The sequence below is a fragment of the Numenius arquata genome, chromosome 8, assembly GCF_964106895.1.
Source record: "Numenius arquata chromosome 8, bNumArq3.hap1.1, whole genome shotgun sequence".
Taxonomy (NCBI): domain Eukaryota; kingdom Metazoa; phylum Chordata; class Aves; order Charadriiformes; family Scolopacidae; genus Numenius; species Numenius arquata.
Window position 1 is genome coordinate 29,534,055 of NC_133583.1, and position 106,691 is coordinate 29,640,745.

At 41.4% G+C, this 106,691-nt stretch overlaps 2 protein-coding genes across 3 annotated transcripts; both read left to right on the plus strand.

The window, feature by feature from the left end:
- The first annotated feature begins 2,583 nt into the window (after positions 1-2,583).
- On the plus strand, positions 2,584-76,781 carry NIBAN1 (niban apoptosis regulator 1). Its single transcript, XM_074151304.1, has 14 exons — positions 2,584-2,708; positions 35,245-35,375; positions 36,807-36,938; positions 37,625-37,739; positions 39,237-39,404; positions 55,254-55,369; positions 62,128-62,232; positions 62,328-62,490; positions 63,475-63,662; positions 63,895-64,056; positions 68,180-68,290; positions 68,907-69,014; positions 71,336-71,447; positions 72,375-76,781. Exons 1-14 carry the CDS (start codon positions 2,654-2,656, stop codon positions 74,096-74,098), a joined length of 3,390 nt encoding a protein of 1,129 aa, XP_074007405.1. The 5' UTR covers positions 2,584-2,653; the 3' UTR covers positions 74,099-76,781.
- Positions 76,782-77,392: 611 nt separating this feature from the next.
- On the plus strand, positions 77,393-106,328 carry EDEM3 (ER degradation enhancing alpha-mannosidase like protein 3). 2 transcript variants are annotated; one of them, XM_074151779.1, is made up of 21 exons: positions 77,393-77,559; positions 79,780-79,825; positions 84,185-84,285; positions 86,992-87,031; positions 88,407-88,519; positions 89,217-89,370; positions 90,512-90,646; positions 91,776-91,881; positions 92,466-92,563; positions 93,449-93,574; positions 94,148-94,231; positions 95,761-95,844; positions 96,391-96,515; positions 97,004-97,169; positions 99,694-99,848; positions 100,624-100,777; positions 101,299-101,493; positions 102,283-102,448; positions 102,950-103,135; positions 104,006-104,053; positions 104,686-105,092. In XM_074151779.1, exons 1-21 carry the CDS (start codon positions 77,393-77,395, stop codon positions 105,090-105,092), a joined length of 2,856 nt encoding a protein of 951 aa, XP_074007880.1. The 2 variants fall into 2 exon arrangements, with proteins under 2 accessions (XP_074007880.1, XP_074007881.1); XM_074151780.1 differs by lacking the exon at positions 104,006-104,053 and having other exon boundaries at positions 77,480-77,559; positions 104,686-106,328.
- Positions 106,329-106,691: the final 363 nt, after the last annotated feature.

Below are 106,691 nucleotides of genomic sequence, written 5' to 3' on the forward strand. Positions count from 1 at the left end.
TAAATACTTAAAGGGAGGGTGTCAAGAAGATGAGAGGTGGTGGAGTCTTTGTCTCTGGAGACATTGAAAACCCACCTGGATGCCATCCTGTGCAACCTGCTCTGGGTGACCCTGCTTTGGGCAGGGGGGTTGGACTAGATGATCTCCAGAGGTCCCTTCCAATCCTATATCATTCTGTGATTCTGTAATCTGGTCTCCTCAGGGCAGGTAAACAATTGCTCTGTTACACTTGAGTGCAACCAGCATGTGCCCAGAGAGCGCGGATTGATATTGAAGTCTCCTTCTATCAGCTTTCTTGAAGGAAGAGGCTCTTTATTTAGCAGAATACTGAACTTGATGTTACATATAATTTTCAGCATTTCAAATATGATCAAGTTTAATGTCCGTTTAAAAAGTTTTAAGATTCAGCCCAAAACTTTTTAACCATTCCGTGATCAACCGAGTGGCAAAGTATTAAGCGTCCTTAATGCACAACCTGCGTGAGCAAAACTTAACTATGTTAAAGCAATTTCACAGCAAGTGACAGATGTGTACAAGCTGAATGGAAACGACTTAAGTCTAAAATGCGTAATTGCAGCTACTGTGAATCTCCAGCATGCCGGCACATTCCGTAGTCATTGCAACTCATCAACTCCATACTAAACATACAAGGCACAATAACCTATGGCATGCTGCCCATTCCCGGTCCACTGAATTAGCATTATAAAACCAGCAAACCAGAAGAAAATACCTTAGGAAATCACATAATGGTATAAAGCCTTGCTGGAATTATTACATGGACCTGTCGGAACAGGTCCAGCGGAGGGCCACAAAGATGATCAGAGGGATGGAGCACCTCCCCTATGAAGACAGGCTGAGGGAGCCGGGGTTGTTCAGCCTGGAGAAGAGAAGGCTCTGGGGAGACCTCATAGCAGCCTTCCAATATCTGAAGGGAGCCTACAGGAGAGCCGGAGAGGGACTCTTTGTCAGGAGATGTAGTGACAGGACAAGGGGTAATGGTTTTAAATTGGAAGAGGGGAGATTTAGATTAGATATTAGGAAGAAATTCTTTCCTGTGAGGGTGGTGAAGCACTGGAACAGGCTGACCAGGGAAGTCGTGGATGCCCCATCCCTGGAGGTGTTTAAGGCCAGGCTGGATGGGGCTTTGAGCAACCTGCTCTAGTGGAGGTGTCCCTGCCCATGGCAGGGGGGTTGGAACTCGATGATCTTTAAGGTCCCTTCCAACTCTAACCATTCTATGATTCTATTCAGAGGCAAGGAAATTTGGTTAGCCATTCCATGCTGTCTGACGCTGCTGTGCCAAGGATCTGCAAACTGCTGCTCTTGCATGTTTTAGGAAATTGGTTCTATCATCGGACATTATTTACCGAAGTGACATGCATTTTAGTGCCTGCTTGTGTAGGTTTATGGTTCATCCTGGAATCATGTATCAATAGCATCCTATCTAGGCCACCGGGATTTGCAGTAAAAGGCAGACTGGACAGGAAGATATGGCCCTGAAGGCTAAGCCATGTGAACCCCATGGTGTCTCAACATGCCTTGTAGAAGGCAGTGTCCTATTTGAAGGACTTTTCAGGTGGTTCTTCCTTCGTGAAAAATGTTGGAGACTATTTCTAATGGACTTCGATCCCATGATACCTACTACATGTACAATCAGTGGTCTTTAAAGTAGTCTCCATGGAAACTTCAAAGGCTCTAAGTGTCTCCAAGGGGAAGTGGATTTTGAGGTAGGGATTACAAGTGACACATAGGCAAGAGGAGATGGCAGTGCTGTGCATCTTGATGGGCCAAGGAAAATAGACAGGACATGCATGCCTACAGGCACACCCTGCATGCCTGCAGATGGATGTGAAAGCCACTGAGATTCTGGAGGGAGTCCAGAGAAGGGCAACGAAGCTGGTGAGGAGTCTAGAGAACAAGTCTTATGAGGAGAGGCTGAGGGAGCTGGGGTTGTTCAGCCTGGAGAAAAGGAGGCTGAGGGGAGACCTTCTCCCTCTCTCCAACTCCCTGAAAGGAAGTTTGTAGTGAGGTGGGTGTCAGTCTCTTCTCCCAACTAACAAGCAATAGGACAAGAGGAAATGGCCTCAAGTTGTGCCAGGGGAGGTTTAGATTGGATATTAGGAAAAATTTCTACATCAAAAGGGTTATCAAAGACTGGAACAGGTTGCCCAGGGAAGTGGTGGAATTGCCATCCCCGGAGGTATTTAAAAGACGGATATACGTGGTGTTTAGGGACATGGTTTAGTGATGGTTTTGTCAGTGTTAGGTTGATGATCGTACTCGATGATCTGAAAGGCCCCTTCCAACCTAGACAATTCTATGATTCCATCTCCTCCACAACTTCTGCTGGAGCCTCCTGCCACCTTCTGCTCCCAGATTTCTGAGACTGGCGAGGGGTAACCCCGGGGTTCCCTCCTGGGCAGGCCAGGAGGGCGGCTGGAGGGTGCCAGAGGGAGAGAGTAGGGGAGGAGCAGGGTCCGGAGGAACCCTCCCGTCGCCAGGGCCCGACCTCCTTTTTGGCGGCGGCGGCGGCGGCGGGCGAGAGGCGGCGCCTGCGGGAGGAAGCGGGGCCGGGCCGGGCCGGGCGGCGGCGGCGGCGGCGGCGACGCTCCCCGGCAGCGCTCCCCGTCAGCTGCCCCGCGCCGCCGGCAGCATGGGAGGCTCTTCCTCCAGCCTGCTGGACGAGAGCAAGTGCACCTACATCCGAGGTAGGGCTCGGCGTGGGGGGAGGCCAAGCGGCCGGCTGCCTCCCGAGACTTTTTCTGCGAGCACCGGGCGGGGAAGGGAGAAGCGCGTTTGCATCCAGCCGATGGGCTTTCTGGTGGGAAAGCTGGCAGAAAAAGCCCCCGAGGGGCGAGGGGAGGAAACGCTGAGCCGGGAACCCCGGGCACCGGGCAGGGCTCGGGGAGCCGGTGGGATCAGCGGGATTTGGGCGCGCAGCTGGGCTGGTTTGGAGGGGGACAGTGTCCGATGGGGTTTTGAGCAGACGGTTTTTTAAATGGCAATGCTTTAAAAGTTCCCGATGGGCGAGTTGAAACGCGCCTCGCGGTAGGCGGTAAAAACTTTAAAAAGTGTGGAGAGATGCGACCTGAAACTGTGTGACAGTAAGGTCTCAGTTCCCCCGCACCACCAGCTGAAAGTTTTAAAGCACTAGATTTCACCGAGGTAGGTTGGATCGAGACCATAAGACTTGACTTTTTTTGCAAAGCCCGTTGAAGTCTGTGGAAAAACTGCAGGTAAAGTATTCAAATTTGTGTAAGAACAATTTTTTATCCCTTTAAAATGTTAGGAGAGAGAAAACTGAAAAGAAAAAGAATAATTGCTTTAAGTTTATGCATATTACAGAATCACAGAATCTTACTATTAAACTACGAAGGAAGAGAGCGTAATTCTGTATTTTAGGAGGTATTTTTGTTATTTGAGTGTTAAAAGATGAAATACATCTTGCGCTTTCCTGTGTACCTGTGCTCCTTATGGGTAAGGTAGCAGGTAAAGTATTTACAAAGCAAATTTAAAGGGACGAGATTTACAAGTGAAATAAAAGTTTGCAGGTGAAAAGGAAGCCCTATTCCAGTATATTATGTATTATGCATCTGAAGCCTGCGAGAGTCCTTGCTGCTGTGGACTGGGAGATCAGACCCAAAGCTGATGATTCAGACCGTAGGGTGACTCCTGGGTGGTGCCCACAGCTGAGCTTGTCCTTTTATTCTGTTGCTTTAGGATTTTTTTGTGGTGTAGAGGGAGTGCAAATGTGAACTGCTCCTCTGTTAGGACTCTTTTGAAATCACAGTGAATCTTTCAAGAGATTGCCGTAGTGTGAAAGACGTCCAGATACTAAATGGCTTTCACCCAAAAAGCAGTCGGCAAAGCTGCAGACCTCACATGAGGAGATTTTTCTACAGTGTCCCCTCAGTGTTGTCATTTTCCTGCTGCCCTCTTGAGGGTGGTTTCAGGTCCCATTGGAGCCACGAGGGTGCAGCCCCCATGGATTTCTTTTTTTCTTTACGCTCATCCTGATGCTGTAGCTAAAATTGCACCTTCACAGTTCAGCATTTCAGTTTTCTGGTCCCTGACGTAGGGCAGCTGGGAGCATCTGAGAAGGCTGATGTCTAATTTCACTGAATTTTACTGAATTTTTTAGAGTTGGAAGGGACCATAAAGATCATCTAGTCCAACTCCCCTGCCGAAGCAGGATTTCCCAGAGCATGTCAGAGCATGTTACTCAGGACTGCATCCAGGCGGGTCTTGAAAATCTCCAGAGATGGGGACTCCACAACCTCCCTGGGCAGCCTGTTCCAGGGCTCTGTCACCCTCACTGTGAAGAAGTTTCTTCTCATATTTGAGTGGAACCTCCTATGTTCCAGCTTGTGCCTGTACTGCAAGGAAAAAAAAAAAGTAGGAGATTCAGAGAGTTTATTAGCTTCTTCACAGCTGTGCAAGAGGAAATCATGCGGGTCTTTGCCCTGGACATCATCTAGAATTAGAACAGGGAACTCATGCCAGAGGGTTGGGAAATCCATATCTGTTTGGGCACGTGTGAAACTGGACTGGATGTATGTATCTGAGACTTCCCTGTAGCTCAAAGGGTGGGTGCCTTTGCCTTGCTGAGAGCTGTGTGGCTCTTCTGACACATCTCTAGTTTGCCTACCACGTCTTTGCAGAGGCAAGTGATAATGCAAAATCATTGTGAAAAAAGGAATTAAACCATTGTGCCTATCCCCTGGGTCAAGTCTGCTGTTCTTGCTGTAAGGATGGATCCCCCATTCTAAAATCTTCCTTTGAAAAACAATGAGGCACTTTGTACAGAGGCTGCCTCAAAATTAGTACTTCCAAGAAGGAAAAGAAATTGGGAAGAGTATCTTAAGTCAAAATAGAGTGTGGTCCAGCCAGCCCGCTAAACCCATTGCTCCCGTTGAGGCTGGAGTCTGCAAGATTCAGACCTTGCTTATCTCTCTACATGTCTTGCTCTGATGTATGTCCAGAGCGAGTGCTGTAGTGAACTCTCCTCATTCGAAGAGGAAGTGGGCTGAATCACCGGTACTGTAGATTGAAAAAGCAGCACACTTTTTAGGTGGCTTTGCAAAAATTGGGTCAGTTTTACCAGGGGGGCTGGGAGTTTTGGGGTTTTTTTCCCACCAAAGATGATGCAGGGGGGTCTTTAGTAAAAAAGGAAGAGAGTTACCTGCTTTTTGTCAGTAGAACTCTCAATCCATAGTGCTTGAATGGCTCAGCTCTGGTGAGGGAGGTTGTGAGACAGGAGGCTCGAGGATGCTGCCTCGCACATCTTATTCAGACACTGCAGCCAGTGACATTCTCCAAACTTGGCACGTTTTGGGACGCTCACTCATATATCTGCAAGACAGAAAGACAAAAAATCCTGCATATGACTTCAAATGAATTTGGTCTAGATCATCTCTAGTGCTCACTCCCAGCCAGCATTTCGGTAAACAAATTTATACTTGCAATCTGTACATCCTTATTTTGGCACTAGATTTTTGCATCTCCTTTAGCATGGTTTGGCCATGACTCATGCCCCCCCCCTCCTTGTCTTCGCAGCAGAAGTTTGCTGTGATTAAACACTGGCATCCTTGGAGTTAGCTACTGCCACGCTAACCTCAACCTGCAGCAGAGAAAATTATTTGGATGAGATGTCAGCTCTGCGGGGGAGGAGGGGGTTAGGCAGAATTGCGTGGGACAGAGTTAAACATCACTGCTTGAATGCGTAGCAGGATGGCTGCATGGTTGTTGTCAGGATGGTGTAATTTAATTTCTTGTTGCCATAATGGTAATTTAATTTCTCTGAAGCCATGTCCCTGTGTTGTAAAGCCTTGTAGTTTATTTAGACAACACTTAAGCTAAAACGCAATATAACAAATGGAAATGAGGGACTGAGAACTAAAGGGGTGGATGCGTTTTTCAGCAATAAACTGGTAGGGTTTCTTCATCAACATACGTACAAATCTACAGGTTTTGAATTTCCAAAAGTCTGTTCGCTCACATTGTCTGAGGGATGAGAGGAGAACAAAACAAGGACAAAAATTATGTGACATGTAAAATTATGTAAAAAAAAAAAATAATGTAAAAACATACACGTAGGTGTTTGTATAAACCAACGAGAACATGGCCCTCGGCACAGGCACCCCCAGGTACAGCCTGAGAGACACTTCGCTCTGTGCCGTTCCCTGTGGATGAATAAGCACGAGCCTCGTCAGACCAGTTGGAGAAATGAATCCTAGAGACAATCATTAAGGCATCTTATGCAGAGTCTCGGTTACTCAATGCAAAGGCTGTGATTTCTCCCTAAACCTAATTCAACTTGTGTGCTCTTAAGGAAGAAGTGGTCGTATTGAACCAGCCAAACTGCAAACCGTTGAGAGTTGTGTATACTTTTACGTGGGGCAATATCTTGAGCCATACCTCAAAGATAATATAATTTTTGACATGGTAAAGTGTGTTGCCTGCAGCAAATAATGCCTAAGAAGAGAATAAATGATGCCAGTGAGTAATTTTCCAAATGGTCTTCGCTAGTGTGTTAGTGGTACATTACACATGAGGCTGTGTTTGCAATTGCAAGGGCAGAGATCATCCTTGTAAAGTTTGACTTAAGGACAGGTACTTCACAAGTTGCCTGAAGACTTATTCCGGGATGGCAGTATTTTGCAAAACAGTTTTTATACTCAGAAAACCTCTGCATGAAGAAACTATAGATATATATGTATATAGCATGAAGTTACATTTTGCAAGCCGTCACAAAATGTCTCTTTAAACTAGAAATTAATGAAAATTTGTCATTATTATGGGATGAAATTGTGAATAAAATGTCAGGACTCGATTTTCCTCGCTCCTACCTGAAGGAAATTAATATCATAGTAAAATAATGGAGAAATGAGAGTCATCAGAGACTCGTGTGAATGCTGGGGACAGCTTATGTCTGCTGGGAAAACAGTGGACCAATGGCGGAGGATATTTAGGGGAGAGTAGGAGGCCGTGTAGTGCCAGCGAGCAGGAGTGGGGCAGAAAGCCAGACCACATGCACTGCAGCATTACTAGTCTTGAAACCTTACAAGTTTCAAAGGTGTCTTCTGTTCTGTGTAGCACGAGCTTCTTTTTCTAACTGTACCTATGGAAAAATATTTTTTTCCGTTTATTTAAGATCCTTAAGATATTTTAAATGCGCACATGCTATATGCAGTAAAATTATTTAAAGCCTTCTGAAATTAAGAGAAATTTTTATAGTAATTCCTCTAGGTTTTGGACTGAGCCTTTAAAAAAGAAGGAAACACTTGTGGCGGAGATAATCCTTCTTTGTAGGATTTTTGTGGGGCTACATGGGAATTATTCAGGATGTGAGTGAAATAGATGGAGTCAAAAAATGGGAGTAATAATTAGGAGGCTGGAAGTTGGTCATGTGGAAAGACTTTATTAAAAAAATTCACACTTTCTGTTTGATGAGACATGGGCTAAACTTGTGATGGGAGGTATTCATTGAATTATTTGTCTGATGATATTTAACGAGTGTTAAACACAACAGGGAATGGTATAGGGCGATCATGGGGTGGTATGGACTCCGGGTGCAATCATGAAATTGAGAAAAATTATGAAAGTGCCTGTTAAAACAACTTAGCAGTATGCCCTGAGAGATTGTGCTGGAGGTTTCAAGATTGCTGATAGAAAGTTTTTGCCTTGGGTCTCTAATATTCGACAAGAAACGATTGAGGAAGCAGATCTCATAGCAGGGAGAAGGGAGAAATGGCCCTGAGAGTCTTTAGTGATTTCTCCATTTCTGCAATCTCAGCAGCAGCAGTAGAAGACCAAGCTCTGCTATGTCATATGTGGTCTGTTGGGATGACATTTTTTTAAATTTGGAGAGGTGGAGAGATTTCAAGTACCCAACGCCAGTAATTTCAACAAGTACATCTTCAAAAGAGTTTAGCATACAAAAGCCTAAACTTCTCTGAAGGCTATTTTTTTATTAAAGGTGCTCAGTGTGCTTCACCATATCCAGTTTACCCATTGCTATAAACATAAAGCTGTCCAGAGGATGAGGCTTCGTAGTCATTTGCTTTTGATTTGTTTGTTTAAATGCAGTTTTTCTCCCTCTCTCCCTCCCAACCATCTCATTGCTTGTCCAGGCAGATGGGACAGCCTGGCCAAGGGATGCAGCGATGGTGCTGTGACCCTGTGGCACCCAGGGATGCACCCTGCGGGTTTCCCCATTGTTCAGGACTTTCTTCCAAGCAGACCTTCCAGCCGTTCTTTTCATTCGACAGTGAAGGCTATTACTTAATGTCTGTAAGAAATTTCTTTCTAGTCATTTGTTTTGCCTATGAATTTCAGTATGGTACTAATTAAGATGAGGTTCTTTTGCACGAGGATAAAACACTTTAGATGTGTTCGTACAAGATGCAGCATACTTAAAGAAAGCAGATAGACTCCTCCCATTCTGTCGAGTTTTAGAGACTGAAGAGGAGCCTGGATACCCCTTAACTTAAAAGACAAGATAAGGAAATCAGTCACAAGCCTTACACGAAACGGTCTGAACAAATACTATCGGTTGTAGAGATAAGTCCCACTGACTTGGAGGGAGATAGCCCGAGTGCCTGATACAGCTCTGGAGTGAAATTCTTGCCAGCAGCCAGCCAGTGTGCACATAGCCATGAGCAGGGATGCTAGAGGATGGAAGAATAACTTGGAATTAATTGTGGAAAAATTGGCCTTCTTTGGATAGGCACTCAGACTGGATATTGGATTTTCTGCTTTAAACTGTTGCATAGTCCTTCTGGTTTTAATTTGGTGTACGACTGCAAGTATAACAGAGTTTTGTAAAAAACCTGGCTGCCTTTTCTTTCAGCCTGTTACAAACTATGTCTTGCTGTGTTTTGGAAATCCTCTGTCTTTCGTTTTCTGCAGGTGAGCATCGCTGTAGCACCATATAGAGCAGGAGTGTGGTGTCTCTCTGGACTTACCAGCATCTACTTTGTAGCTCTTAGAGAGTGCTTTTCATTTTCACATTCTGAGGTTTATGGTAAAAGCTGATATGATTTTTCTGTGATTCCCAAAATCTAAAGAAGAGGCAGAGTAATATTTTCTTTTACAAACACATATTGAATCCAGAATTCATGATTGCAGGTTAGCACTTAGCAAGTACTATCTAGTCCAATCCAAATAGGCATAAATACCCATGGAAAGAAAAACAGAAGTGAAATTGGTAGGAAATTAAAATTTCAATATGGATATGAGTTTCTAGTCTTCATTATGTTCATCTTGCTAAGTGTCCAAGTTCTTGAAGACCTAAAGAAATGATATTTTGAAGAAAAATCCTTTTGGCTTTACTTGCTTTCTGGGAAGTTTTAGACTTCAGATAGGTTGTTGCTGTTGGAGCCAGTGGCAGGCTTTCATCCCGTAGTCTTAATAAATAGTGCCTGTCTGTGTTGGAAAGGAGATGCAGCTTCTCTGTGGTTCTTGTATTCTTTGATTCGGGGGCTGGACACTTTATCTTAGCTTCAGACTAAATGCAAGCAAAAGGCATCCAGGGATGTGATTGATGGGAAAGGTATTTGCCACCCAACCTGAAGAGAATCTACTGTGCTTGGTAACTTCCAGATTTCAGCTTTGGGAGATTAAGGCAGGAGATACCTTCTTTATTCAGTTTCCAGTGCTCATATAGTCCCATTTATTAACTTCTTTCAAAAGTACCGTGAGCAATTTTGGAAGTTTACAGTTACAGTCATGTTTTCCTGCAACGGGCATGGTCAAGAATTTCCCTAATCAAAGTGGGAGGTTAGATTTTGTTCTTCGGTTTGTCAATAAAAGGATTGTTCGTGATTGCTTCCCATTACCTTCGGTAAATGGCTCGAGGTTGTCATAAACCCAGAAATCTCAGTTATCCGTTTTGTGGCACGCCTCCTTTTTCTGCCAAAGCGGCTGGGAGGCCAGGTTAGGCTCCATGCCCATTCAGCAGAATCATCTCGAGCTCTCTACACCAAAGCAAACTGTAGTGCTTGCACAAGAACTAACCTTAAAGATGAAGTGCCACATAACGCTTGCTACAGAGCCTGGGTTTGAAAACCGAAAGGTGGTTTCTTTCTGGGAAAGAAGGTCTTTTTCTGATAGTATGTGTAAAGGGAAACCAACCTCTGGGGTGGTGGGGGAAGGCATGTGGCATTTTTCATGCTTTTCTTCTGTCTGTGTAGAAGAAACTATGTACAACATTGAATTAAGCACAGGTATCAATGGAAAGAGCTTCTTCTCAATAGAAAAAGTGAGAAATATGCTCACATTTGCTCAAAAAACCTGTAAATGAGAGGCACACTGTAGGTGTGGAGTCTGATGCTTCTTGCACTTGATATTTTCCAAAACCGTGGAGATTGGAGGTTCTTTAATTAGGGCAGCTTGGCCACAAATTATAAGCCAGTCTTCGCATCTGATAGAAATTTTATTGATATTAAAGGGAGAAAAAGCAAGCTCTGAGATGCTTAGAGCAGCTTTGTTGTTGATGCCTTTGGGCAGTAGCAGCTGAAAAGCCAGTGTCTAGATCGGGAAGGATGATACTCATAAGAAATGTGGTCATGGCTGCTTTTAAAGTACAGCAGCATTTCTTTCTACAGCTTTTTCCTTTGCATATAATAAATGTTCTGTTCTCTTCACACTTAAAGAACAATTAAAAGTGGCTTCGAGTTTTTGAACATGCATGCAAGCATTTTAGTTGCTTTTGCAGTTAAAGGGCAGTGATGAAATGAGGCCAGCTCTTATGTAAAAGCAAGATCAAAGCTTGTGGAAATGGCTCAAACTTGTGTGAAGAAAGGGCTTGCCTGTTTGGGTTTTCTAAAAACTTTATCCTGTTTCTTTTTTTTTATTAGTCTTACTTATATTAAAAAAAAAAAAGAAGTTTGATGCTGATTCTGTACTAATGCTTAACTTGATAGGTATAACCTAAGATTTTGGTGAATTAGTTTCTCCGGGTATCTATTTATTTATCTTCCCAGGCGTGAGTCGTGATCTGTCCTTCAGAATAAATTCTGCTTTTGAGATTTATGCAAAGTGAGCACGTGAGCTGATCTTCAAGTTGTTCTTTCTCTATGTCATTGCTTAAAAAGTGAACATGATGCATCCTCCCCATGATGGTTTCTGGCCAGGTGGCATGCTGAGAAAAGCCACCCACATCAGTGCCTGGCCTGTGTTTGGACTCTCCACTGACACCACCAGCAGCAGTGATGCCTTTTCAAATGATGGTGGACTTGTAAGGAGATCATTGGTGCCAGCATAAGACCATCAGTTCATAGCTTCCCAAAAATGCGGCTCTTTTTTTCAGGTTCATTCCGTATTGTGTTTCTAAGGTCAATGCCTGTTTTGACCATGGCTCTCATGCATTGTGACAGACAACTTGCAGAACAGGTCATCTGTGCCTGAATTGGACATTCGTTGTGTGCGGGGTGTGTTGTTCCTCACAAAGAGCGTTCCTGGTACAAAAACGACCTAAGGCAATCCTTGTTGCTTGCTATTTGCTGTTTAAGCAGGCAAACACACAATCTTTGCTAAAGGTTCAGAGTAAGGAAGGTGTGGGACCAGGGAGTGCCAGGTCTAAGAGAAGCAGCCTGTGCCTATCCCCGGAGCAGGGTCAGGCCTCTGCAGCAGTTCCAGCTGCACCGTGCTGTTGTGTCCCGGCCAGGCAGAGTTAATGGCTATGAAACGTGCTAGGGACCAGCTGGACTTTTAAGCACTCGTGATCACTAAATTCTTTCACAGCAGCCTTAGGAAAAAAAAAAGTCTACAACTTCTTTACATTATAAAAATATCTGATATTTCCCACGAAGGTTTACGTTCCCCAGGTCAAGGTAGCTACAAGTTTTGCGGAGCTCAAAAGCCATCTCTGTCCATGCATACGGTTTCTAAAGCTGCCCTGCTCTCTGCCTGGGATGGTTCATTTGCTGGAGTAGTGCCTTCCTGGATTTACTGCTGGTTTTTAGTTCTGTGTGCTTGGGATCCCAGCTAAAAAACTGGCCTCGTGCTGTATCTAGAAACTTGCTGCCTGCCAAGGAGCCTTTCCTTACTTTTTTCAGAGATATATGGGCATCATTGCTTCAAATTTACAAAAGATGCCACCACCATCCTACCACTCGGCATCCAGCTCACCCATCCCTCTCTTTTTAGCTAGGACTCTTCCACAGCCCCTCTCATCTGTTACGTTAGAAAGGAATTTTTAAAGCTTTACGTGATATTTTCCTTCCTCTATGTGAAACCACAGTTGCTATTTTTGCTGCAGTTCTCTGCAGAGCTTTTTCACGATGTTGGTAACTGAAGACCCGATTCTTGAAGCAGCGTTCGGGACGTTAAATATCTTAGATGAACGTTGTCTAAAGACCAACCTTTTATTGAACATAATAGAGAGGATCCTTGCATATTTTCACTTGATATTCCACATATTGCAGTGGTCACACTGGAGAAAAGGCAAGCTTTCATAATCCCCATGCAAAGATTTAATGACAGGGTCTGCACAAAGGAAAAAAAAAAAGACTTTTTTGCTCTTAGGGGTATTCTGTAAAGTAATATCATTGTCTGTAATTTAGTCTGCCAGACACTTTCCACTGTTTTCAGTTGCAAATGGGGCTTTGCCAGCCTTCAGCTGTTCAGACTGAAGTTTCCATGCTGAGTGCCTCAAATTGCATTTTTGAGAAAACTGCAGCTAAAATGGATGAGGTGGGTGGGTTTTTTTGAGAATTAAGCTACAGAAATCGTGGTTTTCCTCCCTTTGGATGTTCTGTTGAGCAGCACAGGCAAATCCTGCAATAAGAGGGAAGGAGTTGGGAGCCGTAGAGCTGGAATAAGGGAAACCAGAGGTGAGTGGGAGGGGTTTCTAACCCCTGCCAGTGTTTACCTGCTGAAATAAACCCCATTGTTTCCACATTTGCCCTCTGTGCGGTCTGGCAAATAGCTGTGAAACCCACAGCTTTTCACCCCCCTAGACAAAGGTGATGCCACAAAGCAAGCACAACTTTCTGCCATATAAGCTTATGGTGTTAGCTGAAAAGGTCCACTGATCTGAAGCCTTGAACTCACTGCTGATGGTCAAGGGAGACCAGGATGCAAAAGCAGCTTCTAGGTATATTTTTTCTATTGGCTTCATTCAGTAGGAAGCCCCAGATTTGTTGTTTGGGTTTTTTTTTTTTTCCATTCTGAAATTTCCTGTAGACCTGCGAAGCTACAGAGTGCAGTGCAGACAATAGTCAGCTGATCTTCCCACTGAGATACTCTGATAGGTGGTGGTATTTAAGTCATATATGAGGAGTTATGGCTGTTAATTTGGGGCTTGACAGACCTAGTGCTTAATTTTTCAGGGAATTGGCCATTTTAATGCTCACCCAGATTTCCAGCTGGGTTCTTGCCGTGTTCAGTTGTGGCTGTGGGCACTAAGTACTTCTGCAAATCAGAAAAAGAAGGAGGCAGAAGCCACCTAGGAGCTTCGGCCATAAGTCCATTTTGTCCAGCTTTACATTTTGTACAGGCCACAGAGAAAGGATCTGATTCTTTGGGGTGGCCTTAAATATAAATTGAGTCCCTGCTATTTCCACTACAAACCACCATAAAGGGGGCAGGTACAATACTGGGTTGATTAGAAGACAGCATTTTTAGATGTGATTGTAAAGAAAAGTAACTTTAACCACTGCTGCACGTGCTCTGTTGGTGTTTACTTTCAGCCTGGGAAGCAGCAGTAAAACTACTGACTGGAAGAGTGTTTGAGGTTAGTCACGGTTTTTGAGTGTGGCTGGAGGGAGGTATCCAGATATCAGGGTTGCATTTCACGTCTCTGCAAGGAGCAGCCCCAAAATCATCCTGTTTGCCAGCTGATCTGAGTTGATGGTGGTTTTTAAGGTGCTTTTGGAGGAGAAAAGAGAGAAAAGGAGAAAAGACTCGTAGAATGGTTTGGGTTGGAAGGGACCTTAAAGATCATCTAGTTCCAACCCCCCTGCCTTGGGCAGGGACATAGACCAGGTTGCTCAAAGCCCCATCCAGCCCGGCCTTGAACACTTCCAGAGATGGGGCATCCACAGCTTCTCTGGGCAACCTGTTCCAGTGTCCCACCACCCTTTAAAAGTGTTAAATGCACACAGAGAAGGGGGCTGTCTGAATTAAGGACACAGAGGAGATGCAAGTACTTGATTTTCATGTGATTTAAAATGTAATCGTGGTGGTGTAGTTATTTGCCTTTTATTCTTACCAAGTTTGATAATTTACAGTGGGCTTTTCAGTTATGGCCGGGAAACAGGGAATCATCTGGAGTTTCCTTTACCCATCTTGTGGCCCACAGTGAAGACCCTTGTTTGCAGAAGGTAAAATGATCATGCCATGAAATTGCGCCAAGAGCAGTGGTCTGTAACGCTGCCATATTTTTAATGGAGAAGGGAGGGGTAAGACTGAGACTATGCTATTTCCTACAAAATGGTGTTGAAAACATTGCTCCAAAACTAAACATTACCCGAAAAGCAAAAGGAAAGTAGCAAATGTCAGCAAGCATGGTGGAGGCATGTCCACTGCCCATGAAGGCTGGAATTAGCAGATAGTTGTGTGTGGAGGAAGACATGACACACTGAAGCAAATCTTTGAAAAAACCAATATACAAAAGTAACACAGCTGCTGGATTGTTCATGGGGAGTTTTATACGCACCAAACCGGTCTGTGGCATTTCATAGATCAGACCTTTGACACGTTGCTCAGTGTTATAATGTACCAAAGTGAGTGATAGGTGGGTGCACGCCTCCTGGTGTAGCTTCGAATCCCTTGTATGGGAGGCTTGCTAGATGAGAGCCAAAGGTTGCTCTTGCCCCAGCATCTTTTGGTTTAAAAAAAGATAAACAGTCAGAAATCCTGTGAAGCAAACCTGTATGTGCTGCACAGGGGGATGCAATCCAGGGAAATCAACCCGATTAATCCAAGTGTGGACTCGGGGAAGGGGGATGTATATCCATTTGAATACGAAGCATAATAAATCATCTCTTTACCTCAAAAATCTGCAATTTTCTATCCAAAGCAGGTTGGCAAGCTATGTTAGCCTCCTTGTCTGTATATGCAGCTTGTGGTATAAATCAAACGTTACGATTTGGAGAGAGGTCTTGAGCAGGTTGGTGAAAGGCCACAGGACAGTGGCTGCCAGTTTCCGTGAGCCTTATCTAAGCCCGACTGATATGTGAAAGGTATTTGAAGCCCATGCCAAAGTCTTGATTAAGCCATCACAATGCATTTAATACAAGAAATTGATCTCTAGGAAGTTCAAAACCTTTTTGAACTATAGAAGCAAATCATACGCTAAGTAGAAAATGCTGTTAATAGCTGCTTCCATCAGCCTGTTGGTCAAAAACAGACTGAGGAAATGGGGAAGGATATCAGTGTCCATATGGACTGATGCAGAAATTGAGCATCTCTCTCTTTGGATATCAAAATCAAGGCGACTTGAATACTTGAATCCTAATTTAACCTTACTTCTAGATGCATGATGCTTCACCAGTTTGCTGCATTGGCCACACTGCATTTTTGGGCCAGTATTAGGGTTTGTCTTCCGTTTCTCTCATTCCTTTTGAGATAAGTATTTTAATTATGTGGTGGATGTTTTCCTTAGGGAATGACTGCAGCATGCTTGCTGTGTTTCATGGTACATAATTGCTGTGCCGTTGGAGGGACCGTGGGTATTTCATTAGCACAGCAGTTCCTTTGCCAGTTCAATTGTCCTCATTACGGGGCTTCCTCAGAAGCTACAAGAAGAAAGGCCTCCATGGCCTCCTTTGGTTCTCTACCAAAGCTTCAATCCCTTCCTCCTGCTTTTGGGTTTCAATGGCTTTTTAGCTGAGAGCAGGACAGCACAAGCTGCTTTCAAACAATGTTCCAACAAACCCAAGGGAAGCGGTGGGGAGGAAGAGTGCCCAGAACAAAATTCACAGAGTCACAGAATGATATGGGGTTGGAAGGGACCTCTGGAGATCATCTAGTCCAACCCCCCTGTCAAAGCAGGTCCACCCAGAGCAGGTCCCACAGGAACATGTCCAGGCGGGTTTTGAATGTCTCCAGAGACAGAGACTCCACCACCTCCCTGGGCAGCCTGTTCCAGTGCTCTGCCACCCTCAAAGTAAACAAGTTCCTCCTCATGTTTAGATAGAATTTCCTGTGTTCAAGTTTGTGCCCGTTACCTCTCGTCCTGTCACTGGGCACCAGTGAAAAAAGACTGTCCCCATCCTCTTGACACCCACCCTTTAAGTATTTATAGGCATTGATCAGATCCCCCCTCAGTCTTCTCTTCTCCAGACTAAAGAGACCCAAGTCCCTCAGCCTTTCCTCGTAAGAGAGATGTTCTAGTCCCCTCATCATCTTTGTAGCCCTCTGCTGTACCCTCTCCAGCAGTTGCCTGTCCTTCTTGAACTGGGGAGCCCAGAACTGGACAGAATTGAAGCAGTATATCCTGTGAAACGCACGAGGTCTGCAACAAAAGAAGCTTCTGTAGAAGACTTTGGAGATTGGGCATTTGGGGCTTGACGTGTTCCCTTGGGAGCTGTGGCCAAGTAGTGGTAAACTGAAGCAGCCCAGTGAGAAGCAGCACTGGGATTTGTTTGAGGAAGAACTTGGGTTCAAAGTGAATGAAGAAGGAAGGCCCTCATCTGAATTTATCACCAACTTCCCTTATGCGTGGAAAAACATGAAGCCGCTCAGCACATCTCGTACTAGAATGGGGATGTCCACACTGAGATACAAGGGAGTTACCAACATAAACAAACATACAAAACCAATGTGTCAAATACTACGTGGTAATTTTGAGCAAGAGCTTGTGGTTTGTTAGTTATTAATCTTGCTACGTGGTTTTTCCTTAGCGTGCCTTAAATATGTAGGCAGCAGGAAGCGTGGTCAACGGCAAAGTCGATGTGCTCTTTCTGTAACACTTGGCACTGGCAGGTGTTACTTTCGTGCATGTAAACTGCAATGAGACTTGCCTTGGAGGGTGTTCTGACAGCCAGGTCTCACAGGGTGCTGTGGCTGAACGGCGTAGGTGCACGCTGGCTGGGTTTTTATTGTTATTGTCTGCAAAAGAGCGATTTTTAAAATGAAATCCAGCCCCTCTGATAGCCGAGGTGTCTGGAGTTCTGCTGTTGGAAGGGAGACACGATTTTCTGAGAGACTGAACCAAAAATAAATTTAAAGCTGAATGCGAAGATGCTATACAAAACGTCAGGTTGAGTTTCTGTGATCATAACGTACAGTGGTGCAGGCTGAGCCGATGCTAGGGATATGAGTGTGCACCGCCTTGGGAGGATGTGAAAGACATATTTCAGATGGGGCCCATCTCTCTATTCATAGTTTTAACTTCTTTTGGATGATGGGAATGGAGACATCTGTAAAAAGTAATAAGTCCCCTTTCCTTCCAGAACAAGGCTATGAGTTTTCCAGCTGTTGGTTAAGACAGGTTTTCCTGTTGAAATAGCTTTTGTCTGATGTAAGTCTAAAACAATATGGTTATGGTAACTGAAAATATTTCTTTGTCAGTTCTGTCCCCTGTTAGTTTTAGTTGTAAATCCAAGTATTTCTATTCATTGTTGCTTCTCGTAGCAGCTGTTTGATTTTTTTAAGACCTTATGGAGTCTTCCAGTAAAGTGCATGCTGCTGATAAAATGCTGTATTGCTTATATTCTGCATTTTCTTTACCATATTGTGTGGCTTACTTGCTTTTATATTCGTAGTGGATTCTCATGATTACAGAACTTGCTCTTGCTTTCCTTCAGAAGTCCTGTCATCTTGAATAATGCAAAAACAAGCCCATAATATTGATTCATGTGGTTCTTGGTTGCAACCACAATAACATGGACTGTGCCATATATTTATCAGCTGACGCCATTCTATATTCATAAAACATGCCTTGGGATCTTTTTTTAGATCAGTAGAGTTTAAAGATTAGCTTATTAGGCATCTCTCTGATGTGTAATTATTCCGGACTGAATAATATGTTAACCAGAAGATATGCAATATATATACAGTAGACAAGCAAAGAAGACTATATGTATAAAAAATGAGTTTTCCAGAGCAACTTTGCAAAAAAGGTAGTTCTAATGCATTTTAAATCCTTTTATTTTTATTTAAAAAACTTAAAAAAAAAAGTTTGCTAGCTAGTGAAGCAGTTTTACTTTTGTATCTTATGTGTTTCTTTGCTATAATTCTGTTTTCTTTCAGTTTCAAGATAATGGTATTATAAAAACTAGAGGAACCCTATGAAATGAAGAGTTTAAAAAGCATGTTAGGGTGTCCGCTCAATCCTGAAGCCAGGGCTGCATTATGTCCTCCAACTTTCTTTGCATTGCTCTGTACTAGTTGTTCTTGAATGAGATAAGATCTCATGCTTCCATTTTTTTCTTGCAGAAAGTTCTACTGAAGCACACTAAGCAGATATTTTAATACATCCAAGCAAAAATTGTAATTTTTTAGAACTTCAGTTGGCATTTAGACTTTCAGCTTGGCTTCAGAGGTGCTGAGCACCCACCTGGTGCTGGTGGTTGGTATTCAGCAGTTCTGGAAACATGTGAAGTTGCACACTGGTGGCAGCAAAAGCCATTTCCCAAAAATGCTTTTGAACCTTCAACCATGTATACTATCCTCTTAGTGACAGAGGTACTTCTAAAAGTGAAATTATTACAATACAAGGACCTGACTTCGTTACTGATTCAAAAGAGGTTGTAAGAAGATGATCGTCTCCTGGACTGTAGTTTTTCGTGGCTGTTAGCTAAGGCACATGGTCTCAGACGGACATGCCGGCTCGCAAAATTGGAAACTGGTATGTTAAATCTGTGGCCTGTGTTTTGTTGTCCTGACCTCTGAATTTCTGAGACATGCCAAAAAAAAAAAAAAAAAAAAAAAAAAAAGTCATGACTCAATTTAAATCCAAAATTTGGAGCCAGAAGGTTCAACCTGACTGACTCATTTTCAAAGGCTTGGTGCATCTTTGCTAGTCAAGCTCAGTGTAAAGCGGAGACCGTAAGATGCACTTTTTCAATGTTGTTTCTGCTAGTGGCCGTGGGTTTTGCATTGGAAATCATAAAGAATCCGTGAATCATATTGGTGGTTATTGTGAATACAGTTTTCCAAAAATCCTGGCCTGTTCTTATTCTATCATCCTTTTCACGGATCTGTTTTTTAGTTAACCAACCGCCTGCTTGTTTGTACGAAGCTGCTGGTTTTATGCAAAACCTATGGTGAAACTGTTGGTGAAATAATTGCTCAGCAACGCTTGAGCGGGTAAACTGTAAAGAAATCATGTCCCAGAGTACAAAGAAGTTTTGCTACTGCATGAGTAACATGCAGCCTGAATAGCATCTCACTGTTCTGCCACTGTACAGCAGAAGGCTTTAGGAGTAATGGTAAGGGATAGAAAAGTCTCCAAAAGAGTGTTGTGGATTCAAGAGCCCTTGAGGATGTTTTGAAGCCACAATGGATGCTGTTAGGTGGGAAAATATTTCATAGAAATTCAGTGCTCATCTTGCACTTCATCAGGCTGGTGAATCCCATCAGCACAAATGAAGATAGAAAATGGATTTACGTGGCTTTCCCTGCGTTTGCTTCTCAGAAAGACACAGGCTGACTTAAAGCCACCATTGAAGAATGCAAACATGGCTTGAAATACAGTTGTAGTCAGTAAATGCAGACAGCCTTTGGAGGAATTCGGGTTTGGATGAGGTTCAAAACGAGTGTTACTCTGTTAGAGGCAGTTTGTGGATATTGGACTCGTGGCAGATTTTTGCAGAGCAGCTCTGCAGAGGCTGAATCAAAAACCAGCCCATCTCATAGGCTCTGCTTTATTTTCTGCAATCACTTAACTGAGGATTTTGGGGAAAGACACAAAGAAAAATACATTGTATAATTTTGAATTTCAAAGCAACACCACATAATCATAGTTGTTTATAATTAGAAAAAAATCTGTTTGGTCTTATGAAGACCTGCACTAACTTAAACATTTTGTGATTCCTTTTGCCACAGAGGGGTGCCTTTAGCATCCTTCTCCCTAGTTGTGAGTCTGTAAGTGAGACTGCTGCCTGGCTGCCTCTCTGGTGGAACGAACTGTGACAGTGTGCTTAAATTGCAGTTGAGTAGATAGGAGCTAAATATGTTTAAAGTAGCATTATTAATGATTACTTCTGCATTCAGAAAATTAAAGTGTAATCTGATATATGTAAATTTGCCAGATAAAACTCCTATCACACAAAAGCTATTTTCTTTTGTTCTTATCAACTTTTGCATGTTGCATTTTTACGGCTGTTTTTTTTTTCTTAGTCCCCTAAATAAAACATTTTACAAAACACAGAAAAATGAAGAATTTAAGTTTTGATATTGTCGTGGTTTGGGCACCCAAACAAAACAGAGGACCATATTCTTCTCCAAAAAGAGAGGAAGTATCAGCGTCCACGTTGATGAGAGCTCAGATTGGATTGATGGGGAAAACTTTATAGAGACCCATGATGGAAGAACTGAGACTTACAAACCTGAAGCTCTATAATTGATCATACAAAGGCAAGAGTAATGAAAGCAAACTGTTAACTGCACTAATTGAGGTATTGCTACCATAGATATAAAACCAGGCCTTGAACGTGTTCCCATTACATGTTGCCACAAGTTGTGGGGTACGGGCAAGTACTTTTCACGTGTCTGTGTGTGGAGGTCCTGCCCCTTGAAGGTTCCTGCAAACCGGCAGGAGAGCTCTCACCAAACCATTTCCAAATAAATTCTCGGGAATAAATTTCCTCTTCTTAATAATAACCTGCTGGGCTGTTTATCCAAGCCTAAAAGCTCATGTCGTCGTACTGTACAAACACAGTGCTGGAAGAAGGTGGTTTTGATTTGGTTTTTTCCTTTCAAGTTGTGTTGTGTTGTCACAAGCCCTCTGAACATGAAAGAGAAATGGAGAGGAAATGAGGCAACTTACTTTTTTTTTTTTTTCAAAAAGGAAAGAGCATTGAAACATTGAGACGGAAGAGCTGAGCAGCCGAGGAGACTCAAACACACATTTAGTGAGAGAGACAATAACTGACTGGCGCTTCTTCCCGGGAAGTCTTAGAAATGGAGAAAACAAACACCAGTGTTAACCCTATTGTCTTCTCAGTGATGTTTTCATGAGCACTTGAGGAACTGAAACTCATCCAGGCGGAAGAAGAATAATGTACAACACTTGGCAGACTGTCAAGTGGCTGGACTGTAACCCCTTGGAGCTTGCTTCCGTGGGGGATTTAGTGAAACCAGCTCCATGGAGGAAACAAGATGACTTTGAGGCTCCACCTGCAGAGCTGTGTGCCACCACCTTCCCACCACAGCAAGCGACACCGTAGCTGTGCCTGTCTGTGAGTCGCAGTCAAACACGCAGTGGGAGTCTGGCATTTCTCTAAATTACGACTGAAAACAGAAGTCTGAAAAAGAAAATAAATACTTTCCAACAGTTTGCTGGGACAGAGTAATTAAACCTTAAACCCCAGCATTTGCGCAGGAGTGACTATAAGATAAAGGTCTTGCTTCATATGTCTCCTATGTTATATTTCCGTCAAATAATATATATGAAATACTTTCTGAGCACAGTTCTTGTTTTTCCTTTTTTTCCTTAAATCCCCCTGACCTATGGCCTTGTGACCAGGGAGCATTTCTTCTGCCTCTGATGATCTGGACTGCTGGCACTGGCTGGCTGTACGAAGAGCAGACTTGGTGAACGTGAAGGCAGTCCTTCGTCTTTGATACTGCTGCAATTGCAGAAAGTCAGGGATTGTTTTGCTTTTACTTACCCTCTTTGCAGAATAAAATCTCCGGAATTAATTCTGAATTTACTAGCAGAAGGTATACTTTTATTAGTCAGGTCCCAACTTTAATTCAGAAGAATCAAAGGCGTAAACTCTGCCAAGTAAGGAATTAAGTTTAATGGCTCGTTTTAGCTTTGAAAAAAAAAAAAAAAAACCCACCCAAAAATGTTTGGATCACTTTGTTTCCTTCTTTTACAGTGCTTCAGAAATACTATGATCTTAATTAGGGGCTTGCCTAACTTTGGATGGGGAGAAAGAGGCCACTGGCAGGTCTCCCGTGTTGGGAAGCCCCAGGCAATCAGAGGGCTGTGTCCCATCTTCCATTTGCATGTTCCGCTCTATCTTATTTTCACGCCCTTTGCCTCATTTTCTCTACTTCTGCCCATGGATTGTCCCTAGACTAAATTTATATGGGGCTTTTGGAGCGGTCACATCGGTCTTGCGAGGGAAGGGCAAACCTCCTTTGCTCCATTGAAACCAATTCGGTTTCCTTTGCACCTGTTTCAGAGCTGGAATCACAGAATCACAGAATGATATGGGGTTGGAAGGGACCTCTGGAGATCATCTAGTCCAACCCCCCTGTCAAAGCAGGTCCACGTAGAGCAGGTTGCACTGGATGGCATCCAGGTGGGTTTTGAATGTCTCCAGAGACAGAGACTCCACCACCTCCCTGGGCAGCCTGTTCCAGTGCTCTGCCACCCTCAAAGTAAACAAGTTCCTCTTCATGGTTAGATGGAACTTCCTATGTTCAAGTTTGTGCCTGTTACCTCTTGTCCTATCACAGGGCACCGCTGAAAAAAACTGTCCCCATCCTCCTGACACCCACCCTTTAAGTATTTATAGGCATTGATCAGATCCCCCCTCAGTCTTCTCTTCTCCAGACTAAAAAGACCCAAGTCTCTCAGCCTTTCCTTGTAAGAGAGATGTTCTAGTCCCCTAAGAGAAGAGAGCAAAAGGCTGCATGCTAACCCAAACTGGGACTTTTGGGCAGTAGCAGTCGCTATAGTAGAGTCCGAGTAAAGCGTGAGTGAGAAAACCAGATGTACTCATTCAGACCAAGATTGTCGAGGTCTCCGTTTACAGCTGAGCATCAGGCCATCTTCCTCCCTTTGTGTCAAACCAGACATTTCCGTAGCTTTGAAGAACCCCAGATCCGGGTGTCTAATGCTCTGGTACCAGTTCTTGGTGTTTCTGAACTAATTTGAATTCTAAAGCTTACCTGCTGCATCACAGGGCTGTAGTTTCCCTTCCCCATCTGTAATACTCACGGAAAAATAGACAGGGTTCGGTGAACAGATTTGTGTAACAGTTATATGCTTTTTTTTTTCTATTTTTAACCTTCATTGATGCTTTTTTGCAGTCGTGTGAAGGAACCTCCTTCCCTACAGCATGAGTCGCCAATGCTTACTCCTGTCTCTTCTGCAGAATTAAAAATGCAGTGAACAGTGTGATTTTGCTGGCCTGTAGATATTCTCATCCATGGAGAAGTAGAGAAGGGTTTGTTTGTTAAAGGGGAGACTTTTAGTTGCGTGAATATACACCCTTGGAGGTATTTCTTGTGAAGTGCGAATGTGATGTTTTTTAAAGCCATTTATTTCTAAAGATTTAGCAGACTTGTTATTTTTCTGAATGTGAGAATGGAGTATCAGCAAGGAGAATTTGTCTAGTTTGGCTTAGCTAAGGTGTAGAAAGATTAACCATATATTCAGAAAAATCTTTTAGAAGTGACAGAACTAAGAAACAGTCATCTGCTGATTCATTTTCCTGGCTTAAAAAACCACTAGTCCACACCGGTTGCTGTTCTGTAGCTGCTGGGTGTACATATGGATGGATGATATGATGGAAATACTTTTTCAGTATGTGTAATACATGTGCAAAAAAGGTTACTCAAAGTCATAGTCAATAATTCTGGCTTTACCAAGGCAAGCATGCAGCCTGTCTGCTGGGATTGTGGCGTTGCACCCTATGGCGTAGCGCTGTGAAACAACATTTTTGTCTTGTAGGTTGTGTCAGCCCCGAACAATTCCTATTGCGGCATCTTTATGGCCAGCGCAGTCTGTGTGGCATCAGAAAGTGATCCCATTGTATCACCATGCTTTGTGACAACAAAATATACGATACATTAAAGAGATTTTGAAATGATGCTTCACTCAAACTTCTAGGTTTTATAAAGTGAGTCCTCCCATCCTCTCCCCAATAATGTTTTGCTGTGTCAACAAATTTTCTTGCATCCATCTTGCAGTATTATAGCATGCATAATAAGAACCTGAAGAAAATGACTAAAAATGCACTACAAATGAAATATTTTCCCATTTTTGTTGTCCTTAATATAAAAAAAGCTTAATATAAAGTAGACGTGCAGTAAAAAAATTCCTTGGGATGTGAACTGCTTTTTACATATTCCTCTTCCTCTAATATGAAGTTGTAGTAGCAGCTTGATTATATATTTATTTTGTAATTTGTTTGTCCTTTTTAAAAAAGGACAATAAAATTGATTCTTGATTTTCAAAGAGAGTTGTCTCCTTGTCTGTGTGAAGACCTGTGTTATTGGCTACATCTAATAGGGATAAATAATTCTGCCTCCTTTGCTGTGTGACACACACATCTTTTATTTCCCTCCCCTCTGTTTAATAAAGTTTGCAGCACAAGTGTCACTGTGGTTTTGACTTAAAAGAACTTCCAGGGATGCTGTAGCAGACATCCAATCTTAAAAATGCATGTTTACCAAGAAAGTAACGTATCAAAAGGCCCCAAGAGGAGATTGCCTGAGAGACTGCAACAGCAAAAGGCTTTTGCGAGCTCGTAAGCTGAAAATGGGAAGGAGACTGTCTCCATTACTGCTCTTCTCATGTAACGCATTCTGCACTTTTGAGGAGGGTGAGAGGAGTTAATTTGTCCCATCATTTCATTGTCTCTCTTGTGCCTTTTTGGGGGTTACCCATTCTAGGGGAGATCCCCTGAGCAGGTTGCACTACTTCTGCATCCTTTTGATTCAAGCTTGCCATTCGAATACAGGATCACAGAATGATAAACCATTGACTTTTCAGGTTTCCATCCTCTCAGGGCTTCAGAGGGTAAAAAGTTTTATTGGAGAGCTGTGGATCTCCCTGGTACAGGTGTGAGGAGATGAAATAGTGATCTGCCAAAAGGCAGGCACCTTCCCAGGGAGAAAGTGTGTGCATTCCTTGCAGTCCCCTTCCAAATGTGCTTCCATGGCTGCTGCCACTCAGGGGACCAAGGCAAGGCAGTGTTGGTACAAGCTAATTAAAATAGATGAAATTGGAAAATTATTGCAACTGGCATACCGGTGACATGCCTTGGGCTATAGATAAGTGCTTCAGAAGTCTGAGTGGTGCTAGTTGTTTGGGTTAAAATCTGTGTTGTTCTTTTGGGGTTCAAAATGGCAAGAAGGAGCTTTGAGGTGGAAGAATCTCTTGCAATAAAATTAAGAGATGTGCTGGTTTTGGAAAGCCATTGAAATAAATGCCCATTCTGTGAGGCCTCTGTTTAATTTATTTGAGAGATTAATCTTGTTATTAACATTTTTGCAAATGAGCTAGCTGTGCCGCCATACAACAAGACCTGAACAGGCTAGAAAGTTGGTTGGAGAGAAACCTGATGAAATTCAACAAGGGCAAGTGTAAGATACTGCACCTGGGGAGAAATAACCCCATGCACCGGTACAGGTTGGGGCTGACCTGCTGGAGAACAGTTCTGTGGAAAAAGACCTGGGAGTCCTGGTGGACAACAGGATGACCATGATCCAGCAATGTGCCCTTGTGGCCAAGAAGGCCAATGGCATCCTGGGGTGCATCAGGAAGAGTGTGACCAGCAGGTTGAGAGAGGTTATCCTCCCCCTCTACTCTGCCCTGGGGAGGCCCCATCTGGTGTACTGTGTCCAGTTCTGGGCTCCCCAGTTCAAGGACAGGGAACTGCTGGAGAGGGTACAGCAGAGGGCTAGAAAGATGATTAGGGGCCTGGAGCATCTCTCTGATGAGGAAAGGCTGAGGGACTTGGGTCTTTGTGCAGCCTGCTCTAGGTGGACCTGCTTTGGCAGGGGGATTGGACTAGATGATCTCCAGAGGTCCATTCCAACCCCATATCATTCTGTGATTCTGTGAAACATTGTCCTTTGCAATTCATGACATTTTACTCAGTGTATATGGGAGCCAAAAGACAATCAAACACCTTATGATTTGATGAGTAAAATTGCACGGAAAAGGGACCCACCAGTTCCTTTATTCTTATTTTGTTATCCACACCTAACCCTTTCCCATTTTGTGAGGTTTGTGCATTCGTTTCAAAGAAATGGAATAAAATATTACTAACGATAACAGCCTTCTGCTACAGTGCTTAAAAGTGATGCCTTTATGGAAACCTGGTACTCTGAGAAGTCCATCTGGGTTGACTTACACTAGACTGGTGGTGAAACGAGTTATAATGTAAAGGGAATAAAAAGAGCTTTAAGACTGATGTAAGGTAATCTCATCATAAGTGAGGCCCCACGTGGAAGGATGTGTGCGTGTACCCATACCCATTTTCAATTTCATATACACCTTTGAGTAATTTTGTAATAGACCCATCTAGTGTGGCATCATTTTGGCGAAATAATTAAGAAAAAAGAAATGAGTAAAAATATCTCCTGGATCTATATGAGGTATTGCACAGAATTAATCTTGTGCAGGGGTGTGTGTCTGTATGAATATCCATATATTCGGAAAAACCTTTGGTTAGTATTTTGTGAAGATGATTATTTTGTTATCTGTATCTCCAATGTGAGAATGGTTTTCGTTATTTTATCTTGCGGATGGTCGAGCAGTGAAGTAGCTGGCTGCAGAGCCTGTTGTCTGAAAGGGAGGGAAGAGAGAATGCATCATCCTTATTTAAAGGGTAATGTGGCATTGGCTTACATTTTTGGAAAGCTGTTTAAATGTTCCCAAGAAACATTCTTGTATGACCTACCATGACGTGTAATGTGATGCTGAGATCTGTACTGGAGAAAGCTGCTCAAGACATGTTTGCTGTCCATTTTCCCATTAATGGCTCAGCCTGTGGCTCGTGGAATTGAAAAAACCTCCAAAACTTGAAAACCATTGAACTTCATCAAATTAAGTTAATACAGAACATAGTTAGCTTCTTGTGGCCTCCGGGAACTAGATTGGGTTCATTTATTTTGTTAAATCCCTAGTTCCTCTGGTTCTGTGAAATAAGATAATGAATAAAGGATTGTCAGACCTTATTCTTGTTGAATTTGACCATGAATAATTGTTTCTAGACAGAGCATTGCTGCTTCTAACCCCATTACCAAGAAAGGATAAATTTCAGCAGCCTTTAAGAATAAGCTTATCCCACACATTGTTAATCAAACCCCTGGCTCGTATTTGGCTTGTTTCTGCTTGATTAACCACAAACTTTGGCCTTTATGTAATTTGTGATTATCAGGATTTTTTTAATCTGACAGAAGTGCAAAGACAACTCATGAAATCTTGTTTCTCCTCTAAGTAACGGTTCAGCGACAGGAGTGTTGCAGAGCTGCTGGCTGGTGGCCCCTGCTGTTCCATACCGGAGTGTCTGATTTCACTGGTTGCAATTCAGGCATTTTAAGGTTAAAATCCAAATCCTTCCTGTTGTTTTTCCCCATCCCCTGCCCCAGCCCTATTGCTAATGGTTTCCTGATGTTTACTGCCTCTCCCGTCAGCAACGCTGGTGGAGCTGCCTGTGCAGAACCCGTCTCTGGCCAGAGAGGTTGTCCCATTCATTTCCCCCATTTTCCCATGACACATGCATGGGAGAAGGTATGAAGGGCTGGCATGTGTCCATGAAGTACACGTGCTGAAGGAGTAGATGTACCCAATGGAGGCTACTTCTCTGTTTCAAGTGGGCATGAGACGTGTGCCACCCCAGCCTGGCCTGTTGCTTTGCAGTCGTGGATTGATGCTAAAATACATTTCCCGGGGCATTTCCATCTTTACCAGCATTTCCATCTTGAGACCAGCAGCTGGTCTCAAATAAAATACCCTGGGAGCATGTTGTGCAGTCGGAGGGAATTGCGTGCCTCTTGGGAAGGATGTGCTTGCAATGTGATTGCAACTGAGAGATCCCCCAGAGAGTTTCAGGTTATAGCAGATGCGTGCGCAGGTGTGGAAGATGCACTGTTTGGATAATGATGGTTAAGCATAGATAAGAGGTGTTATAGTCCTATCTCTGCATTTCCCGAGAAGAATTTTCTTGGTCCGGTCTGCGAGGGCAGGGGAAAGGAAACCTGGCTGTAGGAATGAGTCTCTGAGTTTGACCCAAGAGATGGTCTGTATTTACGCAGGATTATGGGCAGAGAAGAACCTAATGAGGTTCAACAAGGGCAAATGCAGGGTCCTGCACCTGGGGAGGAAGAACCCCAGGCACCAACATAGGTTAGGGGTGGATCTTCTGGAAAGCACTACTGAGGAGAAGGATCTGGGAATCCTGGTGGATAGCAAACTTTCCATGAGCCAGCAATGTGCCCTTGTTGCCAAGAGGGCCAATGGGATCCTGGGCTGCATAGGGAAGAGTGTGGCCAGTAGGTGGAGGGAGTTCATTCTCCCCCTCTACTCTGCACTGGTGAGGCCACAACTGGAATACTGTGTCCAGTTCTGGGCTCCCCAGTTCAAGGGAGACAGGGAACTACTGGAGAGAGTCCAACGTAGGGCAACAAAGATGATTAAGGGTTTGGAACATCTCCCTTATGAGGAAAGGCTGAGAGAGCTGGAGCTCTTTAGCCTGGAGAAGAGAAGGCTGAGGGGAGACCTTATCTATGTTTACAAGTACCTAAAGGGTGGGCTGAAGGAGGATGGAGCCGGACTCTTTTCAGTGGTTTCCAGCGATAGGACGAGGGGTAATGGGCACAAGCTGGAACATAGGAAGTTCCATTCAAATATGGGGAAAAACTTTACAGTGAGGGTGACAGAGCCCTGGAACAGGCTGCCCCGGGAGGGTGTGGAGTCCCCTTCTCTGGAGATTTTCAAGACCCGCCTGGATGCAGTCCTGAGTGATGTGCTCTGGGCAATCCTGCTTCGGCAGGGGAGTTGGACTGGATGATCTCTAGAGGTCCCTTCCAACTCTGACAATTCCGTGATAGTGCTCTGTATTTTGCTCTGAATTTTGTTCTGCATTTTTTAATAATGAGGCAGTATTCAGAATTAATTTAAAATGGCAGGATCCATAGTTAATTAACAAGCTACTCTTAAGAAAATAAGCCTTTTTGTAGAGTGTATGAAGTCTGTCTCACTTGCTCTCTGAAATACGAGATGCCCGAGAAGAACATTGTAGGTGCATAAACCTATTGAGCCAGTGGGATAATTGTCCAGCTCAGTATAAAATCTAGCCTCGTGTAGTGGATCACTTGAGGAAGAGCTAAGTACTCAAGTAAAATTGTGGAAAGGGAGATCTGCAAGGCTGGAACAGAGCCTGTTATTTTTGGCTCCTCCTTTGCCCTGGATCAAGTTTACATAAACTTAAAAACATGTTTGTTTAGCTTGCCCTGAGAGAGAAGCTTTGCTTCTGGTGGAGCACAAATCCCACATCCAGGGTCTCAGCTGTCAAACATGCTAAGAAATCTGCTTTTTTTTTTTTCACAAGGCAGCATCAACTTTCCCACTTGTCCTATAGAGAAGTTGGGCTAAGCACCCGAGGAGTGCTTATGTGCTGAGATATAGGAAGAGGATGATCTGAGGTGTGATGGGTATTATTCTCTCCTATGCATTGAGTTTTGGGTGACTAACTGGAATTTTACCAGCGCAATTCAGCGTCCACGTTGCAGATGGATAATTTGCACGGGGGTGCGCACGCCTGTGTAGTTACAGCATTCTAAGTTTTTAATGAGAGTAGTCTCCATTAATACCAAGCAAGACTGAGAGTAAATAATTGGTTTCAGTATTTTATCAGCTGCAAACCGTGTTTTTCAGTGTGTCTGCATGGGGAAGAGGGGTGGCTCCGCTGGAGAGCTTCTTGGTTTGGCTGAGCGAGTGCAAACAAACCTGCGGAGACATCATTCAGCCAAATCAGAATATGGGATTTGCGTCTGTCATCCCTTTTTTTTCATAACAAGTATTAAGTCATGACTCACGAATAATTGAAATACGTTTTCTGTAAATAAAGATTAAACTGAGCGATGTTGTCAACAACAAAGAGAGTATTTTACATTGCCTCCCTGTACACATAGGATAAAGCCTGGGAGCACTTGGATTTAAACAGTTTCTGGGTGGTACCATAAGTACTGCACAAGAAGGAAGACTGTAGGAGAGAGGGAATCAACGGTAATTTCCACTGCACTATTACATGTCCCAGAGCCCTGGTGGGCACTGTTAGAGAGGCTATGCCAAGAGAATTGCTTTTACAAGTTTTCTGGTTACCAGATGCCTTTAATAAGCGATAATGATATTTGAAATGAACAGGTGTATTCATGAAGACCAGCTTTTATGCACAGGATCAGAAGCAGCAGAGGCTGCTTCTCTCTCTTCATGGGGAGCATCCAACCTGTCAGCCAATAGTGACATCCAGCTTTGCCGATTCACAGAGCTCGAGTAGATGGTTCACAATTTTAGACATTTATCTCAATCAAAGGGTGCCTTTGTCTTGGACTTGGGATGGCCCATGAGCTGAACACTGAAAATATTTTGTGAACTCATTTTGCTGCTACCCTGATGGGCTGTAAGACTATATATCTGCATAGATAGCCGGCTGGCTAATAGTAATTTTAAAGCTCAATCCTGAATTTGCTGAGTAACATTAAGATACACAGTATAGCCTATAGTTTATCATTTAAGAGCATGTCCCCAGTTGTGGGTTGCACACCTGGCTGGTGGAGCACCATGCGGGATGAATGGATCTTTTAATATTTATTTCTCATGGCTTTGCTTGTGGCCTTGTGGAAGAAAAACAAGGACAAAATCATTCATTCCTGTTCTGTCTCAATACTTCACACTTGTTTGAAGTGAGGGATGTACTGGCATTCAGTATGCACAATGCTTATTGTTTCTTTTAGGTTTTACTTTGTCTAGGGTTTGCTTTGATACAGCAAATCATTTACTTTTTTTACAGCTCATGTCCCTCAGGGTGCAAAGTATGTTTTCAAAGGGCTTAAGTGGTTTAAGAAGATAAATTCCCCAGACCTCCAAAGAGATTTGTATCACAAATTGTGGTGTTTTTTGAAAACCCCGTTCAAAAGCTGCTCAGTGCAAGCAGTGGTGCTATGAGAAGGAAGGGTCATGGTCATCTTGCTACTCTTGGAAGGGTCTCCTTGCGACCAAACACCAATATTTAAGTGGAATAACACCTTTTATGGCAAGTCCTTACCTCTTTCTCTTCCTAACTTCCAAATGGCTGAAGGCCAGTAAGTGTGAGTGATGCCTCTTGTATGCTAGCTGAGAAGTTAATGTTTTCTGACCTTTTTTCCTGAATTTTCCTGACCTGCCTCTGTACAGGCCATTTGGCAACATGTTGTTGAGAGCAGAGGAGCGTGGCAGGGCGAGCGAGCCAGGCTGTGCATGGCCGTCCCACCAGGCTGAAAGCTGGTGGCTACACCAGCAGAAATTGGTGGGAGAACTTGCCAAAGCCTGCCCTTATTTTTTAAAGTTGGATGTCAGTTTATTTCAGTAAAAGCAGCGAAACCCAAAATAAAAAGACGTGTATTTAAGGACATGCTGTGGGTCATCAGACTTTTAGTCTTCAAAGACATACCATAATTTGTGCTAAACTTTTGTGACCAAGTGGAAGCATGGTTCTGCATCAGGAGATGCATTATAAAGCATTAGCAAAGTTTATTCTGGAGCAGGATCTAAACCTGCAAGAAAGGGGGAAGGGACTCTGGCCATGTTAATTTGACAAAAATCCTTACACAACCTTTCCCATTGGTAATTTCGGTTGCATGCAGGCTTCTACTGGAGATGATCAAATTACCTATTCTCCTAGGATAAACATCTATCTAGCTGCTGGGTTTCAGATCACATTTATACAGGCTGGAGCTGCGCCATTGCCAGACCAGCCAAGTGGGAAAGTTGGCCTTGCTCCATATAAACAGCTCTGACTAAGAAAGCCACACTAAATTTGGAAAAGAATTAGGGGAACTCATTTTTCAACTGCCCTGGAGTATTTTATCTCCAGTTGCCCCATGCTATCATTTTATGGGAAGAGTTTCTATTACTCATGACTGTTTCCATCATGTTTGTTTTCAGATAGCGTATTTTTATCTTCTGTAAACTAAAAGAGTTTAAAAGATCCATCGGTGAACAATGGATCAAGAGTCCATCTGCTTCTCTTCCCACCTGCAGGTAGTGTTGCAATTCCTTTTGAGCTGAAGAATGCAAGGCCACGTCGTTGTGTAGTGCCACTGACAATCTCTTTAAAAGAACCTTTTATTCTAATTTTAAGAGGTAATAGTATTTTTGATACAGAGATCCTTTGCTACAAGCAGTGCAAAGACTGGAATAAACAGCATGAAACATTTGCTCCTCCATTCATGTTTCGATTGATTATAAATACATTCTGCACATAGAAATCACATTGATATATTTCTCATTTATATATATATTATGAATTGCGCGGTTACTTTCTTTTTGGTCGTCATGCTTTAAGCTGATCTAAGAAATGTTGACACTGAAGAATCACACTTCTGGGCCCATTTAGCCATAATTGAAAGATTTTGCCAAAATTACAGGTATTTCCTGCGATTGTTGGGCTTTTTTTTTCCCAACACCAGAATTTTGTTCTTTGTCCCACTTCCTTTACAAATTTTTACTGCAGGATGCAGGCAGCAGTCAAGTGAGGTCCAGTGTCCCAGAGCCCTCTGTAACAGATTAAGAGGCCACTGCAAGCTGGGAAAGAAAAAGCTGCGGTGGAAAACAGGGGCAAACCCTGAGCAGGAAACTCCACCGGGGCTGGGGCCAACAACATCCTACTGCTGGCTGGCCCCAGAAGAAAAAAAAATAATGCTGTAAAGGTTTTGGGAAGCTTTGTCCTTATTTGGAGAATAAGTTTATTCCTTTTCCCAAAGCAGGCTGGTTTTTAAAAGGCTGTTAGATGGGCAGGGATTTTCTGCTTCAGCAGCACTGGTATCCTGCTACTACATGCAAGCATGTCCTATAACCAGTAGGTCTCAGAAAATCTAGTCTCCAACTGGAGAGTTGGGAGTCCAGATTGTCACCTGGTGCTGTCCCACAAGTAAATCTGTGAAAAATTTACATACCTGAAAAATTAACCCGGCCTCCTGATGTCCCTCCAGCTTTGTGTAATGACTCTGCAAACGCGGCAGTTGGCCAAGCCATCTCCTCCATGCACCCGGGCAGGGCTCAAAGGGGCACCAGGTTTGTACCCCGGCGGTGCTGTGGGGTTGGAAAGGGGCAAGAGTCGGGCAGAAGGGGCTTTCAGCTTAATTAAAGGCAGCAATCCCATTGATGCTTAAGGAGAAGGCTCCAACTCACCTCTCTGAGCTGGTTAGATGGCAGTAGCTGGAATGAAAGGTCATGTCAATATTGTCCCTAAATGTGAGAGATGCATCAAATTCTATGTATCAGAATGAAAATAAAATTGCAGAGACAGAGGAGCTGATGTATAGCTTTTGCTTTTGCATGCACGTCCAGGTAACTACAGCAATGTAAATGTAATTAGCAGGTAGTTATGGAGTAACTAAATACTGCAGCTAAATGAAATTACCTCTAACAGCTTGGTAATGTCCCACATGAGGAGCAAATCAGAACTGGACCTGAAATAAGCACCTTATAAAATTTTTGCCTTTGCCTATCTCTGCAAAGTAGCTGTTTTTCCGCAGCAGTCTCAGCCACAAAGATTTGGGGTTTTTAAATGGAAATAAGGTAGCCAGAATTGGTAAATCTGGACCGTAGCATCTTCTACACTGGAGCATCCCATGCACTTTATCCTGTAAAATCCCTTGTAATGATCTAAGGCTTTTCTCTTTCTTTAACTGTATTTATTTTGATCTTCAGAATTATTTAAGATTAAAAAAAAAGGGCATGAACATTCTGGGAAGTGCACTGACATTTAAACTTCATTTTCTGGTGAGAAATGGCTGTAAAATCAGTAGTAATCCAGGAAGTTTTGCATGGTTACTTTAGAAGGACTATGTTTATATGCTTGAAACAGCAAATACGTCGAGACCTCTCTCTGATTTCATCGTAGCTGCTGCAGATTCACAGCCTGTTGTATAAAATACAGAAACATCATGAAAACTGCCAGTGAATCCTTTTTGGTGGTAGTGTCGGTGCATGGCTGGGAGGAGTTTGTGAATCTGGGAACATCGTCGTAGGATGGGAGTGGTTCAGCTTTTCCAGGACTCTGGAGGTCATGGTGCTTCTTGCTGGTTCTCCTGTTTGGCCATTCGGGAGTGCTGAATGCCAGTCCTGGTTTGGGAGCCCATGTGTATAAAGGCTTCAAGAAATCACAGTTTGGGAACTACCTTTTTTTGGTCTTATACAGAAAATTGTCCGTTTGTTTTTTTTTTTTTTTTTTCCCTAAGCAGAACAAACTAAAATTTTGAAAGCATCGAAATTGCTTGAGGTGTGAAATTATGTTTCTCTGTTGTATGCTCGGGAAAAAAACCTTGTCATAGGTCTCCTTAATACAGGGAAGAAAGGGATCTCGCAAGTATTCAGGACAGTCTGGATGCTGTCTAGATCGTAGTCCAGGGTTTGGGTTTCACGTTGCTGCTGATTCTTTGAGTCACGTATGTGCACTTGCCTTTAACTTTTAGCTTTGCTTCGTTGTCTGTAAACCATTTTTTAAATAGGGTTAATGAGTTAATTACTTGTAAATTGCTTTAAGATTCCCAGAAATGAGACTGTCAGTGTGTTTATTGCTACTGATGAGATCTTGGTCATAGCGAGACAATACAAGATTAGTGTTTATTGCAGCATGACTGAGCATCTGTTTACATTAAAACAAAGAAGAGGCTGCCCAAGCCTAGAAAACATACTTTGTAGGAGCTTTGAGTCAGCTTGAAGATCTGATTATGTGATAAAATTGGCTAATAAGGCTAAATACTACCCAGTATCACTTGTGTATGTGTTTCTTTGAAAGCCTTATCAGCCCTGGAACACCCACCGCTCTGTGGCAGTATGTCCTAGGGAGAGGCAGATAACATCTTTTCTTAGAGAAATGGATTTGGGATATGTTTTGCCCACTCTTAGAGGAAAAAACTGCGTGCAAAACCAGTGTTTTCTCTATATCTTTTAAGACCCGGACAAATTCCCTCTGCGCTTGCTTATCACGAGAGCTGAATGCATCTTGGAGGGTTTCCTGATCTGTTGCGCAGCAAGTGGCCTTTGGTGCGCTTGGGCAATATTTTGGGACGCTGTGATAACGTGATAACGGATTGGGTGATAACGGGTTTGCTTCTGCATTACAATTTCTGAGATGATGTACATTAAATACAATTAAATCTCTATTTCTGCCTCAGGAAAAACAGAGGCCGTCATCAAAAACTTCAGCCCGCACTACAGACGCCAGTACACGGTGGCTTTCTGCAAGCACGTGCAGGATGAGCTGGAGCAGCACCGGGATTCCCAGTCCCGGTTCCTGAAAACCAAGGTAGGCAGGCACATAAGCTCTTTCCCGTTCTGAAGCTGCCATGCACCTCTGCTCTCTTGCATGAAATAGTTAATGCATTAACTATTTAAATCAGACATTTAGTAGTCATAATGTATGAAAAACATTAGCTGGAAGTCTGTCAGCTACTGACTGGGCTTGGTTTTCTTGTTTTTCCCAGCGTTGAATGCCACCTAGGAAAGTGGTACAGATACTCAAAGCTTCTAACAATCAAGCACAAAGTATTTTTAAAGTTATTTAAATGTTTCTGTACATGCGAGCACAGTACAGAATTGTTCTTTCATCTTCTTATATTGAAAAGTTGAATAAATAATAAATGTGTATCTAGGACATTTTATGTTTGCGCTTTCTCATATATAACACAAGTGTACACAATAGACCAATAGACTTGCAAGTGCCGATGTCGGATTTGCCTCAGATAGGTTTTAGGTGGAAAAGTTGCATTTGGGTGCAGGTTTAAAGTTTATTTTTGAAAATTCATCTTAGTTTTGGTTGTGTTTGGTTGTCTCATTGTAGCAGGAGAAGAACGATGACACGTTTCTGGTACAAAGCATGCATTTTATCAAGGTACAGTTGGATGCTTGGACAAAACTAGTTGCTTCCTGCAGATTGCAAGGGTTTGCAAGAATCTTGGGTCAGAGATCATATATGCAGGGCCGAAATTTATGTAGGAAACTTAATTAACCCTTTCAGCTACAGGGTTCCATAAAGAAGATGGAGAGTGAATAAAGTAGATGGAGGGTCATAAAGTGAGCTATGGAGAGCTTTTTTTTATTAGAGGAGAGATAAAAAGAAAGACAAAAGTCTCTTTATTAGAGGAAAATGCAGAAAACCAGCCTTTGATATTAAGAAGACACAAATATAAATTTTTCAGCCATATTGGAAATCAAGGGTTTGCAATGCTCTTGAAATGAATAGGGTAAAGCAATGAGGTGGGTTGTAAAAAGTGGGATAACAGAAGAGCCCTGTCTTTCAGGAAGATGTGTATCAGTTACAAGAGCACAGGTGCGAAAGTGTTACAAAGAAATGGGAAATAATTTACTATTTTATAATAAAACTCCTTACTGCAGAAACAAAATGTTTTAAATGATGTTATCTTGTGAGAAATAGGAGATAATGAACTACAAGTCATCTTGCATTCAGCGTGCCAACCAAAAGGTAAATAAGAACGTCTCTGTCTCAGACATCTGGAAGTATTTTCGGAAGGCAGGGCTCCTCTGCTGCCTCCTCACCTCAGGCTACAAGAATTTGATTACATATGTAGTATCTGCCCAAATCAGAGATGTTTATGAATCCAAATTGCATTTGAAAACTCAAAAGCCCTCATAGCAGTCTTATGGAAATGTAGAAATAAAAGTTTCAAAATGGTCAGTAATCCAGAGTTATTTCAAATCTAGAAAATTGTCTTTGTAGCCCCCGGCAGAAGCTGGGACAGTCTTATATGAAGCAGAGCTGCTGCATTTTGCTGAGGATCTGAAGAAGTGGAAGGACAGATACGTCGTTATCAAAAATGACTATGCTGTGGATTGCTTTGAGACTAAAGAGGTAAATGCTACGTCTTATGTTTTTCTATGCTCCCAAAAAAACTGATATCGAGTGAATTGGCCACTGCTGTGGCCTTTCTTTTGGCAATTCTAGATGAAATGTTGTCCTTGGTGAGGTGGCTCCAGCCTTGTGGAGATGGCTGGAAGCTCCACGAGGATGGTTAAGGGTACAACCAAGCACCTTGCATTGGTCATAGACGTTGGCAAGAATTAGGAAATAACTGTAACAGCACTTTGAACCTTCCTATCAAAGAATGCTTCTTATCTGTATGTATGTCATTGTAATATGCCCCTGTGCTTCTGCTGTTGGGTTTTAAGTGGCAATTTTTGGGTTGCTTCAGGTTGACTACAGTGAAGCTTTTCCTTTGGCAGCTGCCATAGTCAAACTTGTCCCAGCTGACAAATCAAACAAATAGGGCTTAGAATAAAATCCCTTCCTTTTCCCCTCCCTTCTATCCCTGACTTCATCATGGCTCGGGAGCACTGAGACAATATTTTTTAATATTTTTTTTACATTTAACCATATTTTAGATTTGATGTTTCCAGGAAGTATATCTGAAATTCAGTCTGACAAAAAAAATTTCCTTTGGGGAATATCCCTGTGCATTAGCTTTGTAAATGAGTTGTGTGCTCTATGTTTTCCCTCTCCTTAATGGCTATTTGACTCCCTCTCTCTTGATTTTCCAGGCCTACCAGAAAGGAGCCAGCCCTAAATATCATGTTCTTCCTGCAGGAGGCAAAGTACTGACTTCAGAAGAAGATTACAATTTGCTGTCTGATAAACATTTTCCAGATCCAGTTGGTAAGCCCTGCTCAAAGCTGAGCTGCCAAACCCCAGGCTTCGTTCCTTAAGCAGACCTCTTCTGACCAGGCTTTCAGGCTAGTCTCTAAAACGGGACAGCAGAAGACGCATGCAGCCCTTTTTCTAAGTCAAAGCACAGCTCCAGAGTGGACATACACAGAAGATGCTATAAGCTAATGTTCAGGCAAATGCTGGCTCCCTTTTTTTTCCAGCATCCCGGCACAAAGCCGCTGGAAGCTGTGCAGAAGCAGGGCAGGAACCACACCACCATTGTTCCCAGGCTTTGTTAATATTCCTGGTTTATTTGTTTCCATTTTTAGATGCCAGCTGCCTGTGTTGACTCAGAGTTGATAATAAGTCCCACAGAAAGGGCAGGAAGGTTGCTGCTGCTGAATTTGTTGTTTCTGGGACAGGAACTGCTGTGGTCCTCCCTGCTCCCACCCCACTCCACGAAGATGGAGAAAATTCAATCTTTCAGGGAGTGGATTTCATGTTGCAGAGTCAGATACAAAAAATGGGATGCCACGTAAGGAAAGGGATAAGGGCAACATGTACGCAAGGATTTTTTTTAAAAGTCTTTTCTCATACCACTTAAAGTTATGACTACTGGGAGGTGTCCCCTTTACACCCCTGATCAGAGGGTAGCGTGGGGCAGCGGTGCCTGGAGGTGTCTTCCGTCTGTCACCGCAGCTCCACAGGAGTTGGGGCTGAGTAATGTGGAGCAGCCCAAAGCCACTTGTGAGCTTCCCATGGCTCTCCCTTCACAAAAAGTTAGTCTTTTATGGCCCTTCTCCCCTTCTGTGTGACGCTGAACACCCTCCAAGATGAACCTTATGTGGCTGGGCTCTCAATGCGTGGCACTGAGACAAGATTGGGTTTGGTCACTCATGAATGGTGTTGTACAGCATCCCCCGTGCACAGTGACTCAGGGCAGCAGGAAATGGAAGCTACTCAATACTTTCTTTGCTTCATCTCCAAGGGTTTGAAGTGACAGTTCATCAGGCCGTCTTGCAGTTGAGCTTGGAAACCCTGGAGGCAAGGGAGCCACTGCTGTTCCTACATGGTTTAATGCAGTTTTTTTCTATATATAAGACCGTGTGTTCTTATACAGTGTCTATGTGGAGGAGACCAGAGTTGCCCACTGACTTACTTTTTGCCATGAAAGCCTTTCCCTAGCAGTTACAATCCAATGAAATAGTCACTTCGAAATTTTACCAGAAATTTGTAGTTTATGTCCACTTTGAATACCAAACAAGAGGACATCAAGTTGCTATGGTATGGTGTAGAAAGCTGGTTGGTGCCTGCTGAATCTGCCTATCCCTGCTGTGTCCCCCTGCCCTCCATGCCCAATCGCTTGGATCAAGAAGGAGACGTGATTTTTTCATGTCTCACGCTTCCCTGCTAGCCGAGGTCTGTTCTCTCTGTCATAGCAGAGGAAAAGGGCCAAACTTCCCAAGAAATCTGCAGATTTCAAATGGAGCTGTGTTTTTTGTGTAGGGTCGAGTGAGAAGGAGGTCGCTCAAGCCTTCGTTCAGCTGCCGAGGGAGTTCCCCGTTTACCTGTGGCAGCCCTTCGCCCGACACAGCTACTATTGCTTCCCGGAGCCAGAAGCTCAGAGGCAGTTCAGCGCCGTGCTGGGGGACTGCGTGAGACACTCAAACCACGGTGAGTGCAGAAAGGGCCTCTTTCCTGTACGTCATTCACCCCGGAGAAGATTTAAATAGCTATTACAATAAAAAAGCTGTAGAAAGATGAACGTCACTTATGAAAGGTGGTTGGTTTGCAATGCCTTGAGGAATGCATTAGCATACCTTTTCTTCTTGCTTTGCTGGGAGCAAAGGGTGGGATTTGAGCTGCAGTGTAGTAAGCTTAGGGAGAATGGGAACTACTTTGAAAGTGGTGTTCTCCTCTCTGTCAACTCATTTAAATCCAGTGTCATGATACAAAATCATACGAGATTTTTACTAAATATGGCGCGCCAAACTCTCACCTATCTTTGCAAGCTTGACAGATGCATCACAGATATAGTAGACCAGGTTTATACAACATGGAGGGAGTGCAGTCTCCCAGTGCATTTCTGTAATGTCATACATCTATCAGCAGTGGTCAAACATCCTGTGTTTTTTGTGGGTGTTTAGATGGCAGCTCAAGCCCCAGCCATGGTTAAGCTTTGCAAGAGGGGTGTGAATGGTGTGTAAGACAAAGTAATGGTTGTTTGCGCAAGGGTAAATTTTAAATCTCACTTTCTGACTATGTTAGACTAGAAAACTTAAAAAAAAACCCAACTTGTGACTTGCTGGGATTATAAGATCAACCTTGCTCCCGTGAAATTGGAAGAGCATTTATGAGTTGGATCCTTCAGAAAAAGAAATGCTTTCGTGTTTTTCAGATGACTTTTCTGCTTTTCCATCAAGCTGACCTGGTTCTCCCGCTGGTGTCCCAGGCTCTTCCATGCTTTTAGTGTTGCTTTTGATTTCCATCTGCTCCTGCTGCTCTTGGTGGGAGATGTGAACACTCGGGAACTTCTCCAGCTATCTCAGCTACTTGGGCCTGAAGCCCATGCTTGTAGATAAATGAATTGAGAGTGCAGTGTGTGAACAGTCCCTTTTGCTTACAGAATTGGCTCCCAGTGTGTTTTCTTCAGCTGTCACTTTTGTCTCCTGGCCATCAGCTTCACCCAATCACCCTCAGACAGCTGTCTCGCACTGTCCTCCCCAGATACTTCTCAACTGCCATCTCTTTTCCCTCGTCTCCACTGTCAAAGGCATTCCTGGTCTCCTTTAGAACTCCATTCCCGTGACAAAAACACGCATTACTGTATTTCTAGGCAGTTCCCTAAGATGTGCAGTTATTTGTGCGGTGCTCGGTAGTGGTTGGTGGCAGATGCCTTCTTCGCAGGACATGCAGGATTCTCGGTCCTGGTGCTAGCCGGGTGGTGTGCTCTCCCCTGACACTCAATCCCCCTTTCCATCTTATTTCCAAGCCATGCTGAAGGTGGCGAGACGCAGCGTGCCCTTCTAGCACTGACAGCCTCACGCAAACCGGAGGAAGCAGCTCCAATGCAAATCTCTGTAGGTGTGGAGAGGCTGAGGGCTAAGACACTCTGGTAGGCAAATACCCAGTCACAGGGACTATAAAGACTGGATCATGGCTAGGGAGGCATCAGTCCAGAAGGAACACGCCTTCGCTTGGCATTTCCAAATAGGTTAAGTCTCAATAAATATTCCCTATATAGCTGCCAGAGGAACCCTAATTCCCATAGTGTGCCTGAAGGCAAAGCCCGCCTCTGATTTTTGGTTCTGATTAGCCTGGTTTTAGCTGTGGCAATCAGACAGTTATGAAAGTGCTCCGGACTTTGGAAGGCCACCCCTTTGCTCCTCACCAGGGTTTGGTAAGGAGATGGGGATACAATCAAGTTTTCCTGGCACTATCAGTATTCCATGACTTGAAGCCTGTTCATTAGGTTTGGGGTTTTTCATTCCTCTCTTCTGGAGCAAGTGTAACAGGCTTGACAGAGATTTTGGCAGCCTTTTTTTTTCGTAAAGTTCAGCACATCACTCCAGGGGCCAATTCTGAATTGGCAGAAGCTGGGCTTAGATGACCTAATAGGTCTTTTCCATCTTCAATGCCTGCGAGTCTGTGTTTTATTATATTTCATATGGCTCAGCTGTTGCTCATTTATGCATCTGTTCCAGGATTTATCCCTCTCAGCTTTTTCTCTGGTCATATTTTTATCAGACAGAAGATGCTTAGTGACACTGGAGTGCCTTCATCAAGGCTCATTCTTTCTGTCACATTATTTTTGCTCAACAGACTGATTGGTAGATAAAGACAGTCTGTTAACACTGGTAAAAGTGAACAGTTTTTTACAGCTAAGGAAATGGGAGCCACTATTTTCTGGATTTCTTGGAGTTATACCATCTCCTAGAAACCTAGTTGCTGCAAGTGGAAAAATGATGACTGACCAGCACCCCAGTAATCCAGGTTCAAGGACTTCATATTGATTTATATTAGTTTTCACATGACTGAATGATGTTAGTTTACTGACACTTTTTAAAGCCTTATTTGCAAACAATTCTGCCTACAAAAAACAGGTATCTGAACAATCCGACAAAGTTATGGGCATGTGCAGGAACAGAACGCATAATAAGGCTCTTGATACAAAAATTGACTGTGCTCTTTTATTAAAAAGAAATCTAAAAGAGAGAAGAAATGTGAAAAATCCTTTGAGTTTGCTTGTGGAATGTATGTTAGTGGGATAAGGAGCCCCGGCCAAGGCAGCACTTGCCCCACCTCTTCTAAAAAGTGCCGGCTTAACTTTTGCCAGGGCAGATTTGGCAAGGGCAGATGTAATGTCTGATCAGAAGTTGTCTTTCTGTCTTTTCTATAATCTACCACTTCTGGAAAGGAATATACGGCGCTGCGCTTTAGCCAAAAACTTGGAGGAGATTTTGGGTTCTCCCAGGAAGCAGAATTAAATACTGTCTCTTGCTGAACAGAAAAGTGGAGTGAATCAGTGTGTGGTCTTGTGATGGGAGCCGCCCTGGCATTCAGCTGTTTCCTCTCTTCAGAGTCCCACTGTTACAAATAACCAGTCCAGCCTGTGTTTCTGGGTTTTCTGGTCAGAACTCAAGGTCAGGAGAATAATTGCAAAAGTGTTTGGATTTAGGGATTACTGCTTGCAAATATGATTCAGATGTACGGATTGTGGGTTCTCCTCCCCCCCAATTTTCCTATTGTGTTTGCCTTTCCTTTATACTAATTAATAAGGGTTGGCAGTTTGAGAGGACTTCCTTCATTATCAATAGAATTTTGTGAATACAGTTCAGATGAAGCATATTTAAAACCTTTTAAATGAGCCTAGGACCTAACTGGTCATGGCTTTAAAAATACTCTAGCACAACCGGACACATACGTTGAGATTCTGTGAATGACCCTGACTCTGAAAGTTGATCAACTGATTGATGTGCACACAGAAATCATCCCAGTTCAGTGATGCATCTGGGCAGCTCCCGCTTTGCTCTTTGCAAGTTGGCTTTCATGATGCCTCAGGATTTGGGGAGGAGATTAAAGGCTTTTTGGGTTTTAAGCTGTGATGTCATGTGATTAAGGGCTAATTAGTGAAAACACAAGTGCCTGGGGAGCAGCAATGAACCCTGACAAACTGATGGGTGCAGAGGGGACCCCGACTTGGCTGCCCCGGCGCTCAGAGGCGGGGGCTCAGCTCATGGTCCTGCTGTGAAGCCTACCCAGGTGGACCACCAGCAGCTCTCCTCAACCGCCTTGCAGTCTGCAGGGCTGTTGTTGCCTAAGGTGGTATGGGACTCATTGTAGGATGGAGGGGAAGAGCATTTGAGGATTGTGTAAAGTGTATTATGGGATGTTTTCCAGGAGACCGTGGGAGTGTACATGGGCATGTTTAGGGGAAGGACCAAAAGTGGGAAAAGGGAAGGATCAAAGTGGATTGGAGAGGAACAAACATGGGATAACAGAGGCAAGAAGGGGATAAATGGAGCCAGTTGGGTGTGAACAGGAGACTGGTCAATACGCTGGCCCAGTCAAGCCCCATGCTAGATCACCACGGTCTGTCCTGTCTTCTTACTAAACTCCACTTCTATTTTCCAGGGTGAGGATGCTCTCCAGTGTGTGTATTGGGGTCCTAAGTGCCAGCAAGTAGAGAAGGAGCCACAGGGTAATGGGCACCCCAGAGGTTTGAGGTGCCAGTACCTAGAGAGATGTGTGTGAGAGGTCCCAGTGCCAGCAATGGGAGAATGGACCACAGAGCACAGGGTCCCATAAGTGTGGGGCCACCATCTGGTGAGACCAGAGTGTTTTCCTAATCAACTTCCACCAGCCATGCATATATATAGGCTTCACTCACTAGCAAACTTCAAGCTGGACTATCTGGCAAGTGAGAGAGGAGGTGTGGGAGACAGTGACCAGAGAGACCATAAGGCTGGGACTGGTAGTGGAGGGACCATAGGTCCAAGCCAGCTACTAAAGACACTTGGGAGGGTCTGAGAGTTAGTGCTTGGGGGAACATAGGTCTGGACCTGCTGTCAGTGGGGGCAGGTGGGGAAGGATGTAATGAGAGCTGCAGCTATTGGACTACCAGATTTGGCAACTCTAGCATAAGCCGTACTTGCATTTGATTCCCTTTGCTGGCTGAGTTTGAGTCAAATATATTTCAAAATTGCTTTTCGCCATTTAGTGTGTGACCGTTCTCCTGTGAAAATTAATGACTGTGTAACTTTGCTCCCAGGAGAAAAAAGATGACTGTAAATTTGCATATTCAGTACAGAGGTGCTACTACCTAATCTTGGCTGTTATCTCAAAACTGCTTTACAAAACCTCCATCAAAAAGCTTCCTTCCCTTCAAACTGTTCAATTCTTTACCAACAGCTTTGTAATTAAGGACTTCCGTAGGCTGCATTAAAGAACATTGTGTGCAGCTCTGAAATGCCAAGATTCATTTCTCATTGAATTTATTACCTAGACATAGGGTATAAAACATTTTAACAGGCATAGTTGCTGATTTCAAAGCTTTTTGGCTTTGATCAATGAATATGATAAATGAAAGGGTGAGTTAAATTAGTTAAATGACATAAATGTGCATATAGAAAGATAACACTGAGGAGAAGGCTCTAAATGTGGAACAGGTCAGCCAAAAAGTGTTCTTTGCAGAAGAACAAAAAAGCCAACAGGTACAGAGGAGTCAACAATAAAATACGGTGGTGTAGAGTAATATAACCTAGTGATGACTGTTGATAAAGGTAATTCCACATAGAGAGAAGAACGTACAGTTCTCTGGGTACAGGGCTACACACTGAAATTTTCAACATTCGCTTTGCTAGTCTGTTCCTTATGCTGTGGGACGTTTGCTGTATTATTCCAGGGTGATCATGTAGCCTTCACTGTTTTAGCAAAACTGAAAAATAAATGTTTCAGATGACAAATGTGTCAAGACAAAAGGTAGCTGTTGTAAAAGATGCAGTTTCAAGGGTTACTGGAGAACTCTTGCTTTCTGATCTTAGCTGGGGTGCATTTACAGTGTACTAAATGTGGCCTTATTTGCTTTAGTAAATAATTAGTATTGTTGACCACATTAGAAATCTTTATATCTAAAGATCCTACATTACATCATTATATAATATGTATTACTGTACTTGTTTCAGTTTTGATGACTCATGATTCATTCAGGAGAATAACAGCACGTGACAAAAAATATGTATCCTAATACCTCTTTCGTATCAACTTCCCGACAGAAAGGGCAGCAAGAAGGGGAATTTTCTGCCTGTACTACTATTTTTTAACTTTCCCTCCCTAAGTTTTGCCTTAATTGAGTTTTCCTTATGTTGATAGGGAGGAGCTGCTAACCATTCCCTGTTACTTCCAGAGAGCCTGTTCTTCTCAAGCGTCTGTGGAGGTCAGACTTTCACCCGTGTAGGATTTTATGTAATACTTAGCTTTAAAAACTTCTCAGGTTTTTATAAAAGCTGTGCTTGAGTTGGAGTACAGGATGAAGCAGCTTCGTTTTTTCCTCCAATTTCCTAAACTCCTACTCCCAGTTTAGGTGTGGGCTGTAGCATACGATTCATTGGTTTGCCTTTATCTCCGTGATCCCTCCAACCAATTTCATCCACAGCTTGGACTTAACCTGGTTCCCTCTCCATCCCAATTTTCTTAGTGAAATAATGAGAACTGCACACCTCAAATTTTGGGGGAACTTTGCTGCTGAAATGACCCCCTAACCCCCAATGGGGAAGTGCCATCAGTCCCGGAATGGCAATAATGAGGGATATGCTTGAAATATTCACAGTGCTCTAATATTTTCCATTCCCCGGTTTTTAATCCTTTATATTGGTATGCCCTGAAAGTCAGACTGAAGTTTCTTCTGAATGCTTACTTCATTTTTTGCTATTTTAGGAGGTCTTCTTGTTTCCCATAGGTTTCACTTGGTATTTGCTGTTAAAAGTGAAGAAGCCCGGCCACTTGTTGCTGTGGTAGAGGGAAGTCTGTGTGACGAGAAGGAAAATACAACTAGCTAATTCTGGGAGATGCAGAGTTTCACTTCATGATTTTATTTTCTTTCATCTGGTTTGATTTCACATCCTTATCTTGATAATCACCCTCATGATATAGGAAGCTAAGGGACTTTCAAAACCATATCCTGTCATCTCCAATTTTACCATAGATAACAAAAAAAAAAATAATTAGAGAAATAAAATACCTTAAGGAAATACATTAGGCAAGAGAGAAACACAAAATGTAGTTTTAAACCCATGCAGGGCATTCTGTCACAGCTTGGCTACATCAGGACAACTAGGATGGCTTCAGATTTTATTTCTCCATCTCTGGCTTTCAGGGTTGCCATTAGCTGGGTCCACATTTCCTTTTTCAACTCTAAGTTTAGCTGGCAGGTGTTTTTCTCATAATTATTTCTAGCTTTCCTGCGTTACATGTAGGGCTTACCAACTCTTGGACTGTAATTCCAAATAATTACTGAAGCATCGATGAAGGTTAAGAAGATGACATTAAATACTTAAGCTGAAAGATATATTTCTCCATATGCAGAGCAAAGAAGCTGTCACAAGTCCAAATAGGACTTTGGAAAGGTTTTTTAGTCTTCATGTCGCAAACAGGGTGGCTTTTCTTCTCCGGAGAGGGTGGCTGAAGAGAAGGATTTTTTGTTGCCTTTTTCAGATGATCTCTGGCAGGACCAATTAACGTAGAACTGAGGAGGAAATTACTTTCTTTTTGACGTTAAAGAATAATGTCCTTCTGTACTGGGATGAAAGCAAGACCTTCCTGGAGGTTTGCATGATAATTTGGGGGTGGGAAAAGGTATGAGTAAAGACAGTATTCAGCCCATTGCCTGCCTGATTCAAACCTGGGACTTGTGTCTTGGCTTCTCTCACTGCAACTGCTGCACTTCGATTAATTAAATCACTTTATGGTTAATAAGATCAGATCTTTATGCCACATGAGTGAATGAGACCATGACTGCTGGTCTTACACCAGACAGATATCGGAGGTCCAAATGGACTTTACAAAACTAGCACGCAAACTTCCATAGAAATATTAATTCTGTCATAACACTCAAAACCATTTTGCTATAAAACCCATGAAACATTTCAGGACACGATTTAGACTTTTTTGTATAATTTGGAATTTGTTGCTTAAAATAAGACTGTTTTCCTCTTTCTGGGATGTGTTTGTTCTGCAACATCATTTCTTTCACTCAACGTGGCTTTTGCTTTTCCAGTGAGCCTGCTTGCCTGTACAGTAGTTAGGATTTTTGGTCTGTAGGAGGTATATTCATTCTGAAACACCAAGATGATTAATGTGCAAAAATCCTAATCGCAATTATGATCTTCCTATCTCTGGCACCTCCACGCCTGGGGCTGGTTCTCCTTTTCTTATATATTACCCAGCATGGGGTGGTGCAGAAGAGCCACTGCCTTGCGCCCACCACCCAAGCCTATTTTAGGAGCTGTAAAGATAACTCAGTTGTGTGGATGTAAGGTTGTATTCGAGCTCCAGCTTCAAAGCTCAGTGGCAGAAGAATTCTCACCTGCACCAGGGTATATAGTAGCTGGTTTGGAAAATGCTTGGAGATTGTTGGAGATGAGCAATATTGTGATTCTTTGTGTGTGTTTATACAGTGCACTCATGTTTTAGACTATGAAACGTGAAGCTGCTGGTCCCAGTGGAGGGAGGTACCTTGTAATCTGTCTCATGCAGCTTTGAACAGCTTTAATACAGGCATTGCATGCTGCAAAGCAAATGGTTAAACCTGCTGAATGTTGATTTGATGGTCTCGGAGGGAACTTGCGCCGCAAAACTTGATTTGCTATAAATACAGCGTATCATTGCAGGGTTGCATCCTGTTTGGAAATGACCTCATCTAGCTTCTGTTGGTGGTTAGCAGTTTTATACCGCATGACCTATGAATAATATGATAGTACATTGCTCTCAGGAAAATATCAGAGCTGTTAGGTTGATGCTTCTCAGGCCCAGGGCATTATACTTCACTTCATTGGTATATTCGTTCTCAATTTGGATAATAATATGCCAGAACTCCATTTCGTAAAAGTAAATACTGTGTCCTTTTATTCAGAGGATCATTTCCAGAGGTGGTGTAGCTGCGTTACAAGCCCTGTGCAAACTATCTTTTCCTGAGGTCCAGTTCCTGAGCTCTCCTCATCTCCCCAGGTTCCAGCAGAAGGATTCACTCTCATTTTCTTACCTGCCATCCCCTTTGGGTTGGGACCATTTGCTTATTTTTTGGAGACAGAAATTTTCAGAACCTTATTTTTTGGAGCTGATGGCCATGGCCTTTCTTACTAACTTTCCGTAATAACTTACAAGCAACAGCTCTTAAAAAGTGCTGGGAACTCAGGTGATTGCTTTTGGCCATATTGTAACATGATGATTGGATGGTCTTGCTCTCTCTTAGGTGTTCTGGATGTGCTATCCATAATCGTCTGTGTGATGATATTACTCATACACCCCACAGTAGAAAGTTGCTCATCATTAAACAGAAGCTATATGAGCAACAGACAATCATCACCACGGTTCCTACCCACGGCAAATAAATCCCAGGCAGATATTACCAGAAATGCTAGAAAAAATGCTATTGCAGGAAACCTGTGCTACAAAGATCACTCTTAGAAAGGGAAATTCTTCGTCATGCTCATTTCTTTTTATTTGATAGGCATCCCCTAATTATGGTGTTGGGAGGTTGGTGGAATGATTTCTTAACTGCAGGAACGTCTCTTATTCCCTGATGTTCTCCAGCTGCCTTCACCCCAAACCATTCGTCGGCTGGCAGCATGCAATAGCTTTCTTTGGAGTACCAGTACAAGAGATGGACGTGTCTTATGTATTTAGATGGTTAAGACACCACAGTATTTTAAAATGGCAGCCTTTTCTTTCAGCAACCTCCCTCTGGTTTGGGGTTGTGTATTTTCTTTTTTTACCAGCTTTTATTTTAAAAGCACTAAATTAAAAAAACCCGAACAATTAGACATTGATTTTTTTTTTTATATTTTATTGAAGAGTGTGTATAATGGAAAGCAGAGAAGAACAACAGTCTAAATATATTTGAAAGAAACAAATGCCAAGGAGAAAGAGGGATGACTTGGACGAATAAGAAAATTGGCAAAAACGTAATTTGGATTTCTTAGCATGAAATCTATTCTGTAGCAGTGTCCGGTGGAAACTGGTGGAAGCACTGTCTTTTCAGACTGTTAAAACTGAAGATAAAACACTTAAAATTCAAAATATTTTGCAGCTTTATCCACCTCCTACTATCTCTTGGTAGCATCACAAGAAGGAAAGCCCTTCCCCGGTATCTGTACAGAGATTTTTCTTGTCCCAGGAAAAAGCTATGTAAAATGATCAACAAGAAGGAGCTACAAAACGGATGTTTTGGCACTGCCTTCACCTGAGCCAGCTTTCCACCAGATAGATAATGAAGCAAGGAAATATTATTATAAGATCACATAAAATTAAATGCAGTTTCTACTAATTTATCATATTCCAAAAATTATAGTAAATGACAAACTTTCTCCCCATTGGTGAAAGGCCACCAAACTCGACTCCTCGGTCACCTTCGTTTTCTTCCAATGACTGTCTTCCTGCCTTCCCCACTCTGTAATTAAAGTCAGCCTGTGGTTTTTGAAGATTTGAGGAGGTATTCATGGGCCCTGCTGTCTTGTAGGAGGGAACTAAAAAGTATCAGGTTGTTAGGGACTTGTGTTGGGAAGAGAAATTTGACCAAAGCTGCAGTTATTGAGGATGGTAAGCAAGAGCCAGGCAAGGCTACCTTCCTACCTATGGGCCTTTACGTGAGCATCTCTTATCAGTATGGCCATCATTGGATGCCAGATTGCTTTAATATCAATTATAGTTACCTGCAGGAAGAATTCAAGGACTGTATGAAAAATAATATTCACTGAATGCAGAGTCTTTCACCAAACTGTAGGCAGTTCTCCAGCTCAGGAACATATATGCAGATGTGAGGGCTGCAGGAAACAGATGAAGCCAGGGTGGATTACTTCCGAGTTTTGGTAGTCAGATAATGGGCGTTATGTCAGAATCAGCATTTCTTTAATTAAAACCCATGTTCTGTGAGCTCAGAACTCTGGGTTCTGTTTTAACACATGTTCATCTACGTCTTTGGGCCTCAACCTTTTGTGAAATGTCAGCCAAAAAGCTTAGACTACTCCCAGTGGTTTAGCTTGCTTTGGTAAAACACTTCGTCCACAGTCAATATACCCCTTCAATAATATTAACAATAAAAGTAATACATTTATTGTAAGAAAAGCCCATACGGGAAAAGGACATTTATTGGATTGCAATATTGCAATAGGGGCACTCAGTTTGTTTTGAAGAATGACATATTCAGGTTTTACACATCATAAAACATCCTGACTGCAGTTCCTTGGCTCTCCGAGCAGTTAACGCGGTAATGCTGCTGCTGCGTCCAAAAAATCAGCGAGTCCCAGTTTGCAGAATTAGCCAAGATGCAGAAAGGAACTGTGAACCGCTGGTGTCTCAGGAGAGCAAACCACCCCATCACTTCTGGGAGGTGGAAAATTCTCGCTGTCTGGTTATCGCATCCGACTGAAGTCCCTGTAGGAGCTGGAGAAACATTTCCAAACACAGACTTTTCCACGGGGTTGCACGAGCGCCACAGAAATGAGCCGTGCTGCTGCTTCTATGAAGACTCGGCTTGTCGCCATTGCATTTGTTAGGGGGGGAAGCGATACACCGTCTGTCTTCTAGCCTCTTTCATGCTGCAATAATGAGTTTGAATAGCTTTATTAATGACAATTGTTGTTCAGAGGGACACACAGTTTAAACTGGGTATTGAAATACTCGCTTTTTAACAGCTAGCATGGCAGTTTAGGGAATGTAATGTTAAAGAGGCATCTTCCTTTGATCGTAATTAAGAAAAAACATCATCTAAGTGATTAAGTATTAGCTGGTTTTGAGCTTCCTGCCACAAAGCACAGCAGGAGCCCCAGTGCAGCAGTCTGCAGCACATACAGATACAAAATTTGAACTGGAAAGTTCAAATACAGATTTTATTTTATCTGGATTTGCTGAAAATTCACTATTTTAGCTAGAGGCAGTGAGGTCTCCGGCACTCATCCTCTCTGATAATGAGGCCTATTTACAGAAGTTTTTGCAGAGTTCTTCGGTGTTTTGACTGATGTAAAACTGGTTGGTCTATGGCTACGGATGGGACTGAATTCACCAGGGCAATTAATTTCCACTGCTGTCTTTAGACACACACAAGAAGTGTTAGCAAGTCAAAAAAATTGTTCAGATGGCCTTTCCTGCAGGGGGTGGGAGGGGGGAGCTTCTAAACAATTTGCCAGCAACACATCCATCTTCAAACAAAGGTGCAGCTGTCCTGCCATGGGTGGGAGAGCACGTAGGAACTTGGGACTAAAGATTTCCTCGTTATTCACCCAGAGGACCAAACATTGATCTGCCAAGTGACAGAGAGGGAGCCGCAGCTCATAGCCTGAAGCACCTCATTAGGAGACTCCAAGTCCCACAGCAGCCAAACCATTGGATACAGCTGAAATTTGAAAAGGGACCCTCTTAAGTTAACGCTTCTACACCAGGTGCGAGTGCGCTCAGTGGGTGTCGAGTAGCCTGGTGCTCTGTGGATTATTTTGACGAGTTAATGTTTGATATATATATTATTTTTTTAAGAGAGATTTAAACTGTTTATACGCTGCAAGGAAGCTCATTCCTACAGACAGCTTTCTGCAGTACTGAACAAACTCAGCTGTGCCTCTGAGAGGCGTGCAAATTTGGGGAGATACATGAAGTCATGGTGTTTCCAGATATCCTTCCATCTTTTTAAAAGGAGTTTTATAGCGGTTATTCTGTTATATTTAAAAAAGGAATCTATGGTTAGCAATACTTTATTTGTTATCAAAATTAGGCTCCACACTTGGATATGTAAAGATACGAGTCTCTGGGTTTTCTTATTTTAAAATTAAACAGAACAATCAGAATTTCATTTTGCTCTCCACAAATAAGCTGATGTTGTGTTAATTAGCTCATGGAGAAGCTGGTTGGCTAATTTTCCAAGTGAAGACCAGCCTGGATTAAACATGTAACATCAGTCTGGGTACCTGTAAAGCCTCACTGGCCTTTTGCTGGAGGACATTCAGTAAACTTTATGGCTTTCTATGGGAGTTGGATAAGGATGACCTACAACCGCCACAGCACCAAGGTTCCCTAGCATGCTCCACTTTCTACAAACAGCAGGGACGAGGTGCCTGACTCATGATAGGTGCCAGACAGAGCTGTTTAAGGGGAAGCCCCTGTGAGGGCTTCCAGGAGAGCAAAGCACACGTTGTCTTTTCTACTGATGAACAATCGTTCCTGATACCACTGGGGTTTACCACCTGCCCTGTTTGCAGCTGCAGCGTATGCTTCCATCTCCCACGCATCATTCTCTCTCTTGCACGCAAGCGGGGCTACCCCAACAGCTTATTCATTGTTTTCCTTGCTTTGCTATGGTATAACGGAGCTGGCAGCCAAGCCTGCCGCAGTCCTCTAGCCTTTTCATAAACTGCTGGATCTGATTTACAGAAGCCCTGGCTCTTCCCTACTGAAATCTTGGAGGATGTGCACCGCAGCTCCTTTCAGCTTGGGTACAATTCTCTTTTCTTGAGCCATATCCCATGAATGTGCCTCTGTCTTGTGTGACTCACCAACAGCTTCTACACAGTGCAATGCTGGATGGATCTGATTGTTCAGTGCCTTATCACTGATGCAATCTTTTCCTCCTATGGAAAGTGAGAATAAAATTCCCTAAATTAAGCAATTGCAGTAGCCTTGAAGGATAAAGCTGCCTTTCTACTTCGAGCTGGTTTTGTAATAAAGGCTGCCATACTTGTGTTTTTCTCCTGTGTTTACTGGCATTGGAAAGAATGTGTGATTGGGATTTTATGGTACAGCTTGATATTTTTCCTGTGAACTATTCAAATTAATCGCTCTTGGATTTTTAGCACCTTCTTTCTACTTCTCTACAGAGTAAGGGACAGTCAGAGCAGAGAGAAAATACTCCCTTGAGCATGGAGTTTAAAACGATGATCTTAGAAGGGAGACTCTTGACAGCACTGGCACATCATCATCTCAGCAGGTCCAAGATCCAGCCCTTTGGGTAGTCTCTTTTCCCTTTTGGTTAGGAGGGAGCACAGCTGTGAAGAAGGAAAACATGTGAGTCATGATCGGAGGGCTGTGGGAGCTGCAGTTCTCCCTTCCTCCAGCCAAGCCTGGCTCTATTCTTGTCAAAATATTGAGAGTTTAATTTTGGGAGGACAAAAGCTTTCAGATGCAACACTCCAGCAGTTTCTCAGGTGGAATACTCCATTCTTTCATTAAAGCTGGTACCAGAGGATGTTCTCTTGGCAGTGACCGGCCTGACTTACAACTTTTTTACTAATATTTTAGCATCCTGTTGCAACTTGCTATTAAAAATGCTATAAATCCAGGAGGGACCAGTGAAGGAATGGTTGGGATTTTACATGGCTGGTTTTCTGATGTGTGATCATCATGTGAGCTTGAAGAAATTGTGTGGTCTTTCTGGACTTCCAAATATCTGCAGAACAGGGTTGGTATCTATAGAGTGGCACTGAGAGTGTGTTTCCTGCACCTCAGTATGTATTAACATACCTTCCTGAAGTAATTATTATGCCCAGGGGAGATTCTGAAAGGGCAAGTTCTGACGCTTGGGCTCTTAGCAGATCTGAAACCTCATTGCCTGCCATGTAGATAAAATCTATACAGCGCTGTTTTCAAGCAGTAGCCAGGGTGAAGTCTTGATGAAATTAATTGGAGGTTTCGGTAGCTTTCCTTTTTGTGTAAAGCACATGAAGGAGACATTTCAGGCGTTACTGCACTGCTAATCCTTCATGTTTCCCATAATTTGTATAATCCCTGTATTGCCCTTGGCGTGTATGCAAGCCTCCTATAAAGCTTCTCTCCTTAGAAGTTTCATGAACAAGTTGAAAGAATTGTCTTGCTTGACAGACAAGGCTTGAGAATTTACTCTCTGATGCTTCACATAACAATCGTTTATTCATACCAGTGTCTTTTAAAGCAGCATACTTACCTTTGAGAGAATCACCGTTCTTCTTCCTCCCTCCTTTCTTCCTAAGGTGTGCTCAACAGGACTTCAGCTGATCAAGGCTGCAAGTAAATAACCTTGAAGAGGGGACAATAAACCATCGTGGCTTTGTTTTTCCCTTAAGATAATAATCCTGACAATAATCCTGAAGCTCTGTTTCATAGGAAAGACACAGCACTTAAATTCCTGAACTATTTCAGCGCTTGTTTTTTCAGCCCGAAATTCTTACTCAGGTTTGTCAAGCAGCCTAATTGCTCTCGGGAGCTTTTCCATGTTTTGAGGCAGAGGGGACTGTTTCTCACCAAATCATGACAAACTAGTTCTGCCGTGTGACTGCTGTTGCAGTCTTAATTAGCTGTGGTTTTCTGCACTGTCATGTGAAGAAGATGGTTAGCTGCAACTATCTTGAAAGCCTTTAGCAGTTTGGAAAGAAAAAGTTGCCTGAGATGTAATTTCTGTTGCATGACTGGTTATCCGGAGTTTGTAAGAGCAAAATAACTCAGCCACTGGTCAGGTTTCTCTGTGCTGCGATCTCTTTTGTACAACGGTGTCGCCAGGCTACTGCACTGTTCTTGGGAAGAGCTACCATCTAGCAGTAGTAGCTGGGGACGATGACCAGATACTCTGGAGCTGTGGTTAAACGTTCCTGAAATATTTAGGGAAAGCAGCACGATTTTGTCAGACTTTTTTTGCTTAATTGGTGTGACCGTGGTGCTTACTTTGTCCAGGCCTGATTTATTATATGTCCCTGAAAAATCATGTTGATCATCAATTCCTTAATAAAACAAAGGAAAGAATATTGAGCATTAACTCAAGGTTCAGCAATTTCTCAAGGGTGTACAACATGCTGCAGTCAGCTGACTATTGGTATCTTAAATTCTTAATCTTATCTTAAATGAAAGAGGTATAACCTCCCTATTCTTGGCCCTTGTATGTGTTGTCAAAGTCTTCCCATGCACCATCTTACGTGGCTTATAGGTATAAAGGCAAGGGATGAGCTTTCATATGTTAATGACTGCCTTGGCAAAGCACACCACAGACGAGGCTTGCTGCCATAAAGCTCTTACTTATCGTGTGCTCCATATTAACACTTGCTGGTGTTGGTTTTTCTTCTCAGCTTAGATGGGATGGCTTGCGATGGTTCATATGTGCCATGTGATAGTTAACATTATGCTTCTAAATCTTAATGAAAGCCCAAGGTCTTCAGACATTCAGGTTTAGTAAATGATTTTAAAAAGTTACTGCTGGATGCACGTGGAACAGGAAAATGCATCCCAAAAGGACAGTTATTTTTTTTAAAGGTTATTTATGGGTAAGCCTTTTGTGTTACTTTTTTTTTTTTCCCTTAGATTTTCTCAAGCAGACCACTTATGAAGTCGAGGCGTTCTTAGAAGCCATTCAGTTTTTCCGGCAGGAGAAAGGCCACTATGGGACATGGGAAATGATAACCGGCAACGAAAAAGAGGTAAAAAAATATCTCCCTAATTTTATTTTTTTGGCTTTGGATATGGCAGCTCTAAGGATAGTGAAGGTTGTAAAGCTGCTTGGGAAAAAAATGGCATTTTAAAAAAGAAAATCTAGTAGGCAGAAATACCCAAGATATCAAGATAGTTCTTACTGATACGTAAGTGATATTTCTTCTTAATAAACCCAATTTTGAGTTTTTTACTAAAAAGTGAAAGAAAAGGTACTATGAACTAAAGTTGTTGTGTTGTGCTGGAATGTAGGGATAGACACATTTCCACAAAAGGCTGAAACATCTACTCTAATTTTATGCCACGGGGTCAATTGGTGAATAAATGCTGTGTCTAAAACAAGGCAAAACTTGCTAACATCCCACTACCACATTTGCCGCTGTTTATAGTTTTGGTAAATCAGTGAGACCAAAACCAACACACACCAAACTCAGAACCCACGGTTTGTATGCAGCAGATACTCACTGTCAGCTGCGTTGCACTGTGCTCGGTTTTTCTATCTTTCATAACAGCTATTTTGCAGGTAAGAGGTATTTTTTCTTCTGTCGTTATTACCTTTGTTACTTAATACAACAGTTTCCCGTTGCTTGTCCTGTAATGCCTCTGGATGCCATTGTAGGAGATCAGGATTTACAAAGAACAGAATAGCAGCTAAACATAAATTTTCAAGAATCTCTTAATTTTGCCTTTCCCCATTCTTTGGGAACGAAGCTTTTAGTCCTGAGCAGGTAAGCTAGTAGACCTACTTATTGTGCCAGACTTCTGAAACAGAGTCTTACCTAGTAGCAGTCACAAACCACCAAAAATTAGTGAACTTTGGTTCTTCAGAAATGAGATGCTAAGCTTGGGGTCTGGGTCCGTATTTGGGCACTGGAGTGAGCAGCTTTGGAGCACTGGTGGTCGCTGAAGTAACTCCAGTTGAGACATTAGTTGGGCCCTGATTTATAATTTTTTTTCCAAAGTGCTGAACACTCAGCAGCAAATATTTACTTTCGTACCAGCTGCTGGGTGTTTTCCTTGATGAAATCTGACTTCCCTTCGGGAAAATGGAAGAAAGCCTGATGGAGAGTTCACGATCCAGGGTTTTGTTTTAAGAAACCAGATTATTCTTTTGGGAGAAGTCTACCTTTGAAATGCTGAAAAATGTGGAAACTGTAGAAGAATCTATAGATGGTGTCTTTCCCAGTGCCATCATGTTAGGGACTGAAGTTTCCTGCTAACATCTGATAATAAATTCTTTAGTATAAGGAGTTTCATCCTTCCAGTGGATAGAGTGAGGGTTTTTCTCTTCTCCCCTCCTCCCTCAAGTTATGGAGCTATTATAATGCTAGTTTCATTTTATGTTTTATTTTTTCTGTTGCTTGCCAACTACTTACTCATAACCCATATACCTCAAGAGAACTGTAATCAGAAGACATCCAGACTAGTTACACTATTATCTTCTTAGTAATAATTCATTCTGTAAGTATAGCATGTTCTCATGCCTGCTTTGACCAAATATAATAATTATTTTAGGCAAATATCCAAGCTAAGTGAATAGTTTGGAACAAGCAAGCTACAATTTGTTGCTGTAAAAATCTCTGCAGAATGCCAATAAATATATTCCCTGACATTCATTTATAATGCCAGAATCTCTGCAACATTAGCTCATGCAGTTCTGCCTCCGAACTGCAAGATGGATATAATATTAGTAAGTACCCAGTCGCTCGGCTGAAGAACTATTAGTTTTATTTTGTGTCATGAAAGTTCCTTTTCCTGTTTTTGTTCTTGTTCTTTTTCATTTTCAATGTTTCATTACTAACAAAGGATAAATTCAATTCTAGATGGTATTTCTAAAAGTAAGTGCTGAAATTACAGGGTTAAAACTAGGAAATTTTTGATAATGCTTGTTATAAGCAACAGTACAGCCTCATAGCGAGAGCGGTACAGCACACCAATGTTAAACTAGCGTAACTCCATTGATCGGTGCTACATGAATGTAGAAATAACATACTGGTAAATCAAGGATAGCTAAACAAGGGATTAAAAATCCCCAAGCCCCTACAGTGCACCTTTTAGTACAGAAATATAAAGCCAACCCAGCATTCCTAAAAATATTTCCAGAGAGTTCGGATTCTTCAGAGTATGTTTGATCCATTGTCATATTTATTATTTGGTCTGTGGTGCTCCATTTTGGGTTATTTGTGAGATATTTTTAAGTGACTCGTTAGTTTAGGTCCTGAATCAGTCCATTGGTTTTGGCAGGTATTTGAGTCAGCATAGCTGAATTTGAGTGGTGGTGTGGCATAATCCATAAGAGTTTAAGTTATATGAAACAACAAAAAACATATATGTATATATAAATACTATATATTGCAGGTGTATTAGTAAGCAGGCTATTGTGTGTTATATTTCTGTAAGGGCTGTCTTATGCCCAGGAGGTGCTCAGTTTTACACTACATGGCATGCAGTCAGAGCCCTTGCTTACTTATTTTTGCTGTGTTAATTCCTGCCATTTCCCTATCGTGGTGTTGGTTCATGCCTAAAACCCGCTCAGGCAGCTGTAACACGTGAAAGTCAGGAAGCACTGGCATGAATGAAATGGCACGAATGAAAAAGCACTGGCATGATGAAAATGTAAAGTTGAGCGGTGTTTCTGCACTCTGTATTGGCTCAGGCAGCAGCGGGGTGCATCAGGGCAGCGGTCCTTGGATGAGGACCGTGCTGGGCAAGGGAAAGAGCTGGGTTCAAATACGCATCACTTGGCAAAAACTCTGTTCAAGCCCCGCTGGAGAGGAAGGAGGACTATGTACTTTGTGAGACTTCACCGAAACTGTTGAGCAAAGCAGTAATCCTTTACCCAGAGTAAATGAGAAATCTACAGAACCTTAAGATGCTTTTTGTCTGCTTTTTTATAGAGTTACTATGTCTCTGATTTGCAGGATATCCACTGCACTTCAAAGCTCTCACAAGGTTGTGAACAACCTCATATGTGCTGTGCAGTCGGGACAGATAAAAAGCCTTGGTGAAAGGGTTATGCGCTGTTCGGTACAGCACATGCACAACAGTATTGCCTCTGCCATCATAAATGGGCAGCTGTGCATCTGTAGCTGTGGGCCAGCACAAATGTACCTGGGCAAGATCTATGAACAGAAAACGAACGTGTCCCGAAATAAAAGATGTCCCTCCCTCCTCTGAATCATGAGGATGAGGGAACCAAATTTCACTGAATTTCACTGAATTTTTTAGAGTTGGAAGGGACCATAGAGATCATCTAGTCCAACTCCCCTGCTGAAGCAGGATTGCCTAGAGCACGGTAGAGCATGTTACTCAGGAATGCATCCAGGCGGGTCTTGAAAATCTCCAGAGAAGGGGACTCCACACCCTCCCGGGGCAGCCTGTTCCAGGGCTCTGTCACCCTCACTGTGAAGAAGTTTTTTCTCATATTTGAGTGGAACCTCCTATGTTCCAGCTTGTGCCTGTTGCCCCTCGTCCTCTCACTGGCAACCACTGAAAAGAGTCCGGCTCCATCCTCCTTCAACCCACCCTTTAGATACTTATAAGCATTGATAAGGTCTCCCCTCAGCCTTCTCTTCTCCAGGCTAAAGAGTCCCAGCTCTCTCAGTCTTTCTTCATAAGGGAGATGCTCCAATCCTTGAATCATCTTCGTTGCCCTTTGTTGGCTCTTTCTAGTGATTGAACCAAAATGATTGAACCAAATATGGGACTGAGGTCGTTCATTCAAAATCAAGACACTTTAAGTAATAAAGACACTTTTCCCCCTGTACTCAGCACTGGTGAGGCTCCACCTCGAGTGCTGTGTCCAGTTTTGGGCCCCTTACCACAAAAAAGACATTGAGGGCCTGGAGTGGGTCCAGAGAAGGGCAACGAAGCTGGTGAGGGGTCTGGAGAACAAGTCTTGTGAGGAGCAGCTGAGGGAGCTGGGGTTGTTCAGCCTGGAGAAAAGGAGGCTGAGGGGAGACCTTCTCGCTCTCTCCAACTCCCTGAAAGGAGGGTGTAGAGAGGTGGGTGTTGGTCTCTTCTCCCTAAGACAAGAGGAGATGGCCTCAAGTTGCGCCAGGGGAGGTTCAGATTGGATATTAGGAAAAATTTTTACACTGGAAGGGTTCTTAAGCATTGGGATGGGCTGCCCAGGGAAGTACCGGAGGAAGTATTAAATACCTCCCTGGAGGTATTTAAAAGACAGGTTGACATAGTGCTTAGTGACATGGTTTAGTGGTGGTTTTTTTATCAGAGTTAGGTTGATGGTTGGACTAGATGATCTTAAAAGGTCCCTTCCAACCTAGACAATTCTATGATTCTGTGATTCTAAGTAGAGATCACAAAGAAGTAGAAATAGGGCAGGTCCCGTGATGAACTGCTTCCCTCTGCTTGCATAGTCTGCCTTGTTGGCTAACAGCAAGAGGAAAGTGCAGGAGAAAGAGTGGTCTTGTAGATTTCTCAGGCCAGAGATACAGTGTCCATGAATAAAAAAAAATAATGGAGAGGAAAGCCTAGACTCTCAAAATCAGACGTGTCTGTAACTCTGTGTATTTATTGGCAGTTTGGTGCATAACTAGGCAGAGGAATTGCAAAGCCTGAGGGGATAATTCTGAAGAAAACTTCTGAAATGGGTGCCAGTGAATGAAACCAGGAATCTGTCTCACACTGTTTCATTCTTGCTGTGTCGAAGAAGCCAGACTTTGATGCTGCTTCTGTACAAAGCTAGGTAGGCTACCCAGAGAACCACAGAACCAGAGAACAGTTTAGTTAAAAGGGGATCTCTGGAGGTTATCTGGTCCAGTCCCCCATTCAAAGCAAAGCCAACTTTAGGGGCTTTGTGCAGTTGAGTTCTGAAGATACCCAAGGTTGGAGATTGCATGACTTGTTCCCATGACTGCCTCCATGGTGAAAAATATTTCTTAATACCTGATTACTGTTTCCCTTGTTGCTACTTGTAACCGTCACCTTCTCCCTTTCCCTGTGCCTTTCCAAGAACAGTCTGGCTGTCTGCCCAACATCCTCCATTATGTAGTTGTAGACAGCAATAAGGTCTCCCCTGAGCCTTTTCTTCTTAAAGCTGAGCAAACTCAGTTCCCTCAGCTTCTCCTCACGTGTCATGTGCTCCATCCCTTGATAATCGTGGTGGCCTCTGCTGGACTCACTCCAGCGTGTCAAGATCTGTCTTGTACTGGGTAGCCCCAAACTGGACACCACTCCAGTCTGACAAGTGCTGCACAGAGGTGAATGTTCTCCTCCCTCAACCTGCTATTGCCCTTTGCTGTGAGGGCACCCTGTAGGCTGATGTTGAATTTCTTGTCCACCAGGATGCTTTCCAGCCAGTTGTTGCCAGCCTATACTGGTGTAGGGGATTGTTCCATCCCAGATGTTGGACTGTGCATTTGCTTTTGCTGAACTCCATGAGGTTTTTGTCCACCCATTTCTTCAGCCCATCTAGGTCCCTCTGAATAGCAGCCTTGCTTGCCAGCGTATTGACCACTCCCCCAAATTGGTATCGTCTATATTCCCAGTCCAATGTCTTGTCTTTCTAATTGGAGCCATCTGCAAGACCGAATTGCCAGTTAGATGCTGGGATCACAGAGGGTGATGCATCTCTTCTGCAACCACTGAACCTTGTTTCAGAGTGAAAATGTTCTTGAGGGAGAAAAGTACTCAGTGTCAGTTTAGAAAAATACGGCAATGATAGAACAACAATTTACTTACAGAAATAACCAAAAATAGGGCAATTATACCTTTTCCTCAGTTTTCCTACATTCTGTCATGACCACTTGATGGGTAGAAGTCCTTTTAACACTTCTCTTGCCCCTACCTTTCTGCTGTGGTACACCTTTGTCACAGAATATCTTCTTAGGTTATATATTTTATATGTTTTTTGTTCAAGAATCTGGAGGTGTTGGGAGGAGACTTTAATGTTTATGAATTCTCCATTGTGAAAGTTTTACTGTTTTTAGACCAGTGTAGTTGTCTTTTAGTGACAAAAAAAATTGCTTGAAAAGTTTCTCACAAACTCCAGCAGCTATTTATTTTAACCCTTTTGCCTCAGGATTAGGCTGGAGCTAATGAATCTTTTGGATCATGCTACACACTGTTGAAAAAGTAATCAGATAGAGTAGAATTATTTGATTCACAGATTACCCACATTTCTGGATTCTATTTCTCTCCTATATCCTGTTTTTCCTGAGATCCCCTTCTTTTCTTGTTCTAATTGTGAAGTTGGTTCTCACCCGAAAAAGTGCTAGAGATACACATCGGTACAGGCCAATTATCTTCCTATTAGAAGCATCCTTTGTCTGATGACTCTCTAGGACGATTTTGCCTCGGTGGTCCATCCTCTGGGAGAGTGTAAGTGTCCCAGAACAAGGTCAGTTTGGGGAAGAAGCAGTCAGCAAACCAACTTTTCAAATAATTTTGATCTAGTTGCTCAGTTGATATCAGTCATTTTAGCTCCCTTGATTTGCACATGGCAATTTCATAATAGAATGCAGTAAATTTTAACGGGCATCTTATTTCATTTGTAGTCAATTATTGCATGGTCTCTCAAAGTCTTTCAGTGAAAAATGCTTCAGATGAAATGCATGGAGCTTCCCTCAGGCATACCTAATATTTTAAATCCAGTCCTCCTGGCAACCTGGGATAGCTAAGCCATTGTATATTTGAGGTTGCCTGTGTTTGCACATCATTCAGTGATGCAAGTCTTCAGATGAAGAACACTGTGTGAACATGTCATTTTAATCTTCTGACCGTGTAGATCCTGAGCAACCTTGTGATGGAGGAACTCCTGCCTAACCTTCAGACAATGATCCTGCCTAAAATGAAAGGAAAGAGGAATGATAGGAAGCGGGCCTGGTTTGGTGTAAGTACTGATACTTGCAGAGTAGTTGTTTCTCACAGCAGTTATCTGTGTGTGCTGATTCTAATCTATGCTTCTTAATTTAATTTGGGTTTTAGATCGTAGAAGAAACTTATGGCTTAGTCCAGCAGCAGGTGTCAGAAGGATTAAGTACCTTGAAAGAAGAATGCAGAGATTTTGCAAAAAGTCTTGAAGGAACCATTCGCTCGGACATGGATCAGATTCTGAACTCCAAAAACTTCTTAGCTGGAAAAATTAAAGGTTAGTGGAGGAACAGTTGTGTTGTGGAGCATTTTTTTTTAATGTTTCCCATTGTGTTGCTCAAATTACCAGATGTCATCGTTTTGAAATTCTCATGTGTTTTGAAAAATCCAACTGGAGAGACTGATTTTCAGAAAACAAATGATTTGAGCCTCTGCTGCCTTTGGTGGGAACTGATACCTGTGGCCATTGTATCTGTGAGAATACCAGGTCTTCTCAAGCTGGATCTAGAGCTGACAGGTTTTGAGTATCCTGATTAGAGTTGCTCATTCTGCTTTCATTTTCACTTGGACAGCCTTGTGTAATGAAGATACAGGTTACATGAGCGTTATTGTAAGTGTAGTGATTTTGACCTGATGTCTGGGAATGCTCCACAGAACCAGGTTCAGGTTATGTGACAAATTCGTAGGCTACCAAAGAATACTTAAACCAAAGGGCTTCTTTCGTAGATTTGAACTAATGTGAAATAATTATAATTTTCCCGTGAATATAAAAATGAGTGTGAAAAGCAGGCAAAACATTAGTTGATGCTGCTTAAGCTAGCAAATAAATAAATAGCTGATAACTTAGGAGCTGTTTTGATAAAACTCAGGATGTTCTGTTGATATTCTCACATAACAGACTACGATGGTTTCAGTGAACTGTAAAGTACCAAGTTTGGGTAACTCCTTATAGTATCACTGTGGACACACTCAGTGCAAGCCTCCCAGTGTGTATGAATGCTGACAGCTGCCCTTTCCTCTGCTCTCACAGTGCCCCCAAGCTGCTAGAGTTTGGTTAGGTGGGGCATGGGAAAAGATGTTTCATTGTCACTCATAAAACTATAAACTCTCATCATTCTCATCACCCTCATCATCTTTGCAGAGGTGTGACTCCAGGGAAAAATATGGAGGCATTTAGTTCATTGTAAAGTCGATCAGATTACTTCTTTCACTGTATCTTTTAGTAGCCTAAATGCAACCGTTGTATTGTCTGGCACTCCAGCTACTGTTTCTGAGCCTGCCCAGAAGTGCTGCACAGAACTTATCCAGCCATTTCTTGCATCCATATTGGAGGAGCTCATGGGTCCGGTGAGTTCTGGATTCACTGAAGTCCGCTCACTTTTTGATAAAGAAGTTAATGAAATCATCCAGGATTTCCAGAATACAAATGATATCACGAAGCTAAAGGAGGTAAGACAAAAATATAACTGCAGCCTTTTACATTATCACAAGGACAAGCAGTATTTGCTTTCCCAGGTGGTAGTATGTTAGTGCTTGATTTTGTCACTTAGAGTCTTGCAGTATTTGTGCAACTAGAGCGTAGATAACAGAATTTGCTTTAAGGCCACTGTTACATTCTCTATTAAAAATTCACCTCTGGTTGCTTTCTCTCCAAACTTGTTCTTCCTCCACTGGAATGCAGAATGTGGATCAGCTTATGAAACTACCATTCAACTCTGTGAAAATGGAGCCCTGCTATCTGAAAGTCAACCTCCTCCAGGAGCTCCTTCAAGACCTCAAGAGTCACTTCAAGATCTATCATATTGATTTTGTGATTCAGAGGACACAGAACTTCATGCAAGAGGTACTGTGAGATCCAGTTTTTTCTCCTGAGAGAACAGGTTGGGTTTGTCTGTCTAATCTGCTTCAAAATGATCTTGATAAAAAGCTGCACAAAACTCCCAGAATCTCTCTCAATCAAATTAGAGATAATGAAACCTAAGAAAATCATAGCTAGAAGCTGTTTAACATTTATATTTGTGAGGTTGCATGTTTGTGAGTCTTTCAGCAAGGCACAAAAATTTTGGATGGATCATCTCTTCCCCTGAACTTTCATGCTTTGAATTTCCAGTGTGTCAGCACTCAAGAAAGTTGTGCTTGTAACCAAATAAAATCTACTTGATTTCCATTCTCAAGCATTGATTTTTCAGGAAGGGTCTTAAATATATTTTACCAAAATAGAAGGTCTCCTCCTTGGTAGTTTATTTTCTCATTAATATAAAGTAAAGCAATTAATGTTAGAAACCGGCAATTACTCGGACACAGATGATGCCTCAGGATGTAGTTGTGTGTAGGTGCTTTAACCAGCTTCACTTCTCATGAGAATGGTTGAAGTGACTACATCATTTCAGATGAAAAATAGACTCCACCTCTTTTTCCCCTCTAGGGTGTATTGCTATAGGCTATAATTTTGCTTTGCTTTTATTTCTTCTGGATGCCTGGCCAGAAATCTATTAGGAGCTGGCCAGTAGACTTACTTTGATTGCCAGATCCCACGCAGATTTGTCCTTGTGGCTCTATGTTGAATGCTGTGATTTTAATCCGTAGTTGAGCAACTAAATAATCTAGTCAGTAATCTTGTGAAATGGAACTGTTCCAGTTCTGTGGAGTGGGAGCTATGAATATGGGAACTGAGTCTCTAGTACAGTGCTGGGATAGGGTTTTCCTAAAAGTAGCTCTTCTAAGTACAGCCATGATCAGCAGCCAAAGAATTATCAGAAATAAAATTCTGATTTCCTGTTTGGGTCTTTCATGGGGGACCATTCCAAAATGCTGCCGAATAAAATGTCTTTCAGTAAGTGAAGACTATGGGTCAAGTCAAAGAATTAGACAGAAAACATATCCCGTGTAAACCAAGTGAGCTTTTTTTTCTGAACAGAACATGAGTCAAAATTTGCAATAAATTAAATTAAATTAAAGCGCTAGTTGTTCTAAAAATGCTGTTATTGCCTCTCTCTCTTTAAAAAAGTCTGGTATTTTTCTCATAAAAATACTAAGTAGTTTCACTTCGTGTCCATGGACATTTATTTTATTAATGAGTAAGTTCCAACATGTCTGTGCTTATATAGATTTAATGTAAAAGAAGCATTTGGCTTAAGCCTAAATGGGGTGTAGGCTGGAGCGGGTTTCCTTGGCTTGGGAGCTTGGCATCCTCTAGTGGCCAATTTTAGGAAATTTGGGAGCACAGTGCTCAATGGGCATAAACAGCTTTAGGGACTTCACCAGAACTACACCAATTTATAAGTTGCTTCAAATAAAAATTGAAGTAAAAAATTAGTTCTTTTTTAAATTAGCCTCAGACTTAACTCTACACTGATCCTGTCTTTTTCTTGTATCCAAGGTCTTGCAGTGCATGAGCCTTTACTATACAGCCTTCTGATGCACACATAAATTGAGTAAACCTCTGTCTTCTCCATTTCCATTTATAAATACAGTCTGTATAGTCCAATCCTACATTATCTGCAAGTCATAGAATGGTTAGAGTTGGTGTTGGAAGGCACCTTAAATATCATCTACTTCGAAGTCCCCTGCCATGGGGCAGGGACACCTTTCACTAGACCAGGCTGCTCAAAGCCTCATCCAACCTGGCCTTGAACACCTCCAGGGATGGGGCATCCACAACTTCTCTAGGCAACCTGTTCCAGGAAAGAATTTCTTCCTAATATCTAATCTAAGTCTCCCCTCTTTCAGTTTAAAACTGTTACCCCTCATCCTATCACTACACTCCCAGATAAAGAGTCCCTCTCCATCTCTCCTGCAGGCCCCCTTTAGGTACTGGAAGGCCACTATAAGGCCTCCCCAGAGCCTTCTCTTCTCCAGGCTGAACAATCCCAACTCTCTCAGCCTGTCTTTATAGGAGAGGTGCTCCAGCCCCTCTGATCATCTTTGTGGCACTCCTCTGGACCCGTTCCAACAGGTCGATGCCCTTCTTATGTTGGGGGCCCCAGAGCTGGGATACAGTACTCCAGGTGGGGTCTCACAAGACCAAAATAGAGAGGCAGAGTCACCTTCCTGGACCTGATGGCCACACTTCTTTTGATGCACCCCAGAATGTGGTTGCCTTCTGGGCTGGCAGTGCACATTGACAGGTCGTGTTGAGCTTCTCATCCACCAACACTCCGAAGTCCTTGTCCTCCGGGCTGCTCCCAATCCATTCTCCACCCAAGCTGTGTTTGTGCTTGGGATTGCCCCGACGCACGTCAGGAAGGACCTTGCGCTTGGCCTGGTTGAACTCCATGAGGTTTGCACAGGCCCACCTCTTAAGCCTGTCCGGGTCCCTCTGGATGACATCCTTTCCCTCTAGCGTGTTGACTGCGCCACTGATCTTGGTGTTGTTGGCAAACTTTCTGAGGGAGTACTCAATCCCACTGTCCATGTTGCTGACAAAGATGTTGAATAGCACCGGTCCCATTACTGACCCCTGAGGAACACCACTTGTCACCACTTGAACATCAAGCCATTGAGTGCAACTCTTTGAGTGTGGCCATCCAGCCAGTTCCTTACCCACTGAGTGGTCCATGCATTAAATCCACGTCTCTCCAATTTTGAGACCAGGATGTCGTGCGGGACAGTGTCAAATCTTTGCATAAGTCCAGGTAGATGACATCAGTTGGTCTTCTCTTATCCACCAGCACTGTAACCCCGTCATAGAAGGCCACCGGATTTGTCAGGCGCAATTTGCCCTTAGTGAAGCCATGCTGGCTGTCACCAACGACCTCCTTATTTTCCACGTGCATTAGCAGAGTTTCCAGGAGGATCTGTGTGACAAATCTGAGGATTTGTCACTGCATAATTTCATCCATGAAAATATTACTAGCCAAGGAGGAATGAAAAACATGTCTTAGCCATAAGTATGCACATATTAATTTACAAACAAGGAGTCCTCTGTAGTATACGGCTGTCTATGTATATCATCTGGGATAGTCCCATGTGATGCAAAGGAAGACCCGGCAGTATGGGCAGCCTCCCTGTGGATGTCCCTGTACTTCTCCAATAAGGATATAGTAAAATTTGAATGGAAACAGCTAAAAAAGGCAAAACCTCATACGGGGACATAATAACTGTTTGCAAAATTGTTTTACTGAAATATCTTTTCAGGGTAGGGAGTTTAATATTTTCAATGAATCTCTGGATCATCTGGAAATATGGCAAATGCCAGCCTAACATAATGCTGTCAGAAATTAGAGCACTGTGCAGTTTTTGCTGATAATTATTTGTATTATAAGGAAAGCTACTGATTAATTACTTTTAAAAATTTTCTGCAGTATTAATGATTAAGACTGTTAGAATCTGGTAGGATTCAGTGGGAGTCTTCTTATTAGGGATAATGAGTTTTGTCTCTGGCCTTTATATATAGATGATCGATTTTACTTCTTGTCTTTTTCACTATCAGTTTGGATGGTGACATGAGATTAAATCTATACAAGAAAGCCATGATAGCATAATAATGATACCAAGGCTTACTTTTCTTTATTTATTGCAACATTTCTGTGCGTGTTAACCTTCAGAGAACTGAGATAGAGCAGAAAGATTCTGGACAACATAAATGAATCTACTCTGAGGAAGTTTGCTGATATACCTGTTTGTTCAGTTACATTCACAGACTTCCTGGTATTGACCTGCCTGTAAACTCAAGATACAAGTTGAGGCAGTTTCATTTTCTTATTCTCTTGCTTTAGGTAATCTTCTTTTTGGTTTCTCATTCCAAAACCGAGTGTTGCGATCTAAACTAAACAAGGCTTTTCTTCCCCTTCCACAATCATTTAAAGTACTTGAAATACTTATTGATTTTAGGCCCATTATTCTTTCTCCACTTCACCTTCTCAAAAATACAATTTAAATTAATGGTTACATTTATCATGCTTCTTTACACCTGTAGGAATTTTATGTTACTGGTCTTTAACAGTTTTTTTAATTGTTATTTTTAGCTGATGGAAAATGCAGTTTATACTTTTGAGCAGCTGTTCTCTCCAAGTCGCCAGGCAGACTCAGCGAAAGTTGCGACAAGCATTGAGAAAGTCAAGCTGAGAGTACTGAAGGTAAATGTTGCAGCATTTGCACAGGAAGACCTTGGGTTCTGACTTTTTGGAAACTGAAAACATATTTTATGTGAATTTATCTCAGTATTTGAAAGAAGATATCTCTTACCATCCAGCTGGAAATTCTGATTTGGTGGCACTTAACAAAGCTGCTCATTTTGGGAGTAAAACCTAGTTCTGGGCAGACACTTGTAAAAGTATTTATATGTGCAGTCCTTTTAACTGCAGTTAAATCAGCTGGAGATGATGCTGTGGATCTGGGTAAATAATTTTTTATTAGCTTTATAATTAGCCCACCCCTAGAATTCATTACTCTCTGAAGAGGCAGTGCTGAAGTACAAGGAGAGAGCAATCAGGGGGTTGTTTCTTGCCAAGGAAGAAAAAATGAAGGGAAAGAGGTCCCATAAAAACAGATTTTAGGGATTTTTTATAAAAACTGAAATAACCTGCATGGGAATTCAAACCCCTGAGTGTGCCTGTGATGTGGTGTCCTTTGGGATTCACCCGCCACCTGTTAATTAACCCATCACAGGTTAATAAGAACCAGTTCCTCCTATGAGTGATTAATAACCCCAAACACATTTAGGCTCGTTTCTCTTTTTGTCTGTTTTGACAGCAATATGATTATGACAGCAGCACTATCCGGAAGAAGATATTTCAAGAAGCACTGGTACAGATTACTTTGCCCACAATGCAGAAGACACTGGCTTCAACGTGCAAACCAGTAGGTTTCTGTGGTTAAAAAAACCCCAATAATAAAAGGCAGGGAAGAATTAACACCTTGACAGTAAATCCTCAGCTCTGTAAATCTGTTTTCTCTTGGGGAGTTGTGCAGAATGGCTGCCTGCTCGGCCAGATGATGCTTAAATTTGCCAGTTCATGAATTGGGTAGATGTGGAGCATAGGGAAAATTTCAGGAAATGGGGAAACTGTCTATACAGCTTTCACTGAATTTCACTGAATTTTTTTAGAGTTGGAAGGGACCGTATAGATCATCTAGTCCAACTCCCCTGCTGAAGCAGGATTGCTTAGAGAATGCTACTCAGGACTGCATCCAGGCGGGTCTTGAAAATCTCCAAAGAAGGGGACTCCACAACCTCCCTGGGCAGCCTGTTCCAGGGCTCTGTCACCCTCACCGTGAAGAAATTCTTTCTCATATTCGAGTGGAACCTCGAACCTTGCTTTGTCAAAGATAATTGCAGACCTTTGCCTATCCCCATTTCATTTCTTCCTTAGAGATATTAAGTCCCCTCAAACTGGACTCCTCTTGACAGCTACAATTATAGGTTATGAACTTGTCCTTGTGTTCAGCAGCCCTGCTGCAGGCTGAAATTCAGTCCATGGGAGAGGGCACTTTCCTCTTCAGCAGCACCCAGAGGCATGGCTGTGACCATACACAACCTCTGCTGACAACCTCCTTCAAAGTCAAATTGCTCCTGCTTGGGCAGCAGGAGCAGCGAGCAGACAGGCCATGCGCTTGCTTTCAGTGATTTTAAACAGAAGAAATTGCGTCAACAATCAGGAAACGAACATACAGAGACAGTCTTGCCCTTAATCATAGGGTAGGTTAGTACTCAGCAAATGTGGCTACCAGAGTTTCATGGAGATATTAGCAGTGTGGCTGCATCAGAGGCCAGTTGGAATGCTGCTCACCTTTGCTTAAGATAAATAGAATCATAGAATGGTTTGGGTTGGGAGGGATCTCAAAGATCATCGAGTTCCAACCCCCCTGCCATGGGCAGAGACACCTCCCACTAGACCAGGTTGCTGAAAGCCCCATCCAGCCTGGTCTTGAACACTTCCAGGGATGGGGCATCCACAACTTCTCTGGGCAACCTGTTCCAGTGCCTCACCACCCTCACAGTAAAGAATTTCTTCCTAATATCTAATCTAAATATTCTGTAATACATAGTCTGTACCCTTCATGAAGCCCGTGCATATCCTCTTGCATTTTCACTGTACCTGCTGAAAGATGACTGCCCTAAGCCATTCTGGCCTCTCTGCCCTTTTGTTTCCCTTGATGTTCATCAGTTCTCGGAGCTGTAAGCTCTCACCCACAGTGTGCTGCTCTTGCTGATGCTCTCCAGCTTGTTTCAGTTTCAAAAACAAGTTTAAAACCTAGTGTTTTGCCAAGTTATGCTAGAGAGTCTTTGAGTATGGATTATTAAAACTTAAAACTTTCAAAAATATATTTAAAATCACTGTCTTCCGCATGTCACTAATTTCTTTACTGTCCCCAAAATAATAGTGTCTTGTAGAGTGTCAGCAGTGCCTTCAAGACATGGTGTCTAAACAGAAGCGCAAGCATTTCATCATCTTGACTATATATAGAGAGGGTGGAGTCCCACATCATGTCTCTGTCATACAGGACAGAGGAAGCAGTGGTGGTGCAAACTTCCCACAAGCCTTTCTGTTTAATTTCCCACAAGCCTGTTGTGTTTGTGCCTCTGCAGAAATGAGCAGCCAACTCTAGAAGCAAATGTGTGGCACAATTGACATGCCCAAGTCTTGACCTTTTACTTGAAAACCTCCAGATGTTTGTATCTAGGTGCCTCTTCTAGAAGTGGGAAGAGGTCCCTTAATTTACTTTCAATAGATCACCAAGCAGCTGCTTACTGATAATGACTCAATTATTGTCTAGACAGCCAGTTGCGTATAAATCGGTAAGCTAAAACCACTACACACCTATTAGAAAAACAAAACCAAACCCTGTATCTCCTGTGCTCCCCGTGGATTTGCCTCCTTGGACAAACAGGGAGTAAGTCATTTCCTCACCAGCTATTTATTTCAGAATTGTTTATTATAGTGCGGATGGCAGCGATCTGTAGTACTTTTAAATGTAATTGCAGTGCAAGAATACTGTTTGATAAGTGCATAGTAAATTGTATATAGTTCATTTAGTCATAGTTCAAATAGTTCACCTCAAAAGCCAGCAAGGAGCATTGCAATACCTGCTAGATGGCATCTCCAGGGTGCTCTGTTGAAGCAGGACTCTCAAAATCTCTCACTTCTTCATATCTGTTCCTTTCTTCTGTGTGTGCACAGGAGCTGCAGAAATATGAGCAGTTCATTTTTGCTGATTACACTAGCGTGATCCAAGTAGAGAACGTGTATGAAGAGATTTTGTATCAGACACTGCTTGAAGAAACGCTGAAAGGTGAGAACATTCTTGAGGTGACAGTAACAACATTTCGGCCGTTGGCTGGTGAGCTCTTGCTTCAGGGAAACCCCTGAATCAAGAGCCCCAACAGAGTCCCAACCTGGTTGTTTCAGACCCAGGTCCCACTTTCCCAAGGACTGGTGGTTACAATGCTACAGTGTTTGTATTCAGCTCATTAAACATGTATGGCAAGCCCTAAAATCTGAATTATGGGGCAACTACTAAACCGGGGAAATTCAAAGTGATAGCTTGGCACAAGCCTGTTTCTAAGAAAATGTAATTATGCCAACTTCATTTTATCTTGATTCCCTGGGCCAAGGATTAAAATACACTCTTATTTGCAAAGACTTGGTGATATCTCACGTCAGCAAAATAGTATTTCCCCAAATGAAATGTACCGCTGGATGCAGTTTTCAGTACATCACTGGTGGCAGTGCAGTACTCCCTGCAAATCTCTCTGCTTTTGTGTCAGAAAACTAACCAATTCCTGATGGCATATATAGATATATAAAATACTTGTATCTCTCTGGATCTGGCTGTCTATACCCTGGATAAAAGACAAGCTTCTGTATTGCACAGTAAGTTTTACTAGCTCCTCTTTGGCACTCCTGTTCCAAAGTTTCAGTATACTAATTAATGTAATAAGCACACTTTTATTCATATATTCAGTAAATACTTCTGCATTGAAACATTACCCTTATGCATTGCGGGGCCTCTATTACAGCAATGCCTAGGTCAATATTAAAGTTCCATCATTCAACACAGATAAAATCCCCACCCCCCAAAACAAAAAGTAAACTAAAGGCAAGTTGAAAATGAAAATTAGTCGTTTTTAATATCAAACATTAGAAACTCAGGAAAACACTTTTTCAATGTACCTCTGTCAGTCTTTCCAAAACAGTTTGGTCTTTCTGTTTTATTTAGTGATAAAAGAAGCTGCCATTATGAAGAAGCACAACCTCTTTGAGGATAACTTGAATTTGCCCTGTGAAAGTGTGTCCAGTTTAACGGACCTGAAGACCCCTTCAGGATCAGCACAAACCACTCCCGCAAAGAAGCCTTCTTCTGCCCGAGCCGAGATGTCAGATACTGAAACTCACAGTGACGAAACACTCATTGTGACAGGAAAAATTTCTTGGGAGAAGGATGCTGATGATAGAAAGTTATCAGACAAAGAGGCAGTCACTTCTGTTAATACAGCTGGTGATCAGACAAGCATAAGTGAAGAAGTGGTCATTACAGACATTGGCGAAAACCAGGAGTGCCTTTCAGCTACCCTTACAAAACAAGAAGTTGCAGAGGGAAAAACCGCTGTGGAGAACAAAGACATGGTGAAAGCAGAGCGTGCAGTGAACACTGAGAAAGAGCTTGAGACACAAAAAGAAGCGGTGGAGGAAAAAGTAGATTCTGGGACTGAGACTGCAGTGAAAGATGTTGGAGGCAGCCCTGAAACAGAACTTCAGGTACATGAAGGCGTGCTGGAGGAAAAGGTAACTTCTGAGAGTGGAATGGCAACAGATGCTGCGTTCATTGGTGGCACTGACAAAGAAAGCAAATCTCAGGAAGAAGTTACTGAGATAAAGCTGACTTCCCCACATGATAATGAAGCAGAAGCAGAGATTTTAAGGAATGCTGAAAAGAAAACCAAGGTAGAAAAAGGAATTGTGGAAAAATTATCTCAGAGTGAAAATGCAGTAGGAACAGGGTTTGAAGAGGACAGTGAAAAAGAAAGCAATGACCAAGGAACAAGTACTGAGACAAGGTTTATTTCCCAGGATGAAAACACAGGGAAAGGAGGGTTTGAGGACAATCTTGAAAAAGAAAGCAAGTCAGAAGAGAAGAGTTGTAAATCCCCTGATGATGTGAATGAGATAAGGAGTTTGCTAATGGTAACGGTTGAGATACCAGCAGATACTCCACCTGAGAACGTAAAGGAGATTTGTGAAGCTGAGATATTAAAGCTGCAGGAGCACAATAAAGGGAATGACGAGATGAGTGAAATGGCTGCGGCAGAAATTCAAGTGAGCCAGACGATGACCAATGAAGATGCAGCAGAATGCGCTGAGTTCAAGAAGGACCAGCCATCTTCGTCTAGTTTGGGGACAGATGGTACGAATTTAGCGAATGTGTCCAAGGGGGCCTGCAATACGGCACAAGCAGAATGGCTGGTGGAAAGCTCAGATACGCCTCAGGAGGCAAAGGCAGAGGTGGAGATGAAGCAAAGCGTTTGGTGCACAGGCATGGGAAGCTGCAAAAGCAATAGATTGCAGCCAGAGCAACACACTGAAAATGTGTCTGAAGGTGAAATATTAGATGGGGAGGAAGGAGGAGCAGAGAATAGCCATGCCATCCCAGTGGAGGTAGGGACTGAGAGCTTTTTTTATAACCCTGCTGAAAATGCAGACACAACACAAGTGCCCATTCTGGATGCAGAAAACCCAAGAACGGGACTGCTAGACATGTCAGATTCTTTGGTGCTGGAGCAGGGCGAGGTTAGCGCCATAGAGGTCACAGGAGATACAGAAGCTGTTGAGGGTGAAGGAAAGCCAGAAGATGAATCATCTTCACACACGGAAATAAAAAGCACAGAAGTGAAAGATATTTTCGCAGAAGAAGATAGTTATGCACAGAAAAACTCTGAAGAGTAAGAAACGTTTTTCAGCCCAGCCCTGCAGGATTCATTTACTCCAGTAATCCCTGTTTAATTCTGAATACTTCCTTGGGTCGGGGCTAGAGGAAATGGGCTTTGTTGTGGTATTACCAGCTCTTGCAGTGTTAGCACGGATCCCTTCCTGAGCGATGGGTGATAGGTTTCTTTTTGGTTAAAGCCCTCACTATTTAAAACCAGGCTACTGTTGGGGAACTTCATCTTTCACTTAAAATTTGCTACCCATTATGGTTACAGAAAAAGTCTGACAATGTGACCACTGAGCGCTTCAAAATCAGCTCACCCCCAACTATAAAGTTATTTTAACAACTTAACCATTCTTAGTGGTTTAGCAGGGGAGTGGCTCATTATTTTTAAATGCATGGATTTCACAAGTACTGCTATGAATCTTAGGTGGTTGGTACATACATTGCTATTCAAGGATGCTTTTAGTATTTGCATGCAGTATAAGGGAAATAAATAAAACTTTTAGTAGTTAAACAGAACCAAATAGTTAATTTAGTAGGTTGCTCAAAAGCAAACTCTGCAAACTGATCACTTAATTATTTTAAAGTTTTGATGGATATTAAAGACAAGCAAGCGTTCTGTTTTTTTTTTTCCTCTTATTGGTGTATTTAAAATGGGGAAAATATGGGAGCAGGTTTCTCAGTCCCACTCTGCACTTCTGGGTTATTTAGCCTTCCAGAGCACTTTATGGCTATTTTATTTTGTTTTATTTTATGGAAGGGAAAGATGAGAATGTTTACAATAACTGTAACCAATAGGCAGCATCTTTCTGTTTTACTTCCCACCATAAAATATATTCACTTACTATATAATACAGAATATTGAGAGTCCTGTCATTCCCATTCTTACCGAGTTAATTACCCAGTTCTGTAGGCCTTTCTAGGTGCCTAAACTATACCATAAATTGCAAAAATTGTGAAATATCATAATAATTGCATATAATTTCTAATACAGATGTTAACTGAAGCAAAAAGGAGCCAAAGGTTATTCATGTGTTCTTAGATTTTGGAGGGCAGAATCACATTTCAAAAGCAATTATTAAAATGAGACCTCTTGCTTTCATAGCCAGCATGTTATCATCCATATCAAGTCATGATCTATGCACAAAATTGCTTCTATGCATTATTTGCATGCACAATTTAAAGACTGTGCACAGAAAAGCTTGGAAATGAAAAATAGTATTTTAATAAATTGGGCTTTAGAGATCAAGACCTCACTGTAGAGGTCAGTTAAGGCACCTTGAAAATTTGGCCTGGTGTTTCAGACTGTCTGTGAATAAATATAATACAGTACAGTACAGCAAAGATTAATGGTAAGTACAGTAAGGACTATAGGATGTGTGCCCATAAAGACATGGGAAGAAGTAACAAAGTCCTGAGAGCATAATACTTGTTGGCATTTAACTTCAACAAACTGTGCAAAGTCTATTATTTAATGCTATCAAAATATGCTGTAATACTAACAGAGAATTGACACTAGAGGAACAGGCAAATATTACTGCGTAAGTAAGGAACGTTGTTGAGTAACTGGACCAACTGCAACATCGCCATTGTAAAAAAAAATGCAACTCCTGTTTATTCCAGAAGCCATGCCATGGTGTAGAAACATGAAGGTCAGAGATGTTTTCCCTGCAAAAGTATTTTGACTCGTTTCCTCCTCCTTATATTTCCTGCAAAAATACTAATTTGTAAACACACAAACCACTGTCAGCCAATTTTTTTACAAATCATTAGTTATTTCTAATTGGTACTGAATGTTAACTTCAAATTTACAACGTGTGCCTTACAGTTAAGCAGCAGCAGTCTCTTTTTAGTTGTGCTAAGATTAAGGGACATAATGTTTTTTTAATACAGTGTTTTGTACGAAAGAGGACTAGCAAGACAGCAACTGCGAAAAAGGCTGCAGTCTCCTACAAAATCTGTTTGCGACTAATACGAATTAGATACATCTGTACAGAAAGTATTTAGCATAATCGTTCCCATCCTAGTCATTTTTGAGTTATTTCCATGGCAGGCTTCGATCTGGGTAATGTTTTCTTGTAGTATTAAAGAACTGAGCTGTTGAATACAGATGCTCAGCATTATTTGTTTTTCAGAAGTAGGATGGGAAAGAACAGGGGAGATTTAGCCTGTTCTGCAACTTCAATTGAAGTTCCTCATGGCTAGGGGACTGAATTTTTTTGCCTTTGTGGATGTTTTCTGTACATTCAGATGTTTCCAAATGGATAGAGAGTAGCTTTTTTTTTTTGTCTTTAACCAGACTTGGGTAGAGGCAACAGCAATTTACAGGTCAGCGGTCTGGAAGGTCATGTTGGACCACTGATCAAGAATAATAATAATAATAATCCACTCGTTCAGTGATTTTTGTCGCTTTCTTGGAATTTCCTACACTTACCTGGAATGAGTTATTTCTCCTGTAAAGGCAGAACAATAATAAATCATTTTTCACAGACTGGAGGGTTGAGGGTCCTATAGGAGCGCTGGGGTGCCTTGAGGGGTGTGGGCTGGGGGATGTGACCCTTTTTATTTCACGGAGTTGCCAGGTTTAAAGGACAGGATAGGAAACACGTTGTATCTTGCTTATAACTTTGTAAAAACGCTTGTCATGAAAATAAAAGCAGCTCTTCCCTTCCATGGCTGGGAAGCTGGTTTTTTGTCTGTGCATGTGGTAATTTAATTTGAGGGTTTTGTATTAAAACAATTCACTTAAAGCGCCTGCCGGAGGGTGAGCGCAGGCACTTGCCTTGCGCTCTCTGCCTTTTGGGCTCGCTTTGCCGCTTGGCTGCCGGTCGTTGACCCTCTCCTCAGGGAGGGCGAACTACAGATCCCGGCGGGCGGGCGATAGCCCCTTCGTGCGGAGCCGCGGCGGGGCGTGCTGGTGCATGCCGGGAGCTGTAGTCCGCTGCCACCGCGCCTGCGCGCTGCTCCCCTCCCGCCCTTCCCCGCCCCTCCCGCCCTTCCCCGCCCCTCCCTTTGTCCACGTCGCCCTCTCGCCCGGCGTGCCGCCGCCGTTACGTGGCCCGCGAGCCCCTCCCGCCTCGCGGGGTCCTTCTCTCGTTCCTATTGGCTTGGCGGGGCGGCGCGTGCGGGGGGACCCGGAAGTGGCCGCGCGAGGCGGTTTCCTTGGCTACGCCACAGGAAAGCGGAGGGCCGGTCCCTTCCGCCTGCGCGTAGGCGCTGGGAGCCGCGGCCGCCGCGCTGCGAGGGGCGGGCAGCGGGCGGGATGGGCCGGAGCCGGGCCTAGCGGCAGCGGGCAGGCGGCCGCGGCCATGAGCGGAGCTGCGGGCTGCCAGGGGGGCGGCGGCGGCGGCGACCGGGGGCCCCGCTGGAGGAGGCCGTGGAAGATCCTGGCCCTTGGCCTGCTTTCTGCCTCCTCCGTGCTAGCGGCAGCCCCGGGCGCCGGGGCCATGAGCAAGGAGGAGAAGCGCCGGTTGGGGTGAGCGGTGCCGCGGCGGGCCGGGCCGGGCCGGGAGTGGGGGGGGGAACAGCGGCTGCGCCGGTTCCCTGTGGGGCCGGGGCGGAGGCCGGCGGGGCCCGCGCCGAGTCCAACGCCCGTGGTGGCTTCGCGGTGCACCGGCGTCCCCTCGCCGTGCTGAGGCGGGGGGGATCTGCGCTACCTTCAGGGCTTGACGGGTGCGGGTGTGCCCCTTGCCCAGCAGTACTCCGGGAACGTCTCTCCTGTCCCTCCTTCCTCCCTCCACCCCGAAGACTGTACGAGATGCGTGGCATCGGTCTCCCGTCAGTGTTTGAGGCGTGTATGCCAGAGCCAGGCTGATATTTTGGTCAGGTGGCCACGGCTATTTGGGGCAGGCAGCCCCTCATCACCTCTGCTGCGTGCGGGGTCAGACCCTTCTGCCATATGCTTGGGAACTCCAGTCTTGAGGATTGTAGCCAGTGGTTGTGTGTAATTATGGGTAAAAATGATCAAAGGTAAATCTAAATCCGTAGTCAGTTTGTCTAATTATGGCTGTGCCTCTGGAACACGTGAGTTTTCGGGAGTCATAAAAAAGGTAAACGTTGACGTGTTTTCTTACCTCCTAGTTCCTGTATATAAGGTAAACTACTTAGATCCCCCATGCACTTGTAAGAAGCTGATTCACTTTTAGTATGGTTTTGAGTTGAAGAGTAAGAGTTACAATATAGGTGGCAATGTATTGCACTGTGTGGAGTAGGATTTTTTTAGACAAACCTGTAAACGAGCCTATCGTGATGTTGATGTATTGCTGGGGCAGTTGCATCATCATCCTCGTCCCATCTACTAGTCAGTTCTGTGGAATAATGATGCAAAAAGTCTGCTGGAGAAACACCATGGAGACTTTTGCAGTTATTAACCATTAGATATAAGTTGATATTTAACTCTTGTGTTTATGGTTACTTTTTTTATCTTGGGTTCTCAGGGTACTTGGAGTATATAATGTTTTATATGTTTTCTTCGTGTAACTACATAAGGAGTTTAACCTTCATTCAGTGAAGGTCTTAAAATTCTTGCATTCCTAACTTGCACTCAGTGTATCATCTGATACCCCAGGCATATGAAAGTAATGTACTTGACACGGTTTGTATCTGGGGACTCCAAGCTGGGTCATTTCTGAATAACAGCAGGTAATCTGTGTATTAATGACAAGATCATGTCAGTTGCAGAAAATCTTTCAGAAAATGCACTGAAATGTAAGTTGCATGTAGAGAAAAGTTTTAAGAAGCTTTCTGTGTGCTACATCACTGAACAGCATTGTACGCTTAGTTCAGCTGGACCTGGCACTTCTGTGCCAAACCCTGGGGTTCAATCTGCTGCAACCGATCCCAGAACTGCAAACTGGATGGAGTGGGTGACGTACCTGAAAAAAGGATCATACTCTGCTCTTTTGATGACTTAATGCATTCGATGAGTTAAAACGACTTCTTAAATATCTGAGTCATTAAATTAAATCAGATATTTAGACTATAATTGAGGTGTTCTTGTCTCTTTTATGTTCAGTCTTAGCAGAGATTGTAAATTATGCTGATGGTAGCTTAGAAATTAGCATGCTTTTTTGCCTTGGAAGGGCTCCTCAGTGGGACAGTTAGAAATGATTGGAAGTAGTGCTGTCTTTCTCTCTCTCAAAAAAAAAAAGTACTGTTTTATCTACTAGCATTTCTCACCTTGACTACTTTTCAAACATGTAAATTAATTGTATCTACAAGGGTTTTCTTTAGTATTTGCCTTGCTACGACTTCTAATGCAAGGAAGAGCTGTGTCTTGTAACTTATGGTCCTCTTCTGAATCATAGATAGGAATTTGTGCCGTGTCAGTTGGTTTTAGTATTGGTGATTACAAGCAGAACATAATTCTATTTTGCTGGTTTTGTGCTGAGCAAGGACATCTCTAGCTTTAATGTGTTGGTGACATCTACAGCTATTTAAGAGGAAACACAGGAGGTTGAAAGAGATCCCCCAAATTCTTAATTTCATGTTAGGTGAAGAAATTAGGGAACGAAAGTAGCCAAATTAGGAAAAATTATTGTGCTGTATTTCGTTTACTTGAGTAGAGTACTTTAGTAGAGGACCTCTTACTGATATTCAGGTTTTAAAGTGTCATACATCTTACTGATCTAACATAGTGTGATAAAGGCCATTGCAAGGCAGACCACTAATGCTTTTTCTTTTTTTTCTTTTTTAGAAACCAAGTGCTAGAAATGTTTGATCATGCATATAGCAATTATATGGTAAGTAAAATAGCTCTTTGTTTAATTTTTTCAGAATTGTTATTGCTGACCTGGGAGAGAAAGCAACCTACAGTACATGACGTTCTAGAGAAATAGCAGGGAGGTAGGGGCAAAACCAAAGCTAAAATAAAAGCACTTTTGTAGCCTTTAAAAAAATTAACAGATCTTACTTTCAGGGAGAGCAGAGTCAAAAGGGTTATGACTTTCAGAACGGGAGCTAGGAATTGCTAGTAGTAACTGTCTGAGCTTTCCTCAAACCAGTTTATCTCACATCATGTTATGAGCAGTTTTCATCTTTGGTAAACTATTTGATTTGAAATTCCAGACTCCTAAAAATACTATGAAAAGGAAGCTCAAGAGAGCTGTATGTGGTCATCAGATTCTGGAGAATACAACTTGATCTTAGTTATTTTGTGGGTAAAAATTGCGTAAAATATCTCTTCTGCGGTAGGGTACGTTAGATGCAGTTTGGTAGCTCTTTTACAAGCAAGCAGTGTTCGCAGAACAAAGTCAAACAAAAAGGGGATCTGGTGCGATATCTACGCATTAGAGCCTCTTCTAAGTATGTGACTGTCATATGACAGTGAGCCACGCTCGCTATGGTTTCTTTTAATATGCCTTGTGATTTCTGTGCAGGTGTCTTCATGTCTGGATATGTGAGCCATTCTGCGCTCTCATCAACCTTGAAATACGTTAGCTTAGTTTAGATATGTTTAAGAATAAAAAATTACTTAAGAGTGGACTGACTTTCCTGAAGTAATAATTACTTTCAAATATACTATAAGTAATACACTTCTGAGGAGAACCTGTAAATGTTAATAAGATAAATATAAAAGATGCATTCTTCCTGAGGTTACGTTAACAATTGTTTTGTACGTTCTTTCTGGCTGTTGCAGAAACCTCTCTCTTTTCAGTTGCACCAGTTCCTGCAGAACAAACTTGTCTCTTGACAGTATCTTGCCACATGTCCCAGTTTCTGTATTATGATTTAATGCTTTAATATGTAATACAAGATTAAAAGCTTGTGAGTTACAAGTTTATACAGTACAGGAGAGTTATAGAGTTAATGGATAGAAAGCCAAGCAAGAGTATTTTCAAAATGGGTGTAGTTTATCTTTTTAACGCTAGCTCTTGCTTTTGACACCTTAGCAGTTTAACAAACATCGGGCTCTTTGATGAAAATTCACAACTAGTTGGGAACGTGAAAAACACTTGGCTTGGATTTCCCATGGCATTCTGAAGTCAAAACTGTTACATATTTGGCATAATTGGATAAAAAGTTACATGCCAGTAGAAAGGATCTGTGCTTCTGCTGTTTGTTGTGATAATTTTGAAACTGGTAGGTGTCTTGCTACCTCTGAAGCAAGAAAATTCTGGATGAAGGAGGAGAATGACTTCAGCTATCCTGGAAACTTTGAAGCCAAAAGGATATTTACTTGCCACGTATGCTGGAACACTAAACAAACAGAGAAATATGACTTGTTTGTTTAAAGTTGAAAAAAAGATTAGGGTATCAGACTTGATTCTGACAGCAACAGTTAAGTATTTTTGCAGCTGCTTTTGAAACAGCCAGCTGAAAAGTTTTGATTTTCTGTTTCTATTAATATGCGGTTTAGACTTGCGTAGCTAGAAGACTGAAAATTCATGTTTGCTTGCAAGGGGGAAACCCCTTGTCTTTTTTTTTTTGTTTGTTTCAGTTGTTAACAGGAGCTTTGATTAAAAGGCTGCTGGTTTGTTTTTCAGTCTTTCAACAATGTTTGTAACAATCAGGATTTTTTTTTATATTCTTGACTGTCAGAAAGAATATGTGAAAATGTCAGTCACTTGAGGCCAGTAGGTATTTCTTAGTTTGTAGTACTAGTAGCAGTGCGTTTTTTCATTATTCAAGTTCTGTGCTGCCCTGAACTTACAGTCCTGACATTAAGCAATATGATCTTCTGTTCGGTCAGAATGTGTAGAAATTCCAGAATATCTGTTGAGCTTCACTTGTATAATGTTTTCCAGAAATATGTTCATTGTAACATTTGTGCCATGTTTTATATTTAATGGCTCTTGCTACCTTCCTTTTTAGGTTACTTGAAAGGGGAGAAGTTACAAGTTGGGAAATCACTTGACCCAGTAGTCCTTACTGCTCTAGACAGAGAATAAGAACTTTTATTTTTCAGAATGCTTTTAGTTCCTTTTGATTTTGTAAGACTGAAAGCCCATTTTCTCCAGAATATTTATCACCTTTTTTCTCCATGATTTAAGCCAGAGATCTTAGTTTTGACATTGCTTTTGCCGTGTACTTCTTAAGTCTGTTTCTCTGAGTACTTTGTGCAGATATTCAGAAACAGCTGTATTAAAATGATCTAGATTCTGGCTTTTGTAGTTAAACTTGAGGAGAGCAAAGAGTTGTGCAAAGACCAAAATACTTGGGAGGATGGTAGACAGGGAAACAAACCATCAGTTTCAAAAGTTGCTGTAAGAGCTGTTTATTTATAGAAGAATATACCTTCTTTTTCTGTCTATTTCACATTTGAATATAGATTATTTTTTGTACCATATATTTGGAAAGACTTTGATTGTGTTTACTTGCAGTTTCAGTGCAGTAATTGAACTTTTTCATCCTGCCACATGTTGGTTCTCCACTAAAAGCAGAATTGAAGAGCACAGTACAGCAGCCAGTTTTCTGATGAAATCAAAAGAGAGAAGCTCCATCCCAAATCACTTGTTCTAGGCTTCTAATGGAGAGGCAATTTTGTACATGTTTGTTGAAATTAGAGACATTTAAAATTCATCTTTCTTAATGTCAGTGACAACTCTGAAAAATTTTCAGTAAACCTCTCCTATTGCACAATGATGAATTTAAAATTTGTGTCTATTTCATGTGATATCCCATTTTGGTGGTAGTTTGAACCTACAAAATTTGCATTGACTTGAGAAGGAGTAGGATTAGGCATTTTATTCAGTGTGCTTGACTTAGGCAATGGTGCCACTCCCGTTATTTCTGCCTGACTGACAAGAAATAGAATTACAGTACAGCTTGCTTCGCAGAGTGCTTTTTCTAGAAATATGGAAAGTAACCGTTGCTTTTCCAAAAAAATCTTGTGATGTCTTTCTCTTCAAAAGAATAAATGTTATATTCTTAAAAAGCTCAGTCTTGGTAAGCTTTTTGTGAATGTTATCTTTGTTATGCCTTGTGTAGTGATTTATTGACTTTATATGTCATTGATTGTAACCCTATGTCACTTATGTTCGTTTGGAAATATTTCTACGGTGAGTTTGAAGTCTAATTCCCATTGATTTCTCCATGAATATCAGCTACTTGATAATGCCTGCATTAGTTTTAGGTTTTAAACTTGTCTTTGAGATGATAACTTCTGCCTAAGAAACATTATAGGAAGCGTCATGTGCACCTTGTTGCAGAAAGCACGCAAGTAACTCTTCAAGTTAATTGGTGTGGTTTTTTTCAGATGTGCTGTTAGTTGCTCCAGACTTCTCTGGGAGACTAGAGAGCGAGAAGGGGAAAGAGGTCCCATTGCTCTGCTCGCAGCTTAATCATTTCCAGCTACCCAGCTGGGAAGTAGCTTCACGGAAAAGGAGCTGGGGGTCCTGGTGGACACCAAGCTGACCGCAAGCCAGCAATGTGCCCTTGCAGCAGAGGTGGCTGATAGTATCCTGGGCTGCATTAGGCAAAATGTTGCCAGAAGGTCGAGGGAAGTGATCCTTCCCCTCTACTCTGCACTGGTGAGGCCACACCTGGAGTACTGTGTCCTGTTCTGGCCTCCCCAGTACAGGAGAAATACAGACATAGTGGACAGAGTCGAACAAAGGGTCACAAAGATAATGAAGACTGGAGCATCTTTCCTTTGGGGAAAGGCTGACAGAGCTGGGGCTGTGCAGCCTGGAGAAGAGAAAGCTCAGGGAGATCTTATCAATGTGGATAAATAGCTGAAGGAAGGCTGTAAAGAAGGTGGAGCCAGGCCCTTCTCAGTGGTGCCCAGTGACAGGACCAGAGGCAGCAGGCACAAGCTGCAACACGGGAGGTTTCCTCTGAACATCAGGAAACACTTTTTTACTGTGAAGGTGACTGAGCGCTGGCACAGGTTGCACAGAGAGGTTGTGGAGTCTACTTCCTTGGAGATATTCAAAATTTGTATGGATGTTGTCCTGGACAACCAGGTCTACGTGGCTCTGCTTGAGTAGAGGAGTTGGATAAGTTGGCCTCTAGAGATCCCTCACCTCAAAGATTCTGTAGTTCTGTGATTGTCATGCAGTTTTTCTGAAGTACAGGTTAATTGGGCTTCCTTTTAATGGGCTCTGAGGATTTGCTGAACTGGCTGTTATAACTTACTCTCTTGTTTTGTTTCCCTACAGGAGCATGCATATCCAGCTGATGAACTCATGCCTTTAACTTGTCGTGGACGAGTACGGGGTCAGGAACCAAGTCGAGGCGATGTGGATGATGCCTTGGGAAAGTTAGTGTTTGAAATGGTTACTGTCTCATGTAAACATCTAGGAATCAAAGTACAATTTGCAGCCCATAAAACATGTTCTTTAAGTTGACGTATCCAGAAGCTTGCATTTGTTGAAAAAGATTCTACGGGTGTAGACAAATCCATAATTTGTCTCATAAGTTCTCTTATGGGAGTGAGGGAGAAGCTACTGAACGCTCTGATTGTGAACTTCTTGCAAGTTAGGCAGAAATACTTTTATTATATCCTTCCATGATGTTAACTGATGTGAAATTGTATCTTAATTGGAAAAAAAGAGTTGACCAGGGAGTGAGAGCCAAAGAGAGGTTTGTTTTTTTTAAAATCATTCTCCAAGTATTTTTCATAGGAAGGCCTTCCAATGTGAGCTGTCATTTATGGTACTAGTAAATTTGGCTAAATAGGGGTTATAATGATTAATTATCAGCTGCGCAGACAGTAAACTGTTACCCATTATGCTCGCCTTAAGTGATATTTCAAATGCTTTTTAAATTATTTTTTTTAGTAGAAAGCTCTCTGAAAACATAATTAGTCAACTGATTATCATGTGTGCGGTAGCCTGAGGCCTTTGCCAAAGTATAAAACATTATATCAGACATTGAAATTCTTCGTATTTTTCCTTTTAAGACAGCTTATAACACAAAATACATTTGGCCAGCAAAATGTAGATTTAAGGACTGTTTTTCTCCATCTTAAATTGAACAATCAGAGATGAAATTGAATTACTCTAAATGTGTTTATAATTGATTTTTTTCACAAGGAATGTTGTCTGTATGTTTGTGTTTATAGAGCAAATACTTAATAACAAATAGCTGATTTTTTTTTTTAAATTGGTATCACTGCTTAGTGTCCCTAAAGAGTATAGTGTTAATCAAAGCTGAAGTCTTTGTCTTAAATACTACTTCTAATTCACTTTATGATATTGAGCCTGTTATTTTTGTTATGTACAAAAGTTCCTTAGTCTAGAGGTTCCTGTACAAGCCTGCTGCTTTGGAGGTGTTGAGAGATACGACTGATGAGAAAGAAGTGTCAAGAAAATACATTTTTAATCCTTGTCATGCATTCTTTTTAATGACCTTTTTTTACGTAGTAACATACTATCATTTGGGTAAAACTACCTTTCAGCCCCTTATATGCATTGAATAGTCTATTTATTATTTTTCTGTATACATGCTTTTTTCTGTTCCTAATAATCAGCTATATTTATTAGATTTCTTATATAATCCTTCTTTTTTGCCATTTGGCTCATCAGTCATGTTCTGTACAAGGCTCTGCAGTCACAGAATGGCAGGGTGAGACAGCTAGGTCACTTCTGGTTCCCTGGAGGCCTGGGAAGTATAATTGCACACCAGCCTTCTCTATAGCTGTGCGATGCGTAATCTCCCTGCTTTTGTATTTGGTATGCCATTTGTTATTTGTTTTGTATTTGTGTGTAGCCACTAGTTAATCTCTTTCTCTTGTAGAACGACGGTCACAGAATGTCCTATATCTTTACAAATTAAAGAAAATTATAATATATGACCACTTAATTACATTTTTAATTAAGCTCCACGTGTAGTCACATGTTGCCTACAGGGTATCAAACGTTGGGCACTTGCTTAAATTCTTGATGCTTGTTCTTCAATAGGCAGTTGTAACTGTTTCCAAAGTTTTCAATTTTAATAGTATCGTATTCTGTAAATTTTATTCTATGCGTGGTGTGTGTTTCTTACCATAAGAGCAATTTTGTTGGGTTAGCCTGAAGGTCCACTCAGGTTGGTATGCACTAGAACAGGCCTAGAGAAGAATATATGAACAAGACAAGCCTTATTATGATATTCCTGTTTCAAAGAGTATGGATCTGACTTGGTGTTCTCTTTTTATGGAATAAATAGTTATTTATTTTAAACCTGCCACTTGCTAGTGCTGGATGGCACCAGGTGAAATTTACTGTGAGAAACAGTGAATTGTAGATTCTCATTCACTTTCTTCATGCCGTATGCAATTTTAAAATCTTCTTAAGCTTTAGCAGGCTGAAGAGCACTAGTCTGTTCACTTATTCCTAGTACAGAAGCTGCTACGTACCTTCAGCCACACCTTACTGCCCTTTATTGTACCTTTTCCTGTTCCGTTGTATCTCACATAGAAGGTTCATAAAGAAATAATAGCATTTTCTCTAGTCTTTCACCACTAATTTTAACACTGGGTTAAATTGCAACAAATTGCAGCTTTTTCTGAAGTAGGTAAATGGAACAGTTCCTGGTAGAAGAAACTTAGCTTGGAATGATTTTTGATCTTCCTAAATCTTTTTATTATTACATTTAAGTCAACATTCTTTTTTTTTTTTTTTTTTTTTAAAGGAAGAAAAAAAGAGCTTGGAAAAAGACTTTAAACCGCCCTACTGGGGTTTTTAGTAGATTTGTTTGGAGAATAGGAATAAAAATTTAATTTCCTTACAAGAAGTTTGAAAGCTTTGCAGTAAACAAAGCTATCTTTATAATCACAGCTTGTTTCGGTCAGCCCCTAATCTGGTCACTGACAAAGGGAAGAAACTTAGTAGGGTGTTTTGATATTAAACATATTCTGTACAACTAATTTTTTTAGCAGCTTGTGGTCTGTGAGAATTTAGTTTCTAATGGTATTGGTTAGTATTAAAAGTATTCTCTGCACGTACAGGTCTATAGTAAATCTGCTTTAAATTTTGTTTCATAGGTTTTCACTGACCTTGATTGATACCTTGGACACTCTTGTGGTAAGTTAAATCTATTGATGAACTTTGATAAACTAAAGTCTCCTGATGTTCAGACTTATTTTTAGATTTTGATTTTGTTCAAAGTGGCTGTTGCTTGTAAGAACTTCCAAGTGCTGTGTTGATGGTGTTTGGAGTTTGTTGCAAAAAGAATACTGAAAAGTTCCTTCACGTTTCATTGATGATTTCTTATCTTGCTTTTCTTGGGCTCTAACTTAGCAAAAAATAGGTGAGTTTCCTTCCTGTTGTAGTCTGAAACAACATGCTGACTTAGGGGTGAACATCTCTTAATGCTTACTGAATTATTTATATTTTTAAATTCTGTGTACACATTTCATGGATGAATTTGTATGCCCCTAAATATATTTTTTAAAAAAGCAGCGCTGGACATGTTTGCCAAGAAGCGTTGCCGAACTTATGTTCCATCTCTTATTAAAAGACTCCAATCATTAATAAACTACTTTTTGCTAGATTTCAATCCTTTTGTCATCATAAAATAGGAATTTTTGGCCATTCACATCTTCAGGTAAACAAATCTAAAAAGTTTTGAAAATCCTTACAGCACTGATTTGGTGTGTCAATCATATAATGCTCTTTCTCTGACAGCTGCTCCCTTTTTATGATGTGCTGTGACAAGTCCCTTGGCTCTTTTGAATCGGGACCACAAATGTTGATAATGCGCAGTCTGAAACTCCTGGTTCCTATCAGACACTCAAATGGATTATTGTGGTTTATTTTTTATTTTCTTGTCTTAGACCAGGACTTGTGGAATTTAAAGGCACTTACGATAACAAATTGGATTACGATAACAAATCGCAAGGATTCTTAAAAGATTGATAGAACTGAAAGAAAGTCAGTGTGAAAGAAAATCTGTAGGAAATGCCCAAGTTGTTCTTCAGACACAAGGAGAAAACTGTTGGGAGGAGGAAGACTGCTAGGACGATTCACTGAATTTAGGATGTGGCTCCTTAGTCCGTGGATAGGAGGCTTCTGTGAAATTGGAGGCATCAAAGTAGGCCAGTCTTTGCCCACTCTGCCAGCACAGCCTGCAGCCCACTGAGTCCTGTTTGACTACAGTCATGACATGGGAGTAGGGGAAGGACCGAACAAATAAATCCCTGAGTAATAGTTTAGGTATATTCTCAGTGAGTTTATTCATTGTGTACAGCTTTTATTCTTTTTCATGTATCTCATGAGAAAAACAATAATACCCATGTCTTTTTGCACTGTATCAGAGTATGCCCCTGTGGGACCAGAATATCAATTTAAGGCATGTTAAATGCTTGCTTTTTTAATTCATTGTGCTTGTTCTTCCACACCTGAGAGTGACTGTATTAGATACTTGGAACCTAAACACCTGGTTACATTTGTATTTCAGGTGTTAAATAAAACCAAAGAGTTTGAAGAGGCTGTAAAAAAAGTAATAAAGGATGTTAATTTAGATAACGACGTAGTTGTTTCAGTCTTTGAAACCAACATAAGAGTCCTTGGGTGAGTAATTTTAATCTTTTCAAAGCTCTTAAATATGTGGCTTTTAGCTAAATAGCACAGAAAGGTATGCCTTAAGGACATTTCACCTCATTTAAACCAGTTGTGCCTTTGTCAGTTAGCATAGGTGACACCTGCCCTAAGAAAGGTTTTAGAATGTTAGGCTGGAATCGATGCAGTGGTACTGAATCAAGTTGGCCCCCTTCTAACTGCTGCAGGCGTAACTTTTTTGATTAAAAATAAAAACCCTGTGCGTGCTGAGGTAGCAGTGTTTTTTCTTAATGGAAAGAGTCTTAAAGATTACGCTGTTCAATACTTGATTTAACAGAATATTTCAATGCTTAGGGTAATAGATTATTTCAGGTTGGGAGGGACCTCTGGAGGTCTGTAGTCCAACTTGCTGCTCAAAGCAGGTTTCGAGCAGGTTAGTTTTTAAGCTATTATATACATAACTATACTGATGAATCAGTGATTCAACTATAGTTTAGGACTCAATCCTGGGCAATAAGAATTGCTTCCAAAATACTGACAGCTCACCTTGGTTGTAATTGGAGTTGCATCTGCTCAGCATTTCTGAAAATTAGGGCCATGTGAACATAGCACAGTTCCTTACATAGTCAACTAAATTGTGGAAATTGCTGCATTGTTCTTGAGATTAATATACTCATTGAGATGTGGATAATTTTTTTTGTGTTCTTAGAGGTCTCCTAGGTGGGCATTCAGTGGCAATTATGCTGAAAGAAAAAGGTGAATATATGCAGTGGTACAATGGTGAACTTCTGCAGATGGCAAAGGAACTAGGCTACAAGCTTTTACCTGCTTTTAACACCACTAGTGGTCTCCCTTATCCAAGAGTAAGTTCTCTGGTTTCTGCACTTCAGAATTACTTCTGTAAGCAAATTTTATATTGTTTTGTTTTTATCTCTGTTTATAAAATCACTTGTATGTTTATTAAGTGTACAGAAAATCAAAAGCTGATAAACTGCTTATTTGTAATACATGCTACCTAGTATTTTAAAATACAGTTTTAGGCTCTCTGAATCCCTACGTTTCCAGCTCTGAAAATTCTAGTATTGCTGTGGGTAAACAGAAGCTGCAGAAATCTTGTCTATTCACTGTCTATTGCTCCCTGCTGCTATAGGCACCACCAAGTAGCCCAGGAGAGTGATTTTTGTTCTGGTACATATCTCTCCCTAAGACAGTGAAAGAGCAACATGCAAGCACTCGTGAATTTAGCACAAAACTGATTAATCTTCATGGTCTACATCCACTTTTCTGAGAGGGGAATGGTAGCTATAATCTAAAAAAATTCACTTAATGTAAAAGCTTTCATCAAATTCAAACAAAACATGGTACGTATTATTTGAATTACAGAAAACTACTTCACGTGCATGTCATCCATTGAGTTTGTGAGATGTGGCTTTGGTTGGAAACTTTTCCATAAATTAAAAATTTGGGCTTAGTAAATCAACATTTTTCTAATGAAAATGTCTAATTCAAAATGTTTGGGGTTTGACAATTTCTGCTGAGGGAGCCCTCTCCAGAAGGCAGAAAATCATGTTGTGTGTGGTACAAAAGTTGATTCATCTACCAGGTACTCTCTGGAGCTAGGAGTAGTGAGATATTTACGAAGCTTAATTTCCATGAGCACTTGTGATGTTCCGAGTTTCTGGTTTGCTGGTAAATAAATTGCTAGAATTAGATTTTCAGGGTGGTATTCTTTTATTCAAATGTCTGGTGAACCAGGCAATGGGTAATTGGGTCAGTCCTTGTTTTGCAGGGTTGAGTATTTTGGGTATTTCTGGATAATTTTATGTACATGTTTGAGTTGACAGCATGTGGTAAAGCAGAGCAAAATGAAAAGAGGTGTGTGTGATATTTTTTTCTTGCCTTTGGAAAAGGCATAAATTGTATAGTTGCCCTACAGACCTATCACAGGAGTGTGAAGTCTTTTAGCTAGTAAAAATAAAGATAATAATCTCTGCTTTTCTCTAGGTTAACTTAAAATTTGGTGTAAGACATCCAGAAGCAAGAACAGGAACAGAAACTGATACCTGTACAGCTTGTGCAGGTACCTTGATCCTTGAGTTTGCAGCTTTAAGCCGATTCACAGGAACATCTATATTTGAGGTTTGCTTTCCATGATATTTTATTTTTTGGGATTAGGTATTCATTAGTGTTCTGCTACACTTCTGCAATTTTGGAAAAATAATTTTGAGTTTATCAAATGGGTGCATATCTTAGCTGTTCTGCACAAAAAGTTTGCATGTGTTCAGATTTGTTCTGTTTGTGGGCTTTTTTTCTAAAAGTGTTAAATTGACTGTTCAAAAAACACAGGATGCAATTTTGTTTGAAAGTAGTTACAGTAATACAGAAGTAAACAAGATAAATATACTGAAGACTAGCTAAAGGATAATACTTGCATGGTTTTGAGGTACAGGGGTTAGAACTACAAAGAAGAAAAGTTAGATACTTGTTCCTTAAAATGCAGCTTTAAAAAAAAAGCACAATGGAAAAAAAAAAAATCACACTCATATAGTTCCACTGAAGTTTTGCAAGACTTATCTAAGGATATATTGTCAGCAGGAAGCTAAATGAAAATATTTACGCTTTTCAAAAAATTCTAATCTGAAAAATCTTTCATCGTGGGCCTAGTATTTCATTTAGTTTCGTGGAACCGTGTGGAAGCAGAGCTGGGCCTGTGTTGAGTGTTTTGGTAAAACTTGGCCCCCTAAATTCCTGTACGTGTGTTTGGCAACTTAGAGCCATTTTTGTTGGGTAGGTTGTTACCTTCAAGTTACTTTTTCTGTATATAGAGAATATATTTAACTTGTATACTCATTAAAAGGAGGCTGCTGCTCCACATTGAGATGTCTAAAAAGATGCAGCCATTTTGATTCTAAGGCTGTTGTATGTCTTGAAGTTTTTTTTAATTAGGTTACACTATCCTTTCTGTATGCACAATTTTAGAGTAGGAAACTTTTGTGGAAGGATGTTTGACTTGCTTAAGACCATGCAGCTAATTGGCAAGTAGTAGTGTAGACAAGCACCATTCTTTCTAATCAGCAACTGAATTACTATTTAGATAAAATGTGGACTGAACATCCTACTATTTATGTAATGTAATACTGAATTTTATAATTGTTAGATATGAAGCATTATTTCATGGCATCTTAATTTCTATAGACAAAAGAATAACATTCTTTAGTATCTGTGTTTCTCTACGGTTTCCTTTAATGAGCATTTTTTGTTGTTCCAGGAATATGCACGGAAAGCGCTTGATTTTATTTGGGAAAAGAGACAGCGCAGCAGCAATTTAGTGGGCGTTACTATTAATATTCACACTGGAGACTGGGTCCGCAAAGGTGTGTGGTATTCTGACTCAGAACCAGTGACCACAAGTGGTCTTGGGCAAGAAAAAAAAACCTTGACCCCCCCAACACATTTATGTAGACTATTTTAAAATGTTAATTGAATAGGTAAGAGGAGTTAGATAAATATCAGGACTGAAGAAACCGACTGCGATGAAGCCTGGCTTTGCTCTGAAAGGGTGTTTTGGTAGATAAACTAGTTTTATTCATTGCAAAGAAAGTGTTCTCTGATTCACTTTAATACTGAGAGGGGAATGCCTGGGATAAATTTTCAGAGATTCTACTATAAATACATAGGAGAAATATAAATAGGACTGTGGTTGTATATGGCAGCCAATAGAAATATTTTCCTGTGAGAAGAGTGAAACAACTGGCTTCAATGTGTGTCTGTCCATATTACCACAAAACCTTTAGCGTAGACATACACGGTATTATGTTTCTGTATCTGTGCCTTAATTACAGTGATAGGAGGCTTTTCCTTTTACTGAAAGAGCCTTTAAAATCAAAATGAAACCATGTGAAAATATCCATATGGCTACTTAAAGTAAAACCACGTTTTCATTTTCTGCTGTTTCTAGACAGTGGAGTTGGAGCAGGAATAGATTCATATTATGAATATTTATTAAAAGCCTATGTCTTGCTGGGAGATGACAGTTTCCTGGAAAGATTTAACACAGTAAGTTAACACTTTACTCAGGTTTGTGACTTCTGTAAGACAAATCTAAGACTAATAGTATTGTCAGCTGTTAGCCTGAGAAGCCTATGAAGAGATCTTTAGTTCAATTTCTGTGACTTCTGATGTGTCTAGTGCCAGCTCTTTTTAATATGATTTTTTGCTAAGCTTGGGTGAACAAAACAATATAAGAGCCTCTTGTTACAAGCCATGGTACAATTTCTTTCTGTCCTGGAGCAACAAAAAAGACCTGAAAATCAAAGTCTGGATCCTGCATTGCACTGCAAATCTTAAAGCCCAATATACATTTAAATATACTTACAAGCTGAAAAACACCGATTTCTAAATTCATAAGATGACTAAGCAGTGTCAGCATCATTATTCTTTCATAAGAGCTTTTTTTTGAAAATAGCAATATCCAGCAAAACCACTTTATATCATAAAGCGTGATTTTATATCATAAGTAGTATTAAAATTGGAATAAATCAGCAGCTAAAAGCCTGTTGCTTACACTTTAAGTGTAATGATTATTTCATGTTCCTAACCCGCAGCCACCATTATTATATTTTGCCTCAATTATGTCTGTTAACTGTTTCCTATTGATTTGGCTCATGTGCTCATGATTGTACCAGTTGCTTTGTTGGGTTTTTTTTTTTAATATCTGCTTTCCTCCTCTGAGATGTATTTGTTTTAGAGTTCTCTTGGTCAGAGAAAGCAATTAGAACTTTGTTCAGCATGTGCTTAAAGATTCAGCCATAACAAATGTGCCTTAACTGTAGTGCAGTACTGGTTCTTCCATTGAAATAAAATGCCGTAGTTTGGTGATCTATATCTGTTTTATAAAATGTATTGATAATACAGAGTCATGATTTTTCTGATGTTTGTCAGCACTACGATGCCATAATGAGATACATTAGCCAACCACCTCTTCTTCTTGATGTTCATATTCATAAACCAATGCTAAATGCTAGGACCTGGATGGATTCTTTGCTAGCTTTCTTCCCTGGATTGCAGGTAAGGTTTAAAATCCATGTGCAAATTATTTTAATAACAAGTAAATTATTAAATAGACTGGATATATAATTGACAAGTCAAGCTTAGTAATTTGATTTTCAATAATACTGAATGAGGATTTCTGTACTCACTTCTGTCACTTCAATGCAAGTTAACGTGCATTTCTGGCCATCTTGAGTATCACAAGTATATCCGTATGATTTGTTCCCTTCACTCCTAGTCATGAAAACACTCGAATGAGTCTGCCTTTTTAGTAGTCTAGTGACAAATTTTCTAGTTTGTGTGCCATTTACATTTTTAAGACAAACTAAATCACATTTCCACCACAATTCTTTATAAATGATAGAGATCTTTTTTCGGCATAGGCAGTAGTCTTAATGAGCTCACTGATTTTAAAAAGCTCTTACGGAATATCTATGACTTACACTGAAAGGGGGTAATATTTATAGTATGTGTCTGCTGGAAATGTAGAAATTGGTCTGTAGCTTTACATGAACACAGTGAGTGTGCCTAACTTTTGATTATTATTCCTATGCATGGTGAACTAATGTTAATTTTATTATTGAATTTTAGGTGTTGAAGGGCGATATTAGACCTGCTATTGAAACTCATGAGATGCTGTATCAGGTTATAAAAAAGCATAACTTTCTTCCGGAGGTAAAGTGGTAATTTTTTGATTGTGTAGAATGATTCTTACCTCAGTTTGAGCAGTCTCAGCTATCTATTTGAAAAAATAGTAGGTGTATATGTCGTTAAAGCCAAAGGCTCCTTTCCACAGCATTCTTATGTGATTTATAGTTCTGTATGTATGACAACTGTGTTTTGGATATGAAATATTTTCCTTCAGTTATGCTGTAGTTAACACAATAATAGGAAGCTGCTGCGATTAATAATTACTTAGACTTTATATTTCAGCCTTTCAAAATTGACCTTGACTCATTTCAGTATGCAAAACTTGTATAAGCACATGTAGTAGTAGCTGCTTACTAATAAAATAGCATTAATGCTGAAGATCAGTCATCTATATTAACCCAAGGAGGGAAACAAAAGACTGAATTGTTCTGAGAGGAAGTTCTGAAATTTTGCATAATGTCCTTGAAAATAGGTACACAAACTTGTCTGTAGTTATTGCAAGTGCAGTCTTTGAGCAAGTTAATACTGCACAGAAAAGCTTTTTTACCTGCTGAAGTGTGTGTCTTCATTCTGTGATGACCCAGAATACATGAGATGGCTTCTGACTTAATTTGTAATTGTGACTTTCCTCTGGTGTAAGCTTATTTGTTAGAGAAGATTTTAATTAACATTGCATTCACCTAATGTGGAAACTGAGACCAAAGGATGCTCTCTAAGCACTGGAAGGATTTTTTTTTTTTGAGTGCTTTTAAAATGGTATGATTTGGCTCCTTAAGCGTTTTTTTTTTGGGGGTTGTTTTTTCAGTGCTTTGTACTTCTGAAGGAAACTTTGAAAGATCAGTTAGTTGTATTTAAGCCAATATGCCATCCCCTTCAGCAAACGGTTTAAACCATGGTATGAACTAGAAGTAAGGCCACCACAGAAGTGGCTTTTGCCAGTGCATATGAAGAGTGAATGCATAGACTAGGCAAGTTTTAGATAACTGACTTCTAGTCTGTGGTATTTCTTATGTTAGAAACAGCTGCTTACAATCTGTCAGTCTGAAATGACAGTGTAATGCACTGGAAGTATCAGGTGGTAGGTAAGTTTGCAAAAATGGTATTTGTCAAAGCTCAGGTCGCCTCTATGTAGTGGTCCTACACTATCCTGCTTTGGTTGGGTTGCAGCAGAGGTGGTGTGCTTGTGCTGATAGGAACAATTGAAGGCTGCATGCTGCCTCCTGGGCCTGGAGCACAAGTTCTTATCTGGCACCTTTGCCAAAACTCCACTTGTTGGGCGCTTGTCAAGAGGCTGGGTGATGTCCTGACTCCTGCACAAACACAAGACTAAGTCTCACTCATGCTAAGTGGGCTCGAGCACTAGTTTAGGTTTTGGCCTCAAATGTACCAACTAGACAGAGGTTCTTGTAGCCTCCTGAGACTGCTGTTGGGCCTACAGTCCTCTACTGCTGTGTACTTCAGCTATTGTAATAAAGTTGATGTATGATTCAAAATAAACCTGTGTTTGGTTTTTATTCTTGCATTTATTTTTGTCTGTTCTTTTTCTTCCTCAGGCATTCACAACAGACTTTAGAGTTCACTGGGCTCAGCATCCTTTAAGGCCTGAATTTGCCGAAAGCACTTACTTCTTGTATAAAGTAAGATCACTTTCATTCCTCTGACTTTTGGTCACTTTGTCTAGCACCTGGTATTTTGTTGGTGTTTTATTTCAATATAGAATGAGTAGTCTATCTCCAGCTTATTTTATCTACTGGAGCCAGTTCTGTTTATAAACAAGATGAAAGTATTGGTTATCAAAAATTGTTCTAGGATTTTTTTTTTATATGCCTAGAATTAGAAGGGCCCATATTTTTAAAGATATTCAGGTATTGCTGATCTCTGTCAAAGAGATCTTAGTCTCTAAGAGCAAAAGCCACTTGTACCTTGCAGAGAAGAGCAGTGCCTAAATGTCTTGCATTTCTGTAGGTATTTCCATGTGCTTATCTGCATATCCTTAAAAGATAATGCAGTAGATCTCAGAAGTCTCTCTTGTGACTGTTTAGCACTACCAATAAATTAGACTTTACTGGTGTCTGAGAAGGTATGGAATCAATAAATTAGCATTAGGAAAATGAAAGCTGCTAATTGTACAGTAAGTAAATACCTATATGTTTGGGGTTTGCTTGTTTGTTTTTATTTTACAGGCTACTGGGGACCCTTACTATCTAGAAGTAGGAAAAACACTCATTGAAAACCTGAACAAGTATGCAAGAGTACCTTGCGGGTTTGCTGCAATGAAGGACGTTCGTACAGGAAGTCATGAAGACAGGTACAGCATTTTGCAATGATTTTTTTTTCACAAAAAGATTATAGGAAAATGATTATATAATTGAATTAATTAACTTTTGAGTAGCTGTCTGCCTTCAGTTTGATAACCCAAGTCTTAAATTACCAGTTTGTCATAATCTATTTCAATACTTTTATAGTTTGTTACGTAAGAATATTTTTAGTTAACGTTTCCTTTGTCTCAGAGCAATAGACAAATTACTTTCAAACAAAATATACTTCAAATCAAGAACTTAGTAAAGAGGTTTATTTGTTTTTTCTATAATGCTGTTTTGTACTGAACATGCTGAATCATTTGCCTCCAAACACAGTTTATTCCAAGTGGAAAGAATACTAATGTAATTCAGTTCAGTAATAATAGTCATGAAGTCTTCAGAGATGGAGCAATAGGAGTATTTGTTTTACTGATGTTTTAGAAAAAGGGATCTTCCTAATGATGATGATGTTTTGTTTTGGTTTTTTTCCCTGTAGAATGGACTCTTTTTTTCTGGCCGAGATGTTTAAATATCTTTACCTGCTGTTTGCTGATAAGGAAGATATGATTTTTGACATTGAGGATTATATCTTCACTACAGAAGCTCATCTATTACCACTTTGGCTTTCCACTACAAATCAAACCATCTCTAAAAAAAATACAGTAAGTGACAGCTCAAATTTAAATCAGTTTTAGTGGTGCTTTAAAGCAGTTCCTTTTTTTTTTTTATGAGAGCACATGAAAGAAAAATCAGGAAAAATCATAGTTTAAAGAAGTACACCAGTGTTAAAATACTTCATATTAAATGTTTTATCATATTTACAGTCACATGAGTATGAATAATGTTTCGATGACTGGATTCTGCACCACTGAATCTTGAAGAAAGAGCTGTGGAAAGCTAGCAATATTTAAAAAGAAAATTATTCCCCATCTCTATAAATTTGAAAATAGCACGCTATGGTATTTTTATGTTCATCTTTATTTTCTATTATTTTTTCTAATACATTTGCAACAACGTGCCAAAGTTGTTGCTTATTTTATTGCACAAACCCTTGGTAAATTTCGAGAGGTTTTTTGAGACCACTACAAAGTTAGTTTGACAAGATACAACTATAGCTTTTGGGTATGTGATTGTTTTAGTCCATGCAATAGGCATCTATTGTGTAACTGTGAGAACATTTAGTGGTTTATAAATTACTTAACCTTCCAAAGTAACCTATAATAATACAACTGTGCTGTGAAGCATCATAAATACTGTCTTTTTTGGTTTTGTGCTTAATAAGGTGACATGATTAATCAATCTTTAAGGCAATAATACTAGTGGCAAACAAGACAAATGTGTGAAAAAGTGAATAGAAAGGTGTCCAGGGCATCAGAGATGTAAATTCCCTTATGGTAGTGTGCCTTTATTTTTACCCTTTACTATGTGTTCTACAATAATGCCTGGATCGGAGGAAAATGCTGATGTTGTGCGTGTCAAGCTATGCGTCCTGGAGAAATCGTAAAATTGAGTATAAAGGACTCTGTTTTATGGACTGTAGCATTAGGCAGTGAACAATTTTTAGTTACTTGCTCTTAATGTCTGACATCAGTAATACATTTAATGGGGGGTTGTTTTTTCGTGTTCCTTTATGGTGAAAATCCTGCACCCTCTATGAATGTTCTGTCCTTGAGCATTTATCATCTTTTGTCTTTGAGTTCTGGAAATGGAGACTGTTGCTTTTTAAACTATGCGAGAAGTTCTCTTCCCTCTGAAGGAGCATTTTGTGTAACTTCTGTAATAACGTGAGAAGTTGACACTTTTGAGGCAGCCAGGATTCCCACAGCTGATGCTGTGTGCAGCGCTGGCCCAACATATGTAGCTCTCTTGAGAATAGCAAATGTTAATAAAAGGCCGATAAAGAAGATACAGTAAATTGTTCAAATGCAGTTTTCTTAAGCTCTTTAAGTCAAAGCTGCTAACGTGCATAATACAAGTAAGAAAGATGCATTGAAAATGGTGTCAACAAAATGCGTTAAGCAGCTAAAAGGCTGTGAAGATGAGTGTTACTCTTATGGAATTTATCCGATGGGGAAAAAAATGATAAGAATGAACAGAATGTGTAAATTATTTTTAATATAAACACAGTGCTAGTATGCCAAAATGTCTGTGAAATAGTTGGTAGTAGCAACCCAACATCCTGTTCGTATTTATTCTTATAAATAGGAAAGGTTGTGTCTTACTACAGTGATGGTTGCAATAGTGCTTGCAAGACCTTCTTTCTTGAGTGATGTGACTAATATTTGTCACACTAAGAGCATAGGTACTTTAAAGTGTTTATTCTAGTAAACTAATAGCCTTTTAGGTCTTGGGTTTTAGGGAGCCTTTAAATACTTGATTTTTAATTAGATAATATGTTGCAAACAGGATTTTTTTGCAAGTAGATAAATACATTAATTTTCTTGTAGGTGAGAGAATAAGGACAGACTAAACAGACTAAGAACAGACTAAATATGGCTGCAAATTACTGTGCATGTTCCACCTGGTTTCGCATGTTACAAAACAGCAATTGGTGTAAATGTTAGCTCTGCCATCTTTTCTGAAAATAGAGATTGCTTGAAGTATATATAGATTCGTCCTTCCCCATTGAGACTTGCAAGTCTGTATGGCTCCTGAGGAGGAGAATCTTTTGTTCGTATGAAAAGATGTGGCATTTTTAGTAATAGGAAACAAGAATTACCTAAGGCCTGCAGCTGGTCCGCTCAGCATACAGGCAACATCAAATGGAATTGTATCTACTTCCTTTAATTGTCCAGCACAGAAGAGTACAGGGGCGCTAGCTATGTCATGAGTGGGCTTGAGAAGTACTGTTTGCCAGTAGAGGATTAGCTGTTTTTGCAAAAAACAAACAAACCTAGAAACTGTGGATACAAGTTTGGTAAGTTACATGTTAAAACTGGTATTGTATTTATCTATTCCTAGAAAGGGTTGTAGTGCACTGGTTGCCCTTTATTATTACAAGGTGTGGCACAGAAGAGTGATGTTTTCTTCATTCCTGGAATGTGTGTGGTTGTAGGATATATATTGAATTCAGCTGCTGTATGTCCTAAGTACACAAATTACTTAAGGGTAGGTCTATCTGTTGATTTTCTTCATATAAAAATGTAACCTACATTTTTAATAGGTGGTCTGTATCTTTCATTTTAGACTACAGAATACACAGAGCTGGATGACAGCAACTTTGACTGGACCTGTCCGAACACCCAGATTCTTTTCCCAAATGACCCTATGTTTGCTCAGAGTATCCGTGAACCTTTGAAAAACGTGGTGGATAAGAGCTGTCCTAGGGGTATTTCCAGAGCGTAAGAGGAATATTTTCTGTCTTTTGTTAGTGTAGGAGTGAGGGGAATAGTCTGTTATGCATGGAAGGAGGAATATGAAGCGTTATTGGAGCTTGCTCTGCTTGAGTTTGGAGTCCTTTTGAAATGGATAGCCTAGCTACAGGAAAAATCAGTTATGTTTTGTCTGGCATCATCAGCAAGACTTAGTTCATTGCCAGCAGGAATTAGCGCGTCTTTCAAAGCAAAAGGAGCTTAATGAGCCGCATACTCAGAGTGGGAATTGTAGCCCAGGTACTACAGGAAATACGTCTCTTTGATTTGTAAAATTAATTTCTGTAGTCTCTTGAACAGTTCTGCCACTCTTCTTTGTAGGAAGCAAATCGTACTACCGTATATAACTTCACCTGTTTCGGAGAATTCAGGATGGTCTGTTAAAGTTGAGGAAGTTGATCCTGGATGCCTCTTTGGTATTTATACTTAACGAGTAAAGCTGAGAAGCAACTGTATGAGGAAAACTGGTTTTAGTCAGTCTTACAATAATGCAGACTATTTAGAAATGAGAGCGTATGGTAGTTTTGTTATCAACATTGTGTGTGCTTTTTTTGCACCACAAAATTATCGATAATACTGACAACTTTTAAAAAAGATAGTTTGACTGAGAAGTTGCATTCTAGTGAAGCTTGTACTCAACATTATTCCGAAGAATTCTAATCTTGTGGTGGTAGGAATAACGTGAAAATCTTGTTTCAAGAATAATCTGGTTTTTAAACCTTTGATCTCTAATATCTTTTGGCAGAGAAGAGAGTTTGGGAAGTGGACCAAAACCACCATTGAGAGCCAGAGATTTCATGGCCAGTAATCCTGAACACTTGGAGATACTGAAGAAGATGGGAGTCAGTTTGATTCATCTAAAAGATGGAAGAGTACAATTAGTACAGCATGCAGTGCAAGTAAGACCTGACAGTACTTTTTCTGGAAACTTCTAGTAAAATGCTACTAGCAATGAGATTTAACACTTAGAGGTTCAGGACAGCCAGACTGCAGAAGGGGCGCGTGAACTTGAATGTGCAACTATATTTAGCAGGTGGTTGGTTGTTAATGTTTTGCCTCAGCAACATTTTTAACCAGTCTTCCATTAAAATAGATGGAGGCTGTTCTTGTCAAAGTGATGCAGTTAATAGCATCTTATCTGAAAATATTAGTTTTTCAGTGTGAGATACTTCTGTTTGTCTAGGAGATGTATATGGTTATATATTTTTAGTCTACAGTGTAGCGGAGATGCTAAAAAGTTAAATACCTCATTTGGAATGATGAATGGGTGTCAGTGAGCATCCACTCTGTATTTTAAAATCTTTGTAGCAGTGATCCAAGCAAACTGAACTTCAGGGTGGTTTGTTTGTTTGGTTTTTTTTTCTTCCAAAGTTTCTCAAACATTTAAGAAGAAACTGTTTATTGTTTCTTTACCACTCAGGCAGCAAGTTCACTTGATGCTGAAGACGGCTTACGGTTCATGCAAGAAATGATTGAACTCTCCAGTCAGCAACAGAAAGAGCAACAGCTACCTCCTCGTGCTGTTCAAATTGTTTCCCATCCATTCTTTGGCAGGGTGGTCTTGACTGCTGGACCAGCACAATTTGGAATGGATTTATCCAAACACAAAGCAGGGGTATGTAAGATGTGTATGTGATCTGTTCCTAGCTTTCTGTTACTTCCCTTATTGCATAAGCCTAAATTTTACAGTACTGGTGCTATTTCAGGATGGCCAGCTAGAGAGCGATCAATTAATTACAGTGGTTAAAATGACAGAGCGCAGCAATGACAGAATGACAGCTATGACAGTCTTTTAGATGAGTGGCTTATCGGTCCGTGGCCAATGTTCTGCTTCTGAGTCATCAGTCATGATTTCGGATTTAAAATGCATATGTAGTATGATTTTTTTGAAACAAATTTATATAATCTGCAGTGCACATCTTAAGAGATATTAATTTAAGGCAAGTTTTTCCTACTGTGTCAGCCATGAATTTTCAGAAGCTCTTTTAGAGTTAGAGTAGGCAGTTCTTACACAAGCTTTTATAAAAGGCTATATCTAGATGGAAGAAGAAAATATCACAGAGGCAATGGTCCTTACTGGAAGCAGTAGGAAAACTCAATGACTTGGATTGGGCAAGATGCAGCCCAAAAGAGGAGTTCCAGACTAGCAGTTGACAAGAAGAAATTTTTCCAGAGATGGCAGTTCACAGGTATAGACAAAATACTCTGAATATGAGAACTTGGGTTTCACTCGGTCTTTCTTGGCTTCTTAGAACTCCAGCTTCAGGGTAAAGACTGCCTGCAGTGACAGAAGACAACGCTAAATGCATTAGAGCGACTGAAGAAGTGAACATGCTTAGGAATCTTTTGCAAGTTTGAACCCGGTGCTGTAATTCTCTCTTTCTGTTTTTGTTTTTCCAAACAGACAAGAGGATTTGTTGCAACCATTAAGCCATATAATGGATGCTCAGAGATCACTAATCCTGAGGTGGTAAAAGAGAAAATTGCTTTGATGCAAAGAGGCCAGTGTATGTTTGCTGAAAAGGCACGGAACATTCAAAAAGCTGGAGCAATAGGTGGCATTGTTATTGGTAAATAAAATCTTAACTTCTAAAAATCTTAAGTTTGTGTAAATGTAACCTATATTTTACAGATTTGAAGATACTGGAAAGCTGACAGGAAGCTGACAAACTCTCTGAGATGACAGTACTCCAACGTAGAAATTGCACTTTTAGAAGATGAAGAAATGTTTTGCTTTTGTTTGGTTCTGCGCAGAAAGTATAGCTAAAGAAACTGGGATGGGTGGTTGTCACTGGTTTTGCAGATGAAAAGTTGTTATTTTAAGGATCACCGAGTGTTGAAATAGCGCTATCTACTGAAGAAGACTTGAGATACAAATGAGAAATGATAAGGAAAACAAGTACACAAGTTGGATTTTTGCTTTTTACAACTGACTTACTATTTTCTGCCCAAGATCCTCTAACTGACTGGGCAGTAGAAAGCCGCTCAAGAAGTCTGCTGAAGTTCAGAGTTGTAGCCTATTTATCTAACGGGAGGTTTGCTTGCTTTTCCTTTTGTCTGCGTCTGGCTAGATGACAATGAGGGAAGCAGCAGTGACACAGCTCCTCTCTTCCAAATGGCTGGTGATGGAAAGAATACAGACGATATCACAATTCCCATGCTCTTCCTCTTCAATAAGGAAGGAAACATTATACTGGATGCAATCCGGGAGTATGAGTCTGTGGAGGTGCTCCTTTCTGATAAAGCAAAAGACAGAGGTAAGATTAGAGGTTATTTATACAAATTTAGCTTCCATCTGTGCCGTGGCACAATGTGAAATGTATAAGAGTGATTTCTATTGCTACCCAAAGGTGCAAATGCATTCTTTGGTAGCTCGAGTTTTCTGTTTGACATTGGTAACGGCTTTCTTATGAAACAACTAATATCCGAGATGTGTCATTATTTGCCACCCCTCCCAAGTTAACACTAACATCCAGAAATACTGTTCTTAAGTTAAATGTCACTTTGACTAATGAGAAAATACAGCCTTTTGGATTCCTTTTGAACCTTTTTTTTGTCACAATCTGCTTTGAAGTGGCATCAGGAATAGCATAAGTGTTTTCAGTGCCCTACATTGTAAACGCCTCTCTCTTATCGACATCCCCAGTGACGTGCTTGGTACCCAAAAGGAGAGAGACAACTCTTACAACTATTTTGCCTATCTAAGGAGAATTTGTTATCATGAGAAATAAGGCTGCTGACCTCAGATGTTTTGCAGTTTTTCTTGTATAATACAAGAAAATTGCAAGCTAATACATTTCCAATTAACAGGTTTGCATATGGTAGAAAATTCTAGGTTTTCCCTTTGTCAGCCTTCCGCGTAGCACTGCTTTGGCCGAGCAGAGTATATAAGAACAAGTATCTCTAGTAAACCAGGGACAGGCGTTTATTTTGTGCACATTTGCAAAGGTGTTATGTCAAAAGCTACAGTGTTGTTTCTTCATAGCTGTTTACAGATTTCTCCTGTTTATAACTATGGTTAATCTGCTCTAAGAAAATACTAAATACAAAAGATAGCTCTGCATTTGAGAATATGTAATGCGTATCTGCTTCTTCCCCCCTCCTCCTGCTTCCGTTTGGAATCCCAGCAACAATCTTTAAAGGTAAAATGATTCCAAACTACATTATTGATAGCAGTAAGTATCCCGTGTTAAACATGGTATATTCAGTTAAATTCCCTAGAAGTCCTGAAGTACTAGTGTCCTGTATACTAGGTATAAACATCTAACTCCAGATAAATCTGCATGGTTAAATGGGGCAGCTGTTGTGGAGTTACAATACCTATCTCAAGTAGTGATTTAGATGTTAGTTGCTTTGAGTGGGGATGTGACAAGGGAGGTTTTGGCTCTCTTTAATTCACAGTTCAGTAAAATTAAGGAACTCTGTCTCCCACTTCCTTAGAAGTGGGATCCTGGATCTGGGAGTGCTTTAAATTTCAGTGCACGCAGTGGGTATTTGCTTGAGACTGAAAGATGGCAACTAGCACTGACCCAGAAGTCACTATTCCAGTTTGAGGAACCAAAACTAATCTCACTATATCGTTTGCCCTTGTTTAAATGTCTTCCCTCACCTCCCTCTGTAAAATACATTCCTTGATTCCATTGATATGAAAACTTAACATTTAAGTCTGCACTTCCTTGAGGAATATGGTCAAGGGAGGTGACCTTGCTTATGAAATACATAATAAAATGTGCCTTCCTAGGTAGTTTTTTTTTCAAAACGTGTTTTTTTTCTGTTTGTTTGTTTTTTTTTCTCTCCCCTCTCAAAGACTTGGAAATGGAGAATATGGACCAGAAGTTATCTGAAAACGATTCACATAAACAGAATTCAGAAGAAGCTCCTTCAGCATCTCAGGATGTTGGTGCGGTCAGTCAGGAGCCTGAAGAAGGAGAAAGCTCTGATGTTACTGACCCTGATTCTTTATCTCCTGCTGACGCAGACAGTGACAGCATTTCCATTTCAAATCAGGATTCCTACGTCCCTGGAACCGATGAGGCTAGTGCTCCGGAGCCAGCATGTACGCAAGGGGATCACCAGCCTCAGGAACAAAAGACCGAGACAGAGTCAAATTCCAAAGTTAACTGGGACAATAAAGTCCAACCTATGGAATCCATATTAGCAGACTGGAATGAAGATATAGAAGCATTTGAAATGATGGAAAAGGATGAGCTATGACTTGTAATAATAACTTATTTGTTAATAAACAAGTGGAGAACTCTTTGGGTAAAAGCGAGGCCCCGATATCTGAGAACGAGTAAACATACTCAGTATTGTGATGAGCAACCAGATTTCACCTGGAAATTACCACAGAAATCCAGCACGCGCTCTTTGTATTTTTTTAATTTTTCCTGTTTAAAAACGGGAATGTGCAATTGAAGCATTAGTCTGGCTCCGCTGCATGGTGCTGTAGCCCAGGAGGCTCATTCGGGGAACGAGCCCAACTTCTGCCTTCCAGGCTCCAAGAGGTCACACTCCCTTGGTCTCTGGAAAGCACAAGTTGAACGCAGTGGGGTGAACACGCCACGTAACTAACGGTTGTCGGTGAGAGCACTGGAAGGCCGTAGGTCAGCCACTGTTGCGGCTTGAGCACTGATCCCTACTGAGTTGCACGCCTTCATTGACAGCAGCGGGTGAAATTGTGTTTCCGGTTGTCTTGTCTTTAAGACACAGCTAGAACTTGTCCTGACACATCATACTGAGAGGCAGTAGTGTTGCTCGTCACTCCTTCCATCCATTACTATGAAGAACGACGATATGCGAGTTTTCCCTTCTGCTCCACTTTCAACTAGAGAAACTGTACAAACCAAAGGCAGCGTGTACTTTGTAAGCAGGTTCCATCGGGGAAACTGAGGCAGCCTTGCTCGTTTGGGGTCTACCAGATAAAGGTTCACGGTGTGTTGTGGAAGTTATGCTTGAGGTTAAGGTAAAGTGGACAAGGTAGATGTTGAGTTACAGGTGTTTTCTTTGGCCTTCTAGGTTGAAAAGTCTACCCTGAGATACAGAATTTAAACTGGCAATACTCTCTGAACGGACGCTAAACAGAACTAGATCAATTATAACAAAAATCTTCCTTTTTCTACAAATTTGATTTCTAACAGCTTGACTGCATTATCGTTCTTTTTATATGCAACTTCTATACGTGTGACGCTTAAGGCCAGTACCAGCAGTGAAGCGCAGCGATTTTTGGCTGTTGGGTCCATAGTTCAAAGTGTAGTGGCGTGAACCGCGAGGATGACCGATATGTTACTCTGGGCTTCAGGAGATTGTTACAGGTAAGTGTGAGTCCTAATTTGTTATCCCTATTATGAAAAAGCATTATTTACATAAAAATGGGGATGAGAGACGTTTTGACTGTGTCCAAAGAAACTGCCAAAAACTAATTAACTTGATTTATATAAACCGCTTTTAGTGAATTGTGGTTCAAAGAATTGTTTTATATAAAAGAGTAAATGAATACTGCCTATATGCTGCACCAGGCTGAAAATGAAGGTTTATATTAACCTTTACAATGGAATAAAAAAGCGCCCCAATTGGAATTGCACCTTCCATTTAGCTGGTGAAATTTTGTGTGCTGAATATGCAACTGTTAATTAGTACAGCCATACTGTATTTATTTATGTATACTCCTGTACAGTATGAATGGAGAAATCCCAGGCAAATGTTGTATACATGTATACTTAATGACACTTGCTTTCAAGAGTATCAAAATGCACAGGCACCTTTTGAGAGCATGACAGTCAGTCAAACTATTATCCATAAACTGAATGATAACTT

Bases quoted from the DNA above. Each gene is read 5' to 3' on its own strand.
- NIBAN1 (XM_074151304.1), top strand. From the start codon at position 2,654: ATGGGAGGCTCTTCCTCCAGCCTGCTGGACGAGAGCAAGTGCACCTAC. The intron at 62,233-62,327 runs GTAAGTACTGAT...TTTGGGTTTTAG, and splicing joins GGAAGCGGGCCTGGTTTGGT to ATCGTAGAAGAAACTTATGG. The intron at 68,291-68,906 runs GTAAATGTTGCA...CTGTTTTGACAG, and splicing joins TCAAGCTGAGAGTACTGAAG to CAATATGATTATGACAGCAG.
- EDEM3 (XM_074151779.1), top strand. From the start codon at position 77,393: ATGAGCGGAGCTGCGGGCTGCCAGGGGGGCGGCGGCGGCGGCGACCGG. The intron at 99,849-100,623 runs GTAAGAGGAATA...ATCTTTTGGCAG, and splicing joins CCTAGGGGTATTTCCAGAGC to AGAAGAGAGTTTGGGAAGTG. The intron at 100,778-101,298 runs GTAAGACCTGAC...TTTACCACTCAG, and splicing joins TAGTACAGCATGCAGTGCAA to GCAGCAAGTTCACTTGATGC.